This window comes from Trachypithecus francoisi, unplaced genomic scaffold (assembly GCF_009764315.1).
Source record: "Trachypithecus francoisi isolate TF-2019V2 unplaced genomic scaffold, Tfra_2.0 Lachesis_group5, whole genome shotgun sequence".
NCBI lineage: Eukaryota > Metazoa > Chordata > Mammalia > Primates > Cercopithecidae > Trachypithecus > Trachypithecus francoisi.
The window spans coordinates 30,122,253-30,233,091 of NW_022681470.1; the positions used below are offsets into that span (position 1 = coordinate 30,122,253).

General features: G+C 41.7%; 1 protein-coding gene and 1 pseudogene across 5 annotated transcripts; both read right to left on the reverse strand.

Annotated features, from left to right (window-relative positions):
- Positions 1-23,130: 23,130 nt before the first annotated feature.
- On the reverse strand, positions 23,131-26,254 carry LOC117076120 (annotated as a pseudogene). Its single transcript, XR_004434241.1, has one exon. The product of XR_004434241.1 is annotated as a T-complex protein 1 subunit alpha-like (transcript).
- Positions 26,255-59,678: 33,424 nt separating this feature from the next.
- LOC117076122 lies at positions 59,679-110,607 on the reverse strand. Of its 4 annotated transcripts, none has more exons than XR_004434243.1 (4): positions 109,421-109,586; positions 65,685-65,785; positions 64,282-64,438; positions 59,679-60,491 (listed from the first exon to the last, which is right to left on the reverse strand). XR_004434243.1 is itself a non-coding variant. In XM_033199191.1 (4 exons), the coding sequence occupies exons 2-4, from the start codon at positions 109,586-109,588 to the stop codon at positions 60,396-60,398; spliced, it is 360 nt and encodes a 119-aa protein (XP_033055082.1). In that variant the 5' UTR covers positions 109,589-109,590; positions 110,551-110,607; the 3' UTR covers positions 59,679-60,395. The 4 variants fall into 4 exon arrangements, 1 of the variants encoding a protein (XP_033055082.1); XM_033199191.1 differs by lacking the exons at positions 64,282-64,438; positions 65,685-65,785 and adding exons at positions 89,588-89,683; positions 110,551-110,607 and having other exon boundaries at positions 109,421-109,590; XR_004434244.1 differs by lacking the exon at positions 64,282-64,438.
- Positions 110,608-110,839: the final 232 nt, after the last annotated feature.

Below are 110,839 nucleotides of genomic sequence, written 5' to 3' on the forward strand. Positions count from 1 at the left end.
AAAACATCTTTATTTCTGCTTTCATTTCGTTATGTACCCAGTAGTCATTCAGGAGCAGGTTGTTCAGTTTCCATGTAGTTGAGCGGTTTTGATTGAGTTTCTTAGTCCTGAGTTCTAGTTTGATTGCACTGTGGTCTGAGAGACAGTTTGTTATAATTTCAGTTCTTGTACATTTGCTGAGGAGTGCTTTACTTCCAATTATGTGGTCAATTTTGGAATAAGTGCGATGTGGTGCTGAGAAGAATGTATATTCTGTTGATTTGGGGTGGAGAGTTCTATAGATGTCTATTAGGTCCGCTTGGTGCAGAGATGAGTTCAATTCCTGGATATCCTTGTTAACTTTCTGTCTCGTTGATCTGTCTAATGTTGACAGTGGAGTGTTGAAGTCTCCCATTATTATTGTATGGGAGTCTAAGTCTCTTTGTAGGTCTCTAAGGACTTGCTTTATGAATCTGGGTGCTCCTGTATTGGGTGCATATATATTTAGGAGAGTTAGCTCTTCCTGTTGAATTGATCCCTTACCATTATGTAATGGCCTTCTTTGTCTCTTTTGATCTTTGATGGTTAAAGTCTGTTTTATCAGAGACTAGGATTGCAAACCCTGCTTTTTTTTTGTTCTCCATTTGCTTGGTAGATCTTCCTCCATCCCTTTATTTTGAGCCTATGTATGTCTCTGCATGTGAGATGGGTCTCCTGAATACAGCAGACTGATGGGTCTTGACTCTTTATCCAGTTTGCCAGTCTGTGTCTTTTCATTGGAGCATTTAGTCCATTGACATTTAAGGTTAATATTGTTATGTGTGAACTTGATCCTGTCATTATGATATTAACTGGTTATTTTGCTCGTTAGTTGATGCAGTTTCTTCCTAGCCTCGATGGTCTTTACATTTTGGCATGTTTTTGCAATGGCTGGTACCGTTGTTCCTTTCCATGTTTAGGGCTTCCTTCAGGGTCTCTTGTAAGGCAGGGCCTGGTGGTGACAAAATCTCTAAGCATTTGCTTCTCTGTAAAGGATTTTATTTCTCCTTCACTGATGAAGCTTAGTTTGGCTGGATATGAAATTCTCGGTTGAAAATTCTTTTCTTTAAGAACGTTGAATATTGGCCCCCACTCTCTTCTGGCTTGTAGAGTTTCTGCCGAGAGGTCTGCTGTTATTCTGATGGGCTTCCCTTTGTGGGTAACCCGACCTTTTCTCTGGCTGCCCTTAAGATTTTTTCCTTCATTTCAACTTTGGTGAATCTGGCAATTATGTGTCTTGGAGTTGCTCTTCTGGAGGAGTATCTTTGTGGCGTTCTCTGTATTTCCTGAATTTGAATGTTGGCCTGCCCTACTAGGTTGGGGAAGTTCTCCTGGATGATATCCTGAAGAGTGTTTTCCAACTTGGTTCCATTTTCCCCCTCACTTTCAGGCACCCCAATCAGACGTAGATTTGGTCTTTTTACATAATCCCATACTTCTTGCAGGCTTTGTTCATTTCTTTCCTTCTTTTTTCTTTTGGTTTCTCTTCTCGCTTCATTTCATTCATTTGATCCTCAATCGCTGATACTCTTTCTCCAGTTGATCGAGTCGGTTACTGAAGCTTGTGCATTTGTCACGTATTTCTCGTGTCATGGTTTTCATCTCTGTCATTTCGTTTATGATCTTCTCTGCATTAATTAGTCTAGCTGTCAATTCTTCCACTTTTTTTCAAGATTTTTAGTTTCTTTGCGCTGGGTACGTAATTCCTCCTTTAGCTCTGAGAGGTTGATGGACTGAAGCCTTCTTCTCTCATCTCGTCAAAGTCATTCTCTGACCAGCTTTGATCCGTTGCTGGCGATGGGCTGCGCTCCTTTGCAGGGGGAGATGCGCTCTTATTTTTTGAATTTCCAGCTTTTCTGCCCTGCTTCTTCCCCATCTTTGTGGTTTTATCTGTCTCTGGACTTTGATGATGGTGACGTACTGATGGGGTTTTGGTATAGGTGTCCTTCCTGTTTGATAGTTTTCCGTCTGACAGTCAGAAGGACTGTCTGTTGGTCTGTTAGAGATTGCTTGAGGTCCACTCCAGACCCTGTTTGCCTGGGTATCAGCAGCAGAGGTTGCCGAAGATAGAATATTGCTGAACAGCGAGTGTACCTGTCTGATTCTTCTTTGGAAGTTTCCTCTCAGGGGTGACGCCACCCTGTGAGGTGTGAGGTATCAGACTGCCCCTAGTGGGGGATGTCTCCCAGCTAGGCTACTCAGGGGTCAGGGACCCACCTGAGCAGGCAGTCTGTCCGTTCTCAGATCTCAACCTCCGCGTTAGGAGATCCACGGCTCTCCCCAAGCTGTCAGACAGAGTCGTTCGGGTCTGCAGCGGCCCCGCTCTTTCCCCTAATGGACTGCAGCTGTGCGCTGTCCGCAGCGGTAGAGTCTACAGAGACAGGCAGGCTTCCTTGAGCTGCTGTGAGCTCCACCCAGTTCGAGCTTCCCAGCGGCTTTGTTTACCTACTTAAGCCTCAGCAATGGCGGGCGCCCCTCCCCCAGCCTCGCTGCTGCCTTGCGGATAGATCGCTGCAGACGGCTGTGTTAGCAGTGAGGGAGGCTCCGTGGGCGTGGGACCCTCCGGCCAGGTGTGGGATATATTCTCCTGGTGTGCCTGTTTCCTTAAAGCGCAGTATTGGGGGGGAGTTACCCGATTTTCCAGGTGTTGTGTGTCTCAGTTCCCCTGGCTAGGAAAAGGGATTTCCTTCCCCCTTGCGCTTCCAGGTGAGGCGATGCCTCGCCCTGCTTCAGCTCACGCTGGTCAGGCTGCAGCAGCTGACCCGCACCGATTGTCCGGCACTCCCTAGAGAGATGACCCCAGTACCTCAGTTGAAAATGCAGAAATCACCGGTCTTCTGTGTCGCTCGCGCTGGGAGTTGGAGACTGGAGCTGTTCCTATTCGGCCATCTTGCTCCGCCCCCACCTATATTTTGCATTTCTTAAGAAGAATAGGTACATATATATATATGTACTGATGTGGAAAGGAGTTCATAACATATTGTTCAAAGAAAAAGAAAAAAGTAAGTATTTTATCATCTTGTTTTTGTTATAAGTTAATTTTTTAACTGTAAATGGACATACTTGTACCTATATGTAGGGGTGTATGTATATATATACACATTTTTATATATATTCACAGATGTAAATTTGTATATGCATAGAAAAAATGTGAAGAGGGCGGAGCAAGATGGCCGAATAGGGACAGCTCCAGTCTCCAACTCCCAGCGCGAGTAACACAGAAGACCGGTGATTTCTGCATTTTCAACTGAGGTACTGGGGTCATCTCTCTAGGGAGTGCCGGACAATCGGTGCTGGTCAGCTGCTGCAGCCTGACCAGCGAGAGCTGAAGCAGGGCGAGGCATCGCCTCACCTGGAAGCGCAAGGGGGAAGGAAATCCGTTTTCCTAGCCAGGGGAACTGAGACACATAACACCTGGAAAATCGCGTAACTCCCACCCCAATACTGCGCTTTAAGGAAACAGGCACACCAGGAGAATATATCCCACACCTGGCCGGGAGGGTCCCACGCCCACGGAGCCTCCCTCACTGCTAACACAGCCGTCTGCGGCGATCTATCCGCAAGGCAGCAGCGAGGCTGGGGGAGGGGCGCCCGCCATTGCTGAGGCTTAAGTAGGTAAACAAAGCCGCTGGGAAGCTCGAACTGGGTGGAGCTCACAGCAGCTCAAGGAAACCTGCCTGTCTCTGTAGACTCCACCTCTGGGGACAGCCCACAGCTGAGGTCCATAGGGAAAGCAGCGGGGGCGGTGCAGAGGCGAACGACTCTGTCTGACATTGGGGAGAGCGTGGATCTCCCAACGCGGAGGTTGAGATCCGAGAACGGACAGACTGCCTGCTCAGGTGGGTCCCTGACCCCTGAGTAGCCTAGCTGGGAGACATCCCCCACTAGGGGCAGTCTGACACCCCACACCTCACAGGGTGGAGTCATCCCTGAGAGGAAACTTCCAAAGGAAGAATCAGACAGGTACACTCACTGCTCAGCAATATTCTATCTTTGGCAACCTCTGCTGCTGATACCCAGGCAAACAGGGTCTGGAGTGGACCTCAAGCAATCTCCAACAGACCAACAGACAGTCCTTCTGACTGTCAGATGGAAAACTATCAAACAGGAAGGACACCTATACCAAAACCCCATCAGTACGTCACCATCATCAAAGACCAGAGACAGATAAAACCACAAAGATGGGGAAAAAGCAGGGCAGAAAAGCTGGAAATTCAAAAAATAAGAGCGCATCTCCCCCTGCAAAGGAGCGCAGCCCATCGCCAGCAACGGATCAAAGCTGGTCAGAGAATGACTTTGACGAGATGAGAGAAGAAGGCTTCAGTCCATCAAACTTCTCAGAGCTAAAGGAGGAATTACGTACCCAGCGCAAAGAAACTAAAAATCTTGAAAAAAAAGTGGAAGAATTGACAGCTAGACTAATTAATGCAGAGAAGATCATAAACGAAATGACAGAGATGAAAACCATGACACGAGAAATACGTGACAAATGCACAAGCTTCAGTAACCGACTCGATCAACTGGAAGAAAGAGTATCAGCGATTGAGGATCAAATGAATGAAATGAAGCGAGAAGAGAAACCAAAAGAAAAAAGAAGAAAAAGAAATGAACAAAGCCTGCAAGAAGTATGGGATTATGTAAAAAGACCAAATACGTCTGATTGGGGTGCCTGAAAGTGAGGGGGAAAATGGAACCAAGTTGGAAAACACTCTTCAGGATATCATCCAGGAGAACTTCCCCAACCTAGTAGGGCAGGCCAACATTCAAATTCAGGAAATACAGAGAACGCCACAAAGATACTCCTCCAGAAGAGCAACTCCAAGACACATAATTGCCAGATTCACCAAAGTTGAAATGAAGGAAAAAATCTTAAGGGCAGCCAGAGAGAAAGGTCGGGTTACCCACAAAGGGAAGCCCATCAGACTAACAGCAGATCTCTCGGCAGAAACTCTACAAGCCAGAAGAGAGTGGGGGCCAATATTCAACGTTCTTAAAGAAAAGAATTTTCAACCCAGAATTTCATATCCAGCCAAACTAAGTTTCATCAGTGAAGGAGAAATAAAATCCTTTACAGATAAGCAAATGCTTAGAGATTTTGTCACCACCAGGCCTGCCTACAAGAGACCCTGAAGGAAGCCCTAAACATGGAAAGGAACAACCGGTACCAGCCATTGCAAAAACATGCCAAAATGTAAAGACCATCGAGGCTAGGAAGAAACTGCATCAACTAATGAGCAAAATAACCAGTTAATATCATAATGACAGGATCAAGTTCACACATAACAATATAACCTTAAATGTAAATGGACTAAATGCTCCAATTAAAAGACACAGACTGGCAAACTGGATAAAGAGTCAAGACCCATCAGTCTGCTGTATTCAGGAGACCCATCTCACATGCAGAGACATACATAGGCTCAAAATAAAGGGATGGAGAAAATCTACCAAGCAAATGGAGAACAAAAAAAAGCAGGGGTTGCAATCCTAGTCTCTGATAAAACAGACTTTAAACCATCAAAGATCAAAAGAGACAAAGAAGGCCATTACATAATGGTAAAGGGATCAATTCAACAGGAAGAGCTAACTCTCCTAAATATATATGCACCCAATACAGCAGCACCCAGATTCATAAAGCAAGTCCTTAGAGACCTACAAAGAGACTTAGACTCCCATACAATAATAATGGGAGATTTCAACACTCCACTGTCAACATTAGACAGATCAACGAGACAGAAAGTTAACAAGGATATCCAGGAATTGAACTCATCTCTGCACCAAGCGGACCTAATAGACATCTATAGAACTCTCCACCCCAAATCAACAGAATATACATTCTTCTCAGCACCACATCGCACTTATTCCAAAATTGACCACATAATTGGAAGTAAAGCACTCCTCAGCAAATGTACAAGAACAGAAATTATAACAAACTGTCTCTCAGACCACAGTGCAATCAAACTAGAACTCAGGACTAAGAAACTCAATCAAAACCGCTCAACTACATGGAAACTGAATAACCTGCTCCTGAATGACTACTGGGTACATAACGAAATGAAAGCAGAAATAAAGATGTTCTTTGAAACCAATGAGAACAAAGATACAACATACCAGAATCTCTGGGACACATTTAAAGCAGTGTGTAGAGGGAAATTTATAGCACTAAATGCCCACAAGAGAAAGCAGGAAAGATCTAAAATTGACACTTTAACATCACAATTAAAAGAACTAGAGAGGCAAGAGCAAACACATTCAAAAGCTAGCAGAAGGCAAGAAATAACTAAGATCAGAGCAGAACTGAAGGAGATAGAGTCACAAAAAACCTCCAAAAAATCAATGAATCCAGGAGTTGGTTTTTTGAAAAGATCAACAAAATTGACAGACCGCTAGCAAGACTAATAAAGAAAAAAGAGAGAGGAATCAAATAGACGCAATAAAAAATGATAAAGGGGATATCACCACCGACCCCACAGAAATACAAACAACCATCAGAGAATACTATAAATGCCTCTACGCAAATCGACTAGAAAATCTAGAAGAAATGGATAATTTCCTGGACACTTACACTCTCCCAAGACTGAACCAGGAAGAAGTTGAATCCCTGAATAGACCAATAACAGGCTCTGAAATTGAGGCAACAATTAATAGCCTACCCACGAAAAAAGTCCAGGACCAGATGGATTCACAGCTGAATTCTACCAGAGGTACAAGGAGGAGCTGGTACCATTCCTTCTGAAACTATTCCAATCAATAGAAAAAGAGGGAATCCTCCCTAACTCATTTTATGAGGCCAACATCATCCTGATACCAAAGCCTGGCAGAGACACAACAAAAAAAGAGAATTTTAGACCAATATCCCTGATGAACATCGATGCAAAAATTCTCAATAAAATACTGGCAAACCGGATTCAGCAGCACATCAAAAAGCTTATCCACCATGATCAAGTGGGCTTCATCCCTGGGATGCAAGGCTGGTTCAACATTCGCAAATCAATAAATGTAATCCAGCATATAAACAGAACCAAAGACAAGAACCACATGATTATCTCAACAGATGCAGAAAAGGCTTTTGACAAAATTCAACAGCCTTTATGCTAAAAACGCTCAATAAATTCGGTATTGATGGAACGTACCTCAAAATAATAAGAGCTATTTACGACAAACCCACAGCTAATATCATACTGAATGGGCAAAAACTGGAAAAATTCCCTTTGAAAACTGGCACAAGACAGGGATGCCCTCTCTCACCACTCCTATTCAACATAGTGTTGGAAGTTCTGGCTAGGGCAATCAGGCAAGAGAAAGAAATCAAGGGTATCCAGTTAGGAAAAGAAGAAGTCAAATTGTCCCTGTTTGCAGATGACATGATGTATATTAGAAAAACCCATCGTCTCAGCCCAAATCTCCTTAAGCTGATAAGCAACTTCAGCAAAGTCTCAGGATACAAAATTAATGTGCAAAAATCACAAGCATTCTTATACACCAGTAACAGACAAGCAGAGAGCCAAATCAGGAATGAACTTCCATTCACATTGCTTCAAAGAGAATAAAATACCTAGGAATCCAGCTTACAAGGGATGTAAAGGACCTCTTCAAGGAGAACTACAAACCACTGCTCAGTGAAATCAAAGAGGACACAAACAAATGGAAGAACATACCATGCTCATGGATAGGAAGAATCAATATCGTGAAAATGGCCATACTGCCCAAGGTTATTTATAGATTCAATGCCATCCCCATCAAGCTACCAATGACTTTCTTCACAGAATTGGAAAAAACTGCTTTAAAGTTCATATGGAACCAAAAAAGAGCCCGCATTGCCAAGACAATCCTAGGTCAAAAGGACAAAGCTGGAGGCGTCACGCTACCTGACTTCAAACTATACTACAAGGCTACAGTAACCAAAACAGCATGGTACTGGTACCACAACAGAGAAATAGACCAGTGGAACAGAACAGAGTCCTCAGAAATAATACCACACATCTACAGCCATCTGATCTTTGACAAACCTGACAAAAACAAGAAATGGGGAAAGGATTCCCTATTTAATAAATGGTGCTGGGAAAATTGGCTAGCCACAAGTAGAAAGCTGAAACTGGATCCTTTCCTTACCCCTTATACGAAAATTAATTCAAGATGGATTAGAGACTTAAATGTTAGACCTAATACCATAAAAACCCTAGAAGAAAATCTAGGTAGTACCATTCAGGACATAGGCATGGGCAAGGACTTCATGTCTAAAACACCAAAAGCAACGGCAGCAAAAGCCAAAATTGACAAATGGGATCTCATTAAACTAAAGAGCTTTTGCACAGCAAGAAAACTACCATCAGAGTGAACAGGCAACCTACAGAATGGGAGAAAATTTTTGCAACCTACTCATCTGACAAAGGGCTAATATCCAGAATCTACAAAGAACTCAAACAAATATACAAGAAAAAAACAAACAACCCCATCAAAAAGTGGGGAAAGGATATGAACAGACATTTCTCAAAAGAAGACATCCATACAGCCAACAGACACATGAAAAAATGCTCGTCATCACTCGCCATCAGAGAAATGCAAATCAAAACCACAATGAGATACCATCTCACACAGTTAGAATGGCAATCATTAAGAAGTCAGGAAACAATAGATGTTGGAGAGGATGTGGAGAAATAGGAACACTTTTACACTGTTGGTGGATTGTAAACTAGTTCAACCATTATGGAAAACAGTATGGCGATTCCTCAAGGATCTAGAACTAGATGTACCATATGACCCAGCCATCCCACTACTGGGTATATACCACCCAAAGGATTATAAATTACTCTACTACAAAGACACATGCACACGTGTTTATTGCGGCACTATTCACAATAGCAAAGACTTGGAATCAACCCAAATGTCCATCTGTGACAGACTGGATTAAGAAAATGTGGCACATATACACCATGGAATACTATGCAGCCATCAAAAAGGATGAGTTTGCGTCCTTTGTAGGGACATGGATGCAGCTGGAAACCATCATTCTTAGCAAACTATCACAAGAAGAGAAACCAAACACCGCATGTTCTCACTCATAGGTGGGAACTGAACAATGAGATCACTTGGACTCGGAAGGGGAACATCACACACTGGGGCCTATCATGGGGAGGGGGGAGGAGGGAGGGATTGCATTGGGGAGTTATTGATATAAAAACGTTATGCACATGTACCCTAGAACTTAAAGTAAATAAAAAATAAAAAAAAAAGAAGAAAAAGAAATGAACAAAGCCTGCAAGAAGTATGGGATTATGTAAAAAGACCAAATCTACGTCTGATTGGGGTGCCTGAAAGTGAGGGGGAAAATGGAACCAAGTTGGAAAACACTCTTCAGGATATCATCCAGGAGAACTTCCCCAACCTAGTAGGGCAGGCCAACATTCAAATTCAGGAAATACAGAGAACGCCACAAAGATACTCCTCCAGAAGAGCAACTCCAAGACACATAATTGCCAGATTCACCAAAGTTGAAATGAAGGAAAAAATCTTAAGGGCAGCCAGAGAGAAAGGTCGGGTTACCCACAAAGGGAAGCCCATCAGACTAACAGCAGATCTCTCGGCAGAAACTCTACAAGCCAGAAGAGAGTGGGGGCCAATATTCAACGTTCTTAAAGAAAAGAATTTTCAACCCAGAATTTCATATCCAGCCAAACTAAGTTTCATCAGTGAAGGAGAAATAAAATCCTTTACAGATAAGCAAATGCTTAGAGATTTTGTCACCACCAGGCCTGCCTTACAAGAGACCCTGAAGGAAGCCCTAAACATGGAAAGGAACAACCGGTACCAGCCATTGCAAAAACATGCCAAAATGTAAAGACCATCGAGGCTAGGAAGAAACTGCATCAACTAATGAGCAAAATAACCAGTTAATATCATAATGACAGGATCAAGTTCACACATAACAATATTAACCTTAAATGTAAATGGACTAAATGCTCCAATTAAAAGACACAGACTGGCAAACTGGATAAAGAGTCAAGACCCATCAGTCTGCTGTATTCAGGAGACCCATCTCACATGCAGAGACATACATAGGCTCAAAATAAAGGGATGGAGAAAGATCTACCAAGCAAATGGAGAACAAAAAAAAGCAGGGGTTGCAATCCTAGTCTCTGATAAAACAGACTTTAAACCATCAAAGATCAAAAGAGACAAAGAAGGCCATTACATAATGGTAAAGGGATCAATTCAACAGGAAGAGCTAACTCTCCTAAATATATATGCACCCAATACAGCAGCACCCAGATTCATAAAGCAAGTCCTTAGAGACCTACAAAGAGACTTAGACTCCCATACAATAATAATGGGAGATTTCAACACTCCACTGTCAACATTAGAGAGATCAACGAGACAGAAAGTTAACAAGGATATCCAGGAATTGAACTCATCTCTGCACCAAGCGGACCTAATAGACATCTATAACTCTCCACCCCAAATCAACAGAATATACATTCTTCTCAGCACCACATCGCACTTATTCCAAAATTGACCACATAACTGGAAGTAAAGCACTCCTCAGCAAATGTACAAGAACAGAAATTATAACAAACTGTCTCTCAGACCACAGTGCAATCAAACTAGAACTCAGGACTAAGAAACTCAATCAAAACGCTCAACTACATGGAAACTGAATAACCTGCTCCTGAATGACTACTGGGTACATAACGAAATGAAAGCAGAAATAAAGATGTTCTTTGAAACCAATGAGAACAAAGATACAACATACCAGAATCTCTGGGACACATTTAAAGCAGTGTGTAGAGGGAAATTTATAGCACTAAATGCCCACAAGAGAAAGCAGGAAAGATCTAAAATTGACACTTAACATCACAATTAAAAGAACTAGAGAGGCAAGAGCAAACACATTCAAAAGCTAGCAGAAGGCAAGAAATAACTAAGATCAGAGCAGAACTGAAGGAGATAGAGTCACAAAAAACCCTCCAAAAAATCAATGAATCCAGGAGTTGGTTTTTTGAAAAGATCAACAAAATTGACAGACCGCTAGCAAGACTAATAAAGAAAAAAAGAGAGAGGAATCAAATAGACGCAATAAAAAATGATAAAGGGGATATCACCACCGACCCCACAGAAATACAAACAACCATCAGAGAATACTATAAATGCCTCTACGCAAATCGACTAGAAAATCTAGAAGAAATGGATAATTTCCTGGACACTTACACTCTCCAAGACTGAACCAGGAAGAAGTTGAATCCCTGAATAGACCAATAACAGGCTCTGAAATTGAGGCAACAATTAATAGCCTACCCACGAAAAAAAGTCCAGGACCAGATGGATTCACAGCTGAATTCTACCAGAGGTACAAGGAGGAGCTGGTACCATTCCTTCTGAAACTATTCCAATCAATAGAAAAAGAGGGAATCCTCCCTAACTCATTTTATGAGGCCAACATCATCCTGATACCAAAGCCTGGCAGAGACACAACAAAAAAAGAGAATTTTAGACCAATATCCCTGATGAACATCGATGCAAAAATTCAATAAAATACTGGCAAACCGGATTCAGCAGCACATCAAAAAGCTTATCCACCATGATCAAGTGGGCTTCATCCCTGGGATGCAAGGCTGGTTCAACATTCGCAAATCAATAAATGTAATCCAGCATATAAACAGAACCAAAGACAAGAACCACATGATTATCTCAATAGATGCAGAAAAGGCTTTTGACAAAATTCAACAGCCCTTTATGCTAAAAACGCTCAATAAATTCGGTATTGATGGAACGTACCTCAAAATAATAAGAGCTATTTACGACAAACCCACAGCTAATATCATACTGAATGGGCAAAAACTGGAAAAATTCCCTTTGAAAACTGGCACAAGACAGGGATGCCCTCTCTCACCACTCCTATTCAACATAGTGTTGGAAGTTCTGGCTAGGGCAATCAGGCAAGAGAAAGAAATCAAGGGTATCAGTTAGGAAAAGAAGAAGTCAAATTGTCCCTGTTTGCAGATGACATGATTGTATATTTAGAAAAACCATCGTCTCAGCCCACATCTCCTTAAGCTGATAAGCAACTTCAGCAAAGTCTCAGGATACAAAATTAATGTGCAAAAATCACAAGCATTCTTATACACCAGTAACAGACAAGCAGAGAGCCAAATCAGGAATGAACTTCCATTCACAATTGCTTCAAAGAGAATAAAATACCTAGGAATCCAGCTTACAAGGGATGTAAAGGACCTCTTCAAGGAGAACTACAAACCACTGCTCAGTGAAATCAAAGAGGACACAAACAAATGGAAGAACATACCATGCTCATGGATAGGAAGAATCAATATCGTGAAAATGGCCATACTGCCCAAGGTATTTATAGATTCAATGCCATCCCCATCAAGCTACCAATGACTTTCTTCACAGAATTGGAAAAAACTGCTTTAAAGTTCATATGGAACCAAAAAAGAGCCCGCATTGCCAAGACAATCCTAGGTCAAAAGGACAAAGCTGGAGGCGTCACGCTACCTGACTTCAAACTATACTACAAGGCTACAGTAACCAAAACAGCATGGTACTGGTACCACAACAGAGAAATAGACCAGTGGAACAGAACAGAGTCCTCAGAAATAATACCACACATCTACAGCCATCTGATCTTTGACAAACCTGACAAAAACAAGAAATGGGGAAAGGATTCCCTATTTAATAAATGGTGCTGGGAAAATTGGCTAGCCAAGTAGAAAGCTGAAACTGGATCCTTTCCTTACCCCTTATACGAAAATTAATTCAAGATGGATTAGAGACTTAAATGTTAGACCTAATACCATAAAAACCCTAGAAGAAAATCTAGGTAGTACCATTCAGGACATAGGCATGGGCAAGGACTTCATGTCTAAAACACCAAAAGCAACGGCAGCAAAAGCCAAAATTGACAAATGGGATCTCATTAAACTAAAGAGCTTTTGCACAGCAAAAGAAACTACCATCAGAGTGAACAGGCAACCTACAGAATGGGAGAAAATTTTTGCAACCTACTCATCTGACAAAGGGCTAATATCCAGAATCTACAAAGAACTCAAACAAATATACAAGAAAAAAACAAACAACCCCATCAAAAAGTGGGGAAAGGATATGAACAGACATTTCTCAAAAGAAGACATCCATACAGCCAACAGACACATGAAAAAATGCTCGTCATCACTCGCCATCAGAGAAATGCAAATCAAAACCACAATGAGATACCATCTCACACCAGTTAGAATGGCAATCATTAAGAAGTCAGGAAACAATAGATGTTGGAGAGGATGTGGAGAAATAGGAACACTTTTACACTGTTGGGGGATTGTAAACTAGTTCAACCATTATGGAAAACAGTATGGCGATTCCTCAAGGATCTAGAACTAGATGTACCATATGACCCAGCCATCCCACTACTGGGTATATACCAAAGGATTATAAATTACTCTACTACAAAGACACATGCACACGTATGTTTATTGCGGCACTATTCACAATAGCAAAGACTTGGAATCAACCCAAATGTCCATCTGTGACAGACTGGATTAAGAAAATGTGGCACATATACCCATGGAATACTATGCAGCCATCAAAAAGGATGAGTTTGCGTCCTTTGTAGGGACATGGATGCAGCTGGAAACCATCATTCTTAGCAAACTATCACAAGAAGAGAAACCAAACACCGCATGTTCTCACTCATAGGTGGGAACTGAACAATGAGATCACTTGGACTCGGGAAGGGGAACATCACACACTGGGGCCTATCATGGGGAGGGGGGAGGAGGGAGGGATTGCATTGGGGAGTTATACATGATATAAAAGTTATGCACATGTACCCTAGAACTTAAAGTATAATAAAAAATAAAAAAGAAGAAAAAAAAAAAAAAAAAAAAAAGAAAAAATGTGAAGAAAAAAACTCACACCAAATAATAAGCAATGGTTTCTCTGGGAAACTGGATGGTATTTGCTATGTTACTTCTGCATTATAATTTTTAAATAATTTGAACTACCTTTATAATTTTAAAAATCACAAAAACACTTCTTAAGGGAGTTGAAACTATGTTGCATGTATTTTGTTATCCAATCAGGATTGCATTACAATTAAACTAATGATATTGCTTTAAAGTGTAAGAAAACTGTGTTCGGTATTCTTCGGTCTCTCCCACTCTACAGCAAATATAGGGAAATGGGGACATCACATCACTATTATACCACTAACTGTTCAAGGGGATCTAAATGTCATATCAGGCAGGGTGGTAGTCAAGTTTATATAAGTTGCTATTTTAATTACACAATTTTAAGAAAAAAGAATATAAAATTATCAATATAAAATCAGGTATAAGGCTAAATATTTAGAAAAAGAAATCACAAAAAAATAAGTTCAAGAAAGCTAACAAGCCAGGCATAACAGCTCATGCCTCTAACCCCAGCTACTTGGGAGGCTGAGCCCAGGTATTGAGGCTGCAACGAGTTACGATGGCACTACTGCACTCCAGCCTGGGAAACCATGTGAGACCCTGTCTCAGAAAAAAAACAGAAAAAAAGAATGCATCATTCTCAGGTGAGAAGTCACTTGGCAAAAAAGAAAAGAAAACACAAGAAAGCCAACAAACACAACAATGACATAATCCAGAAAAATACCAACTTTTATGGAAGTTGTTATTTTTAGAATACATTTCTATAATACTATTTTCTTATACTTTTTGGCTAGCTGCTCTTTAACAAGAATTTTGTAATATCGTTTTCTACAGAGGAAACATTATTTAGCGTTTAGCACAATTTATGGAAATATGTTTTTTATTATTGTCTGTCTCAAAAGGCTTCTTTTTGCTTCAAAATTCATTATTGCTAATGATATGTCAAATGTTTAGGATCATTGTCCTATAATGAGGGGAAATTCTATTAAATGTCTTTCATATATCAACTGCAAAATTTCAGGGCACTTAAAGTTTCTTGTAGAGTGAGTAATTTTAAATGATCATTCACTAACTGATTTGTCATCAATGTCCTCATTGTAGTAGCATTTTGTGAGTTTTAGATTGTTTTTTGTTTGTATGTCATGTCAAATCAGCAAGAAATTTATTTTCCAGTTATGTTCGAATAATTAATTCCTCTTAATTAATCATCAAACAAGCTAAGAGTTGATCATTACTTCTGATGAAATTTACCTCTTTCTGTTAATGACACAACTGGGTTTTAGGTAAAATAAATGTTTGGGGGTATGATCTGTATGATGTTTCATATGGAACCACCAAACTTTGTCAGGACAAGATTCATCAAATACACTAAGATCTTTCATAGCATATTGGTATGCATGATATGCAAGTTTACACATATATAGACTCCTTATTTGTAATACTGCTTAAGATTTATGTCTTTTACAGGCAATAACAAATGCTAGCAAAGATGTGGAGAAAAGAGAACGTTTGTACACTGTTGGTGGGAATGTAAATTAGTAAAAACATTATGGAAAACAGTTCCTCCAAAAACTAAAAATAGAGCTACCATATGATCCAGCAATCCAAGTCCTAGTATATATCCAAAAGAAAGGAAATCAGTATATTGAAGAGATATCCGCACCCTCATGTTTATTACAGCATCGTTCATGATAGCCAAGATCTGGAAGCCACCTAGTGTCTATCAACAGATGAATGGATAAAGAAAATGTGGTATTACATACATATCCACAATGGAGCACTATTTGGCCATAAAAAAGAATGAAATCCTGTCTTTTGCAACAAGATAGATGGAAGTGAAATAAGTCAGGCACAGAAAGACAAACATTACATGTTCTCACTTATCTATGGGAGCAAAAAGTTAAAATAATTGAATTCATGGAGATAGAGAGTGGAAGGATTGTTACCAGAGACTGGGGAGGGAAGTCCAGGGGCAGGGGCTGAAGGAGAAAATCGTCATTCTCTTATGTCAGTAATTTATTCTTTAGGCAGCATATATAGTTATACTGCATCGTATACTTTTCAAAGAAAATTGTATCAAATCAAATTTATGCAAATTCTTGTGTTTATAGGACATATATATTTTTTAATTTTTGAGTTTCAATTTTTGTGGGTACATATTAAGTGTATATATTTATGGGTTGCATGAGATATTTTGATACAGACATACAGTGCATAATAATCACATCAGGATAAATAGGGTATCCATTATCTCAAGCATTTATCCTTTGTGTTTCAAACAATCCAATTATACGCCTAAAAATGCTCACTTCCAACCCTACCAACAGAAAGGACTTTTGAAGAGGAGAATTTGTAGTGTTAAGAGTCAGGGGTTTTATGGGGTAAAAATAACTTCTTTTTGCAAATTTTGCGATAACATAAGATCATGTGAACCCACTGCCAGTGTCCCTCTAAGAAGCTCATGCCATGAAGGACCCTGAAGTTCAAGCTTCTTTAACTTCATGGAAAACCTGCCTCTGAACATAAGACCCTGCTTAGGAGGACACTCAGGGAAAAAGATCATCAGAACTGTCTAACAATTCCCCAGTGGAACAAAACCCTAATGTGGCCTATGAGGTCCTGCCTCCTTCACCTACACCTGTCTCTACAGCATCTCAGATTGAGAGGTGAAGCCAGCTGGACTTGCTGGGTCGAGTGAGGACTTGGAGAACTTCTCTGTCTTACAAGAGTATTGTAAAATGCACCAATCAGCACTCTGTTGCTAGGATTGTAAAATGTACCAATCAGCACTCTGTAGCAGCAAGGGGATTGTAAAATGCACCAATCAGTGCTCTGTAAAATGCACCAATCAATGCTCTGTAAAACGCACCAATCAGCAGGATCCTAAAAGTAGACAATCACAGGGAGGATTGAAAAAAGGCACTCTGATAGGACAAAAATGGAACATGGGAAGGGACAAATAAGGGAATAAAAGTTGGCCACTCCCATTCAGCAGTGGCAACTCACTCGGGTCCCCTTCCACACCGTAGAAACTTTGTTCTTTCGCTCTTCACAATAAACTTTGCTACCACTCACCCTTTGGGTTCATGCCATCTTTAAGAGTTGTAACACTCATGCAAAGTTCCGTGGTTCCATTCTTGAAGTCAGCAAGACCACAAACCCACCAGCAGGAACCAACTCCAGACACATCTTGGGGGTCCAGAATGTCACCATGCGGTGAGTACCATTGGACCACTTTCACTTGCTATTCTGTCCCATTTTTCCTTAGAATTCGGGAGCTAAATACCAGGCACCTGTTGGCCAGTTAAAAGTGACTAGTGCAGCCGCCAGACTAAAGACACGGTTTCAGGCTTTCTGGGAAAGGGCTCTCTAATAACCCCTGACTCTTCAGAGTTGGGAGTGTTGGTTTGCCTGGAAACAGCTTCCACTTTCCCTGTACTTCTGGGCTGAGCTGAGGGTTGACAGAGAGGAAAGCCATACAGCTCCAGGGTCCTAACAACAAGTTGGTTCACCCTGCAGCCAAGAGCAGAACTCTCAAAGTTACGTCACCCAAGCAAGACTAGCCCATCTATCCTATCTATCCTGACCCTTGCCTCCTGGGTCCTATTGCCTGTCAGATAAACTTCCTCCCACCTCTCTTCTCCGAGGCTCGTCATGTTTCTAAAAACCACACCCTGTCCCTGGTGCTCTTCTAGTTTATCCTATAGGAATGATTTCTAGTATAAATTTCAGGACTCTGTTCCCTTCTTTAGGCACCTGGGCTCACCAATCAGAAAGACATAATTATTGCCCAAAGCCTCATTGGGACAGGGGACTATCTTATCTGGAATTTTAGGATTCCTCCTCATACTAGCAGGCCTAACAAAGGCTATTCCTGAAGTCAGGATATGGGGAGCCTCAGAAATTACAGACTTCAAAATTGGGAGGGATATCGTTCCCATTCATATGATGAGAAGTGAGGACAAAAGGCATCACTCTTCCCACCCTGGAGATCCCTTCCCTCCCTCAGAGTATGGCCCTCTACTCCATTTTGAGGCATATCATCTTTATAGGAAAAGTGTAAGTAGACATTTCTTGGTCCTCTTTGTGGTCTAAGAGGAAAGGCAAGGGTGCAGGTTTTCAAGAATGTATCAGTAAAGGCCACTAAATCTGACTTTCCTCATTCCTCTTTGTGGTCTAGGAGGAAAACTAGTGTTTCCGCTGCTGCTTCTGTTAGCGCAACTATTCTGAACAGCAGGGTCCAGAGACTGTTACGACTTCTTGGGTGGGGGGAAAAACAGACCAAAACCATGGGTGGTTTTGTCTTGCACATGGGAAACACTCAAGCATCAACAGGCTCACCCTTGAAATGCATCCTAAGCAACTGGGACCAATTCGACCCACAAACCCTGAAAAAGAAGTGGCTTATTTTTTTTTTTTGCAATACAACCTGGCCCCAATATTCTCTCTCTGATGGGGAAAAATGGCCACCTGAGGGAAGTATAAATTAAAATACTGTCCTGTAGCTTGACCTTTTCTGTAAGAGGGAAGGCAAATGGAGTGAAATATCTTACGTCCAAGCTTTCTTTTCATTGAAGGAAAATACACAACTATGCAAAGCTTGCAATTTACATTCCACAAGAGGACCTCTCAGCTTACCCCCATATCCTAGCTCCCCTTCCTGTTAATGATGAGCCTCCTCTAATCTCCCCCACCCAGAAGGAAACAAGCAAAGAAATCTCCATGGGACCACAAAAAACCCCAGACTATCAGTTATGTCCCCTTCAAGCTATAAGAGGAGGGGAATTCAGCCCAACCCAGGTTCATATTCCCTTCTCCCTCTCTGATTTAAAGCAGATCAAGGCAGACCTGGGGAAGTTTTCAGATGATCCTGATAGGTAAACAGATGTCCTACAGGGTCTAGGGCAAACCTTCTACCTCACTTGGAGAACTGTCATACTATTCTTAGATCAAACTCTGGCCTTTAATGAAAAGAATGCAGCTTTAGCAGCAGCCTGAGAGTTTGGAGATACCCGGTATCTTAGTCAAGTAAATGACAGAATGACAGCTGAAGAAAGGGACAAATTCCCTACCAGTAAGCAAGCCATCCCCAGTATGGATCCCCACTGGGACCTCAACTCAGATCATGGTGACTGGAGTCGTAAACATCTGCTGACTTGTGTTCTAGAAGAACAAAGGAGAATTAGGAAAAAGCCCATTATTATTCAATGATGTCCACCATAAAACTCAGGGAAAGGAAGAAAATCCTTCTGCCTTCCTCGAGTGGCTACAGGAGGCCTTAAGAAAATATACTCCCCTGCACCCAACTCCCTTGAGGGTCAATTGATCCTAAAAGTTTATCACCCAATCAGCCACAGGTATCAGGAGAAAGCTCCAAAAGCGAGCCCTGATCCCTGAACAAAATCTGGAGACATTATTAAACCTGGCAACCTCGGTGTTCTGTAATAGGGTCCAAGAGGAACAGGCCCAAAAGGAAAAGTGAGATGAGAGAAAGGCCACAGCCTTAGTCACGGCCCCCAGACAAGCAAACCTTGGTGGTTCAGAGAGGACAGAAAATGGAGCAGGCTAATCACCTGGTAGGGCCTGTTATCAGTGTGGTTTACAAGGACACTTTAAAAAAGATTGTCCAATGAGAAACAAGATGCTTCCTCGTCCATGTCTGCTGTGCTGAGGCAATCACTGGAAGACGCACTGCCCCAGAGTGCAAAGGTTCTCTGGGCCAGAAGCCCACAACCATATGACCCAACGACAGGACTGAGGATGCCTGGGGCAAGCACCAGTTCATGTCATCACCCTCACTGAGCCCCAGGTATGTTTAACCATTGAGGGCCAGGAAATCAACTTCCTCCTGGACACTGGCACGGCCTTCTCCTGTCCCAGACGACTGTCCTTAAGGTCTGCTACTATCCAAGGAATCCTGGGAAAGCCTGTAACCACATATTTCTCCCACCTCCTCAGTTGTAATTGGGAGATTTTGCTCTTTTCACGTCTTTCTTGTTACACCTGAAAGCCCCACACCCTTATTAGGGAGGGATATATTAGCCAAAGCTGGAGCTATTATCTACATGAATATGGGGGAAAAGTTACCCATTCGTAGTCCCCTGCTTGAGGAGGGAATCAACCCTGAAGTCTGGGCATTGGAAGGACAATTTTGAAGGGCAAAAAATGCCCATCCAGTCCAAGTCAGGCTAAAAGACTCCATCAGTGTAATTACACCCTACAACTTCAAGCCCCAACTGATCATAGTAACTTCTGAGTCACCCCAACAGCTCCATTCAGATGGCTTATCTGCTTCTCAGGGCCTCCAAAAATCATCACCTCCTCCCTGCTTAACAAACAGTCCAGGTTTTGTAATGGCAAACATACTCCATGCATGACCATTCACCCCTGGACACCCCCTGCAGCAGCATCCCCACCACTACTGAATGCCTCCTCATGCCCTCTCTCAATCACTCTCTCAAATGGTTCCTAGTAGATACAAAACGATTTTTTCTCCAATGGGAAAATAGAACACAGGGAGTCACTCAGTTTTCTCCCAACACTCCTTCCGAGTCGCTCACTGGAGCTACCTTGGCAAGTACACTAGGAGTATGGGAAAATGAAAACAACAAACTCACACACCTTTTTAACATACACAACCAGTTCTGTCTATCCAGCCAAGGTATATTCTTCTTATGTAGAACTTCAACTTATATCTGCCTCCCCATTAACTGGACAGGCACCTGCACCTTAGTTTTTCTAAGTCCTAACATTAACATTGCCCAAGGAGATCAGGCCCTATCAGTACCCCTCAAAGCTCAAGTCCATCAGCGCAGAGCCATACAACGAATACCCCACTTATAGGGTTAGGAATGGCTACTGCTACAGGAACTGGAATAGCCAGTTTATCTACTTCATTATCCTGCTACCACACACTCTCAAAGGATTTCTCAGACAATTTGCAAGAAATAATGAAATCTATCCTTACTTAACAATCCCAAATAGACTCTTTGGCAGCAGTGACTCCAAAACTGCTGAGGCCTAGACCTCCTCATTGCTGAGAAAGGAGGACTCTGCACCTTCTTAGTGAAAGAGTATTGTTTTTACTCTAACCAGTCAGGGATAGTACAAGATGCCACCCAGCATTTGCAGGAAAAGGCTTCTGAAATCAGACAACGCTTTTCAAACTCTTATACCAATCTCTGGAGTCAGGCAACATGGCTTCTCACCTTTCTAGGTCCTGTGACATCCACCTTGCTATTACTCGCCTTCAGGCCCTGTATTTTTAACCTCCTTGTCAAATGTGTTTCCTCTAGGATCAAGGCCATCAAGCTACAGATGGTCTTACAAATGGAACTCCAAATGAGCTCAACTCACAACTTCTACCGAGGACCCCTGGACCGACCCACTGGCCCTTTCACTGACCTAAAGAGTTCCCCTCTGGTGGACACTACAATTGCATGGCCCCTTCTTCACCCCTATCCAACAGGAAGTAGCTAGAGCAGTCATCGCCCAATTCCCAACAGCAGTTGGGATGTCCTGTTTAGAAGGGAGATTGAGAGGTGAAGCCAGCTGGGCTTCTGGGTCAGGTGGGGACTCAGAGAACTTTTCTGTCTAGCTAAAGGATTGTAAACACACCAATCAGCACTCTGTGTCTAGCTAAAAGTTTGTAAACACACCAATCAGCACTCTGTAAAATGGACCAATCAGCGCTCTGTAAAATGGACCAATCAGCAGGACGTGGGTGGGGCCAAATAAGGGAATAAAAGCTGGTCACCCAAGCCAGCAGTGGCAACCTGCTCACTGCAAAGGTCTGCGGCTTCACTCCTGAAGTCAAGCTAGACCACGAACCCACCGGAAGAAAGAAACTCCGGACACATCTGAAGGAACAAACTCTGGACACACCATCTTTAAGAACTGTAACACTCGCCATGAAGGTCTGCGGCTTCATTCTGGAAGTCAGTGAGACCAAGAACCCACTGGATGGAATCAATTCCAGACACATTAGGAGAAATACCTAATGTAGATGACGGGTTGATTGGTGCAGCAAACCACCATGGCGAGTGTATAGCTATGTAACAAACCTGCACGTTCTGCACCTGTATCCCAGAACTTAAAGTATAAATTTAAAAAAATACCATGAGAAAGAAAAGTCTTCCCCAGATGATTCCAGTGTGCAGCTAGAACTAGGACCTTTAACCTACAGTGTTCCTCTTCAAATAGCTGACTGATTCCTATTCTTTTTCACATCCCACAGTGATCAGCATTTCCTAAGGTGGACCTTTCCCTGCCTGCCTGGACTATGTCATATCTACCATATCACCTACCCTCAGAGCCACCATGCACCACCCCTTCATGATTGTAATAGCTAGCATTTATCAAGGCCTTAATATGTGCAGGGCACCATTCTAAGAGATTTACTGTTTTCATGCACAAAAAAAGTGTCTCAAAATTAAGAAGTGAATAGCTGAAATTCTGCATCTTTGCAGAACAAAATCAATGGCAATTACCTTTTCAAAAAACAAATTTGAGGTCTGGTACTCAGCTTGGGATCTCTTTTTGACACTGTTTCATGCCTTCATCTTAGTTATCCCCAAAATAGGTTGGGGGATGAAATCTTGTCATTCCAATTATTAGGTGCAGGAGGTCAGGAGTGGCGGGAACTAATTAGCTGTTAGTGAGTAGAAACTAAGGATGTAACTAAACATCTTACAATGTTGCTAAACACCTTACAGCCCCTGCTACAAACGAAGAATTCTTTGCCCAAAATAGCAATCAAGTGGTGAGGTTGAAAAACTCTATCTACTTAAATAAAAGTGCATGTGTTCAGTGGAGAGAAATAGGACTTTACATCAGTAATGTTTATTAAGTAGAGGTAGTAGACCAACCAAATTTTGTGAATAGCTTCTTCAGTGAGGTATCATTTAAACCCAGATCCATTAACATTTTTAAAATTTTACTTTATCATACTTAAACAAAAAGGAGAGCAAAGAGGAAAAAGCTGATTTTTCTGTCTGTGGTTTGTATAGCTTGGGCTTCATTCATTCACAGTATTGAAGATTACTTCATTTCCTTTTCAGATTCTGGAAAGAGACATTGTGGTTTTGGGAATAACTGTCTGAACATTAAACCAGTTATTCGCAGGAAGAATAGAACAATGATCTGAATAAGAAAATCTCGAATTCCCACAGAGAATTAAGCAATTTAATCATACTGTAGATTTTTTTTTTTTTTTCAGAACAACGGTGTTAAAACAGATTCTTAAAAGAGGCAACTTATGGGGAAAACCAGAGACTGGGACCGCAGGGGCAGAGATTCAAGTCCTCGTTCAATCATTTCTCAGCTATGTCGTCATAAGCATGTTATTTACCCCTTCAGAACTGTTTCCAATTGTATAAAATGAGGATCAAAATGCCTACCACTCAGGACTAATCTGAGGATTTAATGAGGTGATATTAATAAATCAACTGGCACACAGTAGAAAAATAGCAAGTGACAACTTATGTTGTTATCCTCGTCATCATCATGACCATCATCAACTTCTTTACCCCCCATTTTCTGGTAGGCATGGGGATACTAGCCACTTCATGTAAGTCAAAGCGAGAAGAAAATGAGTCGATGCATTTGACACTGCTTACACATAACTGGCTTTCAGTACATTCATTCATTGAATAAATATTGCATGCTAAAGGGTGTGAGGAACTGCTCCATCAGTGTAAAGATCAGCAAATATCCCTGCCCTGGTGATACTTACATTTTAGAAAAAGGAGATAGAAAATAAATGATTAACACAATAAATAAAGTAGCATATTAGAAGACGATAAGCACTATGGAAAAAAATAAAAAATACAGTAGAGTAAATGAGATCAGGAGAAGCAGGTCAAGGTTAGCCCCAATAAAAATAAACATTTGTGTGTTAGGGGGAGAACAAAGGTTGTTAAAGGTATTCCCAAGAGCAGTAAACGGTATTGCTCTCACCTTCTTTAGAGTTACTATAGTAGCTCTAAAGCAAAAAAACACACACTTATTTTATAAAAAGCACCGAATTCTAGGAACCATCCTTGCCCTCACCCACCACATGATTCCCTTCATGACCCTGATCCCCTCTTCCAGCAGCAGAGCATATGCAGTGGTCTTCCCTCGAAAGTACACAAACCAGTGGTGTTCCCTGACTATCTACTAAGGAGTCTGGAAGTGCTCTGGCAAATTTAGAGAAAAAAGTGATGGAACAAATTTTTAATATACAACTGACAGAAATTTTGCCATATTCTTTTTTTCAAATGTTCCAACAAGGTGCATGTACACTATAAGGGCTGCACATGTCATGTCACTGCTACTAACAATCAATCAACTGAGACCCATTTTTTTCTCATGAATATGTTCTTGTATTTATGTGCTGCTACTTACCTATGTTAAATATAATTTCTTTTTTACAGCTTGTTGTACTTTAGTGTGTAATACTTAACTCAAGGTACAAGATAATTGCATTTAACATTGTTATAAATAAAAGAGACATCAGATCAATCATTAAGGGCTCCAGAGTGAACAGCATCTTCATAACTTCCATGTTTATCATCTTTACTTTCTGGATGTAATTTAATGAGATCATCAATTCAAAGAATGGTAACTGCAGCTTCTGTTACAAATTTCAAACTCTTAACTTTAACTATGGTTGGTTCAAACACCCCTGCTTGTTTGTTGTCTCGAGGCTTACCATTGCTCAAATCAAGACCAATCCATTTAGATTTTTACGTTCTGGGTTAACCTGAGCCTCCTTATGAAAAACTCTTAATTTTGCAACCAGATCTGTGGAGTCCTGGGCAGCATTAACTGCTAGTGTATTGGGAATAACAAGAAGTGATCTTGCAAACTCTGCAATAGCAAGCTGTTCCTGAGACCCCATGCTGGCTGCATAGTTTCATAGTTGGAAAGGGTTGCTTCTACAGCACCTCCACCAGGAACCACGGATTTTGACTCCAAAACTCTCTTCACTACACAAAGTGTATCATGTAAAGAGCACTCCATCTCATCACACATGAAATCATTTGCCCCACGTAAGATAATCGATGCAGATGTATGAGCCTTGGTGTTTTTGATTAAGATCAGCTCATCATCACAAATTCTCTCCTGTACCACTTCTTCTGCCTGTCCTAACATTGCAGCTTCAAAAGTTTCTTCACCTTCCAAATTGGCCAGGGTTGACAGAATAGTTGCTCCAGAAGCTTTCGTAATGTGTTTAAGGTCCCTTTTTAAAACTCTTCTAACTGCCATAGCACCAGCCTCCACAAAATACTTCAGACACATGTCATCAATTCCACCAATGGTTAGAATAAAATTGGCACCAGTCGCCAGGATCTTCTGAATTCTCTCCTTGGTGATATCTGATTCTCTCTAATTTGGTCCAGTTTTTCCGGATCTGTAATGACTACCTGTACACCAAGCTTTGTTTTTGTTTTTTGCAGGCTGAAGTCAAGGCAGGCAATTTTTGCATTTACGATTCTCTTGGGCATGCCCTGGGATCCCACCACACAGTTGAGTGCATAGCCACTGATGAGCATACTCTCCGTTTGACTTCTCCCATGGGTTTTCAAAATATTAACAGAATTGACTGGATAGCGTGGCTGGCCTCTTGTGTCTGTGCATTTAATAGCAAGTACAGCATCTACTACCATGTTAGCAAAGAAATCACCATTTATTCCAATGATTTTGGAAGACATGGATGTCTTAGCAGCATTAATCAGGCAATCTCTTCCCAGTTCGTCTCTGTTAACAATTAGGTTTTCATTGATATAACACACTGCTTCCTTGCAAGCAAGTCGATAGCCACTAATAACTGATGTGGGATGAATTTTCTGTCTGACTAATTCATCTGTATTTTTTAGGAGTTTTGCGGCAATAATAACCACTGACGTAGTTCCATCTCCAACTTCTTTGTCTTGCAGATCAGCCAGCTCACAAAGAACTTTAGCTGCAGGATGTTCAGCTTCCAGTAACTTCAGGATGGTTGCACCATCGTTAGTAATGGTTACATCACCAATATCATCCACAAGCATTTTATCCAAGCCAACTGGACCAAGAGAACTTTTTACAATATTGGCAATGGAAGCTGCAGCCATAATAGGAGTCTAAATGGGGCAGACACTGTGGCTCACATCTGTAATCCCAACACTGAGATGCCGAGGCAGGAGGATAGCTTGATGCCAGGAGTTCGAGACCCCTTTGGGCAACACAGCCAAACCCATTTCATTCCGGTAGCGGATCGCTTCCCCAGTGCTGCGGTCACTGTACACGGACAAAGCCCCTCCATCTTCGTGGCAATGATACACGTCGAATTCTGCTCACACCGTGAGCAACCAGTATCGCGGCCCCTGGCCGACCACAGCAGTGGCTGTGACGGCCTGGAGCGTACCCGAGCGATGCCCCAGGAGCTGCTGGGTAACACTGCCCTACTGGCTTCCCAGCTGCCCCAGCCCGAAATATAAATTTTTATTATTTCTATTCTGCTGCCTTATATCCCAATTCACAAAAATGGGTATATAGTTCAAATCTGGTTTTAGTGTAGTCATAGTGCTGAAATCACCATTATAAATTATATACTCAAAATAACTGGAAGCATAAATAGCAAACAGGACTCTAGTACTAATTTTTTAAGTAAATCTGCATTTGCTGGGATAAGTGACTCTGTGGGTAAAATGATTTTTCCCACACAGCTAAAAGTGGAAAGTATAAACAGGAAGTAGGACAATTAATCCTTTATCCAAACAATGAATTTTATTGGGTTCTTGATGCATTTATCTCTGGCCCTAATGATATCAATTATTATGAAATTTTACCAACTAGTGGCAGGAGGTCATCAAAACTTTTCCAACAATCTCCAAACACCAGTGAATCGTTTTCATAACAAGGGCAAATAATGCCTTCCAGGAAGAAAGCATTATTTTAACCCTAAAGACAGAGAAAAGAAAAAACTATAAGAAATATTATTCAAAGTTGCAACCCTCTTAGCAAAAAATAGGTGCAGGTCACACTATAGCTAAAAAAGTTAATAACAGCCACAACATTAGTGATGATGTTATACGCGGAGAAAAAGCAGAGTGAGTCATTGACACAATTTCTGTAATGTTAGGGGCACCCAGCAGCAATTATTATTACGTGAACAAGCTAGTAGAGATTTTGTGTTACGCCTGTAATCCCAGCACTTTGGGAGGCCGAGGCAGGTGGATCACTTGAGCACAGGAGTTCGAGACCAGCCTGGCCAACATGGCGAAACCCTGTCTCTACCAAAAAATACAAAAACTAGCCAGGCGTGGTGGCACATGCTTGTAATCCCAGTTTCTTGGGAGGTTGAGGTACGAGAATTGCTCAAACTTGGGAGATGGAGGTTGCAGTGAGCCATGATGATCACGCTGCTGCACTGCAGCCTGGACAACAGAGCAAGACTCTGTCTCAGAAAAAAAAAGAATTTATCATCAGAAGGGTAGCAAAACTTAAAGATTTGGAAAATTCTCACCTGGTCGTGTAAAGAATGAAAAGGTATATTAGGAAGAGAACACTAGGGTATGGCCAGGTCACCGTTTGATAACGATATTAGCATAGATGGACAGAAGTCAAATGTTATTCATCAAGACAAAGCAAGAAGGACCCCAGGGGTCTTTCAGAGATCTTCAAGGCTGCCACTTGCATCACAGGCCCAAAGTGTCCATAGGCCTCGAGGACCTTTAGAGCAGAACAGTGGCAAATGAGGGGCTTGTGGGACCTTGGGGCTCATGCTCAGGGCTACCTCAAGTCTCTTCCCCACATTCTGGTGCAGTGCTCTTCAATTGCCCTAGCTGTGGCTCAAGTGGGCCCAGAGATGGCTTAGACCACTGCTCTAGAAGGCACAAGTGGCAAACATTGGCAGTGTCTGTGCCTGTCAACTCTAAAAGTGCACAGAGTGTAAGAGCTATAGAGGCACAGCTACCTCCACCTAGATTTCAAAGGATGCCTCAGAAAGCCTCAAGGTCCAGACAGAGAACAGCTACCACAGAAATGCCACAACCAAGGCAATGCCCAATAGAGTTGTGGGGTCAGAGCCACTGCAGAGAGCCCTCATTAAGGCAATGCCTAGTAGAGCCATGGGAGTGGGGCCACAGCAGAGAGTCCCCACTAGGTCAACGTCCAGAGAGCCATGGGGTTGGGACCACTACAGAGAGCCCCCAGTGGGGTAACGCATAGTGGGATCAGGGCTGCCCCTGAGACCTGTAGAGCCATCAGCATGAAACATCAGCCTGAGAGAGCTGCAGGCATCTGACTCCAGCTCCAAGAGCAGCTGTGTGTGCTGCACCCTGTGAAGTCATGGGGATGGACCTGCCTGAAGCCTTGGGAGCCCAATCCCCACCCCAGTGTGTCCAGAAGGCAGGATATGGAGTCAATTATTGTTCTCAAGCCTCAAGATTTAATGTTGTTTGTCTTAAGGGGTTTTGAACTTTTGGGGGGCCTATTACTCCTCCCTTCTTTCCTATTTCTTCCTTTGGGAATGGAAATGTCTGTCTGTCTTGTATTTTGGAGACACCTAACTTGATTGAGTTCACAGGTTTACCGCTGGAAAACAATTTGCCTCAGGATGAAATATACCTTTGATTCTCAGCCATGTTTGACATTGATGATACTTAGATGAGGCTCTGAACTTAAGACTTTTGAGTTGGCGCTGGAATGAGTTAAGACATGTGGGCTATCAGGATGGAATGAAGGTATTTTGTATGTGAGAAGGACATGAATTTTGGAGAACCAGCAATGAAATGCTGTGATTTGTATGTTTGTGTTCCCTTCAAAATTCATGTTGAAACTGAATCCCCAATGCAACAGTATTACGAGAACATTTAGGAGGTGATTAGGCAATGAGGGCTCTCCCATCTTGGATGGGACTAATAATAAAAGGGCTGGAGGGAATGGCCAATCTTTTCCCCATATGAGGACACAGCATTCAAGGTACCATCTTGGAAGGAGAGCAGCCCTCACCAGACACTGAACTTGCCAGCACCTTGATCTTCAACTTCCCAGCCTCCAGAACCGTAAGAAATAAATTTCTATTATTTATAAGCTACCCAGTCATAGGTATTTTGTTATAGAAGCAAAGATGCATGAAGGCAGGGGGAACATGCTAATGTTTTTGAAAGACAGGTTAAGAGATTCTTTCCTGAAATTGATAGTCAGTTGAGATCATTGCTGTGTTTTCAAGTGCCTCAGTCAGCTGTATGTTCAGAGTCCTAACTAGCCTGAAATTATCCCTCAGGACTAGAATATCAGGTTTTTAGAGCTGAAGAGAAGATATTTTTAAATTTGTAATTAAAATATGGTAGAAAATTGTTCATTAACCAATAACTTTATTCACATATCAAGAAAAGAAACCTATTTCATATTACTGAGCATATTTTAAAGCCATAAAACACCTTATTCTCATGCTAAAAAATGAATTTCAGAATTGAATGAAAGTGAAGGATGGATTAGAAAACCATTCAGAGTCCAGTTTTTGAGAGTAATGTGCTTTAGAATTGGACATTCTGAGATTCTAATGGTTGCATGATACTTGACAATTTACTGAACTTCTCTAAGTTTGTTTTCTCTTTTGTAAAGTGAAGAAAATAATAACACCTTTCACATTGGCTCAAAAAAAGATTAAACAAGAGAAAACATGTAGAATTCTTGACATGTTGCCTGGCATGTAGTAAGCACTCAATAAATGCTATATATAATAAATAGCTATATATTAGTTTCCCTTTCGAAAGCTGGAGATAGTATTACTGACATCAAAACTGTGGTACACCTGTTCTGTACCAATCTCCAATTGCTTTTCTTTTTGCCTTCCAGAAAGCCTGGAAGAGAGCACCTTTTATGCATGTTATGTATGTTTGTGTCTATGTACTTTGCATGTATTTTTGACACAGTGGCCCATGCACAAGGTATAGAATTCAAACAGATTTTATACAGTAGCATTTCTGAAAGTATAGTCCAGGGCCCTTACAGGGTTCCCAAGACCCTTTCCATGGGTCCACAAGATGAAAGTATGTCCATAATAAGGCTAAGATGCTATTTGCCTTTTTCACTCTAATTCTCTCAAAATTGCACAATAATGTTCTTCAGAGGCACCATGATGTGTGATATCACAAAGGACTGGGTGCAGCAGCAAACATGAGGATCCAGCTGTCTCTCCTAATCCAGACATTAAAGAGATTTATAAAAATATCAAACAATGCCACTCTTTTCACTAGTATTTGTTTTACAAAATATAGTTATTTTTCATGTAAAATGTTATGTTAACAAATAATGGGTTTACTATTGCTATTTTTAATGAATCTGTAAATACATATTTTTCAGATTTCTGTGTTAATTTCTAATACACTATTGATAGGAATTTTACTGACATAAACAAAAATTCTTGGGGCTCTGTAGTGACTCTTAAGAGTTAAAGGAGCCCTGAAACTAAAAAGTTTCAGAACTACTGACATATAATGAGAAACAAGCCTCTCTCCCATTCCTCACTGTCCCCTAGACATACAGTTTCCCTCTTTAGAGGCAACCATTGTTACCAGTTTCCTGCATGTTACATGCATATATAATTATGTGCATTACATATTTTTTCTTTTTACAAATGGTAGTATATTATGTACACTAACTGAGAATTTTAAAATAGGAAAAACTAAAGTTATCATCATTTAATTACACTTTCCAACTCTTCCTTTTGCTATACACTCTTGAAAACAGGCTGCATGTTTTCCCTTCCAAATATTACTGAGGCGCTCCGGACACCCACATTTCTTTAGATATCTATCGGCCAATGACAGGGTAAGAGAAATCAATATCACGTCTATGACTACCAGAAAATTTCATTTTCACTTTTCTTAACATCACTTTATCTTTGAGCTAATAAAATAGTTCTAAATATATTCAATACCTAAATAATTCTCTCCTCTTTCAGAGTCTGAAATCCATTCTCATTATCTCTTTTTCCTTTTTTTCTTTCTTGTTACTCCTCTGAGATCCCCCACAAATGAGATCTCCCATTTTTGCCATCTATATACAAGAGTTACAGTGAAGGGCCTCCACATACACATATACAAAAACATACAAGCAAGCCTGACTTTATAATATAGCATGGATCAGAACAGAAATGTGTAAAAGTCACCTTAGAGAATGAAGATCTTCTAGTCCAATATAACCCAAAAAGATGTATTCATTTATCCAAAGAAAGAATCTCCTTTTAATTATTTCTGGTGCCCTATTCTTTATTCATAAGCTTTCTAACTTACTGATTTTAACTTTCTAAGTTGCCGATTCTCTTTTTAGCTTCATCTAATCTGCTATATGACTCTTCCTTTGAGTTTCTAGTGTCAATGACTACTATATTGTTCTAGAAGTTCTATTTGATTCTTTTTTCAAATCTACCTAGCTTTTCTGTTTGTCGAGCTTTGTTTCTCTTTTTTTTACTCCTTCATTGATATATTTATTCATTTTGAACATAGCTATTTTAAAGACTTGAATAATCCCAATATCTGAAATTCCTAGCAGTTAATTCTGTGGATGTTTTGTAGGGCCTGGGTTAAGGGTAACTCCTTCCAGAGAGATTCTGCATTTGCTACTACCAGATATCCAAAGATTTACATGTATGGTAATTTCTTCATTTGGATGTTATTAGAGCATGGGGACAATACAAATATGAACCTCAAAACGGTATGAGAGTACTAGTATTCATTCATTAAGAAACACTTTTCTTCAGATCAGTGTCCAGCCAAAAGTAGTCATTTTCTAGTTCTCCCTGTTCACTACTGTTGCTGCCTTTGTAGATCTCTATGCATTGGCATTTCAATTTCATTTCCACTGAACCTAAGGCCTTGTGAAGCATTAAACCCCAAGCATTTGAGACCTACAACCTTTTCAAGTTTTCATTTTACCCTCAAGTTTTGGCCCTGGGATTTTTCCTTTCTTTCTTATAAATTCGACTATGCATTGAAAAGGATACTTGTTGTACTTTGTCTGGCACTTCTGAGTGTTTTGCACTGGAAGAGGTGGTAATGGATAATCTAGTCCACCATATTGCATGAAAAGGAAGTACTCATTATTCTTTGTTGTTCAAGTGTAGGTCACCTAAGACAAAACCAAATTTATCCTCCAAATTATTTTCTCTTCTCAAACCTAAATCACTGTATTTCTTCAACTTCGTAAGCAAGTGGAAAGACAGAATACATTATCAATTGTATTATTAGCAACTTAATTTCAACATTCTTCTTCTTCTTCTTTTTTTTTTTTTTTTTTTTTTTAGATAGAGTTTCGCTCTTGTTGCCCAGGCTGGAGTGCAATGGCGCAATCTTCACTCATTGCAATGTCTGCCTCCTGGGTTCAAGCGATTCTCCTGCCTCAGCCTCCTGAGCAGCTGGGATTACAGGTGCCTGCCACCACTCCAGGCTAATGTTTGTATTTTTAGTAGAGACAGGGTTTCACCATGTTGGCCAGGCTGGTCTCGAAATCCTGACCTCAGGTGATCCTCCTGCCTCAGCCTCCCAAATTGCTGGGATTACAGGTGTGAGCCACTGCGCCCAGTCTTCAACATTCTTCTTTTATGAAAAACTATAAATTATGAAACTGGGCATGTTTTCCTCTTGCTTAATAAAGTGTGCATCACTACAGCAGACATGTTAAAAATCCTTATTCAACATTTCTATTCTCAGCCTGCAGACAATCATGCTATCAGCGCATTCTTGCTCTGGTCCTTCCCCTATGCAGCACCCCACTTTATGGTCCACTCCTTCTCCCTCTCCGTGTCCCTATGCATCCCTATCTCCAGCTTCAAATTTCTCTCTCTGTCTCTCTCTTTCTCTCTCTCTCTCGTGCACACTAGATTAGCTCTCTCTCTGATTATTTCCAAATGAATATATATAAATTCATCATATGTATGGCTTTCCCATTAGCATAGTCTATCTTCCTTAGAAAGCAAAACAAAAACAAAAACAAAAAAAGATTTTCCAATATTGACTCAGCCCTATATTCTCAAGACTAGTTACCATCACCCTTAAGTTCCTTAGGAGGTCTTAGACTGACACTGAATTCACTGTGACCCTGTTTATACTTGGTCTTGAGCTAGTAAATCATCTTCCTCTCCGCCCACTCCCTGAGAAAGTCAGTTTTATCTCCCTCTTCCTACATTTCTGATTCCTCCTTGATCTAAATTAGTCTAGCCCTGCCACTCTGCCAGCTGGACAGTCTAAACTAACCTCTAAATGGAGGTTAGGATAACCTGCAATTACCATGAAATATATGTGGCAATCAGTGGCCTGACACTCAGAGATCTCTAACTCTGACTTACAGACCATGGAGCCTTCAAGGACAAAACTGAGAGATTTTAGGGTGATTTTTATTACAAAAATAAAAAGCAGGACCTTGTAAACAAATACTTTATGTAAGCCAGAATGCTCAATCATAGTGACCTTTAAATTCCATAAGTTTACCCAAATGGTCCTGCAAGCATTTATCTGAAAAATATCCTTAAATCTTTGGGGAATATTGGCTACAAACCCTGAGATAATACTAATTCCTGAAACTCATAATACCACTTTAGAATATGCCAGTCTGAGCAAAGGCTTATCGGAGTCAGGTGACAAATGGAGTTCTAACTCAATGTCACCTTGGAGTCAAAAGGCCTGGGCTCTACTAGCAGCTCTGTGTCTAATTTGTTAACCCTGTGGGCCCCAATTTCCTCCTCTACCAAGTGAGGGCTAATGCCTATCTCATAGAATTAGCTTAAGTATTAAATGTTTTACATAAAAATATTTTCAAATTTGAATAAATTTGAATAAACACAGTACTCTTCTTGTACAACCAAACCAAGTTTTACTATAGTCAGTTTGAAGAAAGAAACCCAGAAAACAAAAAGGGAAAAAAATGATTGTAAAGCCCTGTCGCTACCCCGTGGTAAGGTACAAACTCCTTAACTGGGAACACAAGTTGAACTATTTGTTCCTGGGAGCTCACGGCTGGCACCTTGAGATTCTGCTACACTGTGGTGTAAAGTTCTGTAGTATAATAGATGATACTGCAAGAGCAGCATTTCTTAGAATTCATCCAAAGTGTAATTCAAACAACTCTCTGTATTACATCATTATTTTTAGGACTAGAAATAATAGATGTAAATTACAGTAGGCTGCCTGGCATTCACCAACTGGTAACTATTATTTGTATTACTAACAGCTTGAGTCCCGAGAAGCTATTCATTTATTCTTTGCTACTGAGTACATATTTACTGAGAAATGATGCCAAAACATTTAGATAAGTCCTTTGAAGAGAATATACATCTTTCTCGAGAAACTTATTCTTGGCATTTTAGGAGGCAAAATGTCAGACTTTCTTCAGATTAGACAAACGATATTAGAAAAGACCATCTGTAATCACTAAATCAGGCAATTTGGATAGAAAACAGGTTAGCAAAGTTAGGAGGAAAAGCCTTATATTTAGTATAATATTTAAAAATTACAGCTATACCATCTACAATTTCCAGCTGTATATAAAACACTGGTGAATTGCCATTAAAACTCCTTAAAGAAGGGGATTTTTCTCCAAATAAAATTATTGAATTGGAAGCACAAGGCCATACATTTTGGCATATTCTGTCTCCAGACCATTTTATTTTCCTAACCCAGAGCCTAAAGGGAATGAATGTTTGGTTGGTAGGGTGGGGGACAAAAGGATACAAGAGAGATGGGAGCACTGAAGGAATCGAGGCTAGAGTAGGGGCCTATGCCTAGGCTTGGGTAGGAATGGAAGGGCTGAATAGCCAGAGATGTGGATGAGGGCACCAAGATCCTAAAATGTGTGGAAGAGGATACCCAGATGTGGGAGCAAAATACAGAAAAGCAGCTGCAAGACAAAAACTCTGCTGAAAGCTCATTCTCTCTTCTATGTGTATCCCAGAAATCTACTTCAAATGTCCTTGCTTCCTAACTCTGCCACAAACGTGGGAGTCATTCCTGACATTTCCTCACCCTCACTCAACATATTTTGTTATCTACCACATCCCTAGTTCAGGAATCCGTCATCCACCCAGCTCATCTGCCCTGCCTCACAACTGTCTCCGTGCCTCTGAACTTGCTCTTTCAGGGCCCTTTGCCACTTCCAGCCTATGACGCATCCCAAATCACAAATCTGATCCATGTACCCCCATGGTAAGGTCCAAACTCCTTAACTGGGAACACAAGTTCAACTATTTGTCCCTGGAAGCTCACAGCTGGCACCTTGAGATTCTGCTACACTGTGGTGTAAAGTTCTATAGTATAATAGATGACATTGCAAGAGCAGCATTTCTTAGAATTCATCCAAAGAAGACAAAAAATGCTATAGATTATACAGTTTTCCCATAGAATGATGATTTTAAGTAAATCATTTACAACTGAGACTATCTGTATATCCTTCCTGCAGTGGTTCACTTTCAAACGCAGTTCTTCCTGTGATCCACTACTGACACAAAATCTAGAATGTGCTATTAGCCAAGACGTGAGAAACATCTGTACTTTCAATGAACTTATGCAATAAGCATCCCACACTGCATAATTTGCCATGATTATTGTTTCTTCATAGGACATTTGGCAATATTTTCCAATATTATTTCTTGACAAAGAAAAAATGTTTTATTTAATTTCATGCCATTTTTCCTTTGAATTACTTTAGCCATTTATATCTGCATTATTTCAGCAAGAAGGATAGGCTATTTCTCCATGGTGTATAACTTTTTGTCTTTTGATATTACAAGCAAGAAATTTAAATCAAGGCACAGTGGTGCATGCCTGTAGTCCCATATGCTCAAGAAGCTGAGGTGGTAGGATCCCTTAAGACCAGGAGTTCAAGGCCAGCCTGGAAACATAGCAAAACTCCATCTTTTAAAAAAAAAACAACAAAAAAAAAAAACTAATATCTGTCCTAAAAATATGTTCATGAGTTTGGTGAAATGTTAAGACTTGATCCTGACTTGAGGACTGCAGGACTTTAATGCTAAAATGATTGTTTCATGTTCTAAGCACCTGTTGTCAAGGGTCTTGCTAATCAAGCTGGCCTCATGCTATTCTTACTTCACATTTCCAGATACTTTATTGCGATTGTCAATTTTATGTGTCAACTTGACTGGATACAGGGTGTCCAGATATTCGGCTAAACATTATTTCTGGGTATGCCTGTGAGAGTATTTACAGATGAGATTAGCATTTGAATCTGCGGACTAAGTAAAGCAGATTGTCTTCCCAAATGAGGATTGGCATCGTCCAATCTGTTGAGGGCATGAATAAAACAAAAGGTTGAAGAACGGAGAATTCACCCCTTCTGCCTGACTGCTTGAGCTAGAATATCCATTTTCTCCTGCCCTTGGTCTGAGATTTACACTATTATTTCCCCTGCTTCTCAGGTCTTCTTCAGATGCAGACTCTATTACACCACTGGCTTTCCTGGCCTCTGAACTTATCCCTTTCAAGGTCCTTTGCCACCTCCAGCCTTTGTCCTAGGTCTGTAACTTGCAGATAGCAGATCGTGGGACTACTCACCCTCCACAATCACGTGAGCCAATTCCTCCCAATAAATCTTTTATATTTAGATAGAGATAGATAGATAGATAGATAGATAGATAGATAGACAGATAGAGAGAGAGAGAGATAAAGATGTATTCTGTTTCTCTGGAGAACCCTAACTAATATAGATTTTGTTTGTTTCTGAGATTGGTTCTAAGGGAACAAAATGCTACAGATGAATTTTCTGAATTGGTTCCAGGATTCCGGAATTGTCTCCCTAATTTGATGAGATTTGAAGATACTAATGACTATTTTCAGAAGTAAAGAGAGCACTGATAATTCATGGCATACTCTGGCAATAGAGATATAGTCCCAGCTACTCCGGAGGCTGAGGCAGGAGAATGGCGTAAACCCGGGAGGCGGAGCTTGCAGTGAGCTGAGATCCGGCCACTGCACTCCAGCCTGGGCGACAGAGCGAGACTCCGTCTCCAAAAAAAAAAAAAAAAAAAAAAAAAAAAAGAGATATACAAAATATCTGCATTGGATACTCCTAGTCAACCACTTATAAGAATCAACAAATGTGGTGGCTATAATGAGGTTGTATTACTCAAAATTATTATCAAAATTTTCTCTCATATATATAGAGAGAGAAAATTTTGGGAAAACTGGTGACTATAATGAGGTTGGCTGTTTATACCTAATATTGCTGACCAAAATGGTGTAAGAAAAGGATGAATTCAGGAATTTGAACTCTCAGCTTCAGCACTGCATAAATGACCTAAAGGCATCTATGTGTGCCCTGAAGGAAGCCATTATATCCTATAGCCAAAGAGCTGAGACTGCTGAAAATCAAAAACAGAATCTCATTTTGCAACTAGCTGAAATACAACACAAGTTAAACTCCTAGCCTCACAGGGTGTCTACTGTTAAAGTGAGGACATAAACTAGGAAACTATAGGATCTTATAAATTGGGATGGGAACATGTGAGAAAACTTTGATGATGCTGGGAACATTGAGTTCCTGAATTCTGGTAGTTTTCTTTGCCAGTAGAAGAGGCTCCCTCACCCCACAGCAGAATAACCTTCCCACCCACAGAACAAGTGGCCTCCCAACAACCAGTGGTAGCACTTACCCACCCCCAGTGGGAGTGGCCTCTCCACCTCATCCAAAGGGATTAACCCTGGACTTCCTAGGAAGTTGTCATCCCTTCACCCCAGGCAACTGCCTTGCAAGACTGCTGATCCACCCCAGGACCCACCCTCACCACCTCTCTTTGCTTCTATACCTATAACTAGATTTGTCCCAGCAGGCCCCGAAAGGTGAGGTACAAAGTGTGACCCAAGAGGAGGTGTGCTACACTCCAAAACAACTACTTGAGTTTTCTCATTTATACAATCATAAATCCAGGGAACACAAGTAGAAATGCATATTAAAGGTTTGGAGTCAAGTATGGTGGCTCACACCTGTAATCCCAGCACTCTGGGAGGATCACTTGAGCCCAGGAATGCGAGACCAGGCTGGGCAACAAAGTGAGACCCCATCTCTATGAAAAACAATTTAAAAATTAGCCAGCAAGATGATGCACATCTGTGGTCCCAGCTACTTGGGAGGCTGAGGCAGGAGGATCACCTGAGCCTAGGATGTCAAGTCTGCAGTAGGCTATGTCCATGCCACTGCACTCCAGCCTGGGCAACAGAGTGAGACCCTACCTCAATACAAAAAAATAAGGTTTGGGCAAATGGTGGAAAGAACATAAAGTTTAATCCAATCAAGTTTATTGATTGGGCTCACGAAGCAGAAATTCTGCATTAAATGTTGAGCTCAAGGAATTAGAAAGGGCTCTACATTTTTGTTGACTGATCGGCTGAAACATGGACCAAAAGTTGGCCCACAGTGAGTGAATTTATGTGTCACACCTGCATTGGTTTAATGCAGAGGAAGAGATTCAATGGTTTAGGGAAATTGGAATCTTAAGAGTGGATTTGTCATAAGTCCTGCTCGTTCACACTGGGAGGGTCCAGAAGATAGAGCTTTCGCTAATACAGTGAGAAATAAATTTGTGAGAGGAGCCCTAGCATCCCTGAAGAGCCTTGTGATTGCTCTTCTCTGTAGGCCACACCTCACAGTGGAAGCTGCAGCCACTGAATTAAGAATTAAATGCAGTGAGAGTAATTGGATCCTGGGTGGCAGGGGCCAAGCAGCAACACTTAACTGCCAAAGACAAGGTGGGCGTGGTTACCATCATGGACAGCAGAGTCACAGCAGCAAACTGAATGGTCTGCATTATAAAACCTATGGCATTGGCTGGCTGATCACGGTGTTCCTAGAAGTAAAATAGGTAGTAAACCTAGTACATTCTTACTTGATCTGGATAAGCAGAAAAGTTCTAGGTTAAGTGAACAAAGTCTAACCTGTATCATAAAAACAGAGAGCCAAAGCCCCTCAATCAATTTCCAAACAAGATCATTTACAACCCCTTGAATGAAGGGGAGGTCAGGTCCCCTTGAAGGACCCTATTCACTACTTAAAAGTTATATTAATACACCCCCCTGCCTTATACAAAGGGACCTTTGACCTTTTAACAAAGTAACTGTACATTGGGGAAAAGGAAATAATTGGACCTTTTCAGGACTACTGGACTCTGGCTCTGAACTGACACTAATTCCAGGAGACCCAAAACGTCACTGTGGCCCTCCAGTCAGAGTAGTGGATTATGAAAGTCAGGTATCAGTGGAATTTGGCTCATGTTCATCTCATGGTGGGCCCTGAACTCTTTCAGTGGCCCTGAACCCATTCTGTGGCCATTTCCCCAGTTTTGGAATGCAGAATTGAAACAGATATAGTCAGTAGCGGGCAGAACCTATGAACTGGTTCACTGACTTGTGAAGTGAGAGCTATCCTGATGGGAAAGATCAAATGGAAGCCATTTGGAAAAGGCTTCCACTTTTCCCTAGGTTTACTACCTAGGAAAATAGTAAATCAAAAGCAACACTACGTTCCCAGAGGAATTGCAGAGATTTGTACCACCATTAAGATACTTCAAGGATGCAGGGGTAGTGGTACCCACCGAATCCCCATTCAACTCACCTATTTGGTCTGTGAAAAGACAGATAGGTCTTGGGGAATGACATAGATTATCATAAGCTTAACTAGGTGGTGACTCCACTTATAGCTGCTATAACAGATACGTTTCATTGCTAGAACCAATTGACACATCTCCTGGTACCCGGTTTACAGATATGGATCTGCCAAATGCCTTATTCTCCATACCTGTCCGTAAGGCTAACAAAGCCAGTTTGCTTTATTGAGGCAAGGTCATCAGTACAATTTCACTGTCCAACCTCAGGGATCTGGTCTCTCCTCAGCCCTTTGTCATCATAAACTAGTTCTTAGAGATCATGGCACCTTCCCTTCCATAAGGTATCACACTGATTCATTACACTGATGACATTCTCTTTCACAAGATATCATACTGATCCATTACACTGAGGACCTAGTGAGCAAAAAGTAGATTCCACTCTAGGCTTATTGGTAAAACATTTGTGTGTCAGAGGATAGAAAATAAATTCAACAAAAATTCAAGGGCCTTCTACTTCAGTGATACTTCTTCCCTCCCCCCTCCCTTTTTGAGACAGAGTCCCGCTCTGTCGCCCAGGCTGAAGTGCAGTGACACGATCTCAGCTCACTGCAAGCTCTGCCTCCCGGGTTCACTCCATTCTTCTGCCTCAGCCTCCGGAGTAGCTGGGACTACAGGTACCCGCCACCACACTCAGCTAAATTTTTTTGTATTTTTAGTAGAGAACGGGGTTTCACCATGTTAGCCAGGATGATCTTGATCTCCTGACCTTGTGATCCACCCGCCTCGGCCTCCCAAAGTGCTGGGATTACAGGCGTGAGCCACCATGCCCAGTCCTACCTCAGTGATATTTCTAGGGATACAGTGGTATGGGAAACATCCAAATATCCTTTGCAAAGTGAAAGATAAATTCTTGCATCTGGCCCCTCATACAACCAAAAAAGAGGCACAATGCCTCCAGGGCCTCTTTGGATTCTGGAGGCAACATATTCTCATTTCAGTGTGTTGGTCCAGACCCATTAACACTTGAGATTTTGAAGTAAAGCCCTGTAGTCCTACACAGATAACTTCTGTCTTGTTGAGAAAGCTCTTGGCCTCCTACTTAGCCTTAGTCAAGGCTGAACACTTAACTGTGGGTGATCAAATTACCATGTAGCCTGAGCTGCACATCATGAAATGTTATCTGACCCACCAAGCCGGAAAGTTGGGTGTGCACAGCAGCACTCTTTCATCAAATGGAAGTGATGTATAAGGGACTGAGTCTGAACAGGCCCTGAGGCAAAAGTAAGTAATATGAAGAAATGGCCAAATATCCATGGTCCTCACCCCTGCTCTACTGCCACCTGCCAACCTGCACTTATACCCTCATGCAAAGTTCCCTAGGAACAGCTGACAGAGAAGACCCAGAACTGTTTACAGATGATTCTGCATAATGCAGAGGCACTAACCAAAAGTAAACAGCTACAGCACTACATCCCCTTTCTGGAACATCTGTGAAGGATAGTGGTGAAAGGAAATCATCCCAGTGGGCAGAACTTCAAGCAATGCAACTCGCTGTCCACTATGCTTGGGAGGAGGAATGGCCAGACATAGAAATATACATTAATTCATGATCCATGGCCAGTGGTTTAGCTGGAAGGTCAGTGACTTGGAAAAAACATGTTAGAAACTTGATGACAAAGAAATTTAAAGAAGTGATCTGTGAACAGACCTCTCTGTATGGACGAAAAAAAAGGTGAACCTACTTGTGTCCCATGTGAATGTTCACCAAAGGATAACCACAGCAGAGGAGTATTTTAATAATCAAATGGATAGGGTGACCTGTTCTGTGGACACCAGTCAGCCTCTTTCCCCAAGCACCCCTGTCATCACCCAATGGGCTCATAAACAAGGTGTCCATGGTGACAGGCATAGAGGTTATGCAAAGACTCAGCAACACGGACTTCTGCTCATCAACATTGACCTGGTTACAGCTATCACTAAGTGTCCAATATGCCAGCAGCAGAGACTTACATTGAGTTCCCATTATGGCACCATTCCCCAAGGTGATCAGATAGCTACCTGGTGACAAGCTGATTATACTGGATGGCTTCCATCACGGAAGGGGCAGTGTTTTGTTCTTACTGGAACAGACGCTGTGGATGTGGATTTGTGTTCCCTGAACACAATGCTTTTGCCAGAACTACCACCCACAAGCTTACAGAATGCCTTATCCACTGTCATGGCATTTCACACAGCATTTTTTTCTGATCAAAGAACTCACTTCACAGAAAATAAAGTGTAACATGGAATTCACTTGTCTTACCATGTTTTCCACTATCCTGAAGCAGCTGATTTGACAGAATATTGGAATGGTCTTTTGAAGACTCAATTACAGCACCAGTTAGGTGGCAATGTTTGCAGAGCTGGGCAAGATTCCCCCAGAAAACTATATATGCTCTGAATCAGCAAGTAATAGATAGTGCTGTTTCTCCCATAGCCAGGATTCACAGGTCCAGGAATCAAAGGATAGGAACAGGAGTGGCACCTCCTATTGTTACTCCAGTTACACCAGTAAAATGTTTCCTTCTTGTTCCTTCAACTTTATGTTCTGCCTACCTAGAGGTCTTAATTTCAAAAGGAGAAATGCTTCAACCAGGAGACAATGAACAACAATGGTTCCATTTAATTGGAAGTTAAAACTGCCACCTGGCCACTTTGGGCTCTTCATGCCTCTGAATCAACAGACAAAAAAAAAGGGAGTTCCTTTGCTGACTGTGGTGATTGATCTTTACTCCCAACGGAAATTGAACTGCTCATAATGGAGCAAGGAAGCGTATATCTCTCATACAGGAGATCCCTGGGGGCATCTCTTATTATTACTCTGCCCTATGATTAGGTCAGTGGAGAACTACAACACAATCCAGACAGAACTACTAACGGCCCAGATCCCTCAGTAATGAAGCTGGGGTCACTTCACCAGGAAAAGAATCACAACCAACTGAGAAACTTGCTGAAGGCAAAGGCAATATGAATAAGTTGTGATAGAAAGTAGTTATAAATGCCAGCAATGACCACACACCTAGTTACAAAAATAAGGACTCTAATTGTCATGATTATTTCCTCCTTATTTTGTTATGAATACAATTGTGTATGTACGTATAAATACATTTGTTTTCTTTCCTCTCTTACTTCCCTATTATATAACATAAAATGTATTGTTTTACCATAGTATTTAAGTTTTATTAATTTTACATCATAATGTTTAAGTTACAAGATTTCAAGAAGGGTAAACCTCACTCAAGTGCTTTAACTCCTCTTCTGGGAAAAGGGTTATACATTTTGTTGTATACAGGATAGGAATATCATGTAGAATTATGAACTTGTTATTGTCTTTATTTGGAGGTTAAGTATGGTTTCACAAGGCACGTATGGCTATCAAGTTGGCAACGGGTGGACTTGCGATGGTTAATTTCATGTGTCAACTTGGCTGGATCACAGAAGCTCAGATATTTGGCCAAAGATTATTTGTGAGTGTGTCTGTCAAGGTGTTTGCAGATGAAATGGGCATTTGGATCTGCAGATTGTCCTCCCCAATGAGGACTGACATCACCCAGTCTGTTGAGGACATGAAAAAAACTAAAGGTGGAAAAAGGAAGAACTCACTCCTTCTGCCTGGCCACTTGAGTGGAAACATCTGCCCTTGGTCTGAGACTTATACCATCGTCTCCCCAACTTCTTAGGCCTCAAAACTCAGACTGAACTACACCACTGGCTTTCCTGTATCTCCAGCTCGCAGACAGCAGATCATGAAGCTTCTCGTCTCCAGAGTCACATAAGTCAATTCCACACACACACACAACACATACACACCCACATACATACATATATACACACATATACATATATGTCTGGAGAACTCAGGTTAATACAACTATATATTTGGGAAAGGTTTGTCATTAATAATAAGTCCATTTGTTGAAAAATGCTGCTAATGTCCTATTTCATGGTCAACGGCTTGTCAGACATTAGATCATCCTTATTTTTGCCTTGTTATGTGGCCAATGTAAAGTTTGTGCCAGCTAGAGCTCGCTATCAGTTTCTTATTGTCCATTTGCACTTGTGTTGTTAGTATGTCTTCAAAATTCATGGCTTCTTTACAAGGATATTTTTAACCATTGGCCTCAAATCCTAAGCTTCATTTTTTTATGCTCAGAAATTTTCTATTGGGAGCAGGTCAGGGGCAAATAAATGTCAATTCTTTTACCCTAGGTCAAAGATGCATTCCTAAGTTATTCTTCCCACACCTCAGCCAAAGGCACACCACATCTGCAATCCTGAGAGGCAGGAATAATAATACCTTACTTACCATAGGCTGATTTGCCACAGGACCCTGGAGAAGCCACTTCACCTACTATTCATTGGCCTTCTGTGCTTCACAAGAGGATTTTTCAAATCTCAGCCTTCACAAACCAGAGTAGAGCTTCTGGGACTCCATACTGTTCCTGTCACAGCCCAGCTTGTGTATACATCCAGCCACAACCAAAACCCAACCAGAGGTAATAATTTCAGATTTTGAAGTTCCCTTTATTTCCACACCTGATCTAATTTTGTAATATGCCCTAGGCCATGCTTCACACCAACACATATCCCACCTTTATCAGTCACATAGAATGTATTAAAGCAACTGGAAAAGGGGTACAAATCTCACCTTTCCCCAGAGCACTATTTCTCATCAATCCTGCTTCAAGATGATCACCATGTTCAGCAAACGAAGCTCCTTGATGACCCCATCATATAGCTTGGGCACTTTGCAGAGAAGGATGAGTTTTGGCCAGAAATCTGTAAGGACAGAAAAGTAGCCAGTGGCTTTCAAACAATCCCCTGGAGGGCTTGTAGGCTCCTGAGCCTCATACCCAGAGTTTCTGATTCAGGGAGTCTGAGGTGAGGCCTGAGAATTTGCGTTTCTTTTCATTATTTTCTTTTTGAGACAGGGTCTCACTCTGCATCCAGGCTGGAGTGCAGTGGCCCAATCACGGCTCACCACAGCCTCAATCTCCCAGGCTCAAGTGACTCTCCAACCTCAGCTGCCTGAGTAGCCGGAACCACAGGTGCTCACCATGATGCCCAGCTAATTTTCTATTTTTTGTAGAGACGGTATCTCCCTATGTTGCCCAGGCTAATCTCAAACTCCTGTGCTCAAGGGACCCTCCAGCCTCAGCCTCCCAAAGTGCTGGGAGTACAGTCATGAGCCACCACACCTGGCCCAAGAATTTGCATTGCTAACAAGTTTTCAGGTGATTACTGAGGCTGCTGGTCCGTGGACCACACTTTGAGGAACACTCCAGACTAGGCCAAAGGATACCTCAGGACTTGTCTAGCATCATCTGGTGATTTTTTCCCCCTGGAAATGCCATCTGTTATCTAGCAGCCTGATGCTATTGCTAGCCAGCAGAGACCATCAAGGCCCAAACACATGCATGCATTTTTAAGCTCCAGGAGCTTTGCAACATAAAGGAGTTTGAAAATGTAAGTGTCTGGGTCTTTTCTAGAAGCTCCCTAATTTGTAGGATAACTTATCTCCCCATGCTTTATGTAAGCACAGGGAACAGAGGACAATCAATGCCACATTGACATTTTCTGACAGATCCACATACATAACAATTGGGATTTGAAATTATATCATCAAATGAAACCCTGAGAGGTCTTTCAAGAGTTTTCGGCCAGGCATGGTGGCTCACGCCTGTAATCCCAGCACTTTCGGAGGCTGAGGCGGGTGGATCACGAGGTCAGGAGTTCAAGACAAGCCTGGCCAAGATGGTAAAACCCCATCTCTACTAAAAATACAAAAATTAGCCAGGCATGGTGGCGGGCGCCTGTAATCCCAGCTACTTGGGAGGCTGAGGCAAGAGAATCGTTTGAACCCAGGAGGCAGAGGTTGCAGTGAGTCAAGATCACACCACAGACCTTCAGCCTGGGCAACAGAGCAAGACTCCATCTCAAAAAAAAAAAAAAAATAGTTTTCATTTTTTCATTTTGTGTTTGTTTGTTTAGTGCCCGAAGGGGGAAATGTAAATGACTAAGATATGATACCAGCACGAAGAGACCTGAAAATCTATTGGAGGCAATAAGATGTATAAGGACAGGCTCATTGCAGAGTGTGGAACGCAGTCCAAGAACGTAGAGCACTAGACATGGAAGCTCCATTGCTGACTCATTGTGTGATAATGGGGCAAGTCCCTTTGCCTTGCATGTGGTGACAAACTCTTGGAATCTGTATTTTGTAACTATGCAGACCACAGATATGGTATCTTATGGGACCATGGTTCTCTAGGGACAACTCTGTCCCTGAGAGCTAAGTCCCAGGGATGATAGCTAATCCTGGGACACATAAAGCTAAGATATCAGGACCCCTCCCCATGGAATCACCCACAGGGAGGAACTCAGAGCAGCAACCTGCTGCAGAGAGGGAAGTAGCACCTACAGTCAGCTGTGCTAGGACAAATAACTATTTTTTTAGAACTTACCATGTACCAGGTACTATTCTTAGTTAAATGTATCATTTTGTCAATTCACACAACATCGCTATAAGGAACTGTAATTATTCCTCTGCTTGGGATGCTTTTCCCAGACACCCACCTCCTTCAATGCCCTCATCTACTTGAAGTCTTTGCTGAAATGTCACCTTTACAATGAGGCCATCCCTGACTGCCATCTTTTTTTTTTTTTTTTTTTTTTTGGAGACAGAGACTTGCTCTGTCACCAGGCTGGAGTGCAATGGCGCGATCTCAGCTCACTCCAACCTTGACCTCCCAGGTTCAAGCAATTCTCCTGCCTCAGCCTCCCAAGAAGCTGGGATTACAGGCATGCACCACCACGCCTGGCTAACTTTTGTATTTTTAGTAGAGAGGGGGTTTCACTATGTTGGCCAAGCTAGTCTCAAACGCCTGACCTTAAGTGGTCCACCCGCCTCGGCCTTCCTAAGTGCTGGGATTACAAGTGTGAGCCACCCTGCCCAGTGCTGACTGCCCTCTTACTATAACATCTTCCTTCTTTCCCTAAAACCCCTATCCATTTTACTCTGCTCTATTTTTTTCCATCACATTTATCACATTCTAACATGCTATATATAATTTACTTATGTTCATTGCCTATCTTCCCCTATTAAATGTAAGTTTCCTGTGGGCAGAGATTTCTGTCTGTTTTGCTCACTGACATATCCCAAGTACCTAAACAGGCAACAGCAAGTCCCAAGGTAAAGGGCCAGACTGCAAATATGTTCGACTTTGTGGGCCACATGATTTCCATTGCAACTACTCAACTCTGCCTTCATAAGACAAAAGCAGCCACACTAATACACAAAATGGGTGTAGCTGGGGTCCAGTAAAATTTTATTTACAGGCACTGCAACTCAAGTCTAACATAATCTTCACATATCACAACATATTTGGCTTTTATTTTTCAACCACTTAAAAGTGTAAAACCTATTCTTAGTTCACAGGTCACATAAACAGGCAGCAGGCTAGAATTGACCCACAGGTCACAGTTGACCAATCCCTGAGCCAGCACCTATTAAGGGCTCCCATGGAAACCATTGTGCCAAGATATCTGAGGGCACTTGAAAGTGGGATGTTGCTTTAAGTATGTCAAACATTCCTTATACGATCTTGTATACACACATTATTAATGCACTTTGCCAGGTGCCTTTCCATAGTACCAATGGAAATTTAGCTTTATTCACTGTCTGAATTATGTACAACTCATTTAAATTAAATAAGATTAGAACAATGAAGTTGTCAAGTTTTCAAAGATCACATAAAAAGAGTAGATGGTAAACAATTCTGTCCCCAAACATCTCATGCATCTCACATTGTACCTCATTGATAAATCCAAATTTCCAGCACGAGCATCGGATTTTATTATTGTTTAAAAAGCAATTGACAGAACTAGGAACTAAACCAGTTATGATGTTGTAGGCATTTTCAACTGTGACTCATACTGTGAAATATGGAGTTAGCTCATCTCAGCAGGACAGAAAAGGCTGCATGGCACGTGCTTGTGTGTTATTGGATCTAGAGTTTGATCTCAACCCACTTCTCATCTGTGGGCCCTGTGCATTTGAGTTCTCTGGTAAGGAGGGTGGGCTCAGACCAGTTTCTACACTGGCAAGTTAGTTCAAGGCTATATTCTTGTAGACACACCCTGCTTTCCCAAAACTGAGGTAGACATTCTGCAATGCCACACAAACACGCTCAAAGGAAGCAGGGCTTTGGCATATAGTAGGCACTCAATAAATATTTGAATGAATGAATAAATATATGGATAGCTCTGAACTACTAGGGGGAAAAAAGCACTCATTCAAGTAAACAGGTCATCATTAATTATCATTTACTGTACTCTATTCTTGTCTGCCACAGGAGAAACAAGAGATATAAGCCCCAGTGCTTGACCACTTATTTATTTACTTATTTCACAAACATTATTAAATACCTACCATGTTCCAGGAACTCTACAAGGAATTTGGCCTACAGAGCTAATGAAGACACTACGGGGTTACATTATAACTTCCAGGGGTCCTAGGCTCTTTTGCCTTCATGAACTCTTTCTTTCACTAAAAAAATTAAAATTTGGCCGGGCGCGGTGGCTCAAGCCTGTAATCCCAGCACTTTGGGAGGCCGAGGCGGGCGGATCACGAGGTCAGGAGATCGAGACCATCCTGGCTAACACGGTGAAACCCCGTCTCTACTAAAAAATACAAAAAACTAGCCGGGCGAGGTGGCGGGCGCCTGTAGTCCCAGCTGCTCGGGAGGCTGAGGCAGAAGAATGGCGTGAACCCAGGAGGCAGAGCTTGCAGTGAGCTGAGATCCGGCCACTGCACTCCAGCCTGGGTGACAGAGCAAGACTCCGTCTCAAAAAAAAAAAAAATTAAAATTTGTATTTTACATTATCTTAAATATAATTCAGGCTGGATTCATTGTTATGTTCTTATTTATTATATTCATTATTTCTTCAGAATTTAAAAGCAATTAATATTAAAACATTGTTGTTGACCCTAAAAGAACCCTGGGCCCTGGGCTCTGTGTCTGTTGTGAACAGTGGGGCGATTGCCCTGCGACAGTCTCTGTCTTCCTGCCTCCTGTCCTGAATGAGTCAGTCCAAACATAACTCGAAGGAGCTGATCAAGATAGCTGGGACCTGGGGGGTGGAATTCCCAGGTGTGGGAATCCTGAGAGGTAATTATGGAGAGCTTCCGAATGGAGAGCCTGTGGCCGTGGGGTGAAAGTGAACGTGACAGCAGTCTGTTGGGGGGTATTGGGTTCTGAGCAGGGCAAGGAGGGGGATCTAGTTGCAGGGATGGAGAGACAGTAGCAATGGCAAGGCAGGAAATGACAGCAGCAGCAGGATGAGGAGGGTGACTGCATCACTCAGCGCAGACTGCTGGCGCCTGAGTGGAGTAAGGCTGATGATTGTGCAGGGAGCAAAGGTGGTGGCCACTGGGGAGCCAGGTGGTGCGGGAGGGGAGCAAAGCAGACCAAACAGCCTGGCATGGGGTGTTGGGGCCCAAAAAGGATGAGGAGGATATTACCACAGTCCATGTGGAGTGTCGGAGCCTGAGGGTAGATCAAGGTAACCAGCTTCTCACAGTGAGCAAAAGTTACAAATCTGGCCAGGCGCAGTGGCTCACACCTGTAATCCCAGCACTTTGGGAGGTCGAGGTGGGCGAATCACTTGAGACCACCCTGGGCAATATGGCGAAACCCCATCTCCATGAAAAGTATAAAAATTTGTCAGGTGTGGTAGCACACACCCGTAATCCCAGCTACTCAGGAGGCTGAGGTAGAATAATCGCTCGAGCCCAGGAAGTGGAGGCTGCAATGAGCTGAGATCACGCCACTGCACTCCAGCCTGGGTGACAGAGCAAGACTCTGCCTAAAAAAAAAAAAAGTTACAAATCTGGAAAGTGAAAACTAGAATGAATCTGTGCTGCTGTTAGATTAAAATCAACAATATCAGCATGAATTCATGCTTTCCTGTATATACAGATAGAAAACTAGATGTAAATGGGCGTGTGTGTGTGTGTGTGTGTGTGTGTGTATGTGTGTGTCCTAGCTCTATACACTGAGAGCCTGGGAGCAGAGACATCCCAATAGCAATGAACATAGCTATCATCCACATTTTGATTTCTGCTATGGTTTGACAGTTTTTATCCCCTACAAAATTCATATATTTAAATCCTAACCCCCAGAGTGATGGTATTAGGAGGTGGGGCCTTTGGGAGGTGATGAGGTCATGAGGGCAGAGGTCCAGGTATGGGATTCATGCCCTTACAGAAGAGGCTCAGAGAGCTGCCTTGCCCCTTACACAGCCGGAAAGCTGGCAGTCTGCATCTCACAGGCAAACCCTCACCAGACCCCAACCATGCTGGCACCCTGATCTTGAACTTACCAGCCTCCAGATCTGTGGAAAATACACTTCTGTTGTTTATAAGCTAACCAGTCTATGGTATTTGTTATCGCAACCCAAACAGACTAAGACAACTTCTAAACACTATTTTCCATGAAAAGGAGCCAGACCTTTCAGGAGAAATGGCAGGAAAATTACAAGATGAGTTTGGAATATCTTGTTGTTCCAGAAGGCAAGGAAATGCACAAAGGATGATAGGGACACTGGCCAAATTGGGAACAATTTGATGAAAACAGATTAGAACCCAATAGATAAAATAAGCTTCTATGGGTCCATACTAATATAAATAATTGATTGATTAATAAGGAAGAAAGTAAGTTTCTTCTTACAGTAGAATGCCAACTAATTAAATGCAGAATGGATAATTAAATTAAAAAATCACTGCTTGGCAATCATCATAATAATGTTTCAGACAAGAAATATCAATGGATGCTAAAACTAATGGGTAAACATTTGATACAGAATGGGTTTGTTTTTTTTTCTTTTGAGACAGGGTCTCACTCCTGTCACCCAGGCTGGAGTGCAGTGGCTCAATCACTGCAGCCTCAACTTTCCAGGCCCAGATGATTCTCCCACCTTAGCCTCCCGAGTAGCTGGGACTACAGGCATGCACCATCATGCCTGGCTAAATTTTGTATTTTTAGTAGAAACGGGGGGGTTTCCCCATGTTTCTCAGGCTGGTCTCAAACTCCTGGCCTCAAGTGACCCAACCTCCCCGGCCTCACAAAGAGTTGGGATTACAGGGATGAGCCACTGCACCCGGCCGGAATCGGATATTTAAATAGTCTCCAAGTACCTTCCAAAATACTTACTAATTTTAAAAAATAAGAATAACTTACAGTAAAGAGGACAGGCAGACAAATCTTACTTCAGTGATCAAAGTGAACATCACCATTAATAAGACAAATTGAAATTGTGCACCACCTATAGGATGCAATGAGAAGACCATACACAGCATCACTTCTCTGATTCTTACCAAAATGGAAAAGCATTACCTAAATCTAATTCTGAGGAAATACGAGACACACTCAAATTAAGGAGCATTCCACCAGATAACTGTAATCTACTAAAACGTGAAGGTCATGGAATCAAGGAGAGACTGAGGAACTCCCTCACTCTGAAGAGGGTCAATGAGGCGTAACAACCAAATGCAGGGCTCGATCCCGGACTTCGGCGATAATCACGTTTATTGGGACAGCTGGGGAAACTTGAATGGTGTCTGCAGATTGGATGTTAGTAAGGTATTAATGTTATTAATACTTTTATAACTTTCATAGTCGTATTATTGTTATATAGAAGAATGTCCTTGGGTCCAGGAATGATACATTCACATATTAAAGTGATGTGGCATCACGCCAATAATTTCCTCTCCAACAGTTCAGGGAAAAAGTCATTATACTTTTCTTGCCAGTTTCCTTTAAGATTGAAATTATTTCAAAATAAGAAGAAAAACTTCTTAACTTGACAGTCATCAAACTTTTTTAGGTAAGGCCCAAGACTACAGAATTTATAACCAAACTATTGTGTATTCCCTGAAGGACATTTGCTTTTAGTGATTCATAAGGTTTCTTAAAAGTCAAGTAATTTTTTCTGGCATAAAAATATGATTCCCACATGCAAAGCTAATCTACAGTGTGAGAAGTGCAGGCAGTGGTTATGCTGGCAGGAGGATAAAGGGGAAGTGGTGGCTGGCAGTAAGCCCTGAGGAGCTCCCGCAGCAATCCATGCTTCCTGATCTAGGCTCTGAGTGCACGGGTATATGTCCTTTATGCACATGTACACCCTCCTGCTGCACTCTGGGTTTGTACTCTTTTCTATATACATACTATACTTCAATAAATCGTAAAATTAAATTAAAAAAAAACAAAACAAAAACACAGGCGCAGTGGCTCATGCCTGTAATCCCAGCACTTTGGAAGGCCAGGGTGGGTGGATCACTTGAGCCCAGGAGTTTGAGACCAGCCTGGGCAACATAATGAGACCTCATCTCCACAAAGAATCAAAAAATGAGGCGGCAAGATCACTTGAGCCTTGGAGGTTGAGGCTACAGTGAGCCATGATTGCACCACTGCACTCCAGGCTGGGTGACAGAGTGTGACACTGCCTCAATTTAAAAATAAAAACCAAAAAAAGGCACAGGCCTTGGTCTTAAGAAATCCACAATCCAGCATAAACAGAAGATGATGGCAGCTGTCACAGCTGCACGTCTGATACCCACAAACCAACAGTGAATCACCAGACTAACCTACAAAGAAGCTCTAAATTTGTGCTTCAACAGGAATTCAAGGGAGGTTACTGGGGCCCAGAAAAGTAAATATATCTATATACATTCACTCACTCACTGGCTCTCCATACATTCACTCATCAACTCCCCAGTTCTTCTCTCACATAAAATTCGTAAATGGGTGTCAAGATTCTATGTTACTACCACCTTATTACTGCCTTCCTCTCACAATGCGAGGGAACATTCAAAAGATGTTTATTTAAAGGGACTTGGTCATAGGAAGCCCTCAGTGGTACCTTAACAGTTGTGAGCATGTCTCAGTGAGCCCATGTGGTGGAGATGTGAGGGAAGAGATGGGAAATGAGGGAGTCAGAAGTGGTCTCACCATGTCACTGGCCTCCAGGTTATCACCCAATGTCCATCATTTCCTACCTGCTCCAGTAAGAAGACCCTGGTGCTCCTTGGACTGAACTTTGGCCTAGGACTTGCTTGAAGCTGTGTGCACAGCTTTAAACCCCAGCTTTCCAGCACTGACCACCATGACAGGACAGAACCCAGTGTCCTGGGGTAAAACCCAAGGGGTAGCAGCCGCACTGGGGAGACATGTACCCAGTCTGGACTAGTCCTTAATGTGTTGTTTTCACCTTCATGAAGGTCTCTCATGTTTCTTTCTTTGACAGGAAGGACTTGGGGGAAGTCCCTCTGATTTCCCCCTGCTGACACTGGGTCCGCTTTGGCCGCTTGACGTGTGTGGGCTTCCTGAAGTCTGTGTTGCTGCGGACCAGGGCGTATCACTTTGCCCGTGGTCAAAGGAAGAAAGGAAAATTTCCACCCACCTGAGACAGGCTGCTTCTGTCTTCAGCCTGAGGCAGAGCAGCCATCACTCATCACCAGCACCCCTCAGGTCTTTCTTTGCTGGACTGGTGCAGGGGCAGGGGCGGGGACAGTTCAATCCAGGTGACCTGGGTTCCAGCTGTGGTTCTGGTTTAACTGTGCTTCTACCCTAGCTCTGTGATGACAAGCAAATTATTTTTCATGTCTTCACCTTGGCTTCCTAATCTGGACTACAAGAAGGTATTTTAAAATAATCTCTAAAATCCTCTAGAATATAAATTCCATGAGGATGTCATCCTGCAGCATAAGAGCTCAATAAAATATTCAATCAAGAAATAGACTGAATGCAGTGGCTCACTCCTGCATTCCCAGAACTTTGGGAGGCTGAGGTGGGCAGATCACTTGAGGCCAGGATTCTGAGAGCAGCCTGGCCAACATGGCAAAACTCCACCTCTACTAAAAATACAAACATTTAGCTGGGCATGGTGGCACACACCTGTAATCCCAGCTACTCAGGAGGCTGAAGCATGAGAATCACTTGAACTCTGGAGGCAGAGGTTGCAGTGAGCCAAGATCACACCACTGCACTCCAGCCTGGCCAAAGAGTGAGACTCTCTCAAAAAATAAAAATAAAAAAATTTTTAAAAGGAAATAGTTGGCCGGGCATGGTGGCTCACGCCTGTAATCCCAGCACTTTGGGAAGCTGAGGCGGGCAAACCACAAGGTCAGGAGTTCAAGACCAGCCTGGCCAACATGGTGAAACCCTGTCTCTATTAAAGATGCAAAAAATTAACCAGGCGTGGTGGTGGGCGCCTGTAATCCCAGCTACTCGGGAGGCTAAGGCAGGAGAATTGCTTGAACCCGAGAGGTGGCGGTTGCAGTGAGCCAAGATTGTGCCATTGCACTCCAGCCTGGCAATAGAGCAAGACTCCATCTCAAGAAAAAAAAAAAAAAAAAGGAACTAGTTAAAGGAATCTGTTCTGAGGTCAACTGCCCCAGGTCTCATCCACTGGCCTGCCTCTGATTTCAGCCGTAACTACAGCAAACAGACAGTTCCTGCAAAGCTCAGACTCACCTTGTGACAGTGCCCCATCTCAAGGACAGCCCTGCAAGTTTTTCTGCTTTCTGTCTCCCTTTCTGGCTCAACCTCACTGCCTCACAATCTCAAATGCAACAAAAACATTTTACTTCTTCGTCCCTCAAAGTTATTAACTTGCGCATGATCTCAGAGTGTGCAAAGATTTTCTAAATAGATCAAATGAAAAGCATTAAAAGATTTTCTAAATAGACAGATTTTCTAAATAGAACAAATTAAAAGCATTAACCATAGACAAGACTAACAATTTGAACTAATATTCCTAAAAAGACATCCTCAAGAGAGTCAAAATGCAACTACGGGCAAAGAAAACATATTTGCAATATATATTTAGCAAAGGACTCATATCCAAAATAAAGAATTGCTGCAAGTCAATAAGAGAAAGACCAACAGCCAGCCACCAAAGATTACGTATTATTCCATTCACATAGAATTCAAAAATGGGTAACATTTCCATTAATGGGAACTGAAGTTGGAATAGTGATTATCTTCGAGTGGAGTATTACAGAGAAGGACTACAAGGGGAGTTAGTTGCTGGACTGATGGAAATGACCAGTACCTCAGTCTCAATAATGATTCCACAGGTGTATACAATGGATTTTATGTAAAATTCATTGAGGTGTACACTTTGTGCACTTTGCAACAGATAAGTTAGAGTTCAATAAAAAAGAGGGGGAAAAAATCCAGACTGTTCTAGGTCACATGCTCACTCCTGCAGCCAAGGGAATACAGTGTGCTGACTGGCTTCAGACGAGGCCCTATGGCCCATCCCAAGGGCTGAGAATGGGGCCCACCCGGACCAAAAATGGACAGAGGAGGGGATGTCCAAGGAGAATTGAGAAGCATTTGCAGAAGATGTGGAAAAAGATGCTCTAAGGGAGACAACTAACTTCTACTGGCCAGGACAGAGGTGGGCCTTACCTTTAGCAAGTGGAGCTGGAAAACACAGGACGGCGAGAAAGACAGAGACACAGAGACAGAGAGACAGGGGCAGAGAGATGCAGAGTAACCGGCTGTCGGCTTTCCAATTCTTTGTTCTCACTCCTATGAGTGAGCTGCACTTCCTATGTGGGGCTCTGAGGTTTCCCTGTATCTGTGGGGGAATTTGTTATTCTTTTTGACCATCTGGCATTTTGAGCCTGCTTTTAATTGTTTGGGGAAGTTCCCTGCCTTATGAATCTTGAAAGAAGGCAGAGTTGCCTCCCACTCTGTGCTGAAAATGCCAGTGTTCATGATCTAAGCTCAGCCACGGAGACAGCAGCGCTCCAGAACCACAGAGACCACAGGGCCCATCGGTGTGGAGGACTTGGTCATAGAAGAGTCTAGTCCAGCAATGTCAGAGCAGGATCATGTTCACAGGGTGAGAAGAGCGAGCAGCAGCAGCCGGCGCCCAGCAGCGTAGCCTTGCAGTCCTCACGCCCCATTCTAAGGTGTGATGTTTGGCCCTTTTGCTAGCCGGCAGGCTCCAAATCTGATCCTCCATCCTTCCCTCCAATCCTGTACCCCAGTCTATATCCTTTCAATAGTTCCTTTTTGGCCTAAACCAGCCAATTCACGTACACAGCTTGAAACCAGGAATCCTAACTGATAATAACATGCTTTCAGAAAATTCCCCCTTTTAGTTTATACTAATCTGTGAAGGTTCTGTTCCTTGCAACAGAGAAGCAAAGCCTGAATCCAAAAGAATGCTTCTACTGTGTGAATGTTTCACACCATCATATGGTTGGTCACAAGGAAGGTGTCTGCTGGCAAAGACCCTTAACACCCCACAAATCACATGACAGGAGGAAAGGGAGACAAGCCAACATGTGTGAATTGCAGTTAGGTCCTCAACTTACCTTATGTTTAGTTCTCATCATAAACCCACAGGATAGGTATTGTACTAGTTTGCTCAGGCTGCCATCACAAAGTACCACAGACTGGAGGGCTTAAACCACAGACATTTTTATTTTCTTCCAGTTCTGGAGGCAAGAAGTCTAAGGTCAACATGCCAGAAAATGTTGTTTCTGGTAAAATCTCCCTTCGCAGCTTGCAGACGGCCACCTTCTCACTGTGTCTTTGCATGGCCTTTCCTCTGTGTGTGCACAGAGGAAAAGATCTCTGGTATCTCTTCCTCTTCTTACAAGGACACCAGTTCTATCAGATTAGGGCCCCACCTTCTATGATCTCATTTAACTGTTAACCTTCTTAGAGGCCCTGTTTCCAAATACAGTCACACTGCAGGTTAAGTCAATAAATGAATTCTTGGGGGATACGATTCAATCTGTAACAAGTATTGTCCCAATATTGCAAACAAGAAACATGAGGTTAAAGTTCTTGTCCAAGGTCTAGATAAAGCCTTGGCACTTTTCAGTCTGCTTATGGTTTTCAGTCTTTCTTATCAAATCCTGGAAATTCAAGCTTCAAAGTATGAAGTAGAAGAAGAGTATGGTACATCAAAGAGCAGTGAGAAATGAATGAACCTGAGATGAAGCCAGTGTGACTGTCTGCCAGTCAGCCCTGGAGCCAGGGGATGGAATAACCCAGATACATCCACTGGCTCCTCTCCAAGCTCTAGCCATGCCATGGCTGGCACATCACTGCCTCGTAGCACCTTGGGTCTTGCGTTTAGGTCCTGACTCTCATATGACTTTGTGAGTGCTGACTAAGACTCCCTCCTTGACCAAACTTTAGTCAGGTTCCCTTAAGCCCTCTTCTCAACTAGGCCTTGCCCTTGACCTGCTGAGCCCAGTTTTAGCAATGAATCTTGTTAAGTCCATTTACTGAGATTCTCTCACCCTCAACATCCAATCAAGCTCCTCTCCCTCCACCTAATCAAGTTCCTCTTAGTAATTTTCTATCCACTCTACCACCCTGCTCATTGGCTGTAAATCCTCCTTTATCCCTGATATACTTGGGTTTCAATCCTCTCACCTATTGCAATAATCTTGACCCTTATTGCAACAGTCTTGAATAGTCTTCACTGCTGTTTTTCACAGATATCAGGATAATTTTTCTTTAACACTTTATTAGGGGCAAGACCACATCTCACATTTCTCCTTACATATCTCCCCAACACATAGTTGCGCTTCAGCTGGCGCACTGTCAAGAGGCAAGTGAGTGGGTGGGAGGGTGGGTGACACCTAAAAGTCCCATGGCCTAGCTACAGAGAAAAGTCAAAGAGCATCTTGAAGCCTCTCAAGAATGGACAGTGGGATGAGTCTTAGGAAAAGGAAGATGGAAGAGAATAAAGGGAAGAAAACAGAGGATTCCTAGCAGCATGTCAGACTCGATCGGAACCAGCCTTACACTATCAATTTGGGACACTCCAGGAGCAAAGGGCCCCAGTCTTGATGGCCTGAGGGCCCCAAGTCCAAGGGGCAGCACTTGGCAGAGGGACAAACACTGGATAATTATTCTGGTCCTGACTTTGGTGCTCTCAGCTCTGCAACGTTAGGCAAATCAGCTGACCTCTGTGACCCTCAGCCTTTGCATGCATGAAATGACAGTAACAATGGCTCCCTCACAGGTGCAAGTGAGAACGTAAGTGAAATAATTTGTTTTTTTAGTGTACTTGATATTTACTGAGAAGAATGCAAATGCTCTAATTGGTCTTCAGGAGCTGGGTTGAGGGCCTGTTTTTGTTTGTCTGTTTTGTTCCTCGTATTTTTGCCCAAATGTGCATATCTGTGGGACTGATGAAATTATGAAAGAAAAAAGGGCAGCTGCGCAAAACCGGTGCATGGAAGATAAAGGAATGTCATGATGTGGGACTGACAGGTCCACCAGGCCCTGCAGCAAACCAATGGGGCAGGGAGTAGGCTGGGAGCCAACCAGGCCCAAAGACTGGCTCCTTTGGGAGTCGGTAAGCTGTCCAAATCAATGTCCAGGGAGGTAGAGCCAACCAGGCTCGCCTAGGTTGGTCCTTGTCTCTAAAGGCAGGGTCTGTCGGTGAGATGTTGTGGGTGATGATGTGCTCTCTGGGCACATGTAGGTTGAGCAATGGCAGCAGCTGGGCTGTGGGTGGTCTGCCCAATAGGTCACAGACCCCTGGCCTACGGCTGGGGCTCAGAACAGTCCAAATTTGCAAAGGAGACATCCTGGGCTGGCCTGAGTAGGCAGCAGCGTGGTTTAGAACAAGGCCCCTGCCCAGAGGCAGGCAAGTGGAGCATCATCCTGAACAAAGACGAGCACTACAGAGGGATGATGGAGAGAACCACAGGGCAGAGGGGAGGGAAGGGGACCAAAGGGGCACCTGTGGAAGGGAGGCAGTGGCAGCTTACAGGGTCCTTCCCCGCAGGGCCCACGGTTCTTCCAGCCCAGTAACAATATCTTCATTATCATCCTGGCCAAAACACTGCTTCCTTTCTGTGAGGACATTACAAATGTTATATTATTAGTAGTAGTAGTATTAGTATTAGTATTAGTATTATTTTAGAGAGAGAGAAAGTCTCACTCTGTTGCCTAGGCTGGAGTACAGTGATGTCATCTTGGCTCACTGCAACCTCCACCTCCCAGACTCCAGCGATCCTCCCACCTCAGCCTCCCGAATTGCTGGGACCACAGACATGCACCACCATACCCGAGTAATTTTTGTATTTTTAGTAGAGACAGGGTTTCACCATGTTGCCCAGGCTGATCTCAAACTTCTGGACTCACGCGATCCACCTGCCTCGGCCTCACAAAGTGCTGGGATTACAGGTGTGAGCCACTGTGCCCGGCCACGAATGCTATTTTTAAAGCACACACACATTCCTGGTGGAAAGTAAATATCCTCAGCACCCATTTCCTGAAACGTCTTTCAATCATCGCAATATGGAGATTGTATTATTATCACTATTTTAAAGACAGGGCAGTATTTCCCAAATTGTGTTCCATGAAATGCTAATAACAGTACTAAGAGGTAAGTGGTGTTCACTTTTGAAAATGTTCCTGTAGCCAAATATGTTTGACAAATATTGCAGAGGAATGGTACGTTCGTAGGCATAGACCTAGGAGGCAGAGACCTGGGTTTGGGGCCAAACCCCACCGATTATCACCTATGTGGGTGCAGCAGTAATAATCCTAGCTTCCTCATCTGGGATGTAGGAATAATGAAATACCTGCTTCGTAAGGTTGATGTGAGGGTTGATGTTATGAGGTAACAAATATAAAGCTCTTAGCACACAGCTGGTACAAAGAAAGTCTTCAATAAATGGGAACTCTTATTGGCATTGTAGCAGGCTAAATATTGTTAACATCTCACAGCTAGACCTATAACTTTTTTAGGGAGAGATCAATTTTGGTTAGGAAAACTTCTTAATAAACCACTTGGAAGCGTGGCCAGCAATGAGACTCTAAAGTTACAAGCAATCAACAACCAAGACCAAAACCTGGCAGACCAAGTTTGAAAAAGCCAGAGTCCCATAGAGGATGAGTATTGATTTCTCTCCTTGCCTGACATGATAACAAAGAGGTTCAGGGCACAAAGATGAGATCTCACCTCCGTCTTCACCTCCCTCTTTTTAGTCCCAACTCCATCCTTGACAGATTCACCTACACACACTCACACATGCACACACACCACTCCCTTTTCAGGAAGAAAGTTACAGGCTCCAGTTAATTAGACATTCTATGATTTGAGCTTTATTACTTCCTCTTTACTCTCTGAACTTTAAAGGAACACATTTCTGTAAAGTTTAAATCATTTCAATTAGGTGTATTACCTTTTTAACTGGGGGTGGGGAGGAGCACTTTTTATTTTGTAATGTTGAAGACTGCACTCAGTCATTTGAGCTCCAGGAAGCCTTCCCTGGCCACCCATAAGTTAAGAGCCCCTCTTCTGAGCTCGCAGAGCACCCACTTCACACCTATGCTAGAGAACACACCGCCAAGGATGGAAATTATCCAAGGGTTTGTGTCTACTGCCATGCCAGGCATCCAGCTCCGCTCAAGCACGCAGGGGCCCTGACTTCCTCATCTAGGTATTCTCAACACCTCCACCAGCAGCTGGTAGGCAGCAGAGCTACTGTTACTGAGCTGCCCACGGCACCAACGGATCTATGAATTAATCTGAACGTCCTCCCTAGAGAAAAGCACCCGCTTGTCGAGGGAGGAGCGGGGGTCTGAAATGCTAATCCCTGCCCTACAGTATGTGTGTGCATACAGTGCACCTTCCAAAGCCCGGAGTGGCATTCTTATTACATCCCGGAAACCCCCGTGTCAGGGGCTTTTGGGGTGACATCCAGTATGTAAATACCAGGGTCAGGTCCTGCTGAGTGGCACAACAGTGCCATATGTGAAAGTTCCACCAGCAGCAGAGGGCTCTTTCATTAGTCATTTCACTGCACACAGCTGTAAGGAATCTGGCAAAGCTTGATTTGGCTGGGAGGAGTGCAATTTCCACTTGTAGGCGTCTTGAAAACTTTCATACTAAAAAAAAAAAAAAAAAAAAAAAATTAACAACAAGAATATCATCATAGTTCAAAATAAGAAGCCAAAAATTGAAGGTGGAGAGCCAGGGTAGCAAGCATAATGGAGGGACTCCAAGACCCGGGCTTCCACCAGGACCCTGCACTGACTCACAGATGTGTAATGGTCATGGCAAGCTTTATGTGTAAACAGAGGTCCTAACATGTCCAGAGGTAGTGGCTGTGAAAGCCTGGGCAGATTCCAGGCGGTATTCTAAGGTTAAGCATTGCTATGGCTTGAATGTGTCCCCCAAATTTCATGTGCTGGAAACTTAATTCCCAAATTCACATATTGAGGACATTTGGAGGTAGGGTCTTTGGGAGGTAATTAGGATTAAATAAGGTCATGAGTGTGTGGCCCCCTCGGTGGGACTGGTAGCTTTATAAGAAGAGTTAGAGTGACCTGAGCGGACAGGCCTGCTCTTGCCCCCTCGCCATGTGATGCCCTCTGCCATGTGAGGACGCAGCAAGAGGGCCTTCAACAAATGTGAGCACCATGTGCTTGGACTTCCCAGCCTCCAGAACTGTAAGCAATACATTTCTTGTCTTTAGAAATGATCCAGTCTGTAGTATTCTGTTACAGCAACAGACGATGCTTAGCACTAAGACAGGGGTACAGAGAAGGAAAACTGAGAGGTCACAGAAGAGAGAGGAGGGTGGAAGCTGGGGGAGAGGCACTGATGGAACCAGCTTCCATCCTTCCCTGCAGGGCTTGGAAAGAAGAAAAGGAAGCAGTCCTGCTTGCCATGGCTCGGTCAGGGTCAGGAGGCCAGGACTGCTTTATGTCCCTGCTATAATGGACTTATGGGCTTTTTAAGACTTTTTAAAATTATGGCTCCTAGAGCTGACTCTACTGATAACTTTACCCTGGACTCCCTCCCTGATTTTGAACTTAGTTTGTGTGGTGGCAGGGGTGAGAGGCTGCAGTCCAAATGGAATGCAGTTTGCCTGTCCTCTATCAGCATCAATGCACTGCCTTTCCCCCTGATTTTTACCTCATGATATATTTATGCATTTAAAACACGTTTATTGAGTGAGCTGCATGCAGCCAAATGCAAGTAAAAAGCTTTTTTTTTTTTCTTTTTTCTTTGTCCTTTCAACTCCTCTCTCTGGATTTGCCTTGTCCCTGCATTTGAGATGAAAGCTAACCAATACCACGGATTTTCTAGCCACTCTGAGCCATTAAATAAGAGGCTTTTTAAAACAAAGAAAAAAGTAAAAAAAATAGTCTACTCAACCTGAAGCTTCTCCCCTCTCAGGCTCCTTCACTTAAGGTTTGGAAACTCGGGACCAAGGAAGAAGGCATGGACTTCACTATTTTCTGTCCTCCACCTCTCGTAGCCAGCTGCTAATTCTCACGCCTCAAGCTGTGAGAGATTGGGAACTGAGGGAAAGGACACAGTAGTTCATGGCTCTTACTGTCATGACACTGCCTTGGCGCTCTCTGGATTTAGCAGATTTTCCAACGCTTTCCTTTCCAGCTGCACTTAGGCACATTGCAGTTAAAGGATATGGCCACCAGGTGGCAATAAAGGCCCTTTTTTCCTTGCCAGTAGATCCTACCTTCCGGTTTTATATATGGCTACATCATTTCTTTAAGATGAAGTTAAATATGCTTTCCCTACATTTAAAAAGAAAAGAAAGTAAACACCTAAAACCACAAACTGGTCAACTTAGCAAAAACTAAATATAATTTAAAGATGATGCCCTAGGGAATAAACGTTGAAAGCAACCTCCCAAGTTGTTAATTATGTAATTACATAACTAATTTACTAAGTCTTTCTCTTCCTCAAATTATTACTGTGTAAGTCTAAATCTTATTCCCAGATCTTGATCATAATTTACCTTCCCTTAGTTTACAGTCAGAAACTTTTCCCCAAAGGCTCCCTGTATGACCAGTTGTCATTTAAAGACCTTTATTAATAACTATTATACTAATAATATCATTTGTTTTTGACTATACACCAGTTACAGTTATGTTACAGTCACCACTTATAGTTATGTGTTGACTACACACAGACTACACACTGTGAGAAAACCTAACTGTGATATTATTTTATCCTCACACCACCCCTACAAGATAATTACTCACGTCACCCACTGCCCCTGCTCCCATTTAGGGTTGCCAGAAAAAATACAGGACGCACAGTTAAATTTGAATTTCAGATAAACAACAAATAATGTTTTAGTATATGTCCCATGTACCATTAGGGACATAGTCACTGCATGGGGCATAAATATTTTATGGGACATATTTATACTAAAAAACAATTATCTGAAATTCAGCTTTAACTGGACATCCTAGATTCTTATTTGATAAATTTGGCAACCTGACCCCCATTTTATGGATAAGGAAACTGAACCTCCAGGAAGGTAAGCAATGTAATGAAGGCTAAGAGCTGGTAAGCAGCACTGTGGAGCTCTGAACCCCAGACCCTCTAAACCGGGTTCCCTCCATACCATACTGCCCCTCCTTGTTGTCCAGGGAATTCTTCTCATCTGCCAGCTGCTAGTAAAATAATCTGCCATCCTCAAGTAAAATAATCCTTGTCACTGCTCTCAACTAAATCGAAGAAAAGCTTTTCTTCCCAGTCAAGAAGGAGTCACTGAAAGACAAATTCCCATGACTGATTTTCCCATATCTGTCTTCCTTGCCAATTTATAGTTTTTGAAAAAAAAAAAAAATTGAAAACCTCCCTTATTTTTTTCCACATTGATATTCATATTTTTGTAACTTTCAAGGCTACCTCTAGTAAACTGAAATGTAAATACAACAGTTCATCCCAATTTGTTCTTCTGGCTTAATTATCTGAAACATAATACAGTAATTTAAAACTACACATAAAGAAAAAACAAAACAAAATAAAACTGTAATGTCATTGTACCATGAGGATATCAAAACTTTTTGTTGGTGGTTTTTTCCCACATATCTTCCAATATTTGAGTGATGATAGATTTAGTCAACTTGTATTCCACTGCAGGATTTACTGTCCTACACGTACACGTAATAGGACAATAAAACCATGTTACAGTCCCATGGCTATACCAGAACACCTCTCCCCCACAATGTCAAGGTTAGTCCCTGGCAGAAAAAAAGCGGCAACAAAGGAACGTTTAAAGGAGTTTAAACACGCAAAGTGCTTAGAACAGTGCCAGCCAAATAGTAAGTGCTCAGTAGATGTGAGCTAGTGTTACTATTAACACCTTGAGATATTACTAATGGCCAGACCCAGAAATGGCTTTGCATTAATGACTAACAAGCCATAAACAATGCAGAATGAGAGAGAAGGAATGGTGGTGCCCAGAGTGAAAAAAAGTAGGACTAGGAGAGAAGGGAGAAAGGCCATAGATTCATTCAACAACCATATCATGAGTGAGTGCTATGTGCCGGTCTTGAAGGGATGGGGAGCCCAGTGAGAGAGGCAGGTCTTTGTAGTATGGTGTGATAATTGTGCACTGGAGACAGCAATGCCCAGGACAGCATGGGAGCACAGAAAAGGGGAACCTTAGCCAGTCTAGGAGGTCAAAATGAGGTCAGGGAAACTTCGTAGAGTGAGACTTCAGCTGACTCTTACTGACCCAGTAACTGCTGACCAGGCTGAGGCTGAGAAGATGGCACATTCCAAGCAGTGGAGGCAACAGCAAGCAAAGGTGCAGACTTAAAACAACAAAGCCAGTGCAGAGGACGGGGAGACAATTTAGTTCCCTTCTCCTTCGGAAAACCAGCCAATTACTACGCAATGTCAAGTTACTGGAATGACGGAACACCATCTGTGGGCCCCTGCACAAGGAAGTATAAATGCAAGACTTCTCCCATCTTCAACCAACAGGAGCAAGACGGTGGACACCACCAGATGAGAGAGTTGATGTCATGGAGAAAGGAGGTTTGTCAGCTTCATATGTTAACCACTGAAGAGATGTCACATGTAAAAAATATATATATATATATATATATGTTTTGACGGAGTCTCGCTCTGTCACCCAGGCTGGAGTGCAGTGGTGCAATCTCAGCTCACTGCAACCTCCACCTCCTAGGTTCAAACGATTCTCCTGCCTCAGTCTCCTTACATGTTATATCTTAATTAAGTTATTAATATCACTTGCAAAGAAATTCATTCTCACCAATACATGGGGCTTTCACATTGATCCTCATAAGCACCCTCCCTAAATCTAAAATAATAGATTCCCACATTAAATATGAGAAAATGGGTTTTCAAAGGGATTAAAGGATTTTCCTCAAAATTATATAGCCAATAACAAGAAGAGTAGAAGTTGATCTTCAATGTTATGCATTATTTTATTCCCTTTTTTTTCCACCTCTTTAATGAAAACACAGCCTTCAAGACCCTGCTTGAATCCCACCTCCTCTGCAAAGCTCTCCCTCCCTCCCCTACAGCACACGACACAGAGTCTTTCATATACCAAGTATGCAATAACAGTTTGATGACTGCTGACAATGATCAGGTGGCAACTATCAGCCTGTGTGGGTGCCTTGTGACCACTGGACAAAGGGGAAACTGCAGTGGTCTGGACTCAGGAATGAAGTCCCCTAGGAAGGACTAGGCTTTGAGCCAGGTCTTGAAGAAATTGGTAGCTGGGAACTGGTGGAAGCATGTGGGGTAGGAAGGAGAACATCCCACAGGTGATGGAGAAGTAACAATTTGTACAAAGACACAGAAGCGGCCGGGCGCAGTGGCTCAAGCCTGTAATCCCAGCACTTTGGGAGGCCGAGACAGGCGGATCACAAGGTCAGGAGATCGAGACCATCCTGGCTAACATGGTGAAACCCTGTCTCTACTAAAAAAAAAAAAAATACAAAAAACTAGCTGGGCGACGTGGCGGGCGCCTGTAGTCCCAGCTACTCGGGAGGCTGAGGCAGGAGAATGGCGTGAACCCGGAAGGCGGAGCTTGCAGTGAGCTGAGATCCGGCCACTGCACTCCAGGCTGGGCAACAGAGCGAGACTCCGTCTCAAAAAAAAACACAAAGACACAGAAGCAAAGTGCACCAAAACTACGCCTATCTTCTATGTCTCTGCCTTTAATATTATCCTTGGCAAATCCTTTATAATTAGAGAATATCTTCATCTGTTTATGCCACTATAACAGAATACCTGAGACTGGGTCATTTGTAAACAATAAAAAATTTATTTCTCACAATTCTGGAGGCTGCGAAGTCCAAGATCAAGGTGCCAGCAGGTTTGGTGGCTGGAAAGGGCCTGCTCTCTGCTTCCAAGGAGGTACCTTAAACACTGTGTCCTGACATGGTGGGAGGGACAGAAGGGCAAAAGGGGGGGTGAATGCTGTATCCTCACGGCAGAAGAACAGAAGAGAACAAACACTCCCTCAAGCTCTTTTGTAAGGACCCTAATTCCATCCAGGAAGGCTCTGCTCTCAGGACTTAGCCCTGTCGTCTTAATACTATCACATTGGTGATTAAGTTTTAACATGAACTTGGGGGAACACATTCAGACCACACGGGAAAGAAATAGACAATTCGGGACAAAGTATTTCTTCTCTTTACTTGCTTCTTTAGTCCATATGTATTTTGAGTGCCTCTCACGGGCAAGACTCTATGGGAGGCATAAAGATGAATCAAACACAGCTCTTCCCTCATGGACAATGTGTTCACTAAAAGAGGAAGACCTATGCGTAACTATCTATAATGAAAGGCGCAAACTGGAAATAGCCACAAACAAGCCATGAGCTGCTGCTAGTGTTTATCACTTCAAAGTAGGGATCTTAAGAGGAGAATCTTTTCCCAAACATAATCATGTTACAAACATTTCTCAGTGTCTTTTATTCTCCTGGGATAAATAACCAGGAGGTCATTATATTAAAGAAGAATAGATGGTATCACAGTTTGGATGATACAAGCCTCAAATAAAGTGGTTTTCTATGACAGTGGAGGAGTAATGATTGCAATTAGAAATAGAAAGCAAGAGGACTATTTTCCTTCCTTTAGGTGGTACTTGGTAAACGAGGAACTGAGCTTCTACAGCAGGTATTAGCAAGACATGGCCCGTGAGATGTGGCTACTGCTGTTTTTCAATTAATAAAGTTTGTTTGAAACACACATGCACAAAAAACAAAACAAAACAAAGTAGGGATCTTTGTGGGCCAGTGGGCCCAATGTGATTCTATGAGTTCTTATGAAAGGGGTGCGATAAAGTCAGAGAGAAACTGGCTGTTCCCTTCCTAGAAGCAATGCTGTTGGTGCTGGATTTTCAAGGGTACAATTTTCACGGCTTAGACAGGTTCTGAGCCATTCTAGGCAGAGGGAACCACATGAGAAAAGATATAAAGGTGGAAAAGTTCCAGGTCCAGCAAAAAAGATTGAGGAATTTGGTTTTACTGCAACATTAAGATAAAAATAAAAGAATGGAAAATGAAGTTGCAAACGTGGATGAAACTGGGTCAAACAGTGGAAAGAATATGAAACTTTGAATTCCTAAAACAGAATTCCAGTTCTGCCACTTACTGTCTACATGACCTCAGGCAAATTACTGAAATCCTCTGAGCCTCAGTTGCTTCATCTGAAGAATGGGATCAGACAGGTGGATTTTCAGGCATGCAATAAGGTGGCACCCCTTCAATCAGAGATTCTTTAAATATTTCTTATTCTTTAAATAATCAAGTTTTTGAGCACTGAGTCAGGCAGTGACTCCCAGCCTTTCCTCCACTGTCCCAGGAAGTGTCAGTATTCCACCCAGCCACATAGGACCCTGCGGCTAATCTGAGTCCTCTCCTTCCTTTGAAACGGGTACAAAAGTTTCTAGTGGATTTGATTTTCGATGACGTCTTGGTATTTTTTTGTAGGTTGTGAATTTGAACCTCTGCCCTCTGGCTTGCACTTGGCTCAGTGTAGCTCAGGGAGTGGTTTGAGGGTTAAGGGTGTTACTTACTTAGAGTGCTCCATAAGAATAGCTGTTTCTGTGTGACCTTTGACAGAAGAGGAAAAACAAGCCATGGAGACTGGCTAGGGGGTCATTTAGAAAGACTATTTCATAATCTATAAAAAGCAACTCGAGGCCTGAAATAAGAGAATAGCACTGGGAACAGGGAAGAAAGGATAGATTGAAAAGCTCCCATGGAAATGGAATCCCCAGGATTTAGCAAATAATTGTATGTTAGATGAGGTAAAGAATGAGGTTGAAATCTGGCTCTAGGAAGACGGCAAAGCCATTAACACAGCTAGTGATATGGGGAAGAAGAGCAGATTTAGAAACGAAGTCAATGAATCTGTTTGGGACACAGTCGGAGGAGCCAGCAATCACAAAAACAGACAGAAAAGGACAACAGGCAGGTGAAAATTCAGCCCTGTGCAAGAAAGAAACATGATAGAGTAAATTATTAATGCACACACAGCCTTTGTGTGTTCCAGGTGGTTCTATGAACTAGAGTGAAGAGGCTGAGCCTGGACACTGTGACCAAACCATGGACTGTTCCCAGATTCTACAACTTGCATTCACTCCTTGTACATCTCTTGATGAATTTTTCACACATTCTGGCCTCAGTTATATGGATATGGTCCCCAAAAGATGTGAATGTCCTTACTGGGGCAAGAGAATTCCTTCTCTCCCCTGTTGAGGTTTGAGTCTTCAAAATGAACTAATAGACTGATTAACTGGAGAAAAGGCATATAGACTTATCAAGTGCATGGGGCATCACAGGAAAGTGAGTACCCAATAACCCAATGTGCTGTAGCAATAGAAGTTTATATACTCAGATAATAACCTGGAACAAACTTCCTCTGGGCTCTGGGTGTGGTGTCAACTCTAACCTTCTTTCCTGTGAGTCAGTCTTACCTGTTTGATGAGATTACAGGGAGTGGGGCTCAAGTCAGTTGCTTCCTTCTGGAGGAGCGTCCCTTAGTCAGATATAAGAACTGTAGAAAAAGTTCCTCCCTCCGCTTCAGGAGGCAGAAAGGCAAGAGACAGAGGGCAGGAGGTGGCCAGAGACACCCTGGTTCCATGGCTGCTGCTTTAGTTCAAGACACCCAGCACGTCAAAACGCCATGCTTACCACACCCAGCACGTCAAAACGCCGTGCTTACCACACCCAGCACGTCAAAACGCCGTGCTTACCACACCCAGCACGTCAAAACGCCATGCTTACCAGTGTTGTTTTCTGAGCTTTAACATTCTAATCCCCAGAACCTGTAAATGTGCTGCTTTACATGGTCAAAGGGACTTTGCAACTATGATTAAATAAAGGACTTTTAAATAGAGAGATTATTTGGATTATTCAGTGGGCCCAATGTAATCCCATGGGTTCATTTTTTAAATTTTTATTTTACTTTGAGACAGGGTCTTGCTCTGTCACCCAGGCTAGAGTGCAGTGACACAACACAGCTCACTGCAGCCTCAACCTCCCAGCCTCAAGCAATTCTCCCACCTCAGCCCCCTGAGTAGCTGGGACTACAGGCGCACACCACCACACCCAGCTGATTTTTTCATTTTTTTATAGAGACAAGGTCTCGCTATGTTGCCAGGGCTGCTCTCAAACTCCTGGGCTCAAATGATCCTCCTGCATCAGCCTCCCAAAGTGTTAGGATTACAGGGGTGAGCCACTGCGCCCAGCTCCCATGGGTTCTTACAAGGGGGATGCAAGATAATCAGAGAGAGACAGACTGGAATATGCTATACTGTAGGCTCTGAAGACGACGAAAAACACCATGCAGAAGGAACACAGCCCTCCTGATGCCTTGATTATAGCCCTGTGAAACCCAATTTAGACTTGTCACCTTCAGAACTATATGATAATAAATTTGTATTGTTTAAGCCACTACATTTGTAGTAATTTGTCATAGCACCAACAAAAAATCAATACAATAGTCATAGCGAATGGCCTGGGTCTCATGGTCAATGGATTAGCGCTTGAAACATTAAAGGCTGTGGACAGATAACCTTTGAGAATAACTGATGGTTAGTCTACAGCTGTGGTTCTCAACCAGGGATGATTTTGCCCTACCCTCCTAAAGGATATTTGGCAATGTCTGGAGATACTTTTGATTGTCACAGCTGGGGAGGGGCTGCTACTGGTATCTAGTGGGTAGAGACCAGGATGCTGCTAAACATCCCACAAAGCATGGGAGAGTCCCCTCACCTCCCCAACCAACAAAGAATTACCTGGTAGAAAACTTCAATAGTGATAAAGTCAAGACACCCTGTCTTACAGACTGCAACTATGTTCAGAAACTACACTGACGGTGTAAAGAATGTCATGGGGAAAAAAGAGACATGAGACTTTTCTACCATGTATGTAGTCGTTTTGACAGAAAAATGAAACCTGACTCTGATCAAGTCTCTAGAGTTAACTACAATCGTGCATCCCTTAACGACAGCAATATATTCTGAGAAATGTGTTGTTAGGTGATTTCATTGTGTAAACATCACAGAGTGTACTTACACAACCTGGACGCTATCATCTACCACACACCTAGGCTATATGGTGCAGCCTATTGCTCCTAGCTACAAACCTGTACAGCATGTTACCGTACTGAAAACTGTAGGCAACTGTAACACAATAGTGTGTATCACAACATATCTAAACATAGAAAAGGTAATGTGTTGTGCTACCATGTTACAACGGCTATGTAACTAAGCAACGAGAATCTTTCAACTCCATTATAATCTTTTTTTTTTTTTTTTTTTTTTAGATAGAATCTTGCTCTGTTGCCCAAGCTGGGGTGGTGCGATCTTGGCTCACTGCAACCTTCACCTCCCGGGTTCAAGAGATTCTCCTGCCTCAGCCTCCCAAGCAGCTGGGATTACAGGCGCCCGCCACCACCCCAGCGAATTTTTTTATTTCCGTAAAGACAGTGATCCACCCACCTCGGCCTCCCAAAATGCTGGGATTACAGGCATGAGCCACTGTGCCCGACCTCTATTATAATCTTATGGGACTAGCATCCATAACGCTTCATCGTTGACAGAAATTTCGTTATGAGGGGCATGACTGTACTAATTTACAGGAAACAGAAAATGGAGGACACTGTTATACAGGACCACAGGCATCCAATCCATACAAATCTACAGGACAAAGTACTCAGTTTTTCAACTGATTGCTTGGGTAACAAAACAGAGAGGGACATGGAAGGGGAATCTATGGAATAAAAGATTTAAGAGAAAAAGGAACCAATTACAACATGTGCAGCTGATTTTTATCTTAATTCAAACAAATAAGCTGTAAAAAAAAGTGCATATGCATTTGAGATAATTATAAATTTAAATACTGACTAGTTTATGATATTAATGAATTATTGCTAATGTTAGGTGAATTTATTGTTTTGTGGTTACTTTTTAAAAAGAAATTATTATCTATAGAACTACATACTGAAATATTTACAGATGAAATAACGTATCAGCTGGGCGCAGTGGCTCACGCCCGTAATTCCAGCACTTTGGGAGGTCAAGGCAGGAGGATCACCTGAAGTCAGGAATTTGAGACCAGCCTGGTCAACATGGTGAAACCCCATATCTACTAAAAGTACAAAACTTGTGGCCGGGCATGGTGACAGATGCCTGTAATCCCAGCTATTTGGGAGGCTGAGGCAGGAGAATCGATTGAATCCGGGAGGCGGAGGTTGCAGTGAGCTGAGACTGTGCCACTGCACTCCAGCCTGGGTGACAGAGCAAGACTCTGTCTAGGAAAAAAAAAGAAACAAAGAAATATCAAATTTGCTCCAAAATAATACAGGAGAGAGGATGTGTGCAAAACAAGATCAGGCCACATGCTGCTAATTGTTAAAGCTGGACAAAAAGCACATGGGGACTTACTACGCTATTATGTCTACTTTTGTGTATCTTTAAATTTTTTTCATGTTAAAACATTTCTTTATAAAAAAGTATTATGAAAATACCTGGTTTCTGTGAAAAATGATTATTTTTTCAAAGAGAGAAAAGACTGGCCCCCCTCTTTCCTGTATTTCCTCACCTCTCCAAATAATCTGTTCACATTTGGCACACTTAGACACATACTCCCGACCCAAACAGAAAAGAAAAAGTAACCAGAATTCTCACAGCATCTGTTAGGTGCTAAATAAGTAGAAAAGGTTCTAGTTTAAAATGTGTGCCATTCACCTGTGAAGACAGAGAAGCTGAGAGGGGACCCCGTCCTTTGTTAGATACTGCTCTGCTCATTCTCCATGGCTCTTGGAAACAAGAGCCCAAAGAAAAACTGGTCCTCAAGAGGCAGAGCCAAGACTGAGCACAGGCTGCGCCACAACCTCCACCAGCTCTGAGGGAAAGATCATGTTGGGGGGTCTGCACCAGCACTGTGCCTGCCGTGTGGTGGCGCTCTATAAATGTTGGAGAAAGGAGAGAGGAAGTTGATTTAGTGGGTTTAGTTTTTAAGTGGGTCTGAATAAAAAGTGAACTTTTGCAATATCCTCTAATCCTCCTCAAATATCCTTGCTGCAGAAGGAAAAGTTAAGTGAGAATGTAATTGCCAAGACCCCTTAAAGTGACATTGGTCATAGCAAATGTAGCAGCTTCCTGTCTTAGTAAGAACTTTTGGGAAGTGCTGGGCTGACGCTGTCAGCTGCTGCTTTGTAAAAATAAGCCCTATAATTAGACAGCTACTCCTTATGAAGCCCACTGAAGTGCTATCCTTTATTTTTAACCTTTATCACAGTCCTCAAAATAGACTGTGCAGGGCCTCGCCCACAGCTGCCGAGTCAAACCCCAGCCGGCTCCACCCTTCCTGCTCCCGGCTGCATTCCGCTAAAAAAAGAGCTGCGGGCTCCCTACGCAATGGAACGCAGGGTCTGAGCACACAGACGGTTGCAGGGAATCTAATACCCCAGCAGCACTGAGAAAGAACAGCTGCGCCAAATTTGAATCTTATTTATTTACTCAGCCAGGCAGCTAACACATACAGATAACATTTTGTTTCATCTTGAATGCACAAAATTCATAACTGCTTTCTTAGCTCGCTCCTGTTGCTCAACAATCCTTTTCCACACGTTAAGTGTTTAATGTAAACAACTTTCACAGTCTTCCACTTTCTCTGTAGCAAGTGATACTATGAACCTGTTGGCATAGTTAGTTGAGACAATAAACACTTATAATCTTGTGGGTCAGGAGTGGGAATGCCAGATGAATGCTTAAGCAAAGTCAAGGAAAGGTATTATAGGGCCAAGGGATGTAATGGGGATTTCATTATATTTCGTTGCTTTCTTTTTTGTTGCTTATAACTTGGTGTTCACATTCCCTAACAGATTCTTTGAAAAAGTGTGTGCATAGCAAATAGGGCTCTATTTAAATGGACACATTAGGATGAAGGGTCTATAGAGCTGTTCACTGCAGGAATTAATGTCATACTCTGTCTGTACAAATAATTGTATTAGGTGACAGGCAATACCAACGTTTATATAATTTGTGCTATATACAGCAGATGTAACTCAGAGGCCATGTACTTAATCCTAGAAAAATCTCAACGTTAAGACACTGTTCCCCCAGTGTCCACAGATCCCACAAACCCTTTGCATTCTAATTAAAGCTCTGCTGGGCTTAAGGCTAATTGGTAATAAAACCCAGGCCGAGAAAGCCTTTCTGTAAAACAGAGAATCCATTTGTCATGCAAATAAGCAAAGTGGTAAATTTGAATTTTGAATGTTCACCTGTTATCTTAACATTTCTTAGAATGAGGGTCAGCCAGCAATTGCTAGATCATTATCTTCCCGTTTTCCTCATTGCCATCCTTCAAAGAGCTAAAGAGCGTGTTATTTGTATTGTTAAATCAATATTTTGTTGTTGTAGACCTAAAGTAAATGAATCACTGTAGTTGTCTTTGGTTTTCTTTGGAGAATGCTTTTACATTCTAAATATTTTCCAATTGCAATAATTTCTTTGAGAAAATTTGTCGGTTTCCTTAAATAATAACCTTCAGGTTAGGCTTGAAATTCAAAAGTATGGTGGTTCCTTCCTAGTGAAAGTCCTTAAAGCTCTTTACACTCCATTCTTGAGGAACCTGGTGGGCACTAGAGGGCGCTCTCAGCACACCGGGACGGGATTTGTTAGTTGCACAGAATTAAGAGCCATGCGCTGATTGTTGGGCTTTGGGCCCTGCTGGGGGCCCAAAATCAGCCTGCAGAGAGAAGCCACCTCCGCGAGCCTGGCATTGGCTCTCAGCTGCAAAGTGCCAATTCATCTGCCTTCAGTGAACCAACTGAGCAAACCTGCTAAAAAGATTCTTTTTTACTCATTTCTGAATAAAATATTTCATGGTCAACAATTGTTTGTACATAAACAGTTTGCCTGCTGTCCTTCATTGACATTCCAGGGTCTCCAGAGGCATGGAATACAATGCATGTTCAGGACTGCAGCCTGATGGTGATGTGTAATGAAGTTTAGTGTTGGATTTCGATCTTGGCCAAATGGTGACTCCTTGGTGACAGGTCATGTGCTTACTTCCTCAGCAGATGAGTTCTCCTCCAGCCTCACTTGTGACCAATGATGTATCATGAACACAGGCTGGTGTGAAGCTCAGTATGTAGCCCCCTTGGCTAGAACACATATTTGATAACAGTAGCAAAGAGAAATCAGCAGAGTATAGCAATGCCCTGAGAGGTCCTAAAAGAACTGGGTGAAGGAAGCCATAAGGATTGACAACTAATACCTAATGGCTAAGACCTAAGAGGGTAGAAGAAGAAGAGGTCCTCCACAATTAGCATTTGGCGCGTAATAATGTGAAGCAAGACACATCACTTCCTTGTAATATGCTATAAACAGGTGATGATAAAGGGCGAGGGGTTGTTCCGCAGTGAGGAATCCAGTCCAAACCCAGAGACCAGCTCACAGCCACCCAGCTGAGTCCAAAACAACTAGATCTTTGTTAGACAATTGCCATCCAAACCAGAGTGTTATGAAATGAATTGTGTACCTCCACCCTTCAAGTTCATATGTTTAAGTCCTAATCCCCAGTGTATTTGTATTTAGAGACAGGGCCTTTACAGAAATAATTAAAGATAAATGAGATGATAAGGGTAGGGTCCTAATCCAGTAGAACTGGTGACCTTATACAAAGAGAACAAGACACCAAAGATCTCTCTCCACAAACGCACACAGAGGAAAGGCCTCGCTTATGTGAGCACACAGTGAGAAGGTTGCCTTACTAGAAACCAACCCTGCTGGCACCCTGATCTTGGACTTCCAGACTCTAGAACGGTAAGAAAATAATGTCTGTTGTTTAAGCCACCAGTCTGTGTACATTCTTATGGCAACCCAAGCAGACTAATAAACAATAAGTTATGGCAACACTGACAAAATTCTTGAGGGATCTTTGAGGAATACAGAACTCTCCCGGAAAAAAAAAAAAAATGAAGGAGCATTAAAAACCAGTTTAAGGTGTTTAACCTATAATCTACCTTGTTCATGTAAAAACGATAGCAATTTCTTAGGTAAATTTTGTGCAAATATCCCATTTCATCAAATCTAAGAAACCAATGCATTGGCGGAGCAAGATGGCCGAATAGGAACAGCTCCAGTCTCCAACTCCCAGCCCGAGCGACACAGAAGACCGGTGATTTCTGCATTTTCAACTGAGGTACTGGGGTCATCTCTCTAGGGAGTGCCGGACAATCGGTGCGGGTCAGCTGCTGCAGCCTGACCAGCGTGAGCTGAAGCAGGGCGAGGCATCGCCTCACCTGGAAGCGCAAGGGGGAAGGAAATCCCTTTTCCTAGCCAGGGGAACTGAGACACACAACACCTGGAAAATCGGGTAACTCCCACCCCAATACTGCGCTTTAAGGAAACAGGCACACCAGGAGAATATATCCCACACCTGGCCGGGAGGGTCCCACGCCCACGGAGCCTCCCTCACTGCTAACACAGCCGTCTGCGGCGATCTATCCGCAAGGCAGCAGCGAGGCTGGGGGAGGGGCGCCCGCCATTGCTGAGGCTTAAGTAGGTAAACAAAGCCGCTGGGAAGCTCGAACTGGGTGGAGCTCACAGCAGCTCAAGGAAGCCTGCCTGTCTCTGTAGACTCTACCGCTGCGGACAGCGCACAGCTGCAGTCCATTAGGGGAAAGAGCGGGCCGCTGCAGACCCGAACGACTCTGTCTGACAGCTCTGGGGAGAGCCGTGGATCTCCTAACGCGGAGGTTGAGATCTGAGAACGGACAGACTGCCTGCTCAGGTGGGTCCCTGACCCCTGAGTAGCCTAGCTGGGAGACATCCCCCACTAGGGGCAGTCTGATACCCCACACCTCACAGGGTGGCGTCACCCCGAGAGGAAACTTCCAAAGAAAGAATCAGACAGGTACACTCGCTGTTCAGCAATATTCTATCTTCGGCAACCTCTGCTGCTGATACCCAGGCAAACAGGGTCTGGAGTGGACCTCAAGCAATCTCTAACAGACCAACAGACAGTCCTTCTGACTGTCAGACGGAAAACTATCAAACAGGAAGAACACCTATACCAAAACCCCATCAGTACGTCACCATCATCAAAGTCCAGAGACAGATAAAACCACAAAGATGGGGAAGAAGCAGGGCAGAAAAGCTGGAAATTCAAAAAATAAGAGCGCATCTCCCCCTGCAAAGGAGCGCAGCCCATCGCCAGCAACGGATCAAAGCTGGTCAGAGAATGACTTTGACGAGATGAGAGAAGAAGGCTTCAGTCCATCAAACCTCTCAGAGCTAAAGGAGGAATTACGTACCCAGCGCAAAGAAACTAAAAATCTTGAAAAAAAAGTGGAAGAATTGACAGCTAGACTAATTAATGCAGAGAAGATCATAAACGAAATGACAGAGATGAAAACCATGACACGAGAAATACGTGACAAATGCACAAGCTTCGGTAACCGACTCGATCAACTGGAGGAAAGAGTATCAGCGATTGAGGATCAAATGAATGAAATGAAGCGAGAAGAGAAACCAAAAGAAAAAAGAAGAAAAAGAAATGAACAAAGCCTGCAAGAAGTATGGGATTATGTAAAAAGACCAAATCTACGTCTGATTGGGGTGCCTGAAAGTGAGGGGGAAAATGGAACCAAGTTGGAAAACACTCTTCAGGATATCATCCAGGAGAACTTCCCCAACCTAGTAGGGCAGGCCAACATTCAAATTCAGGAAATACAGAGAACGCCACAAAGATACTCCTCCAGAAGAGCAACTCCAAGACACATAATTGCCAGATTCACCAAAGTTGAAATGAAGGAAAAAATCTTAAGGGCAGCCAGAGAGAAAGGTCGGGTTACCCACAAAGGGAAGCCCATCAGAATAACAGCAGACCTCTCGGCAGAAACTCTACAAGCCAGAAGAGAGTGGGGGCCAATATTCAACGTTCTTAAAGAAAAGAATTTTCAACCCAGAATTTCATATCCAGCCAAACTAAGCTTCATCAGTGAAGGAGAAATAAAATCCTTTACAGATAAGCAAATGCTTAGAGATTTTGTCACCACCAGGCCTGCCTTACAAGAGACCCTGAAGGAAGCCCTAAACATGGAAAGGAACAACCGGTACCAGCCATTGCAAAAACATGCCAAAATGTAAAGACCATCGAGGCTAGGAAGAAACTGCATCAACTAACGAGCAAAAGAACCAGTTAATATCATAATGACAGGATCAAGTTCACACATAACAATATTAACCTTAAATGTAAATGGACTAAATGCTCCAATTAAAAGACACAGACTGGCAAACTGGATCAAGAGTCAAGACCCATCAGTCTGCTGTATTCAGGAGACCCATCTCACATGCAGAGACATACATAGGCTCAAAATAAAGGGATGGAGGAAGATCTACCAAGCAAATGGAGAACAAAAAAAAGCAGGGGTTGCAATCCTAGTCTCGGATAAAACAGACTTTAAACCATCAAAGATCAAAAGAGACAAAGAAGGCCATTACATCATGGTAAAGGGATCAATTCAACAGGAAGAGCTAACTATCCTAAATATATGCACCCAATACAGGAGCACCCAGATTCATAAAGCAAGTCCTTAGAGACCTACAAAGAGACTTAGACTCCCATACAATAATAATGGGAGACTTCAACACTCCACTGTCAACATTAGACAGATCAACGAGACAGAAAGTTAACAAGGATATCCAGGAATTGAACTCATCTCTGCACCAAGCGGACCTAATAGACATCTATAGAACTCTCCACCCCAAAGCAACAGAATATACATTCTTCTCAGCACCACATCGCACTTATTCCAAAATTGACCACATAATTGGAAGTAAAGCACTCCTCAGCAAATGTACAAGAACTGAAATTATAACAAACTGTCTCTCAGACCACAGTGCAATCAAACTAGAACTCAGGACTAAGAAACTCAATCAAAACCGCTCAACTACATGGAAACTGAACAACCTGCTCCTGAATGACTACTGGGTACATAACGAAATGAAAGCAGAAATAAAGAGGTTCTTTGAAACCAATGAGAACAAAGATACAACATACCAGAATCTCTGGGACACATTTAAAGCAGTGTGTAGAGGGAAATTTATAGCACTAAATGCCCACAAGAGAAAGCAGGAGAGATCTAAAATTGACACTCTAACATCACAATTAAAAGAACTAGAGAGGCAAGAGCAAACACATTCAAAAGCTAGCAGAAGGCAAGAAATAACTAAGATCAGAGCAGAACTGAAGGAGATAGAGACACAAAAACCCTCCAAAAAATCAATGAATCCAGGAGTTGGTTTTTTGAAAAGATCAACAAAATTGACAGACCGCTAGCTAGACTAATAAAGAAGAAAAGAGAGAAGAATCAAATAGACGCAATAAAAAATGATAAAGGGGATATCACCACCGACCCCACAGAAATACAAACAACCATCAGAGAATACTATAAATGCCTCTACGCGAATCAACTAGAAAATCTAGAAGAAATGGATAATTTCCTGGACACTTACACTCTTCCAAGACTAAACCAGGAAGAAGTTGAATCCCTGAATAGACCAATAGCAGGCTCTGAAATTGAGGCAACAATTAATAGCCTACCCACCAAAAAAAGTCCAGGACCAGATGGATTCACAGCTGAATTCTACCAGAGGTACAAGGAGGAGCTGGTACCATTCCTTCTGAAACTTTTCCAATCAATAGAAAAAGAGGGAATCCTCCCTAACTCTTTTTATGAGGCCAACATCATCCTGATACCAAAGCCTGGCAGAGACACAACAAAAAAAGAGAATTTTAGACCAATATCCCTGATGAACATTGATGCAAAAATCCTCAATAAAATACTGGCAAACCGGATTCAGCAGCACATCAAAAAGCTTATCCACCATGATCAAGTGGGCTTCATCCCTGGGATGCAAGGCTGGTTCAACATTCGCAAATCAATAAACGTAATCCAGCATATAAACAGAACCAAAGACAAGAACCACATAATTATCTCAATAGATGCAGAAAAGGCTTTTGACAAAATTCAACAGCCCTTCATGCTAAAAACGCTCAATAAATTTGGTATTGATGGAACGTACCTCAAAATAATAAGAGCTATTTATGACAAACCCACAGCTAATATCATACTGAATGGGCAAAAACTGGAAAAATTCCCTTTGAAAACTGGCACAAGACAGGGATGCCCTCTCTCACCACTCCTATTCAACATAGTGTTGGAAGTTCTGGCTAGGGCAATCAGGCAAGAGAAAGAAATCAAGGGTATCCAGTTAGGAAAAGAAGAAGTCAAATTGTCCCTGTTTGCAGATGACATGATTGTATATTTAGAAAACCCCATTGTCTCAGCCCAAAATCTCCTTAAGCTGATAAGCAACTTCAGCAAAGTCTCAGGATACAAAATTAATGTGCAAAAATCACAAGCATTCTTATACACCAGTAACAGACAAGCAGAGAGCCAAATCAGGAATGAACTTCCATTCACAATTGCTTCAAAGAGAATAAAATACCTAGGAATCCAGCTTACAAGGGATGTAAAGGACCTCTTCAAGGAGAACTACAAGCCACTGCTCAGTGAAATCAAAGAGGACACAAACAAATGGAAGAACATACCATGCTCATGGATAGGAAGAATCAATATCGTGAAAATGGCCATACTGCCCAAGGTTATTTATAGATTAATGCCATCCCCATCAAGCTACCAATGACTTTCTTCACAGAATTGGAAAAAAGTGCTTTAAAGTTCATATGGAACCAAAAAAGAGCCCGCATTGCCAAGACAATCCTAAGTCAAAAGGACAAAGCTGGAGGCGTCACGCTACCTGACTTCAAACTATACTACAAGGCTACAGTAACCAAAACAGCATGGTACTGGTACCACAACAGAGATATAGACCAATGGAACAGAACAGAGTCCTCAGAAATAATACCACACATCTACAGCCATCTGATCTTTGACAAACCTGAGAGAAACAAGAAATGGGGAAAGGATTCCCTATTTAATAAATGGTGCTGGGAAAATTGGCTAGCCATAAGTAGAAAGCTGAAACTGGATCCTTTCCTTACCCCTTATACGAAAATTAATTCAAGATGGATTAGAGACTTAAATGTTAGACCTAATACCATAAAAACCCTAGAAGAAAATCTAGGTAGTACCATTCAGGACATAGGCATGGGCAAGGACTTCATGTCTAAAACACCAAAAGCAACGGCAGCAAAAGCAAAAATTGACACATGGGATCTAATTAAACTAAAGAGCTTTTGCACAGCTAAAGAAACTACCATCAGAGTGAACAGGCAACCTACAGAATGGGAAAAAATTTTTGCAACCTACTCATCTGACAAAGGGCTAATATCCAGAATCTACAAAGAACTCAAACAAATATACAAGAAAAAAACAAACAACCCCATCAAAAAGTGGGGAAAGGATATGAACAGACATTTCTCAAAAGAAGACATCCATACAGCCAACAGACACATGAAAAAATGCTCATCATCACTCGCCATCAGAGAAATGCAAATCAAAACTACAATGAGATACCATCTCACACCAGTTAGAATGGCAATCATTAAGAAGTCAGGAAACAACAGGTGTTGGAGAGGATGTGGAGAAATAGGAACACTTTTACACTGTTGGTGGGATTGTAAACTAGTTCAACCATTATGGAAAACAGTATGGCGTTTCCTCAAGGATCTAGAACTAGATGTACCATATGACCCAGCCATCCCACTACTGGGTATATACCCAAAGGATTATAAATTACTCTACTACAAAGACACATGCACACGTATGTTTATTGCGGCACTATTCACAATAGCAAAGACTTGGAATCAACCCAAATGTCCATCTGTGACAGACTGGATTAAGAAAATGTGGCACATATACACCATGGAATACTATGCAGCCATCAAAAAGGATGAGTTTGCATCCTTTGTAGGGACATGGATGCAGCTGGAAACCATCATTCTTAGCAAACTATCACAAGAAGAGAAACCAAACACCGCATGTTCTCACTCATAGGTGGGAACTGAACAATGAGATCACTTGGACTCGGGAAGGGGAACATCACACACTGGGGCCTATCATGGGGAGGGGGGAGGAGGGAGGGATTGCATGGGGGAGTTATACATGATATAAACGTCATGCACATGTACCCTAGAACTTAAAGTATAATAAAAAAAAAAAAAAAAAAAAAAAAAAAGAAACCAATGCTTATAAGGCATTACTGTATTTGCTATTGAGAAGAAAATAGTGACAATTGTTATACTCCATGTATTGTGAGACAGTCTTTATTTCAAAGATGGTAAAATGTGAAAATGTATGTGTATGTACATATATACACATATACGTAACATATACATCTTAGCATTGATTGATAAGATTAATTCAATGTTTATTGACCCATTTGCCAGGAACTTTTTGCCTATACTAGACACTGGGAAAATAAAAATAAGCAAACAAGATGTCAAGTCTCAGGAGTACTAACTCACTAACCCTTTGAAGGCACAGAAATATAAATGTACTGTGGTAATCCCCAAGGATCCTGGTATTACGCTGCCCTTTTAGGCCATCTAAAGTAGTCATAATAAGGAGTGTTGCCTCAAGTGCCCCAAACACAGTGTGCTCTTAGTCTGATATTTACTCATATACAGATTTGCATATAGTCTTAAGGGTGGTAGCTAGGTACAATAATTCTATCCCCAAACAAGGAATAAATAAATAAGTAAACAAACATCTCTTAAGAAATTGACTCTTGGCCAGGGGAGATGGTTTACACCTGTAATCGCAGCACTTTGGGAGGCCGGAGTGGGTGGAACTCTTGAGTCCAGGAGTTCCAAACCAGCCTGGGCAACATGGCGAAACCCTATCTCTACAAAAAATAATAATAATAATAATAAAATACCTGGGTATGGTGGCATGCACCTGTAGACCCAGCTACTGGGGAGGCTGAGGTGGGAGGATCATCTGAGCCTGGGGAGATCAAGGCTGCAGTGAGCTATGATCATGCCTCTGCACCCCAGCCTGGGCAACAAAGTGAGACTTCATCTCAAAAAGATAAATAAATAAAAGAAACTGACTCTGACTCAACTTTTGATCCACCGCAAAGACTTCCAAGTTGTTATGGGTTGAATTTTGTCCCCCCAGAATTCATACATTGAAGTCTTGTCTCCCCAGTACCTCCGAATATGGCCTTATTTGGAAACAGCGTTGTTGCAGATGTAGTCAGTTAAGATGAGATTGTATTTGAGTAAAATAGCCCCTAATTCAGTAAGACTGGTGTCCTTATAAGAAGGGGAAATCTGGACACAGACATATGTAAAAGGAGAATGCCATATGAAGACGAGTTATGCTGCCACAAGCTACAGAATGCCAAAGATTACCAGCAAGCCACCCAAAGCTAAGGGAAAGAGACATGAAACGGACTCTCCCTCACATCCATCAGAAGAAGCCAACCCGGCTGACACTTGGCTCTCACACCTCTAGCCACCAGAATCATGAGACACAGTTTTCTGCAGTGTCATCTGCTCAGTTTGTGGTATTTTCTTAGAGCATCCCTAGAAAACTAATGCACAATTGTTTCAAATTACTTTACCTTCCCTTGTATTTTCTTGCCTTGTATCTAATTAGGATATTACAAGTGCATGGTAACTGTTATGATGATGATGTAGTTGCTTTTTTGTCTGTACTGTACCTCATACAATTTATCCTGCAGCATTTTCTAAACTCCTTTTTACATGAAAGATCACTTAGGAGACCTGGCAAAAAAGTGAGCAAGTGAGACTGGTAAGTGAGCAATCAATGGGTGAGCTACAACAAAGTAAAGATATTGTGATGCAGCCAATTTAACCATTAACCTTTCACCTTTTTCATCACCAAGTGCCAAATCAGAAGATGCCAGTGAAGCACAGCACTGGAGTGGAGTGAACGATGGGCTGCAAACAGAAGGGAGTTCATGGATGTGCTGGGGAATGTGTTATCCACATTACTTGGTAGTTTTCTAAGTTATCATTTAACATTTGGGAGATTTGAGGGTCATGAAGTGGGAATGGCTACAAAAGTGTGCAAGGTATTCGATGCCATGGAGACCCAATGCCAGCAAAGACAGTCCTCTGCAGAGGCTGGAACCATAATACCATCTGGGTAACTGAGATACAGTGTCTAAAGAGAATGGTGAGCATAACTGTGGATCATGCAGGATTTTAGTTGAGGAAATCTGATTTGGCAAAGAGAAGAATATCCAGGGAAATTCTCAGTGTCAGGTGTGCTCTTGACTGGGAGAGCAATCTAATGCCCCATGGGACAAAAGAGTGAAACACCAAAGAAAGAAAGAGGATCATAGCCAAACGGCCTAGGATTCATCTCTGGTGAAAAACTGGAGTGCTGGGCATGAATAATACAGAGGTTCCACCTATGAGCTGGCCCATGAAAACAGGACAGGGGCAACCAATGGAAGGCTGAGGGGACTGCTGCAACTCTCAGCTTCATGGTCACTCATGGCCATGTCTGGTAGTCCTGATCCTATCTTGCTGGTAAGCAGTAAAACCAAGTCTTTTGGACAATGGCATCAAAAACCCCTACGTAGATGGACCCAGAAAGTGATGGGAGACAGGCTTTACCTACTAGAGATACTCATCAACACATATGACCCAGAGAGTTGGAAAAGAACAAAAGAGCAAATAAGAACATTCTAAAACTTACTAAATAACTCAGCTATTTATTAGTTTATGCTTTGGACTGAATTGTGTCCTCCCAAAGTTCATGTGTTGCACTCCTAGCCCCCAGTGTGGCTGTATTTGGTGTAAGGATGTAACTGATGTTAAATGGGATCATAAAGGTGGACCCCAATGCAATAGGATTAGTGTCCTTAGAAGAGGAGACACCAGTGAGCTTACTCTCTCCCCGCTGCGTGAGCACACATCTGCAAGGCAGGAAGGAGCCCTCATTAGGAACTAACTGGCCAATACCTTGATCTTGAACCTCTTAGTATCCAAACCTGTGAAAAAATACATTTCTATTTCTGTTGTTTAAAACACCTTGCCTATGGTATTTTGTTATGGCAGCCCAAGCCCAGTATGCAATCAATTTTTAAATTTCTTATTAACAGCTACATTCAATAACAGTTAATCTACCGCTGAGGAAAGTTTTTTAAAGGTTAATAGTTGCTTATGAAAGAAAAACTATAGTCAATTATTTGGTGCATCCTACCTTTAATATAATGAGACATAAAAGCTTTACCTATGAGTGTCATGTAGTGTCCTCTTCCTCATTTTCAAAGTAGTTTATTGTTCAGAAAACAGAAAAGAAAACCTAGTACACATCCCTAGCTGTTTCTCAGGAAATATTCTTGGAAGTAGAATTACTAAGTTGAAGACTATGTGTATTTCAAAGCTACTGGATAAATATTTCCAAAGTATCCACCAAAAAGGTTGAACCAATTTACACTCCACAAAGGAGCAGAGGAGAACATCTATTCCCATGTATTCATGTCACCTCCGAATTTCATTTTAAATTTTATGTCTTAGTTTGTTATCTCCCAGAAGCAGACACTGAGACAAGGATTCAAGTGCAGGAAGTTTACCTGAGTAACACAGAAATAGGGATGGATATGGGTAAGTGGTAACCAGAAGCAAAGGCAACCAATAAAGGGTACATTACTAAGCCACCTATCGCAGCAGGCAACTGGAACTTAATCTTGCAGAGAAATTCTGGGCAATAATACAAAATGCCCCGGCATTATCCCACCTAAAGGGCTATGGTCTTACATGACAACTCCAAGAGTCATTAAGTGAGGGTTACTGTTTTGTTTTGCTGTTTCAAGACGGAGTCTCACTCTGTCACCCAGGCTGGAGTGCAGTGGCACGATCTTGGTTCACTGCAACCTCGGCCTCCTGGGTTCAAGTGACTCTCCTGCCTCAGCCTCCTGAGTCGCTGGGATTACAGGCACCTGCCACCGCACCCAGGTAATTTTTAGTAGAGACAGGGTTTCACCATCTTGGCCAGGCTGGTCTTGAACTCCTGACCTCATGATCCACCCACTTCATCCTCCCAACGTGCTGGGATTACACGTGTGAGCCACTGCCAAGTGAGGGCTACTTAAGGAAAAGGCCACAGGGCCTTCGGCAGTTTTTTTTTTTTTTTTTTTTTAAAGCTCTCAGGCATGCAGTTGCAAATACCATCCTTAGAAATCTACTGGGGAGCACTGAAATGTCCAGAAATGTGTCCTGGCGCTGATGGCATCTGCTACACTTTGTCAACTTGATGGGGATAAAATGATAGGTTTCTGTGTAGTGAAGAATTAACTTAGTTAGGGCTTTTGGCTACCGGGAGGTGATCTCCAGGCCCCTGAATGCCCAGCGTGTTATGAGTGTCTTTCCTGGCCTGAGGGCTTTGGCCACCAGTCTAGAGATGTGATTTATGGTGAGGGCTTTGACCCTGTGGACATCAGAGGCTCAGGTGAGCATCGCTGGTTCGCAGTACTCTGTGTGTATTGTCACATATCGTGAGCAGGACGTAACACAATCCATGACTCTGTAGAGAGAGGAAGACGGGAAGCCCTGGGCACGGGCCCTCCAGGCTCTGGCCCATGTCACTTCCCTCTGCTGATTTTATTATCTGTGTCCTTTCGTTATAATACAATTGTAAGCATAATAAAATTGCTTTCCTGAGTTCTGTGTGTCATTCTTGTGAATTACCCAACCTGAGGGTGGCCACAGAGAAGGGCTCTCGGCTTTTTTTTTTTAAGTATTCTAACTTTGTTAACTTTTGTGGTTGTAAATAGCTTATTATTAATTATTTGCTTATTAATGTAGTGTGTGGTAGCTTTAAGTTACTGTATAATCAGTTCTATCAGTTTTTTCCTTTATAGCTTTTGTGTACTTACAAAGGTCTTTCTCACTACAAAAGTATATAGGCATTCGGCTTTATGTTCAAGTTTTTTAGTGTCATTCTCCCCCATTTAACTAATTCCATTTGGAATTTGTTTTCTTGTACTCTTTTAGGTAAAAATCTATTGTTACTTTTTCCCAAACTGTTTCTCAATTGACCCAAAACCATCCTTTGCCTCACTGTATTTTTCTTCATTTTTATCACATGGTAAACTCCCACATACACTAGGGTTTATATGTGGTCACTCTATTCTGTTCCATCTATATACATTCCATCACTCTTTAGTTTCTGTGGGTTTGTAATACATATTAATATCCCATTGCATACATTTTTTCTACTTATTGTTCCTATTCAAAATATTCTTGGTTTTCTTATTTATTCTTCCATCATAAAATTTTCTGCACCCCAACAAAATGTTTTACTCAGAACATAAAAGAAAAATTAAAATCACATCATCAATTCCCATCACACCTGCCCCCCCCAATAAAATCCTACTAGAATTTTTATTGGAATTGCACTAAACTTAAATATTAATTTTGGGAAAATTTGTATACCTATAAAACTGAATCTTTCCATGCAGGAACATGGTATGTCCCCCAGTAAAAACAAATACATTTTTATCCTAGTACTTATATTTCTTTAATTAAACCCTGACTAAATTAGAGGGTATCTAGGTAGAAGACACACGTTGTCTACCAAAGTCTACTATGGGTTAATTTTGTTTCAAAAACATTAAAACCTATAGATCATGAAAAAATATAAATACAAACATTTTATAAATTGTTTTAAGTTGGCATCCTTCATAGAGGTCTAGCACGTTTCTTGTTAACTTCAGAGAAATAAGCATTTTTATGGCTCTTAATACACACTGCTCCAGGCAATTTCCACTTCCACCAGCATCATATAAGACTGAATGGGTCTCCCTGAAAATTTGAGCTGATTAAAAAGTATCTCACTGTAGATTTGAAGTGCACTTCTTTGACCACATATATTTATCAGCTGGTTGTATTTTTTTCTTTGTGGACTGTATCTTTTGCTTATTTTCCATACTTCGACTTACCAAGTAGAAGTATTTTTCTCAGTAAGTCATTTACCTCTTAATTTTGTTTATTACATTTTCTGATATATAGAATTAAAAAGCTTTCCATACTTGCAAATCTATTCTTGGTGGTTTCTTCAGTGGCATTTATGCTTAGTGAGTCTTACAATTCAAAGATCATGTAATATTTGCGTATATTTTCTTCTATTTATTTATATGTTCTACTTGTTTTATATCTCATGTTTAAGGTCTGAAGAAAGCTGAAAGATCAGTCTTATCCAAGCTCATGTGTAACAAGTATAGACTGAATAAAAGTCCAAGGTCATCTGCCTCCAAGTTCAGAGCTCTTTGCACAATTTTCATTTAGCACGCATCTTCATGTACCCACCATGTGGCAAATAAATGAGGCTTCAAGAGTAACATAAAACACAACCCTCATCTAAAGGAGTTAAATAATTGCACCTATAAAACAATCTGAGGCTGCCCCACCCCATCAGTGCAAGCTGAGTGAGTGACAAGCTACATGGAGAGAGAGAGAAGCTCTGTACGCCACAGCCAGAAGCTGTCACGGAAGGTAGATCTGAGTTCTGCAGATCCAGTCCTGGAGGAGTAGATTGAGTTCACTGTATCCCAGCTGAGCATATCTCTTCAACTTTCACTGATGAAGACATTTCAGAACAAAGAGCTTCTTTCTTAATCAACCACACAGTGTACATGCAAATGTCTTACATTGTTACAGTCAACAGAACTCCTCGCTCCAATTACTTCATGATCAGTCTTGTACCCTCCTGTTTCTTTCTTATGTTCTGCTATTTACTACCTGTAATGGTCAATTTGTAATGACTCAGCAGCACACAAAATTTTTCTCCTCCAGAATCCCAACATCTCAAAATTAGACTCTGCCATAGTGAGCACAGCTACTGTCCTTTGGATACCACACTAGCAGCCCAGCCTCTGCCCACCTGTAACAGGGGTTAAGGGGGCACCAGTGGCTCCGCCTTACTGACTCTTATCAGACAGTGAATGCCCTGAGTGGCAGCCTGTGGCCTCAATCCTGCTATCCCTCAGGAGGGAAGGGACAATCGAAGGAAAGAAGAGAAGAAAGTTGTATGTGACAAGAAGCTAAATAACACCAAGTATTGCTGTAGGTGCCAGTCAGTGACACGAGGGACACAGGCTGTCTAAATCAACTGGAAAGGTCACTGAATCATTCTGCAGGTTTGCTGGTGACCAGAAGGCCACACGATCCCTCCCCTGCTACTGCCACCAAACACAAAATTTGTAAACAATTCATTAAACCTACCCTCCTCCTGGGTGAGAAACACAGTTCTGTCCATGTCTAATTCCACCTTGCTTGAAGATGATGCTGTTCTTCCACACTATAGAAAACTATATTATCTGACAGCAGAAGCTTCAAACCAGAATATAATTTTCATTCTGGTGGATAACTCATCCCCTTTCTTATTCATATAAGAACCAAGCACTTTGGTCAAAGCAGTTAAATAAACATTAAATCAGTGAAGAATCTTGTTGAATCATCTTTTCTCATTTTATTTGCTTGCATTGTGTGTTTCTCATACCAGGTCCTACATAGACTAAAAATAGGTTTATTTTTTAATAAGATGCAATCTCTAGACATTGTGAAATAAGACATTCTCAGTCTTTCTTAAAAACAATTAATGCAATCTGTAAGGTTTAAAATCCATCAAAGCAAAATACAGGCTATACATATTAATACAATCTAATATTAATTACTAAATTTCTAAATCTTTAGTTCTAAGTAATTTTGTCACAAGATGAAGATGTTTAAAATCCCAGTAGAAAATATTCTGATTGTCAAAAATAGACAATAAAGATGGAAATAAAAATAAAAGCTTAGAATATGATTGTTACTAAACCTCTGAGTGCAGTCAGAGCAGGGGTAACCTCCTCTCAGGGACTGTGCCCAAGGAAACCAAAACAGTTGAACTCCAACCACCACATTCACCCCAAAGCCTGGCAGGCTCTTCATCTTCCATTCCACAGTCCAGTTTCTTCTCCTATCCACCCTCTCCAAACATTTCCTCCCTACTTGCTTCTTTTACTTCTCACCCTTTTCTTCTTTTTCATCCCTTTTCCTCTCCCCTCTCTTTTCTTTTCCTATTTTCTACCTCAATCTCATTTCCTCCCCTTCCTTATAGCTCCCCTCCCTTACCATTAAAATTAAGTCTAGGCTGGGCGTAGTGGCTCAAGCCCTATAACCCCAGAACTTTGGGAGGGTGAGGTTGGCAGACTGCCTAAGCTCAAGAGTTTGAGACCAGCCTGGCCAACATGGTGAAACCCTATCTCTACTAAAAATACAAAAAATTAGCCGGGCATGATGGTGTGTGCCTGTAGTCCCAGCTACTAGGGAGGCTGAGGCATGAGAATCACATAACCCAGGAGGTGGAGGTTGCAGTGAGCCGAGATTGCACCACTGCACTCCAGCCTGGGCAACAGAGCAAGACTCTGTCTCAGAAAAAATTAAGTCCAAAGATTAGTTGCTATTACTTGTTTTCAGAACTCTTAATATTTTAAATGGGTGCTTTAAACAGTTTCTGGTTTTCACTCTAAAAGGAAGTTTATTTGTATGTGGGTGAACAAGAATGTGTGTTTGCATACTTGTGTTCCTGATGATCCCCCTGGTGTAGACAAGGTAGTCACATTTTACCTCCACCCGAAGAATTTATGCTTAACTCTCCAGGGTGAAGGGCAAGGCAAAAACTAACACCCTATCCTCAGGACGGGACTGGTGAGTTCTTACCAGGTTTGCTGACGTAGGTCTCATCCATTTTTCACATGAGACAGATCCAAAAAGGTGGATCAAAATGCTGAAGTTCCCAACTGCTCCAAAGCAGGGCTGTAGAGGGAATTTTGAGTAACAGCCTGGTAAACTGAGGAATAAGAAGTCAATGTTGTGCTGGTAATGTTTAACAACTGGGTCTGGGTTGGGAGAAGAGTGATGAAAAACCTGGGTTGTAGTGTTTTCTGCTTTCTATGGTATAAATGCTCTTACCCCGACCAATTTCAAGCTCCCCCTGTGAAATAACTGAATGCTGAGTTGGGAGTAAATGCACGGTAAGTCCACGTTCTATAGGATAGTATTCCCACCACACAGAGCAGGACCACCAGGATCAGACCTTCATTCAGGAAAAGCAGGTCACGTCCTGATGGAGTTCAAGAGTATCCAAGTGATCCTGCTCCCCAACTCCTCCCCCGAACCCCCTGGTTCAAAACAAAACAAAATGCAACATCTCTCCCACATACCTAAGAATTTCAATCACTTGGTTCTAAAACTTCTTTGTTGCCTTTAAAATGAAAATGTCCCTGAGAAATCTAATCCACTCGGTTTTGTTTTGTTTTGTTTTGTTTTTTTGAGACAAAGTCTCGCTCCGTCGCCTAGGATGGAGTACAGTGACTCAATCTCGGCTCACTGCAACCTTCGACTCCTGGGTTCAAGCGGTTCTCCTGCCTCAGCCTCCTGAGTAGCTAGGATTACAGGTACCCGCCACCATGCCTGGCTAATTTTTGTCTTTTCGGTAGTGACAGGGTTTCACCATGTTGGTCAGGCTGGTCTCAAACTCCTGACCTCGTGATCTACTCGCGTCGGCCTCCCAAAGTTCTGGGATTACAGGCATGAGCCACCGTGCCCAGCCTAATTTTTGTACATTTAGTAGAGATGGAGTTTCACCATGTTGGCTGGGCTGGTCTCAAACTCCTGACCTCAGGTGATCCACCTGCCTCACGCCTCACCCTCCCAAAATGCTGGGATTACAGACGTGAGCCACCATGCCAGGCCACTCAGTTTTAGAACATTTGTATTTCAAAATATGTAAGTCTAACAGATCCTTGCCAGACAGTGAGCCCTGAGATGGGCAGGAAAGAAGGTAAGCAACATATGGGCACTATTAGGATCCATTTTGCCTCCTCCCTTTGGGGCAGTACCACTGGCCATGTAAACCAAATTGAAAACAGACTAAATGTGGTTACACAGAAAAGATGAGCAAGAATAAGTGAGAAACCTTTAAATGCCATCTAAGGATTCTATGGCTGAAAGTATGAGAAGCCAGAATAATATTGTTTTTTAAAGGAGAAAAATACATTATTATTTTAATAATGAACTGCTAATAAATTAATAATAGCTTGAAAACAACCTAAAGATAGATAATGGTTAAATACATTTTGATACTCGCATACATGCATACAATGATTAAAATGGAATCCTCATGCATTCAATGGAATATAATGCAGCCATTTAAAATGATAAAATATTTCTATATTTGATATGACAAGATTTTCAAGATGTATTACTAAGGGAAGAAAGATTATATAATAGTACACGTAAAAATGTACTATTTTTGAAGAAAGATAGATGTAGCTATAGATATAGGTCAATGTAGACATAAATAGACACGTATTTATACACACACACCCCTCAGGCTCTTGACCCCAGGACCTCTCTCTCCAGTAAAATCACCCCTAATTCCTTTTTGGAGTCTTCATGGGTTACTTCTAATAGCTTGCTCATTACTTTTCCTTCATGTTCCTCTACTTTGGTCCTCACTTCACCCTTGCCCCACCAATATCATGGTTACTGGCAGAATGCTAATTCCCAACACAACGCATTGTTTTCTAGAACTCCCTGACGCTACAAAACTGATGCAATGGAGTTCACTCCAGTACTGATTATGCTGCAGTCCTGCTATGTTCTGATTGAAATGTAAAGAAAGCCCCTTTCCAACTCTTGTTTTCTTTGTCATCTAAGCCATTAGCCTACAGTCTTTGTTGCCACAGAGGCCTAAGATTTAGCCTACAGAACAGGGTGAGCTCTTCGGGAAATCAGAAGAAAAGGGACAGGAAGACACAAAACACAACACTACCAAATTCTTTCCATTCCCCAATTTTGTTCACCAGGAGATTCCACCTCAAGCCTTGTCCAAAAACGAAAATTGAAACTATTTAAATCAACCTTTGTATATCAACATCCACTCCACCCAACCCCTTCCTCCAACACAGCAAGGCTGTGATCCCAGATCAGGTTCAACCATTCCCCACCCTAACCAACCAAGCAACCTGCAAACACACACACAAACACACATACATACACACACACACACACACCTATCTGCACACATACTCTTAACTAAAACCAATATTTACTTCTAGATGGTTGGATTATGAGTGTTTTTTTTTTTTTTCTCACTGATTATTTACATTTTCTGTTTTTTTCCTACAAAAAGTTTGGATAATTTATAAAATGTTCTAACCTAAATTTTAAATTTTCACTCAAGATCACACATATAACATTAAGTGTTTCTCGTTGGATAGTCAGGCTTTGGGAAACTCTGTTTTTTTGTTTTTTTTTTTAATTTTTTGAAAACTTTCAAATTTTCTATAATGATTATAATCCCTTTAAGGGCAAACATATATCTTCATTTTTCTAATACATAAAACTGTGGCTCTTTCAGGGAAAAGAAAATTTAAAAGGGAAGGGACTGGTTCTTAGAAGTAATAACTGAATTTCTGGTAAAGGATAAGATCCTTTCAGAGAGAATAAGTATTGGTAGGCTAGGCTGGTAAAAGAGAATGGGGTGGGAGAAGAGCAGAATGAATCAGAAGCTAAATAAATGAACTGGGAAGGAAGAGGAAGACTGCTAATGAAGAGCATACAAAAGACAGATGACAGGAGTGGTTGCACACTGCATTTTAGAGGTAAACTAGGATTGCTATGGTTAGCTTCAAAGTGAGGTTCTTGAATTGCATTCCTCCTAAACAGGTTTAACCCACTTAGCCAGCAAATGAAAGCCAAAAGTAAAAATACCTGAAGGGACAGATGTGGTCTTTAAAGGGATAGTCCTGGTTTCTACTTCAAAGAATAAAAGGATAGGATTAGCATCAGTTATTGTATCTTGAGAGAGGTAGTACAGATAGAAGTGAAAAAAGAATACAAAAGAAAGTACAATCAAGAGTGAATTCAATAAAGCCCACCTCTTCTGATGATTACAGCTAAAAACTCTGGACAAAATACAAAAAACAACTACCTAAGGACTCTGAAAGGTAAAGAAATGCAGTCAGATTATGAAGAGAAGTCAAAAACTGAAACAGCATTAAGTTTCAGTTGCACAGGATTAAGTTTCTCATTTTATTTCCTCTTTCTTTTCACAGCCTTGGGCCGAGAGCAATCACACAAATGAACTGCCAAGGGGGTACCGCAGAGAGCTAATACCTTCAGATAAATCCCTTCTGTCTAGAAAGAAGGCTGGGATCCTTTAAGCTGAAGAACACAGAAAGGAATCCTTGTGTTCTCATTCCCTCTCCTAATTTTCACAGCTTGCCTAGCAGAGCCAGGGTGGCAGGTAGCATGGTCAGCTAAAATCCCAATAGAAATTCTGTTTTTCTAGTTAAACAAATAGAAAAGGGCTCCCGTGGTCCAGAGAGTACTGGAGTAAGTCAGTAGGTAAATTTTCTCTCTTTGTTCCATCTCCACATAGCACCAAAAATGGTCCTGGTCACAGGACCTGGTAGCAGCACAGGCAGCCAAAACTCCAAAAGAACCCCTATCTATTGGGCCAGAGGATAAGAAATAGAAAACTTATATAGGTGGGTGACTATGGGGAATCCTGGAGATAAGAGATTACAGAAATGGATCTCCTAACTCTGTGTATGAACCAGCATAGACCTAGGCTGAACCCTGAGCTGTGCATGCATGGAACATACTCAAAGCTGCCTAGCAGAGGTTCCGAAAACTGAGATAACATTGAAACTATCACTCACAAAATACAGACAGTCTGAACAAAACCAGTATGATTACTTTCTCAAATAATCAAACAATCTTCCAAATCTCCTGAGGATTTTAATGAAAAACATCCAAATTAAATATTCAAAATGTCCAGGATACAATCTAAAATAACTCAGCATATAAAGAACCAATAAAATTTACTAGTTTGCACAAAAAATAGTCAATAAATGCTACCACTGAGAAGACCAAGATGGTAGAATAATCAGGCACAGATTTTAAAGCAATTATTGTAATTATGCTCCATGAAGTAAAGACAAACACTCTTGAACAAAGGAGAAAAAATGAAGTTATTGGCAGAATAATAGAAACTATTAAAAAAAAGAACCATCTTACAAAACTAAGCATTATTTTTAACATAAAATAGAGCAATCACATCCCTTGGCATTTATTGAAATGAGTTAAAAGCATATGTCCACACAAAAACCTGTACATAGACATAAATAGTGACTTTATTCACAACTGCCAAAGCCTTGAAGCAGCCAAGACTGTCTTTCAGTAAGTAAATGAATAAATAAACTGTGTGTGATGGTTAATACTGAGTATCAACTTGACTGAATTGAAGGATACAAAGTACTGTTCCTGGGTGTGTCTGTGAGGGTGCTGCCAAAGAAGATTAACATTCGAGTCAGTGGACTGGGAGAGGCAGACCCACCCTCAATCTGGGTGAGCACCAACTAATCAGCTGCCACTGCAGCTAATAAAGCAGGTAGGAGAAGATGGAAGAGGAGACTTGCTGGGTCTTCTGGACTTCATCTTTCTCCCCTGCTGGATGCTTCCTGCCCTCGAACATCAAATTCCAAGTTCTTCAGCTTTTGGACTCTTGGACTTACACCAGTGATTTGCCAAGGGCCTTCAGCCACAGACTGAAGGCTGCACTGTCGGCTTCCCTACTTTTGAGGTTTTGGGACTTGGACTGGCTTCCTTGCTCCTCAGCTTGTCGATAGCTTATTGTGGGACTTCGCCTTGTGTTCATGTGAGTCAATACTCCTTAATAAACTCTCCTTCATACATACATCTATCCTATTAGTTCTGTCCCTCCAGGGAACCCTGACTAATACACTGTGGTATATCCATACAATGGAACATTATTCAGCTCTAAACTGAAATGAGCTATCAAGGCATGAAATTACATGGAAGAAACTTAAATACATGTTATTAAGTGAAAGAAGCCAATCTGAAAGGGTTATATACTGTATGACTCCTACTATGTGATCTTCTGGAAAAGGCAAAACTATAGAAACTTATAGTAAAAACTTACAGAAACTTAAAGTAAAACTTATAGTAAAAAGGTCAGTGATTGTCAGAGTTTAGCAGAGAGGGAGAGATGAATACTCAAAACAGACAATTTTTAGAGCAGTGAAACTATTCTGTATGGTACTATAATGGTGGATATATATCATTATAGATTTGTTCAAACCCACAGAATCTGCCACCAAGAACAAACCCCTTTATGTGAATTATGGACTTTGGGTGATAGTGATATTTCAGTGCACGCTCATCACCCGTAACAAAGGGACCATTCTGGTACCAGAGGTTGACAGTGTGGGAGGTTATGCATGTATAGGGGTAGGGGGCATATGGGAACTCTCTGTACTTTTCACTCAATTGGTCTGTGAACCTACAACTGCTCTAAAAATAAAGTCTGTGTTTAAAGTTTTTTTTTAAAGAATGAAATGGCTTTGGGAGGCCGAGACGGGCGGATCACGAGGTCAGGAGATCGAGACCATCCTGGCTAACACGGTGAAACCCCGTCTCTACTAAAAAATACAAAAAACTAGCCGGGCGAGGTGGCGGGCGCCTGTAGTTCCAGCTACTCGGGAGGCTGAGGCAGGAGAATGGCGGGAACCCGGGAGGAGGAGCTTGCAGTGAGCTGAGATCCGGCCACTGCACTCCAGTCCGGGAGACAGAGCGAGACTCCGCCTCAAAAAAAAAAAAAAAAAAAAAAAAAAAAAAAAAAAAAGAATGAAATGGAAATTTTAGAAGTGAAAAAAATACACTGTGTGAAGTTAAGAAATCAACTGATGGGTTTAATAGCAAAACACAGAAGAAAAGAAAAAAGAGTCGGCAAACATAGTGAGAGATCAACAGAAAGGGAAAACAGGAATGAAAGACAGAGGAAACAACTAGAAAATCAATAACAAAATAAATTCAAACATATCAATAATTACATTAAATATACATTATCTAAGCACACCAATTAAAGCACAGAGTTCGCCAAATTTGATTAAAAATAAATAAGACCTAACTATCTACAAGAAACCTACTTTAAAAATAAAGACACAGATGGGAATAGAAGTAACAAGATGAAAGAAGAGAGAGCATACAAACACTAATCAAAAGAAAAAATGTAGTGGCTATACTAATATCAAAATAGATTTCAAAGCAAGAAATACTACTAAAGATAAACAGAGATATTGCATAATGGGATAAGGTTCAATAAATCAAAAAAACATAACAATCTTAAATGTACACACCTATTAAGAGAAGTTTGAAAAACTTAAAACAGAAATGGAAATGAGAACTAGATAAATCCACAACCATAGTTGCAGACTTTAACATTCCTCTCACAGTAATTGATAGAAGTAGACAGAAAATCAGTACCAACAGATGAGACCCAAACAACATTATACCCAGTTGACATAATTTACCCTTTATAAAATACTCTACCTAACAAAAGCAGAAAACTTTTTTTTTTTCAAACACGCATGGAATATTCACCGTGCTAAACCATATTCTGGATCATAAAACAAACCTTAACAAATCTAGAATAATTGAAGTCATACAAAGAATCTTCTTGAACCATAATGGAACTAAGTTAAAAATTAATAAAAGAAAGATATCTAGTAAATATTTGGAAACCAACTGATATAGTTTGGATGTGTGTCTCCACTGAAATCTCATATTGAAATGCAATCCCCACTGTTAAAGGTGGGGCCTGGTAGAAGGTGATTGGCTCATGGGGGTGGATTTTTCATGAATTGCTCAGCATCATCCTTTTCGTACTGTCCTCACAATAGTGAGTGAGTTCTTGTGAGATCTGCTCATTTAAAAGTGTGTGGCACCTCCCCCGACTCCTGCTCCTGCTCTCACCATGTGGTGTCCCCGCTCCTGGCTTCACCTTCTTCCATGATTGTAAGCTTCCTGAGGCCTCTTCTGAAGCTGATACCAGAGCTATGCTTCCTGAACACCCTACAGAACCATGAGTCAATTAAACCTCTTTTCTTTACAAATTACCCTGTCTCAGGTATTTCTCTTTCCTTCTTTTTTTTTTCTTTTTTTTTTTGTGTGTGTGTGTGTGTGTGACAGACAATCTTGCTTTATTACCCAGGCTGGAGTGCAGTGGCACAGTCTCAGCTCATTGCAACCTCCACCCTCCTGGCTCAAAGAATCCTCCCACCTCAGTCTCCAGAGCATCTGGGACTACAAGCACGCACCACACCCAGCTAATTTTTTTAATTTTTTGTAGAGACGGGGTTTTGCCATGCTGCTGAGGCTAGTCTCAAACTCCTGAGTTCAAGCATCTGCCTACTTCAGTCTCTCAAAGTGCTAGGATTACAGACAGGAGCCACTGTACCTGGCCTCAGGCATTTCTTTATAACTCTGCAAGCACGCACTAATACACCAACATACTTCTAAATTACCCATGGGCCAAAAGGAATGTCACAAAGGAATTTAGAAAAATAAATGAAAGAGAAAATGCAACATATCAAAATTTGTGGAAGGCATTTAAAGCAGTGATTTAGAGAAATTTATAAAGGCAAAAGAACAATATCTCAAATCAATGATCTAAGCTTGCAAGTGACATACTAGAAAAAGAACAGAATAAACCCAAAGTGAGTAGAAGGAAGGAAAGTGTTATTAGAAAACCAGAAATCAAATAAATTGGAAATAGAAAAATAATGGAGAAAATTAATGGAACTAAAAGTCGATTCTTTGAAAAATTCAACACAATTGATAAATCTCTAGCCAAGATGACCAAGAAAATAAGACACAAATTAGAAACATCAGAAATGAGAAAAGGAACATCACTATTAACCGCACAGACCTTAAGTGGATAACAAGGGAACAATACTACGAAAAGCTGTTTGTAAATTTGACAAAATGAACTAATTTTTTAAATTAAAAAAAATTACCAAATTCATTCAGGAAGAAAAAAGTTTATGCTAAAGCAATGATTTACTTCATATATATGTATGCATAACTTTTCAATTGAATTTGTAGTTTAAGCCTTCCAAAAAGAATTCTTTAGGCCCCAGTGGTTTCACTGACGAAATTTACCAAACACTGATGAAGAGATAACAATTTTACATAATCTCTTCCAGACAAAAAAGAGGAAGGAACACGTCTCAATTCATTTTATGAGATTAGCATTACCCAATAAAACCAAAGACATCACAATTAAGAAAATGTCAACCCAATATCCTTTAAGAACACAGACACAAAAATCTTATAAAATATTATCAAATTGAATCCAACAATGTATTTAAAAGATATTAATAATATGGCATGATCAAGTGGGGTTTATCCCTAGAATGCAAGGCTCACTCAACATTTGAAAAGCAGTCAATGTAATTCACCATATCAACAGTCTAAAAAAGAATAACCACATGAATATCGTATTGGATGAAGAAAAGGCTTTAGAATATATTCAGTAATCACTTCATGATAAAAAAAGAAAAAACTCCAGCAGACAAGAAATAGTAGGGAACTTCCTTAAACTAATAAAAGGCATCTATGAAAAATCTACATCTAACTTCATACTTAATGATGAAAGACTAATGCTTTCCCCTAAGACTGGGAACAAGAAAAGGTTGTCCTCTTTTAAAACTCCTATTCAACAGTGCACTGAAAGTACTAGCCAGTGTAATAAGGCAATAAAAAGAAGTAAAGGATATAAATATTAGAAGGGAAAAAGCAAAAATATATTTATGCATACACAGATAGCATGTTTATGTAGAACATTTCATTGAATCTACAAAAAGCTTTTAAACTAGTGAGTTAGCAAGGTGCCAGCATATGTACACGCCAATATAAAAAAGTTAATTATATTACCATATACCAGCAATTAATAATTGAAATCCGAATTTTTTCAAAAATACCACCTATAATAGCACCAAAAATAAGGAAAGTATATAGGTATGAACAATACAATATGTGCAAAATTTGCTGCATACAAAACATTGATGAAAAAGTCAAAGGAGATCTAAATAAATGTGGAGATACAGTATTCAAGGATAAGGACGACTCAATATTGTTAAAATGTAAATTCTCCTAATCTACAGAGTTAATGCAATTCCAATTGAAAGTCCAAAGGATTTTTGTAGTTTTGTAGATTTAGACAATTAAAATTTTATATGGAAAACCAAACTAACCAGATTAACCAAAAGAAAGGAAACAAAACAAAACATTAGAGGTGTCATACTACCTGATTTCAAGACTCTATATTAGTTAAGATCATGTGGGATTGGCAAACGAAAAGATACATCAATGAAATAGAATTGACAGTCCAGAAATAAACCTTTGTATTTATGGTAAATTCATTTTTTTAAAGGTATAACTGGAATTCAGTGGAGAAATTACGGTATTTTCAACAAATGATACTGGAACATTTGGACATTCAGATGCATATAAATTCATACATACATATACACACAAATACATGCATACCTACATACATACATATATATGAAGAATAAGCCTAACCTATACTTCACACCTTATACAAAACGAACTCAAAATGGATCATAAAGTGTAAAGCTAATAAACTTCTAGAAAAAGAAAGTACCTTGCCCTTCTGTGTCTTTAAGAAGTCTTTTCTTTTTTTACCCCTTTGAAAACCCTGTAATTGCCTCACCTGGAGCAGATGCCTCACAAAAGAGAGGATGCCCACTCTCCTCAAAATCTACCCCAAACACTTCTTATTGCCACTAGACCCATAACTAGAGTCCAATTCCAACATGTTCCAGCAGCCTGGAAGTGGCAGCAGGTCTCTAACTGTGGCACTGAGCCCAGGTTCCCAGATTTGTCTCATCCCACTTGCTCTACAGAGTATGGACCAATATAAACTAAAAGTGATGTCTTTACTAAACACCTGTTATTTAACAGCCTGAGGTGTACAATCTCTCATCTCTGGCCTTGTTTTCGGCGTTTTTCCTCCTTGGATCAGCAGTTTCTGACTCCCTAGGTTACAAGGCTGGAATAAAAAAACAAACCCCAGCTTGGAAAGGAAGACGAAAAAGGAAGTCACTCTTATTTGTTTGTTCTCATAGAATTTGTCCACCTGACCATTGTAATATCCAGCCTAGCTTCTTAGTTTTTATTCATTGCTGTCATTAAATATTTATTAAGTAAGCATAACAGACTTATTGGGCAAGTAAAACGTAATATGCTAGGCAGTCACCAAAAAATACAAAGCCAGAGTCTCCAACCCCCAAGACTTCATTCTAGACTAATCGCAAACACATGGTTTTATGTTTTCAGATTATGCTTAATGGAGCCATTCCAAACTGTTTTCTTCCGGGTGGCACACCTCTGTGTAGCGAAATTTTCCAGACTTCATATGGGCAAGGTAGCTAGGCAGAGAGAATGCCCTAAAACCAAAATTGTTTCAGAGAGAAGTAGGAATTGTACTAATTAATGCTGGAGCAAGACAAAGGTAGACTTTGAAGGGGAAGATTGCTACACCTTAGTGTCCAACATTATGGAATTGATCTCAATAGGGTACCTAGCATTGCTTCTACTATTCCCATGCCTCTAACTGTCCCATAAGCAGGTGCTATTAGTGGCAAAGGCAAAATGCAGGAGTGCAGCCCACCATGGCTATAAGAAGTACTCAAAATCCGTATCTTCCTGCTTTGGGATAGCTGAATCTTAATACACAACCATTATTTTTATAACACATTTAAATAATGTAAGAGAAAAAATAGGAAAGAAGAAATGTTTAGAGAAAATGGAATGACAAATGAGCAAATACAGGAAAAGAGGTCAGGGAAAAGAACATCACACTACAAACTCATCAGAGCTTTATACCAGCACCTTGCACAGTTTAACTTTGTAAATTGTTTTAAATATTAAATAGCTAACTTTATATAAAAAGGCAACATCAATATCATTAATAATATAACTTTATATAAAAAGGCAACACCAATACCATATCTTCTCAGCGCCTCCAAACAAAATTACATGCTTTTTTTTTTTTTTTTTTGAGACAGAGTCTCGCTCTGTCGCCCAGGCTGGAGTGCAGTGGCGCAATCTCGGCTCACTGCAAGCTCCGCCTCCCGGGTTTACGCCATTCTCCTGCCTCAGCCTCCCGAGTAGCTGGGACTACAGGCGCCCGCCATCTCGCCCGGCTAGTTTTTTGTATTTTTTAGTAGAGACGGGGTTTCACCGTGTAGGCCAGGATGGTCTCGATCTCCTGACCTCGTGATCCACCCGTCTCGGCCTCCCAAAGTGCTGGGATTACAGGCTTGAGCCACCGCACCCGCCCCATACTTTCTTTTTTTAATTAATTTTTTTGAGACAGAGTTTCACTCTTGTCACCCAGGCTAAAGTGCAATGGTGCAATCTCGGCTCACTACAACCTCCGCCTCCAGGGTTCAAGCGATTCTCCTGCCTCAGTCACTCAAGTAGCTGGGATTTTTTTTTTTTTTTTGAGACGGAGTCTCGCTCTGTTGCCCAGGCTGGAGTGCAGTGGCCAGATCTCAGCTCACTGCAAGCTCTGCCTCCCGGGTTTACGCCATTCTCCTGCCTCAGCCTCCCGAGTAGCTGGGACTACAGGCGCCCGCCACCATGCCCGGCTAGTTTTTTTTTTTTTTTTTTTTTTTGTATTTTTTAGTAGAGACGGGGTTTCACCATGTTAGCCAGGATGGTCTCGATCTCCTGACCTTGTGATCCGCCCGTCTCGGCCTCCCAAAGTGCTGGGATTACAGGCTTGAGCAACCGCGCCCGGCCAGTAGCTGGGATTACAGGTGCCCACCACCATGCCCGGTTAATTTTTGTATTTTTTTTTTAATAGAGATGAGGTTTCAGCATGTTGGCCAGGCTGGTCTCGAACTCCTGAGGTCAGATGATCCACCCACCTCAGCCACCCAAAGTGCTGGGATTCCAGGCATGAGCCACTGTGCCTGGCCAGAATTATGTACTTTCAATTGTTTATCCTCCACTAGAGATGCTTCTCTGTGAATTAATTACACATCTTTATATGTAACTACCTTTATCACCTACCTTTATGACCAGGTTGTTGATCTGAGAGATGGGACTATGGAACAGAGGAATATTTACAGGTGCCCACTAGGCCTCAAGCCACAGTTGAGTTTTCAGTGGGATTGTACTCTCAGCTAACGAGATGGAAATGAAAGCTGAGTGCTTACTGACAAGAACTGACTTCATATCTAAGTGGGCACACAAAAACCCCAGAGGTATAAGAGTAAATTCCGGGCTTCTAATCTGCCCGTCAAAACTTCACAAAGGGTTGTGATTGTTAACTGTAAAATAAACCTATCTGCCCATGGGGACTTTTGGGAAACAGTGTTACTGACTATATGACACATGTAAATACTCTGTTTATCTAGCTTTAATTGTCTAGCCCTCTGTAAAATGAAACAATTTAGTTTAGGGACACTTGAGCTCAGTATCTAAAGACTAGGACAAGCCCACATTCCTTCTCCTTGGAAGAAAGATCGTCTTTTTTCAACAGCTAAAATGCAGTCATTTGCTAAAAACGACTCAGTGTTCAGAAAGCTCAGGAGAACAAATCTCAGAAAAAGGGGCTGTCCATGCCAGACACCCCATTTCTCCCACCCAAGATTTCTATGCCATGTAAGTATCACCCATACAGCCAGAAACTTAGAAGTATATTTCTTTTGTAACTGACAAGCAAGGAAACAATGCTGAGAGGTCCAGAATTGAACAACAATTACCGTAGATACATTTCTTTGGAGAGAATTCTTCTACGTAAGAGCCTTAAAATTACCCCTCAAATTTACTTTTTGAAACCATGGTGTTGAAAGGGACTGCTTGAGAATCTGGAACCTGGTGTTTGGTGAGGTTATCTTGGCCCATATTTCCTCTGCAGAACAGTGACTCTTTGGAATAAGGGGCAAACTTGGACTCAGGACCAGAGTTACATTCACAGATCTGCTGTCATTTCCAGGCCACTGGAATATGATGACAATTGACCCTAGTTATTGGTCTAGTGGCAGTAACGGGTGTTTGAGGTAGGTTCTGAGGAGAGTGAACATCCTCTTGTTTGCGAAGTATTTGCTCCAGGTGAGGCAATTGCAGGGTTTTTGAAGGGAGACAAAATTCTGCAGATACACAAGGGCAAGATACTCCCACTGGCAAGGGAGACGCAAAGCAACTCAGGGGTTCAACATTCTCACTCTCATTTGAGACCAACCAGATGTGCCCATTTCAAGTTTTGGGGTCTCCTTCCTTCCCAATGAATGAGCTAACTTTCATATGAGAAACCTGGCATTCATTTCCCAAGAATATTACTGATGTTTAGTTCTGCAACCTGAAAAATTAAATTTTGTGTTTAATTTTTAACAATACCAACCCTGTGGCTACAAGACATAAAAGATTCTGTTAGGGCTGCCATGGAAGTTCTCTAGTTCTCAGACCAAGAACTAAACTAAGAGCTTAAGGACCCAAGCTTTTCATCTTCTGTCTATAAGTACTCCACTACACTCAGAAATATCTGTCCTATGCCACAGTCCTTGCAGTGATCACTACTGTCGTTAAGAGCCCAGTGTCTGGTCAAGAGACAGAAACCACACACTAGTTCAAATAAGGAAAGTATAATCATGAAGAACTGTTAACTTGGTAAAAAAAAAAAAAAGCTGGTTAACCACTAAAAAAGATAAAAGAGAATTGTATGGTGTAATAGAGGTGGCAACCTCAGACTACAGCTATCACTCTTAAGATAAAAGGCAAGGTAAACAAGGAAGAAACTTAGAAAGGAAGAAAGGACTCCAGCAGGCTAAGATCTGGGCCTCTAAGGAGACGGTTCAGCTGCTGCAGAAACATGTCACCCACTGCTGGGGTAAAGAAGAAACCTCTGGGGGACATTCACTTGCTGGAACCATGGGAGCAATTCACCACCACAAGGAATACTGCTGGGGCCAGTTGTGTGCTGATCCATTCACTGTCATGTGGAGAAGGCAAAAATAACAGGAGAAGATAAGTCCCTTTTTCCTTCTCCAACCTTGAGACTCCCTTCAGCACTCCCTTAGCCCCAAATTGGCTGAACCTAATATAAAACCATACATCTGAGAAAAAAAAAATGTAGTTTGCAGTGTACCTCTCCAGTATCGTGAAATAGGACAAAGAAAGGTAGTTCGGAATAAGGGGAAATAAATTAATAATAAGCACACTTGAATATAGAGGCTAGGAGTAAAGATGGGGAAAGGCAAACAGTTACAATATATATGCTTTAGAGACAAAATCACTTGGACTTAGTGTTAAGACCCCTGTGGGAAGGAGTAAAAGGAGGAATCAGGATGATCCTTCTGAAGAGAAAGGAAAAATAGTATATTCATTTGTGGATTGAATGAGTTTGTTGTGGTTAGAAAGAGACTTAAGAATTAAATTTTGAATATGTATCAAATGTCTATGACACATTCAGATCAAGGTGTCAAATTGGCAGACAAATGGCTATACAAATGCTGAGCTTGTCTGAAGATAAAAATTAGCATCATCAGCATATATATATGTTATTTAAGGCCACTGGACTAGATATCATCTCCAGAGAAACTGCAGATAGAGAAAAAAGCCAGAGAATCTCCTGAGAAGCACCAACACTCAGAAGTAAGAGAAGAGGTGAAACAGAGAGAGTAGCCAGTGAGAGGGAAAAAAAAAAAAAAGAAAGAAAAAAATAGGAGAGTTTGGTGTAACCAAAGCAGAGAAAGAAGTGTTTCCAAAAAAGTAATCAACTCTGTCAAATGCATTGAAAGTGAAGAAAAGATTCCATTGTATTTTCTTTCTTTCTTTCTTTTTCAGACAGGTTCTCACTCCGTTGCCCAGGCTGGAGTGCAGTGATGTGATCTCAGCTCACTGCAGCCTCCACCTCCCAGGCTCAAGTAATCCTCCCCACTCAGCCTCCCCAGTAGCTGCGTCTACAGGTGCACACCACCACACCCAGCTAATTTTTGTATTTTTTTGTAGAGATGGGGTTTCGCCATGTTGCCTAGGTGCTGGTCCCAAACTCCTGGGCTGCAGTGATCCTCCTACCTTGGCCTCCCAAAGTGTTGGCATTACAGGCATGAGCCACCACACCCAGCCTGGATTTAACAAGACGTATTTCAATATATGAAGGAAGAGAAAGAAAGAAAGATGAAGACAGAAATAAGTGGTAGCAGGAGGAAATGTTGGGTCAAACAAGAAGTTTTAAACCTGAAAAAATATGAAAACTAAGTTGTCTAATATAACAGCCACTAGCCACAGGTGGCTGCTGAGGACTTGAAATGTGGCCAGTACACCCTATGTAGAAAGCTGAAACTGGATCCCTTCCTTACACTGTATACAAAAATTAACTCAAGATGGATCAAAGACTTAAATGTAAGACCAAACACCATAAAAAACCTAGAAGAAAACATAGGCAATACCATTCAGGACACAGGCATAGGCAAAGACTTCATGACTAATAACACCAAAAGCAATGGCAACAAAAGCCAAAATTGACAAATGGGATCTAATTAAACTAAACATCTTCTGCACAGCAAAAGAAACTATCGTTAGAGTGAACAGGCAACCTACAGAATGGGAGAAAATGTTTACAATCTACCCATCTGACAAAGGGCTAATACCCAGAATCAAAAACAAACTTAAACAAATTTACAAGAAAAAAAACCCCATCAAAAAGTGCGCAAAGGATATGAACACACACCTCTCAAAAGAAGACACTTATGCAGCCGACAGACATATGAAAAAATGCTCATCATCACCGGTTATCAGAGAAATGCAAATCAAAACCACAATGAGATTCCATCTCAGGCCAGTTAGAATGGCGATCATTAAAAAGTCAGGAAACAACAGGTGCTGGAGAGGTGTGGAGAATTAGGAATGCTTTTACACTGTTAGTGGGAGTGTAAATTAGTTCCATCATTGTGGAAGACAGTGTGGTGATTCCTCAAGGATCTAGAACTAGAAATACCATTTGACCCAGCAATCCCATTACTGGGCATATAACCAAAGGATTATAAATCATTCTACGATAAAGACACATGTATGTATATTTCAGCACTATTCACAATAGCAAAGACTTGGAACCAACCCAAATTTCCATCAATGATAGACTGGATTAAGAAAATGTGGCACATATACACCATGGAATACTATGCAGCCAAAAAAAAAAGGATGAGTTCATGTCCTTTGCAGGGACACGGATGAAGCTGGAAACCATCATTCCCAGCAAACTAACACAGGAACAGAAAAACAAACACCGCATGTTCTCACTCATAAGTGGGAGTTGAACAATGAAAACACATGGACACAGGGCAGGGAACATCACACACCTGGGCCTATGTGGGGTGGGGGCTGGGGGAGAGATAGCATTAGGAAAAATACCTAATGTAAATGACAAGTTGATGGGTGCAGCAAACCAATATGGCACATGTATACATATGTAACAAACCTGCATGTTGTGCACATGTACCCTAGAATTTAAAGTCTAATAATAAAAATATATATATAAAAGAAATGTGGCTAGTACAAATTTAGATATGCTATAAGTATAAATTACACACCACATTTCAAAGACTCAGTATGAAAAAATATATACAATATCTCATTAATAATTTTTACATCAATTATATGGTGAAATAATATTTCACATACATTGGGTTAAATGAAATATATGACAATTAAATTTACCTCTCTCTTTTTACTTTTTTAATGTGGCTACCATAAAATTTTAAATTACATATGTGGCTCACATCATATTTCTACTGGAGAGAGTTGTGCTAGAGCATCTTTGTATGCTAATATAATGATCTAGTAGAGAATCAGGAATTGATGATGTAGAAAGATAAAGAGTAAGAAAAAGAGAAAAGATCTTTAAAAGCTTAAGCAGATGAGGGGTGATGGACATCATGGATAGATCAACAAACAAGTAGAGAAAGGCATGTACATAGATAATATTTGTTGTATCCTTTATACAGAGAGAACTCCCTCTTTTTAAACAGCCATGAAGCAGTAATAAACATTTATCAAGGACTAAGTCACAAATAAAATCTCAAATACCCAAAGGTACAGATCACATGGTAACCAAACAAGAAATCAGTAAGAAGAAGACAGCAAACTCAATCTAATTACGTGGACATTATAAAACAGCGTTCTAAATAACTCTTGGATTAAAGTGGAAATTAGTACTAGAACACAGACTGTTTGAAATTACCAATAAAACAATACTACATTTCAAAACTTATGGAATACTACCAAAGTCTTAAGTCAAAGGAAAATTCAGAGCTTTTAGTGATCTTCATAATATACATGGAAGATTGAAAGTAAATGATCTAAGCACCTGGTTCAAGAAAGTTTAATTGAAAGTAAATGATCTAAGCACCTGGTTCAAGAAAGTTTAACTGAAAGTAAATGATCTAAGCACCTGGTTCAAGAAAGTTTAACAACATTAAAAAAAAAAAAAAAAGATAAGCCAACAGAGAATAGGACAAACTAATAAAAAGAAAATTCAAAATTAATGAACTAGAAAGCATGGCAAAACACAATTGCATGGACCTGGTAAATAACACAATTGTTTTATTTTGTTTTTGTTTTTAGAATACGACACACAACCCATTAGTAAGTCTGAACAAGAAAAAAAGGGAAAGAAAATGCAAATATCTACAAGGAAAGAAAAATAATTCAGCATTAAGAGATTTTTAAAATTCTAAAATTTCCAATATTTGCCAGTAAATTAGAAAATCCACATGAATAGACAAATTTTTAGGAAAATGCAGATTACTAATATTGGCTCATGAAGAGAAGAAATTATCCCAATAATCAGAGAAAAACTTGAAAATGTAGCAAAAGCTTTAACTTCCAAAAAAGCACCAGTTCCAGTTTGTTTTATCAGTAAGTTCTAATACATCATAAAGAACAGATAATTCCTGGATTATTTAAACATTCAGCTAATACAAACTATGAAAAACATCCCAAAACACTTCACTGAGAAATTTAATTCTGATACTAAATTATACTAAATACTAAACAACAATAGTAAAAATAAAATAAAATACATCTTGGGTCATTCTCAAAATCCAAAGTCAAACATTAACAAGTCTAATTAAGAATGCTTTTGACAGCAAGTAACAGAAACCCTGACTCAAATTATCTTTAAAAATGAGGGTATTCTGGACTCAACAGGAAGTCTAGAAGTAGGATAAGTTTTAGGATGGGTTGTGGTTTAATTATGTTATGAAGAACCCAGGGGAGAGGGCCAAGGTGGCCAATTAGAAGCAGCAGCTGTCTGTGGCACTCAGGGAGAGGAAGAAAGGAGCAAGTGAATACAGCACCTTCAGCTGAAATACCCAGGTACTCACATTGGGATGGATCACAGAAACAACTCGACCCACGGAGAAGAGAGACAAGCAGGATGGGAAAATGACCCATCTGGGAGCAACATGAAGCCAAGAGAACCCCCACCCCCAGCCAAGGGAAGCAGTGAGTGATTGTGCAACCCCAGGAAACCATGCTTTTCCCACGGATCTTTGCCACCCACAGATCAGGAAATCAGTGCACCCACACCACCTCATGCACCCACATCACCAGGGTCTTGGGTCCCAAATACAGAGGTGTGTTGAGTCTCGGCAGTGCGGCTGCTCAGGCATGCACAGAGACCCAGGAACTTTACATATTCGGGTCCCAGGATCCCCAACAGAGGTGTCTGCAACTCAGGCAAGGTGGGAGGTCTGTATATACCCCTAGGAAGGGGGCTGAATCCAGGGAGCCAAGCAGCATCAATCTGTGGGTCCCACTTCCACGACACCTCACAAAATAAGACCTACTGGCTTGGAATATAGCCTGCCTGAGACGGGACAGAGTCCACAGTGGGAGGGGTGGGCTGCCATCTCTACTGTTTGGTTGACTCAGCCATTCCGGTCTGTGGGCTTTGGAGAGTCCAAATGGTTCAGACAAGGAATGGTCTTCCCAGCACAGTACAGCGGCACTGCCAAAACAAGGCCAGACTGCTTCTTTAAGTGGGGCCCCAATCCATTCCTCCTCACTGGGAGGGACCTCCCAACCGGGGCCTCCAGCCATCTCTGCCAGTATTCTACCAACAGATCCTGATCTCTTCCTGGAACAGCATGCCCGAGAGGAGGGGAGGGGAGGGCCACCATGCTGGTTGTTTTAACCACTCAGCCATTCCAACCTGTGGGCTTTGGAGAGTCCAAGCCAACAAGGGCAGAAGCAGTTCCCTAGCAGAACATGGCTGTTCTGCATGGCCAGATGGCTTCTTTAGGTGGGACTCTGATCCACTTTTCCTTGATGGGTAGATCATGCCACCTGGGGTATCCAGCCACCCCAGCCCATGTTCTGCAGCCAACAGAGTTCTAATTTTTCCCTGGGACAGAATGCTCAGAGGGCAAGGCAGGCCACCAACTTGGCTGCCTTGGGTAGCTCAGCCAGTCCAGCCTGTGGGCCTCGGAGAGCCCAAACCAATTAGGGGCTGATGGATCCCCAACACAGCACAACTGCTCTATCAAAAAACAGCCCGACTGCTTCTTTACGTGGATCCCTGATCCCGCTCCTCCTGACTAGGCGAGACATCCCAACCAGGGTCACCAGCCACCCCCTACATACCGTGTGTTCATGCTGGCAACAGGACAGTACCGCCCTGGGATGGAGCTTCCAGAGGAAGGGGCAGGCTGCCATCTTTGCTGTTTCATAGCATTCACTGCTGATACCGCCAAGTACAGGAAAAACTGAGGCAACTAGGGTGTAGAGTGGACCCCCAGATAACCGCAGCATCCCTAAGGAAGAGTAAACAGATTGCTAAAAAAAACAGATGCAAAACAAAACAACCCACGGAAGCGCCATCCTAAGGTCAGCAACCTCAAAGATCGAAGATAGATAAGCCCACAAAGATGAGAAAGAATCACTACAAAAGTGTTGAACATTCAAAAAGCCAGAGTGCCCTTTTTCCTCCAAATGGTCACAACACCTCTCCAGCAAGGGCTCAGAACTAGGCTGAGCCCAAGATGACAGAAGTAAGCTTCAGAATGTGGACAAAACCAGTTTCACTGAGCTAAAGGTGCATGTTCTAACCAAAGGCAAAGAAGCTAAGAATCATGATAAAACAATGCAGGAGCTGACAGCCAAAACGGCCAGTATAGAGAGGACCATAACTGACCTGAGAGAGCTGAAAAACATACTACAAGTACTTCACAATGTAATCACAAGTATTAATAGCAGAATAGACCAAACAGAGCAAAGAATCTCAGAGCTTGAAGACTCTCTCTCTGAAATAGGACAGGTAGATAGGAATGGAGAAAAAAGAACGAAAATGATGAATAAAACCTCTGAGAAATATGGGTTTATGTAAAAGGACCAAACCTGCAACTGATTGGGGTACCTGAAAGAGACAGGAAGAACAGAACCAAGTTGGAAAACATACTTCAGGATATCATCCAGGAGAATGTCCCCCAATCTAGCAAGATAGGCCAACATTCAAATTCAGGAACAAGAGAACCCCAGGAAGATAACTATTCAAGAAAATCATCACTAAGATACATACCAGCAGATTCTCCAAGGTCAAAATGAAAGAAAAAATGTTGGCTGTGCACAGTGGCTCACGCCTATAATCCCAGCACTTTGGGAGGCCAAGGTGGGTGGATTACTTGAGGTCAAGAGTTCAAGACCAGCCCGGCCAACATGCTGAAACCCTGTCTCTACTAAAAATACAAAAATTAGCCAGGTGTGGTGGCACATATCTTTAGTCCCAGCTACTCAGGAGGCTGAGGCAGGAGAATTGCTTGAACCCAGGAGACAGAGGTTGCAGTGAGCTGAGATTGTGCCACTGCACTCCACCCTGGGTGACACAGTGAAACTCCATCTGAAAAAAAAAGAAAAAAAAAAGAAAGAAAGAAAAAATGTTAAGGACAGCCAGAAAGAAAGGCCAGGTCACCTACAAAGGGAAACCCATCAGACTACCCATCTACTAGTTTCTCTAAGTAGAAACTCTACAAGCCAGAAAAGATTGGGGGCCAGTATTCAACACTC

Bases quoted from the DNA above. Each gene is read 5' to 3' on its own strand.
- LOC117076122 (XM_033199191.1), bottom strand. From the start codon at position 109,588: ATGCTGCGGTTATCTGGGGGTCCACTCTACACCCTAGTTGCCTCAGTT. The intron at 89,684-109,420 runs GTATGTAGGGGG...TTCCCTCTACAG, and splicing joins GTTGCCAGCATGAACACACG to CCCTGCTTTGGAGCAGTTGG. The intron at 60,492-89,587 runs GTAAGAACTCAC...TTTTTTTTTTAG, and splicing joins GACCTACGTCAGCAAACCTG to TATGAAAGTTTTCAAGACGC.